General features: G+C 46.1%; 1 protein-coding gene across 1 annotated transcript; it reads right to left on the bottom strand.

The window, feature by feature from the left end:
* Positions 1–21,392: 21,392 nt before the first annotated feature.
* On the bottom strand, positions 21,393–23,468 carry LOC147855320 (UDP-rhamnose/UDP-galactose transporter 3-like). The gene is made up of 5 exons (XM_087330793.1): positions 23,318–23,468; positions 23,027–23,214; positions 22,632–22,832; positions 21,997–22,158; positions 21,393–21,878 (listed from the first exon to the last, which is right to left on the bottom strand). The coding sequence occupies exons 1-5, from the start codon at positions 23,394–23,396 to the stop codon at positions 21,516–21,518; spliced, it is 993 nt and encodes a 330-aa protein (XP_087186919.1). The 5' UTR covers positions 23,397–23,468; the 3' UTR covers positions 21,393–21,515.
* Positions 23,469–144,179: the final 120,711 nt, after the last annotated feature.

Raw genomic sequence — 144,179 nt, 5'->3', positions numbered from 1 at the left:
TCTGCTCACCAGCCAAGGATAGGAAATCATCTGATAGGTCATCCTTTATTGTTTCAATGCTTTCTCTATCCAGGATGTAAACTTCGTCGCCTTCTTTCCGCTGGTTTTTCGCATTTGCCCGCAACAACTGTAGCTCGGTTGCCTGCTTAGCCCACTTCGACCACCACTGTACTGAGCTTTCTTCCACCAATTGCTTCGTTCGATTCTTCCATGCCAGTACGATGTCCCGGATCCGCCCCAGTCCCATCTTCGACTTGTTTTCCACAACCTGTTTTTCGTCCTTCAATTGTTTGATCAGGCTTGCGGTTGCTGCTTCTTGGCTTCTGTAATGCATGAGTTAGGTCTGATATGTCGTCTAAACTCTGTTCAGAGCCATTGTAGTGCACTCCATTTCCACATGGTACTGCACTTGCAAGGCTAGTTGTTCTTTCGTTGTTGCCGCCAGTTGTTTCGCTTGTTCGGCTCCCTTCGACTACTCTTCCATCACTACCGTCGTCAACCGGTTAACTTCCTCCCGGAGTTCTCTGCACTTTTCTTGCTGCCGGTCATTTTCGGTAGTCAATTTCTTATGATCGGCATCTAAATGCTTATAGTCCCGGTGCAGTCGATCGAAGTTGTCGGTTTTCTGTTTTAGCTTTTGATTTATAAGTCGGCGAGCGCGGTCCTCACGATCTTTTTGTTGCCGAAGTTCTTCTTTGAGGCGCTCAATCTCCACTTCCACCATCCTCCAGAGTTTCTCTTTTTCTTGGAGGAGTTTGTCTTTCTCTTCTTTCAGCCGATCATACGCTTGATGCCCTCTTCTCAAGCTTTCCTCTGTTCAGCGGAGGTTGTTGGCCGTTCTCCTTTGTTCCTCCTCTGCCGCTTTTTTCAATTCTTGTTCCCTGGCACGTAAGGCTTCTTGTGCTGCTAGGTCTTCCCTTAGTGTGGCGAGCTCCTGTGTGGACGATTCATGAGTATCTGGGCCTGCCACCGTCATCGGGGTTTGATCGTTCTGTCGAGTTACCGGGGCCACCGGTGTTGATTGTTGTGGTCCTTCTATGACCAACTTGGCCATGTCCGTTCTGGCCTTCTCTATGTCTTCTTCCATGCTCTGGATATCTTGCGCCGGCCGGTAACGCTCGTCTTGCCACCAACATTCTTCTTCCTCCTCCCGGTTGCTCCGGGGTTCGATTTGCCTTACAGGTGCCGCTTGTTAGTTTAGCAAGTTATATTCGCATCGGTCCATTATGTGCGTTCTGGAGTGGCATAACATGCACTGTATCCGCATGGTACATTCTATTGCCGAGTGCCCGGCATTCAGACATATCGTACATTGTATAGCTTGCCGAAATCGCAGGTCATCTTCTGTTGGTAATGTACGCTACAGTGCCCCCATTGTTAGCCACGAGCTTGTTTTCTCCATCTCCCTTACCTTACCCTTTCTATGACTTGGTCAATCGTGCTGGTGCGGAAATTAATCACTACGCACACCGTAGGCAGGGGTTCCCTGAGTGCGGGTAGGAATATTGATTTCGCTCCTCCTCCAGTGGTGCCCGATTGAGCTGACTGTGCATTCGCTGGAACCGGATTACAAATTGTTGAATGGTTTCCGTAGGTTCCTGCTGTATGGTGTAGAATAGGCTGATCATCTCCCATTGATCCACCTCTTTGTTGAAGAACTATAAAAATATGGTTTTTAAGTCCTCAAACGTCGTGATGTGTTGATTGTTGTGGTTCTTCTATGACCAACTTGGCCATGTCCATTCTGGCTATTACGGGCATGACCATTTAATATCCCGTGGTGAGAATTTACCATAGTATTCTATACACGTGGATAAGTGTGAGGGTTGAACGAGAGTGTAAAGAAGGGGAGGATTACTTTTAATCCTCGGGATTCAGACAACCCATTAGATCAAGTGTGAACTTGCTTGGGGGCCTTGGGTATCGTTATAAATAAGAGGCCTAGCTACCCTCATTGGATCATCTTTTGACTACATCGAGACTTTGCTCTTGTGGTGGGTCAACTCTTGTAGCGAGCGCGCCAGCACTAGGTACGACTCGACGCCACGACGGTGGTATAGGACGCTGATCAAGGCTCGAGTCCGTCTCGATCCCTTCGCTCGGGGGTGGTCGGGTGGATCGACACCCTTCTTTCTCTTTCTCCTTTCTATCTATCATTAATTTATCCTTATCTTAAGCTTTAGTACCTAGATCTCTAATATTTGGTATCAAAGCTATGTACTAATGTTTCTTTGTTTGTCTTTTGTCTTTTGATTGATGGTGATCGATCGATGTGCGGCTGGCCTTGATCCAGACAACGATCAACAAAGAACTTCGGTAACTCTTTCCGTAATAATTTTTTTTTCTTTCTAACCGAACGAGGAGTTGAAATTGATCCTTCTCGCATAGAGAAAATCAAGCTTTGGCCCACTCTTCGGAATATTCGAGAAGTTCGATCATTCCTTAGTTTTGTCGGGTTTTTGCGAAAGTCTCTTTGTAATTACTCCCAATTGACGACGCCGTTTACTGATATTTTAAAAGGTCAAACGTGTAAGTCTACAAAACGTATTGTGTGGAATGCTACACTAGACCTCGCCTTTAAGGAACTCAAGGACTTGGTTTGCAAGGCTCCTTCACTTCTTTTACCTGATCCTTCAAAACCTTTTCAGGTTGAAACAGATGCAAGCGATTATGCTATAGGTGTTGTCTTATATCAAGATGGTAAACCAATAGCATTCGAGAGTAAGAAACTTGATTCTGCTCAATGTCGGTATACCGTTCAAGAAAAGGAATTATTTGCAGTTATACATGCGCTCAAAACATGGCACCATTATCTTTATGGAAATCGCTTTGTGGTAACTACGGACCACGAGTCCTTGAAATATTTTTGTGACCAACAAGACCTGAAAGGTCGTAAGACACAATGGACTGATCTCATCCAGGACTTTGATTTTTCCATACGATATCGTAAAGGTTCCATGAACACTGTCGCTGATGCACTAAGTCGCATCCGTGAAGTTAACATGCTTAGCTTCACTAAAATAACATCAGATCTTTATGATCACCTTCGAGGAAAGTATCTTGATGACAATTATTTTGCAAAATACTGGGCAAGAGTTGAGTCTGGAACAGACACCACCACATCCTCGAAGGAATACTTCCACATTGCTAACGGTTTGCTCTACCGTAATGGGAAGGTTTGTGTTCCAGATTTACCCGAGGTCAAAAAGAGGATTCTTTTTTAATGCCATGATGCACCCTCAGTAGGGCACCCTGGAATACATCGTACACTCGTTCTCATCTCCACTTAATTTTATTGGCCTAAGATGTGCCCTGACATACACACCTATGTGACTAAATGTCACCAATGTCAGGTTAACAAAGCCAAGCAACTTAAAGCCGCATGACTTTTACATCCCTTGGACATTCCCAACAATAAGTGGGAAAGTATATCCATGGATTTTATTGTTAGCCTTCCTCGCACCCAAAAAGGTCATGATGCCATCTGGGTTGTTGTTGATCGACTAACTAAAATGGCCAGATTTATTGCTACTAAAACCACGGTAACAACTCCTGAATTGGCTTACCAATTCGTTGACGAATTATTTCGTTTTTATGGGTTACTGATGGATATCGTGAGTGATCGAGATCCAAAGTTTACTAGTGACTTCTGGACACAAGTCTTTAAGAAGTTAGAAACTACGTTGAGAATGAGCTCCACGGATCATCCTCAATCCGATGGACAGACAAAACGAGTAAATCAAATTATTGAGGACATGCTTCGAGCATCTGTTGGTGCAAAACCATCAAAATGGGAACGTTATCTCCCAATTTTGGAGTTTCCTTATAACAACTCCAAGCATACGTCAACGGGATATAGTCCTTTTATGTTGATGTATGGTTTTCAGCCACGAGCCCCGATTGATGTTAATATACATCATGATGAGTTGCGAAGTACGCAAAACTTTCTTCGGGATATGCAAGATATGTTTTTATGCCGATCATCATAGGCAACCTCGTGTATTCAACCTTGGACAGAAGGTATTTTTACGTGTACCTCACAATTCTAAGACATTGTCTACGGGTAAGTGCGCTAAGTTAGCCCCACGGTTTTGTGGACCTTTTACAGTCCTCAAACGCATTGGGTCATCAGTCTATCATCTCGCTCTTCCCGATGGTGTTAGAATTCTTCCAGTCTTCCATGTGAGTCTTCTAAAAGAACTTCTAGGTTCTGGCGACAACACAGTTACAACTGAAGCTCTGGTTACTTCTAAAGATTTATCTTCGAAACCACATGTACCAAAAAGGATTCTCGATGTTAAAACAAAAACGTTACGTACTAAAGAAATCCGAGAATTTAAAATTAAATGGATGGACAAATCTATCAAAGATGCCACATGGGAACGCGAGAACACTCTAAGAACAAACTTCCCTAACTTTCCATTGCAAGAGTGCAATGTTTTAAAGAAGGGGAGTACGTTACGGGCATGACCATTTAATATCCCGTGGTGAGAATTTACCGTAGTATTCTATACACGTGGATAAGTGTGAGGGTTAAACGAGAGTTTAAAGAAGGGGAGGATTACTTTTAATCCTCGGGATTCAGACAACCCATTAGGTCAAGTGTGAACTTGCATGGGGGCCTTGGGTATCACTATAAATAGGAGGCCTAGCTACCCTCATTGGATCATCTTTTGACTACATCGAGACTCTGCTCTTGTGGTGGGTCAACTCTTGTAGCGAGCACGCCAGCTACCAGGTACGACTCGACGCCACGGTGGTGGTATGGGACGCCGATCAAGGCTCGAGTCCGTCTCGATCCCTTCGCTCGGGTGTGGTCGGGTGGATCGGCACCCTTCTTTCTCTTTCTCCTTTCTATCTATCATTAGTTTATCCTTATCTTAAGCTTACTTTAGTACCTAGATCTCTAATACTGGCCTTCTCTATGTCTTCTTCCATGCTCCGGATTCTTGACAGGGCCCTCTCTAATTCCTCAATTGTGGCTAGCAACCGGGCTTCATGCGTTTTTTCTTCCACTTCTAACTGGCCGACAACACCAGTCACATGTTCTGCTACCCATCGGAGCCATCGACTGTCGGTGCCTTGTGGTTGTGCCGGTTCTGGTCGTGGGATGGCGTTTCCACTGGTCACGAGCCCACTATTGACAATTATGTCACACAACCGCTCCCATTCTGGCTGTTGCTGCAGCGGAAATGATGCCGGCAATTCGATGACCGGTTCTTGATTCACTCGTACTGTTGCATCATGGACCGCTGGTTCCGCGATGTCCTGCCGTAGCCCTTGCTCCGTTCCCGATTCTTGTTGAGGCAGTTCTACCGCCTTCCTCAGTTGTGGCTCCTCAAGGGAGGGTTCCCGTCTATTGTTCTCCGGTAGCCTTGATGTTCCCCCTTTGTGGCCCTTTTCTCTTGTCTGGCGACACCGTAGCAGCGTCTCAGTTGGCTCGTCTTCCTGCTGGTCTTCTTCCAGGGTCTCGTTGCTGATTACCACTGCCAAGGGGTCCTGCCCCTACGTTTTCTCCGGTTGCTGCTCTGCTTGTTGCTCAGACAGGCGTAGCTTGATTTTCAACGGTCTCCCCGAGGTCTCCACCGATGCCTCCTTCTCAGTTAGCCGCTTCTGATTAGGCCGTTCCTTTTCTTGGGTAGCCAGGAGTTGCTGCCATTTTGAAGCCGTTTTGGGGATCGCTTCTGTCGGTCTTCCCCTCTTGCTTTGTTTCATGGGCTCCACTGGCGGTGCTAACAGAGTGAGCCATTGCGCCACTGCAATCCACATCTTTTTGCCATCTTTTATCGAGACGATGGCAACGCTCAGGCCGTCAGCAATCATTACCGGCCATTCCACCTGTACTCCCTTGTAGGTGGCTATGATCAGACATGCTCTATTCCTGGGCATCGCCGATGGTCGGGGGTACACATGGCCATACTCGTGGAGTACCTGAGCAATTTCCCGAAACAAGAGATCTTCACTGCTTTGCGTTCGGTACGCCTTGCTGCCCAAGGAGTATTCCCCAAAATACCCCGTCAGCTGCTCCGACGAAGGGTTGTCGATCAAGTAGATCCCCCCTTCCAATAGGCCGGTCATGGCTCAGGTCGCTTCCTCAGTGATGACCTCCGTGTCGATGTTTTTAATGGCATTTTCCGCATCTCCATGTGGCGGTGCCTCGACTATCCGCAAGAATCCCTCTAGACCGTGTTGCTTCAGCCATTTCTTAGCCGCTTCTGAGAGTACCATGCATTCCATATCGTCTTCAGAGTCGGTAGGTTGTGGTGAGATGGGTGCGCCTGCGTGCTTTGCGTGCTCTCGCATGATCACTTGTAATCGCCTGTGGGCGTTGAGATCTCTATGTTCGCGAAATGAAAGGGACTCTGCGCGGAGTGGGTTTTCTTTCTCCATGTGTGGCGCCTTTTCTTGATTCCCGCGCATGCACTTCCTGTACTAATATAGCAGTCGGTTACCACCCACCATACCTTTTCAAAGTGCCCATTCGCTCCTCACCTCTGCATGATGACTTTTCTTTTTCTTTTTTTCTTTTTTGTCTTTTTTTTTCCAATTGAGTTTGAGTTAACCGAAAGCACTCGGTCTGTATCCCGGTTTTTTCCCATATTTACTTTTGTCGAGAACCTGGTGGTTGTTATCCGGTAACGCCGGTTTTGCCTACCCGTCGGGTGATTTTTCCCTACTTAATACTGTTGTGTCAGCCTCCATCTGTTCGAACGGTGTCGAGGTATCCCTCGCGGATGCGTGGAATGAGGCGGGACCTCGGGGGTCCTGTACCGAAGAGCAAGGGAGAAAAGGGGAGGGGAAGAGACCCACAAGGTGCGAGCGTAGATTCACAGGGACACGGCCCTTCGACGCAGAGACGCGAGTGCGACAGCGACACAGAGAGACACGAATGTATGTAGAAATATATATAAACAAGACAAACAACAAGCACGAAGTCGGTTACAACCGAACATGCCAGCGAACAGATGCCGATGCTTGTTCGTAAACATACAGAAAGGAAGAAGTAGGTTGGAGGTGCTGCCGGAAGCACTCGGGCATTCCTCAGAGTAGCGCGAGCCTCCCGAAACCTGCACAGAAAGAAGCTATGGAGTTTGGAAGAGAGAGAAGCCTTCGGCCCACAATCCGACAACACTTCGTCCTCCCTTACTTCACGACCCCTTCGCCCCTCCTCGTCCCCCTCCTTTTGTAGGCAAGGAAGGAGCCGTTTCCCCTTTACTTCCTACCTACCGAATCTACCAGCCTAGGATCTCCTATGTACAACATAAGGCGCACGTGCATGAAGAGCCGGTTCCTACGCCCCGGTGCACCGATTCTGCTTGTGGACGGTTTTCTTCACGACATCCGCCCCCACCTAACCGCGCATCCACCGGCATGCGCCAAATTGAGTTGGGACAGAGAAAACCGGTCCAGCCTTTATTCCCCGCCCGTCGGTTCTTCGTTGGTTTCGGATCGTTTGTCGTCCCGGTCCAGGTTAATCGGGTCCGGCTCGTCGTCGTGACGCTTCTTGAACGCTTTGATCCGCTTCCCAGCTACCGGTAGCGCCATTCTCGTGCCATCGAGCTCCGCCAGATGGTACGTCCCGTTGTCGTTGGTGCTTTGGACCACGTAAGGCCCGAACCACCTTCTTGCGAACTTCTGTGTTGCTCGGTGCTGGTTGTCGAGGCTGCTGTCGTAGACTAGCACCCAGTCGCCTTCCTCGATCTTCTTTGGTCGGAGCCGGTGCATCTGGTCGAACCGGGCTTTGTTCCTCGTCCTTGCCACCCGAAGCTTTTCCGTAGCTCACTCTACGTCCTCCGGTCTTCGCTCGAGCTGCCGTATACGCGCCGTCAACAGTTCCTCCCGGCTCATCTCGTCTCTCCAGTCCACGGTTGCCCATGAGGAGATCGTACGTTCCATTGGCATGATCGGCTTCTGCCCAAACATGAGCTCTGCCGGCATGAATCCGGTTACCGAACTGTGCGTAGTTCGGTCCGCCCACAACGCGTAAGGCAACAGTCGCGGCCAGTTCCCGACTTGACCTCTGCATGCCCGAACTAACGCCTTAACGATCGGTCCGTGTCCGCGCTCCACCTTCCCATTCGCCTCCGGATTGTACGCAGTGGTAAGCGAGAGCTTGACTCCTAGCCGGTCGAACAGCTCCTCGGCCTCTTCGGCGTCCAACTCCCCGCGATCAGCCACGATCTTCCCGACGCACCCGTACCGGCATATCACGTCCTCGATCAGGAACCGACATACGGCCGCGGTCGTTTTGTTCTGAAGGGCTCGGCCTTCCACCTGGTTCGTCAGATCTTCCCGAGCCAGGATCAGATACTGCATCTGTCCTACGCCCATCGGCATCGTCACCAGATCTACCATCCATTTGAAGTGGATGGTCGGAGGGTACGTAGGGTGAAGCTCGTCCCGATGCCGGACTATGGAGTGCATCTGACAGCTCTCGCAAGTTGTCACGAACCGATGCACGTCCCGGTACAGTCCCGGCCACCAGTACTTCCCCTTTATCTTCTCGAACGTGGCCCACATTCCACGGTGTCCAGCCCAAGGGCTGTCGTGGTAGCCCGTCAGCAGCTCCTCCTGTTCTTCCTTCATCACCACCACCCGGAGCGGGACGCCGTTCCTCTTCTTCGGGTGCTTCCATAAGTATCCGTCCCGGAGAAAGAATCGGTAAGCTTTCTTCCGGATCCGGTTGGCATCGTCCTTCGTCCACGACGCATCCGGCGTCATCGTCCTCAAAAATCCACCGATCTGGAGCCACTCGCCGTCGTACTTGCTCTCGTCGAAGTCGTTAAGTGCCGGAGTGCTTGTCCCATCGGTCGTCACGTACGCTGCCTCGAAGAAGTCCACGCCGACTTCTTCGTCGTCCGAAACCATGCCGCCCTCGTCATCAAACCTCACCCTCGAAAGCATGTCGGCCATGGCGTTGTCCTTTCCGGAAATGTGCCGTATTTCCGGGTCTAGGGACTTGATGTACGCTATCCACCTGAGCATCGCCAGGTTCGGTGTCGCGCATCCGGAAACCATGCTAAGAATTGGCAGGCAATCCGTCTCGATAATCACTTCTGTCCCTATCAGGTAGTCTTTGTCGGCCTTTACTGCCGAAACGATACCTCAGAGTTCGCGTTTAACCTGGGCGTACCCTCGCTGTCGCTCACTGAGGACCTTCGCACCGAATCGGATCGGGAACCGAATGCCGTCCTCATCTTCTTGATTGACAACCCACCCGATCCCGGTCGGACTCGTATCCACCGTTATGTATACCGGGGTACCCTTCTCGTAGACAGCCTTCTAGAGCGTCGGTGCTGCCGCAAGAGCTTCCTTCAGCTTCCGGACCGACTCCGTGTGCTCGTCTCGCCACTCGAATTTTCGCCCTTTCTTCAGCAACCCGTATAGCGGCTCCACCACGTGGGCATAATGCGGGATCCATATGTGGTAGAACGCGCATGCCCCTAGGAACCTCCGAACTTCCGTAACCGAGCTACAATCGGTCTTCATCGCGGAGATGGCTTCTACCTTTGCCGGAGACGGCTTCCGGCCATATGGTCCACATAGGTGTCCGACTACCAGGATTTCTGATTGCCCGAAGGCCGATTTCTCCCCGGAGAAGGTGAGCCTCGCATCCTCTAGCCTTTGTAACACCTTCTCGCAGTCGTCGATGTGTGTCGCCACGAATCATCGGCATCCGTCCGGCCCGACTGTCTCGTCCTTCTCCTCCACCGGGCACCCCTTGATCGGGATGTCGTCTAGAAACGGCGTGGTGATGTTCGGGATGCAATCCCTCAGTACCTTGTTCATTGCATTCACCATGTGGGCTACCGAGTTGGTCCCTCCTTGTGGCAGGGTACACATTCGCACTAGGCCGAGGGGGGTTCGCATCGTCGTAATGTCTCTGCTCTCCACGACTAGTTGGAACTGGTCGTACCCCGAGTACAGATCACCGACCGAGTAAATCGACCTTCCGGCGAAGGCCTCTGCGAACTCGTCCATGGTCGGTCCGATTCCTGCGTTCCGAATGGTCACTCTGTTGATCGGCTGCAGGTCCTGAATGAAGCGCAATGTTCCGTTTTTCTTTGGTACGGTAAACCATCGGTTCGAGTATGGGGCACTCGACGGTTCGAGAATGCCCATATCGACTTTTTGCCTCAATAGCTCCATCAAATTCGGGATGTGGGCTCTCGGTACTGGAATCGGCTTGAGATTCCACGGCACATGTGGTACCGTGAATATCACCATCGGCTCCACAATCGTCGGGTCTACGCACCCGATCTCTTCCGGCGAAAACGCGAAGGCTTTCCCGTGCCTTCCGAGCATTCTCCGAAACCGGTCTTCCTCCGTAGGCAGTAGGAACCCGCCCCCACCGATCTTGAGCCCCCGGAGCGTCCCGTCGGTGAAGGTGTGTCCTATGCAGGCCCGATCTCGTAAACTGGGGTCCGACGCAACCCCTCTGATTCGGGACTCGCTGCCCTCCGGTAAGGGTGCCGCGACGGGCCTTACCTTCCGGTCCACAGTCTTGTACTTCGTGCTAACTCGGGCCGTCCGATCCGACCTGAAGTTCGCGATGACTTTGTACATCTCTTTGGAACATACCGGTATCGTCCGGTCTTCATTAAGGTCTTCTCCGGCTACCTCCCCCAGCATTCCCAAGGTGTCGTTGAAGGAGACCGCCTCCACGGCTCCGCTGATTTCCTCGTCCGGGCCGAGAACTCCGCACGCTCGAAGTCGCACTTCTGCCCTTGTCTTTTCTCGGCCGACGATGCTGACTATCATACACCCTCCGTTGTTGGAGAAGCAGAATTTCCTACTTATCGTACAGGGTTCCTTCGGTTTCGGTTCTATCGTAGAGTCGTGGGGTCTTTCCCGAGTGTCCGGGCTGTCTCGGCCCCACGCCTTGGCAGCCCTCTCTAAAAATCCTCCCGGTTCTCGCCACCGAGGGATTCGCGGTTTCTCTCGTGGTTCGGCCGCACCGTCAAAAATTGAACCGAATGGCGCCCGTCCTGGCTTTTGACCCTCGCGTAGGCCGAACCGTTGTCCAACACCTTGGTCTCCATTCGCGCCGCCGTGAAGTACGGTTCCCCTAATATGACCGGGTGCGAGGACGTCTCTTGTACGAAGAAGTGCTGGTCAATCTCGACGTCGCCGATCTTGACTCGCACGTTCGGGCAGGCCCCGTGCAGTTCCTCGGTGGCGCGCGTCGCCGCTCGTATCTTCCACCCATGTTTGGTGTTGATCGACCACTTTCCCTTCTTATAGAAGTCCATGGACATCAGGTTTATTTCTGAACCGTGGTCCACCATTGCCACCACCGGTTCCTGAACATCTCCGATCTTTACCGGGGTCTCCGTGGTCGCTCGGGCACAGTGCGGCCTTGAATAGTGGCTCTCCACCCACTCATCTTTCAGCGCCATGTCGTCGATGTGCGTCGTCTGCACCTCCACCGGTCTTTCCGGTTTCGTCTCCGTCGACAGCCTCTTCCATTTCACCAGGTCCACAATGGAGTCGTGGAACTCCTTTGCGATCCCTAGCACCTCTCGCAATGACAACTCCACTTTGCTATCGAGGATCCGTTCTTCTAGGACCTTTCGTAGGTCAGTAGTCCTTTCTATTTCCGTCCCCAGTCGGTATCCGCCCTTCCTGGGGTTATCTTGCGCGCTGGACCCACCGGCATCGTTCCGTCGTTGCCCGAATCGGGTCTCGTACCGTTGTGAGGGCCCGGCCGCTCCGGCTTTCCCCACTCGTTTGTCTTCTACGAGAGCCTCGTAGTTCCGGCAGGCGGCTTCTACGAAGCCCGTCTTCTCCTCGACCGGATCGCTCCATCCGGTTATTTCTCGGACCCGTCTCTCAGCGCGGTCCGTTTCATCTTTCCTTAGCTGTGCGCCGGCAAGACCTTCCAGCATTGCCGACCAGAATCTGTCTTTGCCCTCTATTCAGGCCTCGCTGCCCCCCACCCGAATTCCGGCCGACGCCGAGTAGAGGATGGCCTCTACGTGTCGGGCTGCTGCCTCTTCCATCAGTCTCTTCATACCTCCTCGCCCGTCGTTTCGGTTCAGGGCCCTCCTGGTGTCGCCGGCGTGCACCCGGCCTTCCCACAGGTACACCACCCGGTTCCTCAACGCCTCTGCGAAATCGCCGCAGTCCTTCCGAATGTGGCTGACCTCGTCGCACCACATGCACCTGTTCCCTGCTGCCGGCCATCGGTCACGAGCCGGTTCGCCGCCTTCCCTTCGAGTCTGGGCGATCTAGAGATCCTTTATCGCCCGCGTCAACTCCTCCAGCGCTGCTCCTCCGGACGAGCCATTGACCATGCCGGTCGAAGCCGGACCGGTTTCGAGCCATTCCCGGGTTTCTTCCCTTCGCACTTGCGGTGCCGGTTCAAGCCTCCTTGCTGTGACAGAGCCCGCACCGGCCGCCCTGTTGTCAGCCCATTCTCGCCGTTTGTCGAAACGGCCACAGACTCTCTTAACCACAGCCCAGTCGGTTGTCAGCCCGTCTTCGGTTTCCAGCAAGGAGCCGACTTGATCCCGGTCCCGCTCGTCCACCGACTTGACGAACAGTAGGACCTGGCTCGTATCCAGAACGGTTCGGTCAAGCGCCGAAAGGCGCGCAAAGCATTCTTCGAACTCCCGGAGGAGTGCCGACGCGTTTCTTCCCTTGCCGGGGACTCCACCCATTCCATGAAGTCTCGTTTCGAAAGCCGGAGCGCATCGTCCAGCCCATATTTTTCTAGGAGTCGGCCTTCGAACTCCTCCCAGGTACGGCTCTCCGCCCGCACCTCGAGCACCTCCGCATGGATGCTCGGCATCGCTACTCGAGGAAACCCGGCGAGACGCCTCTCTTCCGGAATGTCCTGCATCAGCATTTCTGCCCCGTAGGACGCCAAATACTTCGTGGCATCCTTTCCGCTGAACCGGCCGATCGTATCGACGATCGCCTCAATGGCTCTGTCGAGGGCGCCGGTGCCCTCGCGTGCACTCAATATCCGATCCATGGCCGAAGCCATGGCCTCTGCAAGATCCGACCCCTTCATCTTCTGCTCTTCTGCCGCCTCCATCACGTCGGGTTCACCAAGATGTCGAGGTATCCCTCGCGTATGCGTGGAATGAGGCAGGACCTCGGGGGTCCTGTACCGAAGAGCAAGGGAGAAAAGGGGAGGGGAAGAGACCCACAAGGTGCTAGCGTAGATTCACAGGGACACGGCCCTTCGACGCAGAGACGCAAGTGCGACAGCGACACAGAGAGACACGAATGTATGTAGAAATATATATAAACAAGACAAACAACAAACACGAAGTCGGTTACAACTGAACAGGCCGGTGAACAGATGCTGATGCCTGTTCGTAAACGTACAGAAAGGAAGAAGTAGGTTGGAGGTGCTGCCGGAAGCACTCGGGCATTCCTCAGAGCAGCGCGAGCCTCCCGAAACTTGCACAGAAAGAAGCTATGGAGTTTGGAAGAGAGAGAAGCCTTCGGCCCACAATCCGACAGCACTTCGTCCTCCCTTACTTCGCGACCCCTTCACCCCTCCTCGTCCCCCTCCTTTTGTAGGCAAGGAAGAAGCCGTTTCCCCTTTACTTCCTACCTACCGAATCTACCAGCCTAGGATCTCCTATGTACAACATAAGGCGCACGTGCATGAAGAGCCGGTTCCTACGCCCCGGTGCACAGATTCTGCTTGTGGACGGTTTTCTTCACGACAACGGGTTCTATGGCATCGGCCCACAATACAGTTTGAGTCGAAACCCATTGACCCATTTGCCTATTATCTCACCGGCTAGCATTTCGAGCTGGTATGAACCATTGAATTCCCGTGTTATCCAATACGGTCCGGTCCACCGGAACCGTAGCTTTCCCGACATCTGATCCATCCGGGTCGAGAACACGAATACCGGTTTGCCGATCCCGAACATCTTCTCATTGCCCTTCCAGTGCCGATCGACAAATGCATTCCTTCGTCACTGCTCCAGCTCCAACTGCATGAGACTCGCTATCTGATGCTCCTTGAGTTCACATAATGCGGCTAACCCGATTTTTTCTGATTCCTTTTCACTTAGTGGTTCTCTAACCTAGATCCGCAAACTCGGAACCTGAAATTCGATCAACATTACTGCTTCAAGCCCAAATGCTAACCGGAATGGTGTTAACCGGATACTTGTTTTGTATGTTATCCGGTATGCCCATAGTGCACTATACAGTTTGGTGTCCCAATCGGTCCGGTTTTCATTGACGATCTTTCGGAGGATGTTTTGGAGCGTTTTGTTTGTGGATTCGGCCAGTCCATTGTCCTGTGGATAATACGGGGTATTGCGATTGTGTATGACTGCATAAAATGTTGTTAAGCTCTCCACTACTTGACCGAGAAAATGTCCGCCTTGGTCGCTAATTAACTCGATCGGGCATCCATACCAGCACCAAATGTACTCATATAAGAACATTGCCGTTGAAACCACAGTGTTGTCCCACAACGCCTTGGCTTCTACCCACTTGGTGCAATAATCAGTGGCGACTATTGTTGGGAGATAGGTCCCTCCGGATGGGAAGGGAGAAGAACAGTGCTGATGAACAAACTCGGCCGAGGCCGATAGGCTGAGGAGTACCCGGCTACGGAGAGCCGGATGGTGCAGACCCGGTGAGGAATGCTCACCGGATAAAGAGACATATTCGTAAATATGTTTCTGAGAGTCCATTGAGGCTATATTTGTAAATAGCCGAAAAGTCATATTAGTATAAATATGACTTAGGGCAAACTTTTAGACTGATGTTGTTGTCATTCTTGTTGGTGCAAGAAAAGAGAGAGCGCGTAACTGTGTACAATGAGAGAGAGAGAGAGAAAGAGGTCGTTGCCTTTGTTGTAACCACCGCCTATGGCAAGGATCGTGAGCACGAGGTCGTTGCCTCTGTGAACTCACTGTTGTACATTCTAACATAGTGATAGTTTGCAGCCTGTGGGCTACCGTGGTTTTGTCCCTTAGTTTGGGTTTTCCACATAAACATCCTGTGTACTCTTCTCTTCTTCGCGTCGTGCTTTCTTTCCCGTTTTTCTGTGTATGCTTCTAAACTCGGTTGTGACCGAGCGTTGCGTATAGGGAGCGTGCAGTTCCTGTCAACTATGACATATCTATTGCCGGAGGTTTAAATGGCCCAACGAAATACAACCCCCATTTCTGAAATGGTTCTAAGGGTAGCACCGGCTGGTGAGGCATCCTTGCATGTTCTATTGGTTGGCCCATCCGTTGACATAAATCACAGATCTTCGCGTACCGAACCGAGACCTTCAGTGTCATCGGCCACCATAGCCTGCTGTGCCATATCTTCCTTGTCGTCCGACCACGCCACAGTGCGCTTCTCGTAATATCATGTCCTTTTCGTCGCTTCGTACTGCTCGCCAACATATGCCATCCGCACCTTTGTGGTACAGAGTGTCTTGTAGTAGACAAAAATGTCGACTTTGCACCGCTAACCGCTTCCGCTCATCCCGGTTCATCTCCTCCGGTGGAAGTCTCATGCTTAGGAATTGATGCATGTTGGTTATCCACTTGTCTTCGTCGACTACCATGCCAATAGTTGCCGTTTCGGCCGTTACTTTAAACAACTCAGCATCCGGAAACTCATTCGGGACTCCGTCACCAGTCTCACTGGAGTCTAACCGGCTCAGATAATCGGCAACCGCATGCTGTATCCCCAGCCGGTGATATATTTGGAACTCGAACTCTTGAAGCAACAATGTCCATCGGGCCAACTTGCTGGTGAGTGATGCCTTTGAGACCAAATATAATAGCGCTGAGTGGTCGACATGGAAAGAAAGATTCCTTCCCAATAAATAGTGCCTGAACTTGGTAACACTGTAAATCATCCCTAAGGCTTCTCTTTCCATTGTTGAATAATTCCGTTCTGCCTGGGATAGCTTCCGGCTAGCATAATAGACCGGTCGGTACCATTTCGGTTCCATCAGTTGCATTAGTGCGTTGTCGATTGCTATGTCGGACGCATCCTCAAACACGTGGAATTCTTTCGACCAGTTTGGTGGTTGCACCACCGGTGCTTGTGATAACAGTACTTTCAATGCCCGGTAAGCCTCATCCTCTGTATTCGTCCATTGGAACGGTGTCCGGTGAACCGCAACATGCAATGGTGTAGCAAGATCGGCCAAATACCGAAGCATCCGGCTATGCCACTGGATTTACTTTCGCCGTTGATGGTGTCGGTGCTTCTAAGATTGCTTTCACCTTATCGAGGTTTACCGCAATCCCGTCCTTGCTAACCAAATGGCCCAACAATGCACCGCTTGTTACTCCGAACACACATTTTGTTGGATTCAGGCTTAGCCGATAACTTCTACATTTCTCAAGACATAGCCAGAGGTGTTGGAGATGTTCTCCTTCTCGGCTATACATGGCGAAGTCATCTAGGAAAACCTGCATGAATATCGGAATGAACTCGCCAAATATTTCCATGATTATTCATTGAAAGGTTGTCGGCGCGGTCTTGAGCCCGAACATCATTACCATTGCGACAAAGACTCCCATTCAGTGACAAATGTTGTCTTGTCTTGGTCGTCGGGGTGCATCCTTATTTGATTGTAGCTGCTGAAACCGTTTAGGAAGCTATACACTTCATGATCGGTTACCGCGTCCAGCACTCCATCCGTAAATGGCAGTGAAAAGGCGTTGGTAATTGTTGCCGCGTTGAGTTTCCGGTAATCAACACACACCCGAATTTTCCTATTCTTTTTCGGCACGACGACTATGGGACTTATTTTTGTCTTCCCACGTTGGAAGGTAATCATATTTTTCCGCCAGTTTTGTTTGATATGCGCCGTTTTTAGCCATGGGCGGCCCAGCAACAGCATGTAAACAACAGGTAAGCCCCTTGCGCATTGAGTTGGAGAACCACTGCCGAAATGCGGAATGCGTGACCTCCGATAGTTACATCTAGATCCCATATCAAACCAGTAGGTCTTACCAAACTTGTATCTGCCATTTCGAGCCAAAATGGGCAAGGCTCCCATTCCTGGATTCCTAGGGTGTTACAAGTCCGTAAACTGATCACATTCACGCCTGATCCTCCGTCCACAATCGTCCCTGGTAGTTCTCGACCTTTGACGATGGCGGTGATTGCCGGACTGTTCGTGTCTACCACTGCTGGCCCTTCTTCCGGATTTGAGAAGAATGCAGGATCCGGCAACGAAATTGATGTGGTCATTCCTAATGTCAGCCCTTCCGTAAACCGGGACACTAGCTGTAATAATCGTCCCAATGGCAGCATAATCTGACATTCTTGTAACGCTTGCCATGTTGGGTTTTCCGGCTGAATTGTGTCGGTGGCCCCTTCCGGTTTCTCCTTTTGTTGTTCAAGCTCCACCACATTTTGCTCATTTGCCTTCTTCACCCACTCGGTGGCTTGCTTTTGGATTGCCTCCTGTGTTTCTCACTCCGTTGTTTTGCCTTTTGCTCTGGTGGTGACTTGTTGTATGTTGGCAACTTCTACTACCACCATATTTACGGCTGGTCTTTTCTCGTAGCTTTTAACCGGACATTGATTGCTATAATGTCCTTCTTGCCGGCAATAGTAGCAGTACACTTTCCGGGTGTTGCTGGATTCAGCGTTCGCTCCGGTTCCCGATTGAGGTCCCATTGGTGGTCGGTTAGGTGCTTGGTCTGGTTGGGTACTTGGCGTGCCCTTGTTTGGTTGCCACTAGCGGTCCTCCTTCCTAGCGTTCCATGTTTTGTTGAAGCGTTTTTTGTTCCGATAACCCTATCGGGGCCAGTTTTCATAGTGGCCTTGATCCTCCCTCTGCTGCTTGTAACCGGGGGAGTGATCCCGATTGTATCGCTCATATCTATCACCGTTGTAATCCCAATAGCTATCCTGTCGGTCTCGGTCGTGAGCGTCCTTTCTATCGTTGTTTCGGATATCTTGTGCCAACCGGTAACGCTCCTCTCGCCACCAGTGTTCTTCTTCCTCCTCCTGGTTGCTCCGGGGTTCAATTTGCCATACCGGTGCTGCTTGTCGGCTCAGCAAGTTATATTCGCATCGGTCCATTGTGTGCGTTCTGGAGTGGCATAACATGCACTGTGTCCACATGGTACATTTTATTGCCAAGTGCCCAACATTGAGACAAGTCGTACATTGTATAGCTTGTCGAAACCGTAGGTCATCTTCTGTTGGTAATGTACGTTGGAGTGCCCCTATTGTTAGCCAAGAGGTTGTTTTCTCCATCTCCCTTACCCTTTCTATGACTTGGTTGATCGTGCTGGTGCGGAAATCAATCACTATGCACACCATACGCAGGGGTTCCCTAAGTGCGGCTAGGAATATTGATTTCACCTCCTCCTCCGATGGTGCCCGATTGAGGTGACTGTGCATTCACTGGAACCGGATTATGAATTCTTGAATGGTTTCCGTAGGTTCCTGTCGTATGGTGTAGAATAGGTTGATCATCTCCCGTTGATCCACCTCTTTGTTGAAGAATTGTAAAAATCTGGTTTTTAAGTCCTCAAACGTCGTGATGGTGCCAGGTGTGTGCGTCAAGCGCCATCGTGCGGCTAGTCCTTCCAAGGTCATGTTGAACTCTGCAATCTTCGAGCGTTCCGCTTCAGCGGCTGTCAAGCGTTGCGACACATGGTTGGCTTCCCATGTTTGCAGAAATGCATAGACATGAGCTTCTGCATCCGGATCATCCCGATACTTGGGATATTGGAACAGCATGTCGTCGTCCGGTGTCGGAGGTCTCCCCTCCTCTTCTTTCGGTGACAGAGGCCTTTCCTCTTCTTCTTTCGGTGTCGGCGGTCTTGCCTCCTTCTTTTGGTGACGAAGGTCTTGCCTCTTCTTTCAGTGTCTCTCGTGGCAGTGTCGAGAGTTGATCCGCCACCTGCTGATTTGGGGCTTCCAGTTCCGTTAACTCCGGTTCTTGTGTCAGCAAGGTATCCGACTGCTCGTCCTCCGGTCCGTCTGGGGTGTCGTGGATACTATGATAATTCGAATGGGTGCTACATTTGTCATCTGAATCCGATTTGAAGGCCTAGAATGGTTCTTAATCGCCTCCCCTTGTTGCTAGTGCCTACAGGATGGATTCCGCGTCCCGGAGACTGCTCACGCTGCTTCCTTCGTCCGGTTGGGAATTCTACGATCGGCGGAGTGACTCGGCAGCCACTCGCTAAATTACTTTGGAAAATGAGCGATCCGCACGGATCTCTTCTACAGCATGTTGGAAAGCCTCTTGCTTCCGCAATCCTTCGGCAAGTCTTCTTGCTCGCTCTGTAACCAAGTTGTTTGTTGGTCTCGTCATCCATGCCCGACGTTGTTCGTTGCGTATGTGCAGGAATCGTGGTCGCCAAAAACTATGTTATCGAACGGCCGGACAATGGCCTAACACAGGGTGTCCCTCTGAGACAATTCACCAAAGGGGTGTTGCAGTGAGATAGAGTTAGACCGACGGTTAATGGAACCCTAATGGGTTACTAGCAGCAATATCATTAGTCACAATACATGCGTAGGATAAATTACACTTAGCACAGAACAGTAATTAACAATGATTAAGATGTAGAACAACATCACTCTATTAATTATCCACTAATGATTACAATCTAGTCGACCCTTTTTATAGGTCTCCGGCTTTAGGTACAAACCGGTGCCAACTAGCAACTGGCAACGAACTAGTTTGGATCCGGATCGGCATACTGATTCCGTGTCTGTCCATTCGCTTCCTAGTGTCGGTCGGTCAAATCGTCGACCAAGGCATGCAAGTTTGGTTCACTTACCAAGGGTGCTTCATCGAAGAAGGCAAAATAATCACACAAGGACGTCGAGAAAGGAGGATGTTTATCCTCAAGACAAACGACATAGGCATCGATATGTTTGCCAAATGACAAAAGGTTGACTCGTACATTGACCTGTGGCACAAGCGGCCCGGCCATGTCAACTTCCCAAAGCTTTTGGAGAGACAGTCGAAACAAATAGTTTTTAGTTTGCGTAAGTTCAATAACCAGAAGGCCAATTATTTGACGCTTGTCAATTAAGGAAGTATCACCAACTTCCATTCCCCAATGAGCAAAATCAGAGCTGAAATAAGGTCAATTTAATCCATTCGAATGTGAGGGAACCAGCACAGAACGTGAGCATCAAAGGAAATCGCTACTTTGTAACCTTCATCGATAACTACACTTGACACACTTAGGCGTGCTTGATCGAGAAAATGAATGAAGTCTTCTCCTATTTCTTGAAGGTGAAGAGCTTTGTTGAATGGGTCAAACACCTGTTTACAAGAGCATAACCTAGTAAGTGGTAGTGCATTTAATTCCTAAATGCCTCCTTAAAAACATCTTTTGAATTTTCTCAATCTCATTCCATGCATTAAGAGAGATGGTGTCACCCCATACTTCTACTCCATAAAGCAATACTTGAGTTATTGTCGCATTGAACAACATTAGTTTTACTTCCCATCTACAAGTATCACTTTGGTTGCATTGGTTCTCCAAAAAGCAATACGATTTCCAACTGGCTTTGAGCCTAGAATAAAAGCATGCACTATTTATTTGTGCCAAGTATATTAATACCAAGATATTTAAAGCTTCGAACAAATTATATATGTTCACCTCCATATGTGAGCATAGGGTAATGATGAGGTTAGATGGTTTGCACTACCATCATTTTTGTTTTCTCCACATTCACTGCTAGTCCACTATTATGGTAAAATTCTTCTAATACCCCACGTAAATGTTACATACTATCAACATCATATGAGAAAAGTACCACATCATCTGCATATAGAAACAATAAGATAACATGTTACATCAATTTGGGGGCATTCAATCCTTCTTCTCTTGCAACCCTATTCATCACTTCTAATTTATTAATACATAAGCCAAAAAGTGTGGGTCATAGTGGACATCCTTGTTTGACGCCCATGTTACTTAAAAAGTGCTTTGAGAATCCAAAATGACATGAAATTGTACATTACCTTGCTAGTATTCAATCTTTTCAAACAAATTTAATCATTCTAAAAAGATAGTAGTGACAAACATCAGCGACTCCAACTTCAAAGAATGTTGAATCAACTAGTATTTAGTCATATTGGAGAAGAAATTCCTTGGTACATGTTATGGTCTCTCCATGTACATATCTAGCATACAATTTGAAAATGATGTAAGAAAAGATAAAACGATAAAACAAGCATCTCTCTCGTCGAGGGGATGATCATGGTAGTAGAATTGAAACGCTTTCTTTTTTGCGTTTTCTTCAACTCCAGATGCCAATCTCTCATGGTCTCTCCATGTATATATCTAGCATACAATTTGAAAGAAAAAGGATAAAACAAGAATCTCTCACCGAGGGGATGATATGGTAGTAGCATTGAAACGCCTTTTTTTTGTGTTTTCTTCAACTCTAGAAGCCAAGTATCAGTAAAGACTCAGTATGCAGTTATTGTAACAGAAACTCCCCAATAGAAACTCACCAATCAGAATCATGCCAAAATGAATTTAATTTTTCATTTCAAGCTTCCATGATTCCAGAATGAAATCATTATTTCATCTCAAGCTTCCATGGCCAAGTTCGATCCCAGTCTTCTCGGCACCACTACTTGTCACGAGCAAGGCTACATCTTCTTCAGTGAGGCTACTCTCTTTGAAAAGAGCAGATGGAGACACGTCCACCCTCTTCGCCTTCTCAACCGCCCAACTGTAGATCACCATTCCAAGGATAGCCATCAACATACCCACCATGTTCTTTGCTGTCAACGATGAATCGAATAAGGCCCAACCAAGAACAAGCACACAAACCGTCTTCATGTGGCCCAACACTTGAAAAGTCACTGCCGAAAACCTGCCGATGCAAAGGTATTGGCTAATGTTGCAAAATACTGCCAGTGCACATGATAGTGCTATAAAAAACTGATCACAAAAAAGAACATGAGAAACTTTGGAATCATATCTATCCATCGAATGATGGCATCTTTCTTTCAAATTCCAGGGATATTGGGACATGAAATATTTGTCTTTTACTACTTACAATGGAGCCTGGGGAGAAAGGATATGCCAAGATATTCTTGCCATTCAAAATGTAGTCAACAAAAGGTCCTAGAAATAACAGTGACATAGCTTGAAATGGAGCTGTCTTCTTTAGCAATTCGAAAGAGCCAATGGAATACTTCTTCTGAAAAGATCCAATATACTGTGAAATGGAACAAGAAAAAACCAGCAAGATTCTGTTAAAGTGGTGCCATGTTGTGAGGTTACGCCGTGTTATATCTACTATATATAGAAGTTCCCCCTCTCCCTCTCTTGTTACATAGATACATAGATACATAGATACATATAGATACAAATACATAGATACATAGATACATAGATGCATAGATAAATATGGATACAAATGCATAGATACATAGATGCATAGATACATATGGATACAAATACATATACATAGATACATAGATACATATAGATACAAATACATATACATAGATGCATAGATACATATGGATACAAATACATATACATAGATACATAGATACAAATACATAAATAGATACATATAGATACAAATACATACATGGATACATACATATATCCTATGCTTTGATATGTGAACGTGGTGCATACATGTGAAACTCTAGTGATTGATTGACAGAAGCGAAGGCTTACAATCTGTTGCAAGGATGAGGAAAGCACAGCAATGAGAGCTGACACAAAGCCTCCAAGATTGATATGCACATCTGTGACTGTGCATACGGCAACACCAACCACCACCACTACCACCGCCGCCTTCACTTCTTTAGTGTATGTTTTGCTATGGAGGATCCATTCAAGCACACATACGACCGGCACCATGCTTAATTTCGAGATCTGATGAAGACATGATGAGAAAAGAGAATCATAAGATTCGATTCCAATCCAGAGAATTGAATGTGGGAAAATGCAAGTCAATCTCAATGCCGGAATCGCAGCAAACGGAAACATAGACAGGATATGTAATTGGTAAAGATGAGGAGCCATCAGATTCGATGCATCGGTGTGTAGTATATGAAGGGAGAAAATACCTGATAAAACCCTACTGAATTGAGCATTAGGCTTAGGTTCATGCAAACGATGGAGGTATTTGCGACTACAGAAAACCATAGGAGGTCATTGAAAGGAACAGTCTGCTTTGAGACTTCTCCCGTGATTGATGAAGAAACATAACCAACCAGAGCTGTGACCGTGAAATGGAAGGCTGTGAGGGTAGTAGCTGCAGATCTCGGACATAAAGCCGGCCACAAAACAGAGACTTGCTGAGTTTTTTGAATCAAATGGAAGCAAACAAGGGATGATATAGATATATATATACATACCGAATCGGAAATCGTAGCCTTTGGGGGACATGACTTGCTTGTTGGCCATGATGATGCCCACAGAGCTGGTGATGTTCATGGCCCATGCGCCCACATCTGCAACAACCTCCTCTCTCTTCTTGCTGCTACCAGAAGTGGAAGAGGAAGAATTAGAAGAAGAAGAAGAAGAGATCTTACTCTCCTCAGGCATCTCTCTGTCTGTGTGTCTGTCTGTGTGTGCCTTTGGATTAACTTGTAAAGAAAGAAGAAAGAATTGCGCAATGGTGGGGCTCCTCTCCTCTTCTCACGTATATATGTACGGAACGACTAAGCCAATGGAATATGAAAATCGGAGGAGGTGGATACAAGTACAATAACCGACATCTGTTGATGGCAATCAATCCAGAAGGGGCTGTGAACTTAGTCGAATCGTGGGACTCAAACCTATGGCATGGCCGACTAGGCCATATATCTCAAGCCAGACTAGACTAGTTGATGGCAATTGGCTACGTCCCGAAGCTCTAGACAAAGACGAACTTCTGCAAACATTGTCGTTACGAGAAACATACCTTAAGTCTGCACTCTCTCCACTACGAGATGGTACGATAGCCGCTAGAGCTTGTGCACACAAACATCTGTGGGCCGATGCCTGAGAGATCTCTGGGAGGCTCCTGATTCTTCATCACATTCGTAGATGATTGTACATGGAATGTTTGGGCCTACTCGATTAGGTCGAAAGACAAAGCGCTCGAGTTCTTCACTCGATGGTTAGCCAAAGTGGAGAACCGATCAGGATATAGGTGAACACAACAATGTATGCAAAGGGACTCAAGGCTGAGTCTGATATTGAGTTGTGGCACAAAAGGGTTGGCCATGTAAACCTCGGTAACCTCTGATCAATGCAAACAAAAGGGGTTGTGCATGGATTGCCACGTCTTACTTTGAAACATCCTGATAATGTATGTGAGGCGTGCCAACTAGGCAAGCAACATAGGCATCCATTCCTAAACAAAAGAAATGTGAGTAATGGCTTGTTGGATGCCATCGACTCAGATGTATGGGGCCCAGCTCAAACAACGACAATCAGTGGGTGTAGGTACTTCATTACCTTCATTGAAGACTATTTGCGGCATACTTGGATATGTTTGATAATGTCGAAAAGTGAGGTCTTCTCCCACTTTCTCAAGTTAAAGAATTGCATGGAAAATGAGACAAATTGCAACATTCAATGCTTACGGTCTGATGGTGGCCAAGAATACTTTTCAATTGAGTTCAAGGTCTTTCTAGAAGAGAAGGGAATTCACCGGGAATTCACTTGCCGGTACACACCACAGCAAAACGGCGTTGCTGAGTGGAAGAATCGCACAATTCTTGAGATGGCCCGTGCCATGTTGCACAAGAAGAAAATGCCCAAGTTCTATTGGGCAGAAGCATATGTTACGGTTGTGTATCTCATCAATAGGTGCACGACCGAGGGTGTCCATGACATCACCCCTCACGAGAAGTATTTTGGGACAAAGCTAGAACTTTCACACTTGAAGGTTTTTGGTAGCATTGCATTTGTGCATGTCCCCGATGAGAAGCGGAGAAAGCTTGACCCAAAATCGGAGAAGATGATCCTCATCGGTTACTCACTTGAGCAAAAGGGCTATAAGTGTTTTAACCCCATCACTCGATAGTCACGAGTAAGCCGAGATGTGGTATTTGATGAAGTGACATCATGGTATGGCCCAACATCAGTGACCCCCACCGTACTCGAAACAAGCAAATCTAGAGCAGATTCTTAGAGTGAAGAAGAAGAGATGTTAACGACCATTATGGGTAGAGAACCAGCAAAGAGCCTGCCCACACTCCAGCTGACTAGACCTGAGGTGTCATCCAGCCATCAGAGTCTTGCACAACATGAAGAAACCTCTGATGTGCTGTCACCTTGGTGCTACACCCGTAGAAAGAAAAAAAAGGGGCAAGATGCGTGAGCAAGAGGCCAAGGACATGACATCTAGTGAAGACTCAGATCATTCACCACGATCAGTCGACAACAAGTATGAAATGAAGAAGGCTTCGGAAGTGACTAAAGGAAAACTCCATCAATCGAACCGACAAAAGAGCCCGATAGTTAGGTTTGGGTACACTGAGTACATGGCCCACCACTATGCATTCATGATGAAGGTCGTAGTAGACCAAGAACCCGAGACTTACAAAGAAGCTGCCCAAGATCCCCGGTGGATTGAGGCAATGAGGAAGGAGATGCGTGTGTTGTTTGACAACGATACTTGAGATTTAGTCCCATCCTCTGAAATCTACAAAAAGCCAATTGGTTGCCGCTAGGTGTTCAATATAAAGCATAATATGGATGGCACGATCAATCGGTTCAAGGCTCGGCTAGTCGCCAAAGGGTATGCTCAAACCCATGGCATAGACTATGAGGAAACATTTGCCCCGGTGGCAAAAATGACCACCATGAGGACGGTAATTACACTCACTGCAGCGAAAGGGTGGAACTTGTATCAAATGGATGTGAAGAACGCATTCCTCCAAGCTGAGCTCGAGGAGGAAGTTTACATGATGCAACCACCTGGCTTCGAATCAAACAAACATCCACATGCAGTTTGCCGATTGAAGAAGCTACTCTATGGACTGAAGCAAGCCCCAAGGGCATGGCATTCAAAGATCACATCATATCTTCACGACATTGGCTTCTGGATGTCAAAATCTGATAACTCCTTCTATGTTTGGAACAATCCCAAAAGCCCCATCTTCTTAATCTTGTATGTCGATGACTTTGTCATCGGTGGAGAAAGCCTCACCGAGACACAAAAGATTAAAAAGTTGCTTTTAAATAAGTTTGAGATGAAGGATCTGACTAACTTGCATTAATTTGTTGGCATCGAGGTCATTCAAACTCCAGAAGGGTTTCCTACTCTCACAATGACACTATGTGTTGAACTTGCTCTACAAGTTCGGAATGACCGAGTGTAAGTCCATCTCGACACCCCTTGATCAAAATATGAAGCTAACTGCAGATTCTGGCAAATTCTGCGAGTCGACACAATATCGCCAAATAATCGGAAGTCTTATCTACCTAACTATTACCTGACCAGACCTCAGTTATCCAGTCGGGCTTCTTAGCTAGTTCATGCAAAACCCCCACAACACTCACATAGATTGTGCTAAGCAAGTGTTACGTTATGTTAGTGGAACACTTGATTATGGTATCTTCCATAAGCGTGGAGTACCACTTCAACTTGAAGGCTTCACGAATGCTGATTGGGCGGGCAATACATCTGATAGGAGATCCACTTCAGGATTTATGTTTTCACTCAGTAGTGGAGCAATCTCTTAGAGCAGCAAGAAACAACCAACAGTCGCTCTATCGAGCACTGAAGCGGAGTATAGGGCCACAGTTGTAGCTGCTTGCGAAGCTGTATGGCTTAAAAGACTGTTGAAACACTTCAACGAATTGGTGAACAAGCCAATACTGATCCACTGCGATAATCTCAACAGCATCCAGCTTGCAAAGAACCGGTGTTTCACTCCTAGACTAAGCACATTGAGGTGCACTATCATTACATCCGTGAGCGCATATTGGCCGACGACATTGACCTCCAATACATTGGCACCAACATGCAAGTGGCTGATATTTTCACTAAGATGCTAGGTCTTGACAAGCTACGACAATTCTCCGTGGATCTAGGCCTTAGACCATTCGATATGCTGAGCTTGGGGGAGAGTACAAGTACAAAGATGAAGGAAAACATGGAGATTCAGCACCATACAAGAGGAAAAGTGAGAATGGCATCGACAAAAGTAAGGCCGACACATCTAATCCGACTTGACCCAACAAGTTAGAGGAAGACTTTACAAAGCTTGAAATTTTGGATCGGCAAGATCAACATTGCTAGATCAAGATCAAGTACATAGGAACAATAGGAAAACCACGGTCTAGTAGTCCGACCAACTACAGTTGGGTCTTCAACTACACCAAGACAACCAAGCTTAAGAGGACACACAATTGACCTTGAGGGGACGTGTTGAGAATCAAGCTCAACTTGTGTGAACATGTGCTTATGAAGAAATGGACGATGTGTGAAAAAGAGTGTGAGCACACTTTATTGTACTCCGTGTAGTTGTCGAGTGTGTGTGTGAGCACACTTTATTGTAATCGGTGTAGTTGTCGAGTGTTAATGTGGTCAAAGAATATTTGATATTCTTAGGAAAAATCGTACTCAAGTGGATATCTTGGTTAGATTCCACCAACACATTTAATATGGAAGTCTCTTGAGGACTTGTATATAAAACCCCCTTTGGCCATTTTGTTTTGTTGATGATCTTTAGATAATTAATATAGCTCTCTTAAGTGCATAAGTTGTCATCCCCCTACTACGTGTTTTCTTATTTTTCTGGTCATTCTCTTGCTGATACACTCACTCACTCTCTCTCTCTCACACACACACACTACGCTTCTGAATACTAAACTCTACTAGAGTTAGATTCTTTACAATGTGCATGTAGTATATTACATGGTTTAGACTATAAAATACTCCTTCAAATAAACAACGCATATGATTTTTTGTAAATTATCAATATAAGCTAAATGGTAAGGTTTGAGTGTCTTAAGGTAGGGGTTATTGGCTCAAATGCTCTTTCGTCCATGTAATATAACATATATATATTTTTATTTGCCTCTAAATATAATGTATAATATTATCATAGTGTGTTGTTAATATTATCTTTATGTATAAAATATTATCAAGATTTATTTTATTTTAGTCACATATTTATCTTATTGTAGACTTTAATGTGAAGGTTTCGTACTTCACGACAATGGCTGCCATGTACTCCGCTTCCATTGTCGATAGTGCAACGGACTTCTATAGCCTTGACTGCCACGATACAACTCCTCCTACATATGTCATGACGTATCCGAATGTAGACTAGTCGGTATCTGCATTAGCCGACATGTCTGAATCAGTGAAACCTTCCAATTGGGGCTTGGCTGAGCTAAATCTGAGGCACATATTCGAAGTGCCTTTCAAGCACCGGAGTATCCACTTAATGGCTGCCCAATGGTCCTTTCCTAGATTGCTCATGAACCGGTTCACCACTCCGACTGCATATCCGATGTTTGGTTGTGTGCACACCATCGCGTACATGAGGCTACCGACTGCATAGACATACAATATCCTCATCACGACTTCTCTGTCTTTGTCTTCGGCCTCTATTTTCCGGACAACTTGCAATTTGCTGAAAGTGTCGATCCGACCGGCTTTGCGTCCAACATATTGAACCTTTCAAGCACCTTTGTGACATTGTCGTAAAGGATTCCGACCATAGAGAGAAACGGAGCCGAATGCACATGAACGAGTGTGTGCATGGATTCACACAAAAGTTAAGTCTTTATGTACAAACATATGTAAATAACTTAGAACTAGAAAGTAGTAGGGGGTAGGATTTAATGGGAACGTCAAGTCCCGCACAGATAGAGAGGAATACGAGAATTTGATGTGAGGAAATCAGGGAAAATCTTTCTAAGAAAGGTTGACACTGATCACGATGTAACGACCTCCCCTTGTGCTATAAAAGGGGAGGCTTGAGCCTGTTTGAGGGATCCACGTTTTGGAGGACAAAGTGTTGTCGGTTTCAGTGCCAAGCTCTCTCCCTCTCTCTGTCTCATGTGTTGTACTCATTAGAGGAAGAAGGTGAAGCCTCTACTCGCATAGGAATCCCGTGAGCTCTCAACCAGAGTTTCATCATTCTGTGTTCCTGCGCGCGCGCGTGTCTCGAGAGCACGTAGCTCTGACACTGGCCGAGTCCGGTTGTATTCCTCTCTTGTTTAATCTATTTCATTTTCATTGTATCCGATTGTTCTCTCTGTGTTGAGTATGCATCTCCATCTTGTCTCCGTATGCATCTCCATCCTGAGCCCCTGTGCTCGCTGCTTGTTAACCAACGGCCGAGCAAGAATTGTGCGCTAGCTGTCCGGCATCCGGGAACTGTTGTCCACCGGAATAGTAACCAACGGCCAAAAGCGTAGGAATAAGAAACTATATAAGCGTAACGTATGTAACGGTTCACGCGGGAAGCGTGAATGGTTAATTAGACCCTGCAGATATAAAGGGCAAAAAACCTCTTAACGAGGTGCGTGTAATTTTTGGGAAATGTAAAAGAACACCTGATAATAAAATACTATCTTCTCTGAGTTTTTGTGTATAGCTGCGACTAATTCAGTGTCTGTGTCTCGGATACGTAAGCGTAGTAGTACGTAAGTGCAACCTGTGATAAGGAGTCGGTTGTAGCCGTCTCCCCGTACACACGGAGGAATCATAGAGGTTCTCTCCTTATGCAGTACGCTTAAGCTTTGTTCGTTGTTCCACACCCATCTTGGGGTCTAGGTCGAAGGACTAACCATGAACCGTGTTCCTAAGAGGCAACACTTTTAGCACGCTTGGTGATCTGTGTTTCCTCATAGACGAGCAACAACGAATGGATGTTTAGCCGCAGACGACCCAGAGAACCAACAAGACAAGACCGGCCAATAACAAGGTCCGTCACACGCCAGGCAGGAGAACGTGCCCGGCAAAAGCCGCGCATCGGCGACCTTAGTAATACCTGCCAGGAGTGCAAAGGGGATTCCTTGCTCCCCAAATACCTCGACCAGGCGAGGGGACCACGCTTACCGCAGCCACCCGGTGACCTTTTCTGATCCGCCGTAGCTCCCACGATGGCCTTTGCTTACCCCCGCTTTAACGGCGAAATCGACGCCGCAACTCATATTCGCATGTTCTTGAACATTTGGAATGCGAACCACATGGCACAGAACCTTTCCGAGACGGTGGCACAACAGTCGAAAATGACGGAGTTCGGATTAACATTAGATGGGCGTGTGGCGTTCTGGCATTCACAGATGGATTTACCAACCATAACAACCTTCGATCAGCTGCAGTCCGCCTTCTTGCGATTCTTCCACCGGAGGGTTCCACAACGCGAGATTCTCGGGCAATTTTATACAATTAAGCAACTACCGACCGAGATGATAGCAGACTTCAGCTTACGTTTCCAAAATTTACGATGGAAACTAGATCGAAGCCCTGCAGAGGAGGAGGCTCAGGAGACATTTCTGGCAGTGTTACGCCGGCCCATCCGGGCAACGCTCAACAGAAATAGTGTGAAAGGGGAAACAGCCGATATGGTGATTGAACGAGCGTTATAGCTCGAGTTGGATGACGAGGAGGAGAGGTTTTCGATGTCATCCTTACGACAAGCGTTACCTCAGGATGAGGAACGCCAATTTCGTCAAGCAATCCAGTGCACGATTTGCTTGAACTCGGGGCATTCCGTGGTGGAGTGCAATATGTGAATCCACTGCCCAATCTGCCACTCGAAGGTTCACACAGTCGACCAATGCGAGTACAATATGTTAAACAGAGCCACTCCCGCGGTCCGCAGCATGGACACACAGTGGCAACTGCACCGGGCAGAACAAAGGAGGCAAGAAGACCGACCCCGGTATAAGGATCGCAACCCGCGGGAGGACAGGTACAACCGGAATCGCCGGAATCACAACGAGTCTGAGGAGGAGGACCCGGAGGACGAGGATTATTGTGGACATCCGAGTTACACCAAAGGGGGTCGGCGATACGAACATCAACGCCCGACAAACAAACGGGGCGGCTTCAATGGCTATCGGGGTAAGCCTCGACAATATAGGGATCACCGGCGTTACGACGAAAGCTCGGGGGATGAGCAGCACCAGGAACAACGACAGGACCAACAACAGCCACCACGTACGTCCCGACAAACGAGGCCGGACCGTGAAGAGCAAGTAGCGCCCGGAGAACGGCATACTCCACCTGGGGCTGAGAAGGGACAATCAAGCATCCATTGTTTTATTTGTCAGCAACCCGGACACTATGCCACGCAATGCCTAGCACGCAAGGGAAATGGGCCCGCCGTCAACACGATTACGGTGGAGGTGCAACAAGTCACAACACGCCAACAAACGAAAACGGCGGATTGGGTTGCGTAGGACGAGGTACGACGACAAGCCCAAGCCTGGGTGGAAAAAGCAAACACGACCAATACGGAACGTATGAGGTAGGAGTCCGCGAACACAATGAAGCGAACAGAGAACGAAAAACCGGGGCCGGACCCCATTTGGCAGGTGTTAGCGGGTTGTGAAATCACGCTAACTATGGAAAAACTGCTACAGCTAGCTCCACGTTTCCGCCAGACCATGGAAGCACAGGTGGCGGGCATGACCGGGGCGAGCGTTGCCACAAACCTAACAGACGTCAGCGAGGGACCACTAGTGGTGGATCAGCACAACCCGGCCATTACAGTAATATTGCACGGACAAGAAGTTCCTGGATGTGTAATCGACGGCGGCTCAGGCGTCAATGTGATTAGCGTGAAAACTTGCGAGCAGTTGGGCATTTCCGAATGGGAGGCGTGTCCATTTTGGCTTCGCATGGCAGATACCCGATCAGTGCGACCGTTGGGGCTAATTCTCAAAATAGGCATCATCGTGGGTGGACACCGCTTCGACATATCGACGGTCGTCCTCGCTTTGGACGCCCCAGGAGCGTACCTAGTGCTTCTGGGCAGACCATGGCTTCGGACAGCAAATATCAAGCAGAGCTGGCAACATGAGTGTATCAATTTCTGGCATGGACGCACCAAGGTTCGTGTACCTACGGAAGGCAACACGCCACAACCTAAGGGGATAACACCGTTGTATGCGGAAGACATCAATATGCTGGCTGGGGTGGAGGATGCCGAATTGTAAGCGTACCTTGACGAACATCCTCGGATTATTCCGCTGTTTGAGATAGATGTCATCGCAACTACGACAGAATATACTACGACCATTGTTCCGAACGGAGAGCCGTACGAACCAAACCCAGAGTCCATATTGGAACTCAGCAAAGCACAGGCGGCCTTCGAAAGGGAAATGGAGATTTCACGATGAGTCACTGCTTCCGCTCTCGACGAAGTGAATGTGGGTACGGGATCGGAACCCCGGTTCCTCTCCATAGCAAAGGAATTGAGGCCGGACCAGAGAACCACAATGATCGCACTACTCACGGACTATAAAGATGTGTTCGCGTGGGCTCACGAGGACATGAAGGGGTTAGATCCCAAGTTCTATCAGCATAAGATCAATTTAGCAACAGACATGAAACCTGTCCAGCAGCGCCGCTACCGCATGAACCCCAATTACGCGACCCACGTGAAAGAAGAAATTGACAACCTGCTGAGGGTGGGGTTCATACGGCCAGTGAAACAAGCAACATGGCTTAGCCCGATAGTGGTTGTCCCAAAGAAAAACAGCAAAATACGGGTATGCGTGGATTACCGGAAATTAAATGCCGTAACCATTACGGACGCATTTCCCTTACCCTTCACCGATACCGTGCTAGACGCCGTCGCAGGCCATTAGATGTACAATTTCTTAGATGGCTTCAGTGGCTATAACCAAGTACGCATGCACCCCGAGGATCAGGAGAAGACGGCATTTGTCACGGACTGGGGAGTATATGTGGCGGTCGTCATGATGTTCGAGCTAAAGACAGCGCCGGAAACATTCCAACGAACGATTACGGAGATCTTTGGGGAATACATTCCGGCGTTCATGCAAGTCTTTCTAGACGATTTTGCGGTATATGGGCGAACAAAAGACCATTTCTTGCACTTACGTCTGTGCCTGGAACGTTGCCGCACCGCACGCTTAAGCCTGAATCCCGCGAAATGTGCCTTCGGCGTGACCAACGGGACTCTCCTAGGCCACATTGTCAGTAAGGAAGGAATAGCGGTCGACCCAAACAAAATCTCCGCTATTACGCAAGCTAAAACTCCGACAAATGCCAAATCACTTAGCCGGTTTCTGGGCCAAATACGGTGGCATAGTCGGATGATACGGTATTTGGCGGACTTCGCCACGCCACGACACGCTGCCGTACATCAGACTCCTTTCCAATGGACTGCAAAGGAGGATAAGGCCTATGAGGCACTGAAGATAATGCTCACACAGGCCCCCATCGTACAACCTCCAGTTTGGGCGAAGCCATTCCACGTGTTCGTCGACGCCTCGGACATAGCAATAGGAAGCGCGCTAATGCAACTCACCGAACCAAACTGGTACAGGCTAGTATACTACGCAAGTCGGAAATTGTCAGCAGCAGAGTGTAACTATTCCACAACAGAGCGGGAGGCGCTAGGGATGATCTATAGCATCAATAAATTCCGACATTATTTACTAGGACGGAAATTCACGTTCCACATGGATCATTCGGCATTATTGTATTTGGTGGAGAAACAAGCCCTGACAGGGAAATTGGCGCGGTGGATGCTGCTGCTCCAGGAATTCGAGTTCGTAATTAAGCACCGGCCAGGGACGCAACACGCAGTGGCGGATTTTTTGAGTAGACTTGAGAATGGAGAAACAGTACAGAAAGACGACGACGATTTTTCGGACGCCGACATCTGGCGAGAAGTGACATTTGCAGAAAAAACGGAATCCACCTTTCCGGATCGATGGCTTATGGAAATGACGTACTTTTTAACTACAGGACTACCTCCACCACAATTACGCACAGATGAGAAGAAACGACTAGCCGTCCGAAGCCGTCACTTCTGCCTGGTCGAAGGGAATTTATATCACAAAGGGAGTGACGGCATTTGGCGACGTGGAGTCCGTCAGGATGAAAAAGAAGCAATTTTACGGGAGGCACACTGCGGCACGGCTAGCGGGCATTACGCGGGCAACGTGACAGCCCGCAAAGTATGGCAGGCGGGCTTATGGTGGCCAACAACGCAGATGGACGCGTCCGAGTATTGTAGAAAGTGTGATTTGTGCCAACGGATGGGTCAGCCCGTGGAGGACGCAAGGATGCCACACCAGCCCGTATTACCGTTGGACCCCTTCCAAAAGTGGGGATTGGATTTTGTAGGGCCCTTCACACAAACAGCAGCCCGTACGGGCAACAAATACATATTGGTAGCCATGGATTACTATACCAAATGGGTAGAAGCAAAGGCACTACGGGAAAATACGGCGGCCGTCACAGCCAAATTTCTATACGAGCACATCTGGTGCCTGTTCGGCTACCCGATTGAGCTCATCAGTGACCAGGGGAGCCACTTTCTCAATACGGTGGTTCGGGAACTAACACAGCATTACGCAGTAGTCCACAAGAAGAGCACGCCATACTACCCGCAGGCGAATGGATTAGCGGAATCCACGAACAAAACTTTACAGACCATTTTGAAGAAAACCGTCAATGAAAATAGAACGGACTGGGATACCAAACTCCAGAGTGCGTTATGGGCGTACAGAACTAATTACAAAACAAGCATACAGTCAACACTGTTCCAGCTAGCGTTTGGACTAGAAGCTGTGATGTTGGTCGAATTTCGGGTACCTAGTTTGCGCATTCAGGTACGGAACCGATTATCAAAAGCCAAGTCAGAGGAGGAACGGCTCTACCAACTCCTCGAACTAGGGGAAAAACGCGTCCACAACATGGTTGTGTTGGAAGAGGAATAGAGACGGCGTAAAGCGTTTGTCGATCGACATCGGAGCGCAAGGGAAAAGGAGTTCGCCGTGGGCTGAGCGGTCCTAGTTTTTCAAACGCGCATGGGCCAGATGTCGGGGAAGCTACGTTTCCGCTGGACCGGCCCATACTCGATAATCGAAGCGGAACAGGGCACGTTCCAACTAGGAACGCTGGCTGGAGAAATAGTACGGCAAAAAGTGAATGGGTTTCGGCTCAAACCTTACCTGGGCCCACGCCACCTAACCCATTCACCGCCGAATGGGACAAAGCCGGAGAACCAGCAACGTAAAAGGGACAATCCCATTTGTACTATAATGTTAAAATAGGGTGTAAATAACCGTTACGAAAAAGAAAAAGAGAGAAGATAGCAACTATTAAAACGACTAAAGGCATGCACAAACTCCTAGTTCAAGAACACGCGGCACCACGATGGCTCACCGCCCAATGAACCCTAAGCCACAAAAAGAAGGAAGCAGAAGATTTTCTGCACAAAGCAGAAACACATCGTCTAGCTATCAACGCTCCCATCACTCCTCCTCACCTTCTTCCCCATCATATCTCAGAGCTCCAACTCACCACTGCTACCCGTCTCCTCTCCACGAACCTACTCTGGCGATGTCGATCTTCATCTCTACTGCCCTACGCCGATGGCTCGTGGAGAAGCGCCTGGATGGTTACATTCGGGTCGCAGAATCACCTCCGCACCCAGACGCCATGGACATCGCCAAGCGGCTTAACATCGACACGGTCACCAACTCTTCCATTCGGAAGAAGTTAGACCTATCCTCACTAGGCGAAAGACATTTCGAAATACCTCCTATAGAGGCGCTACAGCGGTATTTTGGCCCATATTCATCCTCCGCCAAGGCCTATAGAACAAAACAGATTCTGGATCCCTTCTTCCGTGAAGTTGCCAAGTTCCTACTAGAAGTCGGCTGTGTCCATGTCAACGCTTACGGGATGCCTAAACAGAAGGCATGCATCATTATCGACACCTTTGAAGGGCGTACAGTCGATTGGGGGGTCATCACAAGGCCGACGTTAAGGGAAGGCTTGCATGCGTACCAAGCAGGCAAAAAGCTCAGGCCAATCATCCAACAATACCTTACGGTACTATTTCCACCCCGAGGCCTGCCAGCACCACAGCCCAGCTAACCCACGACCCCACCCCGCTCTGCGAAACGCAGGTTAGCAGAGTTAGCGGCCCCAGAGTGGGAGGAGGAACCCCAACCGGCCCAACCAGGCCCAAGGACAACACCTCCTATCGACCAACCGGACACACGGGCGACGCAGGAGGAACAGCCGAGACACCCCATGGAAGCAGCCCCAGAACCAGACACTGAAGCACGACGGGAAAGCCCTAGACCAAAACAGCGCTGATTGGACAAAAAATATGGGCGGGGGTTGGTGAAAAACGCCCCCACGGATCCGGAGGCACCGACCGCAGGCGAAGGCCCTGCAACAGCAGAGCCGAATACCACCTTCGAAATCATCCGGGAGCCGCAACCGATTATTACGACTCAGTCCCAACGAGGGAAAGCCGTATTGATGGCGGAAAGCGAGGTTTTGGCATATCCGGATATTCCGGATACGGCCCACGAATTCAGCGCCCTCTTGCAGTTCGGTACCTCTTTCGAGCTCATGGAGTTCCTAGCAACACAACAGGTCAAATCCGCCCAACGAATGGCCGAGGAGCATGCGGAACGTCAGATGATAGAGCGCACCCTAACGCAAACAACGGAGAGCGACGATGAGGACCGGCTAGCCAGGGTCGGCAGACAGAGGAACGCCGGGGTACGGCTAGTAGGGATGGAGATACCACCCTTAAACACGACCCTAGTCGAAGTCCATCGGGAACTGGCAAAGGTCAGCACGGGCGCCAAGGAGATGGCCATAAAAAATAAGAATGTCTGGAAGAAGGTGAAACTGACGGAAGCCGAAGTACAAAAGGCCAACGCACGCATCGCGGAGTTGGAAGCTCACACAACCACAGCGCAACACGAAACTCCGCCACCGAACCACGTTATCAACGCTCTCAAAGAAGAAATCGAGGCTCAGACCGCCATCGCCTCAAAAGCAAAAAGGGCCGTGCAGTTAGCGGAATCCGAAATTGACCGTCTTCGAGCAGAACTACGCCAATCTTCCGACAGAGAAAAGGAGATACGGGCTAGCGGACGAAAGGCCGTAAAAATGCTTGAAGAGAAACTAGCTACGGAGGTAGCCCAACACATCCGGCCAAAAGACGACAACGCCCACTTATGAGAGGACGCGAAGAAATCAGAGGCGGCAATAGCGGGACTTCGGGCCTTATTAGAAAAAAAGAAGGTATGGTTCGATGAGCAGTTGGTAGTCGAACAAGACAGAAGGCATCAACTCGAAATCCGCCTAAACAATGAAATGGGGAAATTAGAAGAACAACATGAAAAGGAATCCCAACTGTGGGTGGGCCTGAAAGCCACGTACGAGGAAGCGGCAACCGTTAAACAACAGGAAATCGCGAATCTCCAGAAGTCGATGGAAGACGCACGCAACCGTTGCCAGGCCATCATGGATAACGTGCGCATCCTTCTCCAGACCAACTGGGAAAGGTTCACAGTGCAATTGAAAATGGCGTTGGAGAAAGGATGGATGGCGTGGGCAACCCAAGCAGCGGAATTGCACGCGTATCGTGCGGACTGGGAGAACCGGCGGAAAGACGGCCGAGGGTTTTATAAGCTAAACGAGGAGAGCATTGCGACCGTACGGGAGGACCTAGCGCAAGACTATCGCGCGTTAGCAGACCAACACTTCGAAGAACTCGCACAACTCCTAGAAGATTTTGGTGAAAGTCAGGAGGAGCTATTTCACCAGATCCCACAAACCGGCAACACGCACATGAACGAGGAACCCAACGGGACACCAATTCCAGTCACAGTCGAAGAAGAGGAACCTCAGGCCCGATCACTAGGGAGGACAACGGGGGAGAATAGCGGAGACGAATGAGCGGAGTTCCCCACAGGACCAGACAGCGAAACCATTAACCAACAAGAGGTTCAACCCACACCATCTTCAGAAAACGCGGAAAATAGTGCAGACCAGGCGGAATCCTCGCCCCACGCCCTGTTGTCTGCCTGGCCGGACTAGCCTCAACACAGGTGTCTATCCGACACTTCTCCAAAGGGGTGGGAAGGATTAGATGCTAGGTTACACGCGTAAGATGATTACAATTAAGCACAGACGGTAAACAATACGAAGATACAGATAAACACGCAATAATTACTATTGTATTACTTCCGTCAAACCCTTTACAAATCATCGGATCCTTTTATAGGCATCCGGCAAGGTTACAATCGGTGCGCTTAGGCAACCGACATCCGAATCGGTCCGGATCCGGATCGGTACAACTGTACCGGATCCGGATCGGTACAACTGTACCGGATCCGTCCCTCCGAATAATAATTCTACTATTATTTACTTCCTATTATCCGATCCGACTCCGCCTTCCCACTTGTCCTTGCTCTTCTGACCGGCCAACACATGGCACGCCCGTGGGAAAGTGCCTTGCACTTCGAATCCACTCCCGGCCTTATTCTTCCTCCAAAATATCGAGCACACTCTGCTCGATGGTGTCAAGTGGTGCTTCTTCCTCCTGTTCCTTGCCTGCCTGGTCTCCGACCTCCGGTTGGGTTGGTTGTTCCGTAAAAATTTGCTGCTCCGGCTCTGCTTGATTCTGTGGTGCCGGTGCTTCCTCACCGCTTCGTCCGGGTTCTTCCTGTTCTCCCTCCATTCCTGGCTCTGTTCTGTTACCAGTGTCGCTTTCTCCGGTCTCGACTGGTTGGCTCGATATGCCTCCTTCCTCTGCTCTGGTGTCTTCCGGTCTAAGCTCTTCTTCTTCTCCGGCATCGGTCTGCTCCGGCTCTTCTTCTTCTCCTTCGAACGGAAGTTCTTCTTCGAGTATTCCTCGTCGGGGTTGTTCGGTGTCGGTTGGTTCAACTTCAGCCGGTCGCTCTCCCTCACTTATAGTGATTGGCGTCGTTCTTCCCTTAGCTTCCTGTCGTAACCGGTCCTGCTCGTATCTCTCCAACTCCAACTGAGTTGCGAGCTGCCCGTCATCCAACCTCTCTACCAACCCTCAGATTTCCTTGAGATGTTCTTCCGCTAAAGTGTAGAAATCCTCCGACAATTCTTCCCGAATGGCGACGATACTTTCTTCATCCATCTTGTAGAACTTGTCACCAGTCTTCCTCCGATTCTCGGCATCCGCTCGGAGTGTCTGCAGCTCGGTTGCCTGTTGTGACCACTCCTTCCATAGCTTTTCCGTACTTTCGTTGATGCTTGCCTGAGCTCGGGTACTCCATCCTGACATGATGAGCTTGATCCGGTCAACCCCCGCCTTAGCATGCGCATAAGCTTCTTGCTTTTCTTTCCTTGCCCGTTTTATAATGTCGGCCATTATCTGAGCCTGGGCCTCGTAATCCGCTTTCTGCTTTTCATAGGTAATTTGCAGTTTGCTGATCGTGAAGGTCGATTTTTCCTTTTCTTCATTCCTGATCTTGGTTAGGTCCAGCTTTTCCCGCCTTAGCGCCTCTAATTCCTTCCTTCTCTCCGTCGCTTGGGCTATTTCCGCCGACAATGCTTCCTTGTTGGCACTGACCTCATCTATTGCCTTAGCCAGGTCTAATCGGGTCTCTTTGAGCTGTTCTTTCAGCTTCTCTATTTGCCGGTCGTAGTCTGCTGCCCGTTTCTTGTTGTCCGACTCGGCCTGCTTGTGATCTCGGTAGAGACGGTCGAAGTCCTCTGTCTTCTGCTTTAGGCGTCGGTTTGCCTGAGCTCTTAACCGATCGTCCCGGTCCTTCTATTGTCGGAGTTCTTCCTGCAGTCGTTCTATCTCCTGCTCGGCATGTCGACGCAGTCGGTCCTTCTCCTTTTGCAGCTTCTCTTTTTCTTCTTGCAGTCGGTCATTAGCGGCTCGACCTTTCCGAAGGCCTTCTTCCATTTTTCGTCTGTCGTCCTCCACCGCTTTCCGCTGCTCCCTTTCTCTTTCCCTTAATGCCTCCTGAGCTTTTAACTCCTCTCGTAAGGTTTCTATTATTTTTTCGGTCTCAGGGCCGGTTTGCAAGGCTACCGGTTCCGGTTCTGGTTGCTTCCTTGTTGTCCCGACCGGCTCGGTGACAACTTGTGCTTGTTGAATTCCTTCCCTTGCCTGCAACAACTCCCCTTGCATTTCCTCGATCTGTGTTTGGAGCGCGACCAACTCCTGAGTAGTTGTATGCGTCAGCTGTTGCCTACACGTTTCTTCTTTCTCTAACTGGTCCGCTACTCCCGATAACTGCTCCGAAAGCCATCTCAGCCATTGTGGCTTTTTTCTTCCTGTGTCGGGGTGGCCTTGCTCACTTAACTCAGGCTGTTTTTCCGGCCTTTTCTCTGGCTCCGGCGCTTGTTCATTCTTCTTCTCTGGGATGACCGGTTCTCTGAAGTCCGGCACCACCGGTGTTGGTGCTGCTTCCCTTGGTACGAGTTCCGGTACTGCTTCCGCCTCGGCTACTGGAGGTGGTCCTTGCGCCCTCTGCTGAGTTATGTCAACTGGTGGAGCCGGTCCTTTCGCCCTTCTCTCCCGACCTTGTCTTGCTGGGAGTCTTACCAATGGTTCGGATGAGTCTTCTGTTTCAGCTTCCTCCTCCGGTGCGGTTACCAGACGGACCTTTTGTATAAAGACCTCTGGTTCCGGTTCCGGCCATCGCAGCGTTATATGGATTAGTTTGCGCGCTACCGGTTCCTTCTCGGCTGATTTCCCTTTGCCTTTACCTGCCGGTTTTGCCTTTGTTGCCGGTTCCTGTTGCTGTCGGGATGGTCCTTCCCCCCGCTGTTCTGCTTCTTGTTGGGTCCATCCAGGGGTGTGTTTCTCCAGGATCTGTCGGTGCTTTGTGACCTTTTTCGGCGTCGTCTCCTGCCGACCTCTTTTCTTTTGTGTGATGGGGAGCACTGGTGGGACTAACACTGTTACCCGGACCCGGACAGTCAGTTTTACCGAACAAGTGGGAAAGCGTCGAAAACGGAGTCGGTTCGGATCGACTGTTCGGATCAATGACTCAGCAGTAAACGAAGAGAACTAAGTTAGTTAGATAATTTTGTAATTCTTGATAGTAAGTAGGAATAGTTCTTGATGAGAAAAGACCTTCGGTATACCTATAAAAGGGAACCGAAGGCATTGTAAGAAAGGTCGTTTTATTTAGTAATATAAGTTTAAGTTAGGAATATCCTGTACGGATTCTGTGTTCTTTCTATTGTCTATGTTGTTAAGTGCAAGCTTCCTAATTTATAACTAAGTAACGATCACGGTAATTACCGATAAATATAGTATAATTCCGTTCGTAAAACACAATTCCTTGTTAGAACGTTGAGTAGCGACGTTCACTCTTCTGTATCGGTAGTAGTTAGTAATTAGCCGATTAACACAGAAGAATTTTGGCACGCCCGGTTACATCTGCAATTAAGCAGAGAACAAATCGAATGGATGTCGTATAAAGAGGAGACACCGGTCAGTTGTAAGCGCCCTCGTACAAGGTCAGTTACGAAGGCAGTGCAGGAAGCGTTCATTTCGCAAGAACAGCCGGAATCAAGCACAAAGTGGTCGAAACTTCCTGACTTATCCGATCAATTACCTTCAGACGAAAAACAGACGAAAGAGGTATCGTTTTACGACATTTGGGACGATATGCCTTATACTTATTCTAAGTTCCGGGAAGGAACAGATGCGGAAGCACATGTTAGGGATTTCTTAACGACATGGGAGATTAACAATGGAGCTCAACAATTGTCGGCAGATGCCGAAGATAAGTCAAAAATCGTTGAGTTCGTCTTATCATTAGACGGATATGCTGCCAATTGGTTTGCGCAGAACGGTCTTCAAGGATTTCCATCCTTTGAAGTGTTAACTAGTAAATTTTTACAATTATTTCATCAACAAATTCCGCAGAAGGATTTGATTGCGCAATTTTATGCGTTATATCAAGAAAAAAATGAAACAGTATCTCAGTTTGTGATACGATTTCAGAACTTACAGCTTCAGATTTCAAGGCCGATTCCGGATAATGAATTAAAAGAAGTCTTTCTGGAAGCTGTAAAAGAACCATTAAGGACGACATTGAAAGTGTTCGATTTTCGAAATCAGACTATCGAACAAGTAATTGATAAAGCAATAGAAATGGGTCGACCACCGGTCAATGTTCAGAGTATGGACATGTCGGCATTTCACCGTACATTACCAACAATAGAGGAGTTACAATTTCGACAAGCAGTTCAATGCACCACTTGTTTAAATACGGGGCATTCGGCAATTGAATGTACGTTAAGAACACATTGTACAATATGTCATTCAAAATTACATTCAGTAGAACAATGTGAATATAATCTGCTTAATAAGACTACGGCGTCAGTACGACAAATTTTTACTGACAATGGTTACCAAAATAACACTAATCTGTTCAATGGTTATCAAAATAATAATTTTTCACAAAATCAGCAAAATGTACAACAAAATCCGGTTCTACAGCCGAATCAGATCTTTTCACAACAAAATATGCAACCCACTCAAGTGACTCAAGCATTTCAACCAGGTTTTGCTCAATCCAACCCACCATTCGTACAGAATCCGAATCAATATTTTCAACAAAATAATCAAAGTTTCCAACAAGGTAACCCACCATTTCAAGGGTTTCAACAGAACTGTCCGAATGTGCAACTGAATTCTACATTTCAACCAAATCCGGCATTTCAACCGAGTAATATGACCTTTCAACATAATACTCAAACCGTTCCACAAAATAATCAAATGTTTCAACAGAATAATTTTCCGCCAAATCAGGAGTTCGGGATAACACAAAATGTAGCACAACCAAATGATAATACTGAACAATTTAGGCAGAATCGGTATAAAAACAAGAGATTTTACAAACCAAAAGCTACACGTCAATACCAACAAAACCCGAGTGGTAATGAAGAGCAGCAATTTAATAACGGCCAATTTGCACATGGAGAGACCAGTGCAACATTTGTACCCACTTGTTATATTTGTCGACAACTAGGCCATTATGCTAATCAATGTCCGGTTAAAGGAAAGGGTCCAGCAGTTAATATGGTAATACCGGAAGTTCAGCAAGTAACGACACGCAGCAAAAGCAAACAATCAGAGTGGGAAATTCAGGAAGAAGTTCGGAAGGCGGCAAAAGAATGGGTTGACGAAGCAAATCAAAGTAATGTGAATCGAATGTTACAAGACAATAACATTGACCAGAACATCGCTGTACAACAGTCATTGGGGAATAAGGAACAGGAAGAAACTTGGAAACTGTTGGCTGATTGCCAAGTGTCATTGCCACTTACGGGCTTACTTAAGTTAGTACCAAGGTTTACAGAAAAAGTGGCAGCATTAATTGCATATAAAGGTTCCGAACAAATAGCAGTACACTACAATCAGCCAAGTAATAACCCTTCGATCATGGATGAACAGAATTCGTCGATTAAGGTAATACTTTACGGGCAAGAAATCGGAAATGTGATTATAGATGGAGGCTCGGGAGTTAATGTGATTAACAAAGCTACATGTGAAAGACTGGGAATCACGGAATGGGAAGCATGTCCGTTTTGGTTACGAATGGCAGATACAAGTACGGTACGCCCGATTGGTTTGCTTCGACAACTGGATGTAATAATCGGGGGACACAGTTTTCAGATTTCGGCAGTAATTTTGCAGTTAGAAACACAGGGAGCATACCCCTTGTTATTGGGGAGACCATGGTTAAAGACAGCTAATATTAAACAAAATTGGAAACAAAAAAATGTGCTAACATTTAGGAAAGGAAAAACTAAGGTCAGGATTTCGACGCACAACAAAGTGACAACAAGCAAACAGAGTTTACCTATACATGCAGAAGCAGTTAATATGATGGAAGGGTTGGACGAGGAAGAAGAAAGTCAGTATTTCAATGATAATCAGAAAATCATCCCTCTGTTTGAGGTAGATATTTTGCAAGCATTAACACCATATGTAGACTCACACGAAGAAGTGCCAATAGATGAGCAAACAATGAAAGAAATACGAATGCAACAAGAAGCTACAGATAAGGAAATGAAGGTATCTCAGAGAGTGCAAGCCTCAGCATTGGAGGAGATCGATTTGGCAGGAGTAGAGGATGCTGAAAGAAAAACAGTCTTGATTGCTAGAGATTTGGCGGAAAATGACAAACGGACATTAACAACATTACTATTACAATATAAAGATGTTTTTGCATGGTCGTTTGACGATATGAAAGGTTTGGATCCCGCTTTTTGTCAACATCAAATCAATTTGCATAAAGATGCAAAGCCAGTACAACAACGCAGGTACAGGTTGAATCCGAATTATGCTATCAAAGTAAAAGAAGAAATCGATAAACTCTTAAAAGTAGGATTTATTCGACCCGTCAAAAAATCAACATGGCTGAGTCCGATAGTAGTAGTCCCGAAAAAGAATGGGAAAATTCGCGTATGTGTGGATTACAGAAAATTGAATGCAGCGACAATTACGGATGCGTTTCCGTTGCCATTCACAGATGGGATATTAGATGCAGTAGCGGGACATGAAATTTATAGTTTCTTGGATGGGTTCAGTGGGTACAACCAAGTACGGATGAATCCGGAAGATCAGGAAAAGACAGCTTTCGTCACAGAATGGGGTGTCTTTGTGGCAGTAGTAATGATGTTCGGTTTAAAAACAACTCCAGCTACATTTCAGCGGGTAATACAAGAAATATTCGGGGAATATATTCCAGCTTTCATGCAGGTGTTTTTAGATGATTTTGCGGTATATAGTCGGAAAGCTGATCATTTTGAGCATTTACGGCTATGTTTAGAAAAATGTCGAAAAGGGCGTCTTAGCTTAAATCCAGCCAAATGCGCATTCGGAGTAATGAGTGGTACGTTACTTGGGCATATTGTCAGTCAAGAAGGGATTGTAGTGGACCCAGACAAAGTTAAAGCAATTATTGAGGCAACACCACCAACAAATGCTAAAGCTCTAAGTAGATTTTTGGGTCAAATTCGGTGGCACAGTAGAATGATGAGATATCTAGCAGACATTGCTATTCCGTTACACACAGCAGTACACAAAGTTCCTTTTATATGGACAAGTATAGAACAAGATGCATACGAATGTCTCAAGAAGATGCTGACAAAGGTTCCGGTAGTTCAACCACCGGACTGGAACAAACCATTTCATGTTTTCGTCGATGCGTCGGACATTGCCATAGGCAGTGCTTTAATGCAATTATCCGAACCAAACTGGTATAGGCCGGTATACTATGCCAGTAGGAAACTTTCGTCGGCTGAAAGAAACTATTCAACAACCGAAAGAGAAGCTTTGGGAATGATATATAGTGTGAACAAATTTCGACATTACCTTTTGGGTAAGAAATTTACATTTCATGTGGATCATTCGGCTCTATTGTATCTAGTTTCCAAACAAGAATTGACAGGCAAGTTAGCCAGATGGACGTTATTGCTTCAAGAGTTTGAATTCGACATTATACATCGACCAGGAGCACAGCACGCGATTGCTGACTATCTCAGTCGGCTTGAGTCTGGAGAAGAAGCGGTTGGGGTTAAAGATGATTTTCCAGATACTCAATTATTTCGGGTTGAGGCAGTAAAAGCACAAGAAGTGAATGAGGAAAAAGAGGATGAATGGATTTCCGAAATGACGATATTTCTATCAACAGGAATTCCGGCCGAACACATGTCGACAGATGTAAGAAAAAGAATTGCAGTACGAAGTCGAAATTTTTGTTTATTTAATGACATGTTGTATCATAAAGGAGCGGATGGAATATGGCGAAGGGCAGTACGGAAATTTGAAAAATCAGCCATATTAACAGAGTCACATTGTGGAATTGCTGGCGGTCATTACGCAGGAGAAGCAACAGCCAGAAAAATATGGAATAGCGGGTTATGGTGGCCAACGGTGATGAAAGATGCTAACGAATACTGTAAGAAATGCGATTTGTGTCAAAGAATGGGGCAACTGACCGAAAAGGATCGAATGCCTTTTCAACCGGTTTTACCTCTTGAGCCATTTCAGAAATGGGGCTTAGATTTTGTTGGCCCATTCAAACCAGCAGCTGCAAGAACCGGTAATCGATATATCATAATCGCGACTGACTATTGCACAAAATGGGTTGAAGCAAAAGCTCTCAGGGACAATACAGCAGCATCCACAACAAAATTCCTGTATGAAAATATATGGTGTCGATTCGGTTGCCCAATAGAATTGGTAAGCGATCAAGGCACTCATTTTATTAACAAGTTAATTAACGAATTAACCAATTACTATGCCGTAGTTCATAAGAAAAGTACGCCTTACTATCCCCAAGCTAATGGATTGGCAGAATCGACAAATAAAACAATTCAAACAATTTTAAAGAAGATAGTGAATGAAAATCGTACTGATTGGGATCAAAAGTTAAATAGTGCATTATGGGCATATCGTACTTCGTACAAAACATCCATTAAATCAACACCTTTCCGAATGGCATTCGGACTTGAAGCCGTTATGCTGATCGAATTTCAAATTCCGACACTTTGTCTCCAAGTGACGAATAAGTTAAATGAAATAGAATCAGAGCAGATACGCAAAGAGGCTTTATTAGTATTAGAAGAAGAACGGATTCAATCAATGTCAGCACTAGAACACAAGCAGAGACAAATCAAGGCATTCGTAAATCGACATCGAAGGAAATCGGAAGAGCAATTCGAAATTGGGAAACCGGTATTGGTATTCCAGACGAGAATGGGACTTATGCTTGGGAAACTCCGGTATAGATGGACAGGTCCAGTATGGATAATTAATAGTAAAAGTGGTACGTATCAGCTGGGATCATTAACCGGAGAGGTTTTACCGAAATGGGTAAATGGATTCCGGCTTAAACCGTATTTGGGAGATATGCCGGTAAATCCGTTTATTCAAACGGAAGAGTAAAAAAAAAAAAAAAAAAAAAAAAACTAACTAACTCACTAGTTCTTGTCAAATGCAGAAATACAATCTTGCCATAACAGTCTGAATCAACTATAAATAGAAAGAGGAATTGCATGATTATTAGTAAGTAGTACAACCACTACACGTAGAGTTAATACTAATTAATTCCTACATTAATAGCAATTACTATTCTTTAGTCATAATGCATAAGTTAATATCTTTAAAGCATATTTCTGTATCGTCCGTGTCGCCAAAACAACAGAAACGAGTGCAGATATCGAAACAGTCTGAGCCTTCGTGCCCTAGTTCGCCCAAACTCTGTTTTTCTGATTTTCATCGCTACAGAAGCTGTGCAGATCTCCAACCGTCATCGACAAGTGATTCAGAACAAGCAGACACAGAAGTCATGCCGATTCCTGTGTCTGAAGAACTGCGACTATGGCTTCATGAGAGAAACTTACAAGGTTTCATCAAAGTAGCAGAAGCGGAACCTCATCCGCAGGCGGAAGAATTGGTACAACAGTTAGACATCATCAAGGTCACCACAAAGAAAATACGAAATGCATTACAGATGCCAAGAGGAGGCTTTGAGGCAGTTAAAAAACCTTCATCAGAAGCACTCCAATCGTATTTCGGGGAATACTCACCCTCGGCAAAAGCATATCAGACTTATGGAGGTCGGGATGAGTTTTTCCATGAAGTGGCTAGATTTTTACTAGAGGTGGGATTTGTCAGTCCCCGTTTTTATTGTATGCCGAAAAAAAGGGTTGGGTTTATCATAGCCGCATACGAAAAGGAGGATTTCAACTGGCCACTATTGTCGGGGGAAGCTCTGAGAGAGCAGCTACAAGGGGTGAAAACAGGAAAACCAATGAAGCAAATTTTTGGTCGTTGGCTATCGGTATTGTTTCCGATTCAAGAATCGGAAATTCCTGTTCAATCAAGAAGACCACCGATAGTACAAGCACCGCGAAGACACCGACAGGTAGTACATGAAGAATGGATAGAGGAACAATCGGCACATGCCGATAATATACAAACGGATACGCCTCAGTCGGTGATGGAAATAATCGACACTTTCCAAACTTCACCTCTCGGCCACAACCAAGGAAACACACGAATCGTTGTTGCAGAAAATGGGAAATGCAAAAGTAAATAAGTGGACACACGATTTAACGTGGAAAACCCTCTACGGGAAAAACCACGGGAGTACAAGACTCCGAACCAAAACTATGCACAGAGAAATATACAATGGCGAGCTGCAAGGCGACGACCTTGAGCTCGCTGTCCTCGCCACAGGCGGCGGAATTACACAGAGGCGTCGACCTCTTCCTCTCTCACGCTCTATCTCTCTCACGGCTGCTCTCTCTTCACTCCTCTTGAGTGGAAAAACAGAAAAATGAGTAGCAACATAAAAACTGTTTGCCCTAAGTCATATTTATACACATATGACTTTAGGGCTATTTACAACTATAGCCTCAAGGGCCCTTGGAAAACATATTCACAGATATGTCCCCGCATCCGGATCTCTCTCCGGGTACATTCATCATCCGGCTCCGAAGCCGGGGTCTTCATCATCCGGTTCCGAAACCGCAACCGGGCTTGTCGTCATTCATCTCCGGACATCCGACCATCCCATCCGGAGGGACCGTAATCCCAACAAACTCCCCCTTCACTTCGGCATGGGATGTCTCTCCAATCCGATCCTCTTCCGGCATGCTTCCAACTTGTCGGGTGTGAGCACCTTGGTCAGCATATCCGACCCGTTCTCGTCCGTGTGGATCTTCGTCAGCACGAACTCCTTGTCTTCTATCCTTTCCCGGATCCAGTGATATCTTCGCTGGATGTGCTTCGTCCGGGAGTGATAGGCCGCGTTCTTCGCAAGGTGGATTGCACTCTGACTGTCGCAGTAGAGTCGGTACTCCTCCTGCCGGATACCGAGCTCTCTAATGAAGTCCTTCATCCATATTATTTCCTTGCCGGCTTCAACAGCCGCCATGTACTCCGCCTCCGTGGTTGACAACGCAACCGTCTTCTGCAGCCTCGACTGCCATGAAACAGCTCCCCCTGCATACGTCATCACATACCCTGATGTGGACCGGCTGGTATCTGCATCAGCCGACATATCCGAATCGGTGAAGCCGTCGAGTTCGGGCTTACCGGAGCCGAATCGGAGGCACACGTTTGCCGTGCCCTTCAGGTATCGGAGTATCCACTTGGCCGCGTTCCAATGCTCTTTGCCGGGATTGCTCATGTACCGGCTCACCACTCCGACTGCATATCCTATGTCCGGTCGGGTACACACCATTGCGTACATCAAGCTCCCGACGGCAGAGGCATATGGTACTTTCATCATGTCCTCCTTCTCAGCCTTTGTCTTGGGGCTCTGCTTGCTGGACAGCTTGCAGTTTGCCGGGAGTGTTGACCCGACCGGTCTTGCTTCCGACATGTTGAACCGGTGAAGCACCTTTGTCACGTACTTCTCCTGTGACAGCCACAACTGCTTCTTCTTCCGGTCCCGGATGATGTGCATCCCTAGTATTTGCCTCGCCGGACCCAGGTCCTTCATTGAGAAGGTTCGGTGAAGAGCCTTCTTCAGCATCCGTATCTTGACCTGGTCTCGTCCGACGATCAACACGTCGTCCACGTACAGGAGGAGTATTAGAAAGTCTCCTCCTTCGAACTTCTTCACAAACACGCAGTGATCGGACTGCGTTTTGTGGTACCCTTCATCTGTCATGAAGGAGTCGAACTTCCGGTACCATTGCCGGGGAGCCTGCTTCAGACCGTAAAGGCTCTTCTTCAACCGGCATACCAGGTGCTCCTTCCCTTTCTTCTCGAATCCTTCCAGTTTCTGCATGTAGATCTCTTCTTCGAGGTCACCGTGAAGGAATGCCGTCTTCACGTCCATCTGTTCTATCTCGAGGTCCATGCTTGCCGCTATGCTCAGCACCGTCCGGATGGAGGTCATCTTCACTACCAGGGCAAATATCTCGTCGAAGTCGACGCCCTTCTTCTGCTGAAACCCCTTCACCACGATCCTGGCTTTGTATCTCGGGGGGTTTCCGGCATCTCCCGGTTTCAGCTTGAACACCCACTTGTTACGGAGTGCCCGTTTTCCTTTCGGCAACTCCACAAGTTCATATGTGTGGTTCTCATGCAGGGAATCCATCTCCTCCTGCATGGCACTTAACCACCTGCGGCTATGGGTGTCATGCTTCGCTTCTTCAAAGCTCTCCGGCTCCCCCTCGTCGGTTAGCAGCACGTGCTCTGGTTCCGGAAATCTCCGGGGAGCCCTTCTCTCTCTTAGAGGATATCTCCGTTCCGGAGCTTCGGTAACCGGTTCTTCCGATTCTTCTTCATCCGAATCCATTTCGGGATCGGGGCCGGTTCCGGTATCATTTTCATCTTCTTCGGCCGGTTCTGTTTCTTCACCGTCTTCGGCCGGATCTTCGAGTGTTAACCGGTCCCTTGCCGGTCGGGACTGCTCCTCATAGAGTTTATCCTCACCGGTCGACTTGGAGCTCTTCATCTTCTTCTCCGACTCCCAGTCGGCGAGTGTCTTGTTCTCCATGAAGATGATATCACGACTCCGGAATATCTTCTTGTCGACCGGGTCCCATACTCGGTAGCCGAACTCGTCATCGCCGTAACCGAGGAATATGCATGGCCGGGTCTTTGGATCTAGCTTTCCTCTCCGGTCCTTTGCCACATGCACGTATGCGAGACACCCGAACACCTTCAGATGCCGGTAGGATACTTCCCTACCGGTCCACACTCTCTGCGGCGTGTCTCCGTCCAAAGGTATTGAGGGTGATCTGTTTATCACGTATGTCGCCGTTGACATCGCCTCAGCCCAAAACCCCTTGGGTAATTCCGCATGCGCCAGCATACTCCGGACCCTCTCCATTATGGTCCGGTTCATCCTCTCGGCCAGCCCGTTCAGTTCCGGCGTCTTCGGCACAGTAAACTCGAGCCGGATTCCCTTCGAGCGACAGTACTCCGCGAACTGCCCCCGGTATTCCCCTCCGTTATCCGCTCGTATCGCTTTCAGCTTCTTGCCGGATTCCCTTTCCACTCTCGCGTGGAGTTCTTTGAAGACGCACAACACTTGGTCCTTTGTCTTCAACGGTGCCGTCCACAGCTTCCGGCTGTGATCATCAATGAATGTTACGAAGTACTGGGCTCCGCCATGTGACTTCGTTTCTACCTGACACACATCAGTGTGCACCAACTCCAATGGTGCGCTACGTCTCGTCGGTGGCCTTGAGTGGAAGGAGGTTCGGTTCTGCTTACCGGCCAGGCAATCGGTGCACTTCTCCAGGTGCACATGCTTCACTGGAATGAGGTTGTCTTCTGCAAGCCTCTTCATCCCCTTCTCACTCATGTGGCACAGTCTCTTGTGCCACAGCTCACCGGCAGTGTCGGCTGCCACGTTCAACTCTTCCGGACACAACCAGGCATTCATAAGGTACAGTGTGTTGACTTTCCGGGCCCGAGCCACTATCAGGCTCCCCTTGCTGAACTTCATTACGCCGTTCCGGATGCTACCTGTGTAGCCTTCATCGTCTAGCCTCCCGGCCGAAATCAGGTTCAATCGAACCTCCGGAACGTGTCGGACATCCTTCAGCAGCATTTTGCATCCGGTCGAGGTTGTCAACCACACGTCTCCTATGCCGGCAATCCGGCACGTACCTTCATTTCCCATCCGAACACAGCCATGCTCACCGACTGTGTAGGATGAGAAGTATCTTCTCTCCGGGGTCAGGTGGAACGATGCTCCAGAATCGACCACCCAGGTCGTCTCATCGCCGGCAATGTTTAGTTCACCTTCTTCGGTGATGAGCATGATTTCTTCCTCACTTGCCGCGAGTGCCGTCGTTCCTTTCCGGTCCTGCCCTCGCCGATCCGGACCTCTCCGGTCCGTGGCTCCCCGGTATGCACCGTTTCTCTCCGGTGACTTCTTCGAATCGGTGTCGTCGGCTCCGTTGTCCTTTCGGTAATGCCGACAATTCTTCCGGAAGTGCCCCGGCTTCCCACAGTGGAAGCATGTGGGTCTTCCTCTTGACTGCGACCGGGTCCCCGACTTCTCCCGTCTTTGCGGACTCCGGTTCCATTGTCTTCCCCGTTCCGATTCGGTAAGCAGCGCCTTCGAGTCGGAGGCCGGTTCTTTATCTCTCCGACGCGCTTCTTCTTCAAAATACTTGTCTTTACCGTTTGTAGGGACAAGTTATCTTCCGTGCAGGAGGTGCTGAGAGTCACCACCAAGTTCTCCCAGCTTTCCGGCAATGTACACATCAGAATGATGGCTTGCATTGCATCCTCCAGCGGGAACTTGATCGCCGCAAGCTGGTTCACGAATCCCATGAACGTGCTTACGTGTTCCACCATACTCTCGCCGTCCCGGTACTTGAGGTTCACTATCTTCCTCATCAGGGAGGTCCGGTTCAACGCATTCTTCCTCTCATAGAGGCCCGACAGCTTCCGCCACATCTCATATGCGTTGATGTCGTTCGCCACATGTTGTAGAACGCTCACGTTGACGTATTGCCGAATGGTTGCAACGGCTTTCCGGTTCAGAAGCCTCCATTCCGACTCAAGTACCCCCTTCGGTATTTCCGACCTGTCAATCGGTTCGTACAGGTCCCGAACAATCAGAAGATCCTCCATCTTGATCTTCCAGTCGGCGTAATTCTGCGCATTCAGCACCATCATCCCCGGCTGCCCGCTGCCGCCGCCTTCCATTTTCTGCAGCAGCCTGCTCTGATACCAAATTGATGGAAATAATCGACACTTTCCAAACTTCACCTCTCGGCCACAACCAAGGAAACACACGAATCGTTGTTGCAGAAAATGGGAAATGCAAAAGTAAATAAGTGGACACACGATTTAACGTGGAAAACCCTGTACGGGAAAAACCACGGGAGTATAAGACTCCGAACCAAAACTATGCACAGAGAAATATACAATGGCGAGCTGCAAGGCGACGACCTCGAGCTCGCTGTCCTCGCCACAGGCGGCGGAATTACACAGAGGCGTCGACCTCTTCCTCTCTCACGCTCTATCTCTCTCACGGCTGCTCTCTCTTCACTCCTCTTGAGTGGAAAAACAGAAAAATGAGTAGCAACATAAAAACTGTTTGCCCTAAGTCATATTTATACACATATGACTTTAGGGCTATTTACAACTATAGCCTCAAGGGCCCTTGGAAAACATATTCACAGATATGTCCCCACATCCGGATCTCTCTCCGGGTACATTCGTCATCCGGCTCCGAAGCCGGGGTCTTCATCATCCGGTTCCGAAACCGCAACCGAGCTTGTCGTCATTCATCTCCGGACATCCGACCATCCCATCCGGAGGGACCGTAATCCCAACAGTCGGAACCACCAAGACCAGAGAATTCCGAAAACAGGCAACCAGCAGCCGAACAAGAAACAGTGGACCATTTGATAAACAAGCAGCAGCCGACAGAAAATCGACAACAACCAGAGAAGATGCGACAAAGGACAAGGGTTAAACAAAAGGCTAATAGGCAATTCCAACCAGAAAACAGTGATGGGTCAGCACCGAAAAGGCAACGCACAAAGGAAAATTCGAATACGCCTGTAGTAGCAGAAGTAATAAAACCAGGGAATGAGAGCGTTTCGACACAACCTCAACAAGGCCAATCTTCAAAAGTAGCAATTCGGGAAGCACATGGGTACTCGGATATTCCACCAGCAACACATGAATTAGCTGCCATTTTACAGTTCGGAACTTCATACGAACTGGTTGAATGGTTGGCTAAAAGATTGACAGAAGTATCAGAACGGTTGGCTCAAGAACATAATGACCGAATAATGATACAGAAAGCCTTACGAGGAGTGTTGGAACCTCAAGAAAAAGCAGAGATAGAGAAAATCGGCCGGAAAAGAAGTGCACAGAATAGAGGGGAGGCTATTGAAATGCCACCATTACATGAAGCACTGGTCGAAATTCATAAAGAATATGAAACGGTACGCAAAGCAGCCAGTGATATGGCTGAAAGATACAAAAGTGTATCAGCATCGGCGGAGGTGCTGAAACATCAGTTTTGTAACATACAGGCAGAAAATAAAGAACTAAAAGAAAGTCTAAACAAATGGGAAACGCAGGCACGGCTTATGGCGTCGGAGTCAGAATGGCAGCAGAAATTGGAGGATGCTGAGAAAGCACGACAAGCAGAAACAACAAGGGCCAACAATGCTGTATTTCGAACTATAGAATTAGAAAAACAAATAGAAACCATTTAGAATGGCCAATACAAAGTTCTCGAAGAAAAAAATCAATTAATAAACGAATTACAGAAAAATCTGGAAGAAGCTAAGACGGCCAATCATACATATACCGAACAAATTGAAGAATTCGAAAGGTATATAGTGTCACAGGAAAGTCAATTGACAGAAAAAGAGCGGAGTCTTGAAGAAGTCAACAGATGAATTACGGAACACCAGGAGGAATGGAACAAAGAGAAATCGACATTCGAACAACAACTAAACGAAATTCGGAAGATATCGGAACAAAGGCGGCTGGACATATATGTAGTCGAATCCAAATTAATGCGGGCTGAAAGTGAAAACCGAGCCACTATTACGGATTTACGGAAAGAGTTGCAAGCCGCTCAATTCGTCGCAAGCATCACTAGGGACAAAGTGCAGCGCATCATAGGGAAACATCGAAACCTAGCAAAGGAAATGATCAATGAATCCCTTGCGCAAGGATGGAAGTTATGGACGGCACAAGCGGCGGAATTACAGTTATTGCGTGCCGACAAAAATAACCGTCAGGTCCAAGGTGCAGGTTTTTTTAAAATAGCACAAAAGGATATTGACAATATCCAAGAGGATATCATGAAAGATATGGACGAAATTGCGGCATTTTACAGAGAAGAAATTCAACGTATTATGCAAGAATTCGACAAACATGATATAGGCACTTCCGTTCAGTTGGATAAAATTGAAGCTGAAAGAACCAGCAAGACTTCTGGTCTTCAAACTCCTGGAAGAAGTGAACCAGAGCAGCCAACTGAATCACAACATTCAAAACCTGTTCCGAATGACGACTGTGACACAGAAGAAGAGGAAGATATAGAGGGAATACATCCAAGGCCAGAAGAGCCTTCGATTTTTGATATTCTGAACGATTCGGATGAAGAGCTACAGGAATAGGCGTGGGTTCGCTGGACAAGGTCCTGGCCCACGGACGTGCCAAGTGTTACCCGGACCCGGACAGTCAGTTTTACCGAACAAGTGGGAAAGCGTCGAAAACGGAGGATCGACTGTTCGGATCAATGACTCAGCAGTAAACGAAGAGAACTAAGTTAGTTAGATAATTTTGTAATTCTTGATAGTAAGTAGGAATAGTTCTTGATGAGAAAAGACCTTCGGTATACCTATAAAAGGGAACCGAAGGCATTGTAAGAAAGGTCGTTTTATTTAGTAATACAAGTTTAAGTTAGGAATATCCTGTACGGATTCTGTGTTCTTTCTATTGTCTATGTTGTTAAGTGCAAGCTTCCTAATTTATAACTAAGTAACGATCACGGTAATTACCGATAAATATAGTATAATTCCATTCGTAAAACACAATTCCTTGTTAGAACGTTGAGTAGCGACGTTCACTCTTCTGTATCGGTAGTAGTTAGTAATTAGCCGATTAACAAACACCGTTAGCCATTGTGCTATCCCGGCCCATGGCTTTTTTCCTTCCCCAAGATTCTTGATGGCCTCCTTCAATCCTTCGGTTATGAAATGGAGCCAATCTACTTGTAATCCTTCGTATGCTGCTATTAAGAATGTTGCCCGGTACTTGGCTATGGCCGGGGGACGAGGATTCACGAATCCTTATTCCATCATGGCGCGGGCCACTTCTCCGAACAACAGGTTCTCTCCGCTCTGTGTTCGGTACGCCTTACTGCTGATAGAGTACTCACCGAAATATTCGAACAGGATTTCGCTTGAAGGGGTTTCGATTGTTTGAAGCCCTCCTGCTTTTATCCCCGTGAGCGCCTGCACCGCTCCTTCCGTGACTTCTAATAAATCGATCGATGCTGCCGCCTGCTCTGGTTCTGCATGTGGTGGAGCGTCGGCGATCCGCAGCAATCCTTTTAACCCGTTCTCCCTCATCCATTGGCGTGCCTCCTCCGACAGTACCATTGTTTCGAATTCTTCTTCTGCTGCCTGTTGTTCGGGATCGGGCTGTGCGTCAGATCGCTCTTCTATGCTTCTGCGCCTGTATGTAGGAAAATTCGTAAAAAGTGAGTCCTTCGCAGGCCTGTGTCTTATATAGTGGCTTTTGCCTCGAGCCGCCCATGTTCGTTTCCCGCGCATGTTCCTCTCCCGCCATAATTAGTATGTCCTTTCTTGTTTGCCGCGTGTCAGTGCCCACGTTCCATGCTTTAAATAGCAAGTACGCGCACGTCCTTCTTTAATGCATGGCGCCTCTTCGCTGTCATGGTGGCGCTCCCACCTCTTGTGATCTCCCCATCATTACTATGATTCGCGTCGATTTTGCCCACGTCTTCTTCTTCTTTCTTCTTCTTTTTTTTTTTTTTTTTTCTTTGTTTGGACCACGTCATTTGCTGGTCCCCCCCGATTTGTTCGGGTCGGTTTGTGTGGATATCGGTGTCGGTTCTTCCTCGGTCCGAATATCTTCAGCATGGTCTATCAGTGTCGGTTCCTCATCTTGTCGGATTTCCGAGTTTTGCTTGAACGGGTTGGCTGGCATATTTCCCTTATACGGCTTTAGCCGAAACCCATTTGCCCACTTGCCGATGACATCTTCAGACAACGTGCCGAGCTGATACGACCCATTGTACTCCTTGGTGATCCAGAACGGTCCGGTCCACCGAAACCGCAACTTTCCCGGCATGTTCCCCATCCGTGTCTAGAATAGTAGCACCGGTTTCCCGACTTCGAACTCCTTTTCGTTGCCACGCCGGTGTCGGTCCACGAAAGCTTTTCTCCTCCTTTGCTCCAGTTCGAGTTGTAGTAAACTGGCTATTCGGTTTTCTTCTAATTCCAACAACGTCGCCAGCCGGATTCGTTCGGACTCGTTCTCACTTAAGCGCTCCTTCACCTGAATCCGTAAGCTGGGGATCTGGAACTCTACCGGCATGACCGCTTCTAAACCGAATGCTAGCCGAAACGGGGTTGTCTGGATGCTGGTTTTGTACGTAGTTCGGTACGCCCATAGCGCGCTTTGCAATTTCGTATCCCAGTCGGTCTGGTTCTCGTTGACGATTTTTCGTAGGATGTTCTGCAGAGTTTTGTTCGTTGATTCCGCTAGTCCATTGGCTTGGGGGTAGTAGGGAGTACTCTTTTTATGTACCACCGCGTAAAATGACGTCAGGCTTTCTACTACCTGCCCGAGAAAATGTCCTCCTTGGTCACTTATAAGCTCGATCGGGCATCCATACCGGCACCATATGCACTCGTACAGAAACTTTGCCGTGGACGCGGCTGTGTTATCCCGTAAGGCCTTTGCTTCTACCCATTTGGTGCAATAGTCGGTCGCCACTATGACATACCGATTTCCGGTTCGCATTGCTGGTGGTTTGAAGGGACCGACAAAGTCCAACCCCCACTTTTGAAATGGTTCCAAAGGCAAGACCGGGTGGTGTGGCATCCGGGCCTGCTCCGTGGGTTGGCCCAGTCGTTGACACAAATCGCATTCTCTGCTATACTTCACGGCATCTTTTAGGGTGGTGGGCCACCACAGTCCGCTCTGCCATATTTTCCGAGCGGTTGCATCGCCGGCATAATGCCCGCCGGCAATTCCACAGTGGGCTTCCCTGAGGATTAAATCCTTCTCATCGCTCCGCACTGCTCGTCTCCAGATGCCATCTGCCCCCTTGTGATAGAGGGTGTCTCCAACCAAGCAGAAATGTCTGCTTCTTACTGCTACCCTTTTCCTTTCATCGCGGTCCATGTTCTCCGGGGGAACTCCGGTGCTCAGGAACTGATGCATCTCAGTTAGCCACGTGTCTTCATCAGCTACCGTTGCATCCGTTGCCGGTTTCGTCGTGATCCGGAACAACTCGGCGTCGGGGAACTCATCCTGGACGCCGTCCCCTGCTTCTCCGGATTCGAGTCTGCTTAGGTAGTCTGCTACCGCATGCTGCGCCCCGGGTCGGTGGAAAATGTCGAATTCAAATTCCTGTAACAGCAGTGTCCATCGTGCAATTTTTCCCGTCAGGGATGCCTTCGAGACCAGGTAGAGTAGTGCCGAATGGTCGACATGGAAGGAAAACTTCCTTCCGAGAAGATAGTGCTCGTACTTTGTGACACTATACACCATTCCCAATGCCTCGTGTTCCGTCGTAGAGTAATTCCGTTCGGCTTTTGAGAGTTTCCGGCTTGCGTAGTACACCGGTCGGTACCATTTCGGCTCCGTGAGTTGCATCAGAACGCTGCCGATTGCTACGTCCGACGCGTCGACAAAGACGTGAAAGCTTTTACTCCAATCCGGTGGTTGCACCACCGGAGCTTGCGACAGCATAACCTTCAACGCTTGGTAGGCTTCCTCCTCCGTCTCCGCCCATAGGAAGGGTACTCTGTGTACGGCGGTATGTAATGGTGTAGCGAAGTCTGCAAGGTGCCGTATCATCCGGCTATGCCACCTTATTTGGCCCAGGAACCGGCTTAAAGCCTTTGCGTTATTTGGTGTTGGTGCCTCGAGAATCGCCTTGACTTTATCCGGATCTACCGCGATTCCTTCCTTACTCACCACGTGCCCTAGTAAGTTGCCGCTTGCCACTCCAAAGACGCAGTTGGCCGGGTTCAGGCTCAATCGGTACTCGCGGCACTTCTCCAAGCACAGCCGGAGGTGATCGAGATGCTCTCCGTGCCGGCTGTAGACCGCGAAATCGTCAAGGAAGACCTGCATAAAACCGGGGATATATTCCCCGAAAATTTCCATTATTATCCTTTGAAAGGTCGATGGAGCCGTCTTTAGTCCGAACATCATCACGACCGCGACGAACACTCCCCATTCCGTCACGAACGCTGTCTTCTCCTGGTTGGCCGGGTTCATTCGTATTTGGTTGTAGCCGCTAAATCCATCCAGGAAGCTGTAAACTTCGTGGCCGGCTACCGCATCTAACACCCCGTCCGTAAATGGTAGTGGAAACGCATCGGTCACTATTGCGGCATTTAGTTTTCGGTAGTCCACGCATACCCGGATTTTGCCGTTCTTTTTCGGGACCACCACTATTGGACTTAGCCAGGTTGCTTGCTTGACCGGTCGGATAAATCCGACCCGGAGGAGCTTATCAATTTCCTCCTTCACCTTCGCCGCATAATTTGGATTCATCCGGTACCTGCGTTGAGCGATCGGCTTCATGTCCGTACTTAGGTGAATTTGGTGCTGATAGAGCTGGGGGTCCAGCCCTGGCATGTCTTCGTACGACCACGCGAACACATCCTTGAAGTCTGTTAATAATGCTACCATTGCCTTCTTTTCTTCCTTCGGAAATTCCTTTGCAACATTTACCGGTCGGGGCTTGTCTGCTGTGCCGAGGTCCACCTCCTCTAGTTGGGATGCTTTTACTCTCTGGGATATCGTCATTTCCCTCTCTAGGGATTCCTGCGCTTGTCGCAGTTCCCGGATCGCCGCTTGGTCCGGTTCATCCGGCGTCGTAATGTACGGTTCTATTGCCGCCGTGATATCCACCTCAAACAGTGGGACGATTCGTGGGTGTTCCTCGAGGTACCGCTCGACTTCCTCGTCCGGTAATCCCTCCAACATGTTAATGCTTTCCGCATACAATGGAGTTGCTTCCTTACTGGTGATCACCCGTGGTTGCGTCGTTACTCGTACCTTTGCTTTCCCTCGCCGGAATGTGATCATGTTCTTTTGCCAGCTCTGCTTGATATGCGTCGTTCGCAGCCATGGTCGTCCTAGCAGTAGGGGGTACGCGCCTTGTACATTCAGCTGCAGCACCACGGCCGATATCCGGAATACGTGGCCTCCGATCGTTACTTCCAATTCCCGGATAAGCCCGGTCGGTCGGACTGAGCTGGTATCCGCCATGCGTAACCAGAAGGGGCATGGTTCCCATTCCCGGATGCCCAGGTTGTTGCATGTCTGTCGGCTGATGACATTTACCCCGGAGCCTCCGTCAATAATTGTTTCAGCAATTTCCTTTCCTTTCACGATTGCCGTGATCGCTGGGCTACTTGTATCGACCACCGCTGGTCCTTCCTCCGGGTTGGAGAAGAATACCGGTGCTGGCGTCGGCTTCGGTTTGCTCACGGATGCCTGTAAGTTTGCCGTAAACTGTGGCACCAACTGTAGTAGTCGTGCTAACGGCAGCACGATTTGACAGTCCTGTAGCGCTTGCCATGTCGGGTTTTCTCCTGGCTGTATGATTTCTTCGTCTTTTGGCATATTTTGGTCTCTTACTTCTGCCGCATTCTGTTCATTGGCCTCCTTGATCCATTGTGCCGCTTGTTTTCTGATTGCCTCCTTGGCTTCCCACTCGGCGGTCTTTCCCTTTGACCGGGTTGTGACCTACTGTACTTCTGTTATTTCGGCTGTAGCCATGTTGACGTCCGGCTGCTTGTCATTGGTTTTGCTTGGGCATTGGTTACTATAGTGGCCTTCCTTACGGCAGTAATAATAGTACACCTTGTGACTGTTGCTCGTTTCTCCTTTGTCCCCAGTTTGGAGGGTGGGTATGCTTCGGCGGTCGTCTTCGGTTTTTCGGTTATCCGGTATCGATACCGGGTTGTCATTCCTCGCTGCCTCCCGACGTTCCTCTCTTCGGAAAAATCCACGCTTCTGATTCCGTCGGAAATTTCGGTTCCCTTGTCGCCTCTCTTCTCTGCGTCGTTCGTATTCCGGGGATTCGTCTCGGTCGTACCGGTCCCGGGGGTAGCTATCTCTGCGTCTCTCCTCTCGGTCATAGTTATCGCGTCTTCTATCAGCGTATCTGTTACCACGTTCGCATTGGTAGCGGTCGTCTCTCCGGAATCGATCCTCGTCCGGGTTCTGATTGCGTGGTTCTTATGTCGAACCGGTGCTGCCTGCCGATTTAACAGGTTATATTCGCATCGGTCCTTTGTATGGGCTCGAGAGTTGCAGATCATACATTGTGTCCGCAGGGTGCAGTCTACTGTTGAGTGCCCCGAATTTAGGCATGTTGTACATTGTAAGGCCTGTCGGAACCTCAGGTCTTCCTCCTTCGGGAGTGCCCGGTGTAACATCCCCATCAACAAGAAGGGGCTAGTCTTGTCCATTTCTAAAACCCGATCAATAACTTGGTCCATTGTGCTGGTTTGGAAATCAAGGACTCCGCACATTGTTCGAAGTGGCTCTTTCAGCGTGGCCAAAAAGACTGCTTTGGCTTCGTCTTCGGGTGGTGCTCTTGTCAGTTGGCTTTGCAGGGTCTGAAACCGAATGATGAATTGTGGCACGGTCTCGTTCTCTTCCTGTCGGGTGGTGTAGAACTGCCCGACCAATTCCCTTTGCTCAAATTGTCTGTGAAAAAGCCTGAGGAATCTGGCCTTCAAGGCATCAAATGTGGCAAAGTTGCCCGGTAAGTGCTTTGCGTGCAATCGGGCCGCCGGTCCTTCTAAGGTTATGCCGAATTCGGCGACTTTGGATCGTTCGGCTTCGGGCTCCGTCAGTCTTTGGGAGACATGGTTGGCTTCCCATGTTTGGAGGAATGCGTACACGTGTGCCTCCGCGTCGGCCTCATCCCGGTACTTTGGGTATGGGTATGACATCGTGTCGTCCAACTGACTCTCCTGCTTCCTCTGCTCTCTGTCCGTTGTTGGCGTTAGTGTGAGAACCTTTAGTTCCTCCGCGGGTGTTGTCGGTATCCGCTCCTTCGGTTCCTTCGCGGGTGTTGTCGGTATCCGCTCCTTCGGTTCCTTTGCGGTTGTTGTCGGTATCCGGTCAGCCTCCCTCGGCGATTGCCGGTCACCGAATTCCAGGGTTATTTCTTCCTCTGGCTCTGGTGTTACTGAGTCTTCCGACCCCTCTTCCTCCCGGTCGTTTGGTGTGTCGTGGCTGCTTTTATACCGGGACGCAACGCTTCCGTCGCTTTCCGACTCCGCCTCAAGTGTTCCGAATGCTTCCGAGTCCCCGTCGCCCCCGGCGAGCGTCTGTAGTATCGTTTCCGCCTCTTGCAGGCTTGTTATGCTACTGCCTTCGTCGGGGATTTGCAGGACCCGGAACTGCAGTGCTTCTTCTGCGACTCTCCGAGGAGTTTTGGAGAATGACCGATCCCGCCGGATCTCGTCGACGGCTTGCTGCAGGGCTTCCCGTCGTTGCTCGCGTTCGGTGTATCGTCTCCCTCGTTCGGTGATGTGGTCGTCGTTTGGTCTAGACATCCATCCCCCGGTTGTCCTCTGCACTTTGCAGGAATCGTGGTCACCAAAATAGTGTTGTCTGCCTGGCCGGACTAGCCTCAACACAGGTGTCTATCCGACACTTCTCCGAAGGGGTGGTAAGGATTAGATGCTAGGTTACACGCGTAAGATGATTACAATTAAGCACAGACGGTAAACAATACGAAGATACAGATAAACACACAATAATTACTATTGTATTACTTCCGTCAAACCCTTTACAAATCATCGGATCCTTTTATAGGCATCCGGCAAGGTTACAATCGGTGCGCTTAGGCAACCGACATCTGAATCGGTCCGGATCCGGATCGGTACAACTGTACCGGATCCGTCCCTCCGAATAATAATTCTACTATTATTTACTTCCTATTATCCGATCCAACTCCGCCTTCCCACTTGTCCTTGCTCTTCTGACCGGCCAACACGCCCAGGGACACACAAAAACGGCCAACACCGCGGAGGACGTAACAATAGCAGCTGAGCTGCAGCCGACTGCAAGCACGCTACCGGCGGAGCCCAACCCACTAACTCAAGAAGAGCCCACCGTACCCGGACCACCCGCACACGGCGAAGGCGACTTCGGGAGAAACCAGGCCGACCAAGCAGAGGAGCCGCACCACAATGCACCTACAGGCCCTACATCAACTCCGGACAAGGACACCACAACAGAGCCGAACATCCGGGCCATTTTGGAAGAAGATTAATGGGATGGGTCCGACGTGCAAAGGCACTGTCCCACAGGCGTGCCAGGTCTTGTCCGCCGGAATAGTAACCGACGGCCAAAAGCGTAGGAATAAGAAACTATATAAGCGTAACATATGTAACGGTTCACGCGGGAAGCGTGAACGGCTAATTAGACCCTGCAGATATAAAGGGCAGAAAACCTCTTAAGGAGGTGCGTGTAATTTTTGGGAAATGTAAAAGAACGCCTGATAATAAAATACTATCTTCTCTGAGTTTTTGTGTATAGCTGCAACTAATTCAATGTTTGTGTCTCGGATACGTAAGCGTAGTAGTACGTAAGTGCAACCTGTGATAGGGAGTCGGTTGTAGCCGTCTCCCCGTACACACGGAGGAATCACAGAGGTTCTCTCCTTACGCAGTACGCTTAAGCTCTGTTCGTTGTTCCACACCCACCTTGGGGTCTAGGTTGAAGGACTGACCACGGGCCGTGTTCCTAAGAGGCAACAGGAACCAATCCGGACCAGATACATGGCTGGACACCGATCTAGCAAAGATATCGGGACGATCTTCCTACTCCCACTAGCTCCTTGGTCCAAGGTCCCCGTGGTCCCGTCCTCGATATCTGCGACAAATGTACTCTTGTGACAGCAAGAACTGTTTCTTCGACCAGTCCTAGATTATATGCATCCCCAAAATATGTTTCGTCAAACCTAGATCTTTCATTGAGAAGGCCCGGTTCAAAGCCTTCTTTAGATTCCCGGTTTTGATACGGTCCCGTCCGATGATCAACATATCGTCCACGTACAACACTAGTATCAGGAAGTCTACTTTGTCGAACTTCTTCACAAATACACAGTGGTTGGCTTACATCTTGTGGTATCCTTGGTCCGTCATGAAGGAGTCAAACTTCCGGTACCATTGGCAGGGAGCTTGCTTCAGTTTGTAGAAGCTCTTCTTCAATAGGAAAATCAGGTGCTCCTTCCCTTTCTTGACAAATCCCTTTGGTTCTGCATGTAAATCTCCTCCTCGAGGTCCCCGTGAAGGAAAGTTGTCTTAACATTGACTTGTTCAAGCTCGAGGTCCATGCTTGCTCCTATTCTTAGCTCCGTCCAGATGGAAGTCATCTTGACTACTGGGGCAAAGATCTTGTCGAAATCCACTCATTTTTGTGTTGGAAACCCTTCACCACAATGCAGGCTTTATACCTCGGTGGATTTCCGAAGTCTCCCAATTTCAGCTTATACACCCACTTGTTCCAGAGCGCTCTCTTTCTTTTTGGCAGTTTTGTCAGCTCATATGTGTAGTTCTCATGCAGGGAATCCATCTCATCATGCATGGCACTTAACCACTTGCGGTTGTGGGTGTCTTTCTTTGCTTCTTCAAAACTTTTCGGCTCCCCCTCATCGGTCAACAGCACATGCTCTACATTCGGAAATCTTTGGGGGGCTCTTCTCTCCTTAAGAGGATATCTTCTTCCTTGGTTCTTGACCACTAGCTCCTCTGTTTGTTCTTCATCCGAATCCAATTTGGGGTCTTGTCTAGTTCCGATTTCTGATTCTTCTTCGGTCGGTTTGGTTCTTTGTCTGAATCCGGCCGGTTCGTCATGGTCTTCAGCTGACATCAGGCTTCCGATTGAATGTGTCCTTGCATCTTCCAACCAATCTCTGTCGGTCGATCCAGAGTCCTCTATCTACTTCTCCGATTCTAAGTCGGCAATAGTCTTGTCTTCCATGAAGTCTATGTCTCGACTCCTGAAGACCTTCTTGTCGACCAAGTCCCACACTCGGTAGCCGAACTCATCATCGCCATACCCATGGAATATGCATGGCTGGGACTTCAGATCCAATTTCACTCTCTTGTCCTTTGCAACATGCACGTAGGCGAGATAGTCAAACACCTTTAGATGCCGGTAAGAAACGTCTTTACCAACCACATGTCGACATCTTTTAGTAGAATCTTGCACCCGGTCGATGTCATCAACAACACGTCTCCTATGCCAACAATCTAGCATGCACCTTCATTTCCCATCCTCACATAGCCTGATCTCTAGCTCTGTATGATGCGAAGTACTTTCAATCGAGGGTAAGATGGAACGATGCTCCGGAGTCGACTAACCATGTCGTCTCATCACTGACCAGATGTAGCTCGCTCTCCTCATTCATGAGCAGTAGTTCTTCCTCGCTTGTCGTGATTGGCGTCGTTCCTTTTCGATCCGAACATCTTCGGTCCAGAACCTTCTTTGAGTCGGCATTGTCGGTTCCTTTCTCCTTCCAGAAGGGTCGGCAATTCTTCTAGTAGTGGCCTGGATTTCCGCAATAAAAGTGGGTGGGCCTCCCCCTTGACTTCGACGTCATCCCCGATTTGTCCCGGTTCTAGAAACTCTGATTCCGGCGTCTTCCCTGGTTATGGTCTTCTTCCGTAACCAAGGCATTCTGATAGGTTCCAAACTCCCGTTCTTTCCGGCGAGCTTCTTCGTCCGGCGAGCTTGATTTTACCCTTGCTAGGGAAAGGTGTTTACCTTCCGGCCTTAAGTTTCCCAAAGTGACAACTAACGTCTCCTAACTATCCGGGAGGGAACCGAGCAGGAGCAACGCGAGTACCTCGTCGGCTAGACATACTTCCAACGAAGTTTTTTGGTTTATCAGCCCCTGGAAGGCATTCATGTTCTCTGCCATACTGGATCCGTCTTGGTATCAAAGCCTCACTAACTTCCAAAATATTGAGACCCGATTCACAACATTTTTGCTCTCCAGCATGGTCTTTATTTTCTCCTAGAGCACATGAGCCTTAGTTTCTTCATTAAAGCTGTTGTACAAGCTCATGTTGATGAAGCATCACGTGTATGCCGTTGTCTTCATGTTCATCACCTCCCAGTTTGTGGCATCTATTTTATCTGGTCTTTTGTCTCACGATGTACCAACAACCAGAGATCTTTGACCACCAACATGTCCCTCATCTTCGACTTCCACATTGGGTAGTTGGAGCTGGTGAGCTTGAACACGTTGCCGAATGGATCTTCCATGATTTGATAGCAAATTGAACGGAATAACATTTGGCCACAACCGAGTCTCAAATTCACAATGGAAGAAATAGACAGAAAGAAGTAATGCACTTCTACAGACAACAGAGATGACACCGAATATTTACGTGGAAAACCCTAATAAGGAAAAACCATGGGAGCCCACAGACTCTAACTATCAATATCAGAGGAAGGGTACAATGGGAGACTCAGAGGCAACGGCCTCAAGCTCTATCTTCGCGTACCGGTGGTTACAACAAAAAAACTTTCTGTATCTCTCTCTGTCTCTCTGTCTCTCTGTCTCTCTACCTCTTTGCCTCTCTGCACTCTGTACAACAATAATGATAACAACTCTTATAATGAACATTGTTTCCCTAGTTATATTTATACTTATATAAATTTAGGGATATTTACAAATAGGACCTCAAGGATCACATCTGAACATATTTACTAATATGATCCTATTTGCTGGTTCATACCGGATTCGGCCAGATTTCTTCCAGATACCATCCGGTTCCTTCCTTCGTCTCATTTGATCCGGCTCATCCGGTTCTCATCTGAATCTCATCTAGAGGGATCGAATTCCCAACAGTTTACGCATCCCTTTTTGGCTCATGTGGCACAACCTCTTGTGCCACAGCTCACTGGCAATGTCCGTTGCCACATTTACTTCCTCTCGGTAAATCTAGGCATGCATCAGGTACAATGTGTTGATCTTCCGGGCTTGGGCCACGATCAGGCTCCCTTTGCTGAACTTCATGACTCTGTTCTGGATGCTACCCATGTAGCCTTCATCATCCAGCTAACGGCTAAGATTAGGTTCAACCGAACCTTTAGAACGTGTCGAACGTCTCTCAACAGCAACTTGCACCCCGTTGACGTCATTAGCCACACATCTCCTATGTTGACAATTCGGCATGCACCTTCATTCCCCATCCTCACATAGCTGTGATCTCTAGCTTTGTAGGATGCAAAGCATGCCAGTGGAAACAATTAGCTATGTCCTTGACATACCTAATTAGCTATGCAGAAAGCTACTAGTGATAAATAGTCATTTTTGCACCATGAGTGAAAAATGTTCAGAATCAATCTCAACATAGTGCAACGTTGTTGTGAAAATCTGTCACTATGTGCGAATCGTGAGGTGGAACCGCGGGGGTTATGGACGGGAAGGAAATAGGGCTTACACGTTGTCGAGGAATGTACAAAATTGAGTGTGGTTCTTCACACACAACATAAAACAATAATAGTTAAGATACTATTTTATGGGTAAAAGCATGCGAGTGGAAACACTATTATAGCTAATTAGCTACTAAAATGGCCATAGCTAATTAGCTATTTGTTTAGCTAGTCTTTTTTGTGGGAAAATCAAATATTTGAAAAACTAATTTATGAAAAAACTCAAATATTTGAACTTCTGTTTCAGACGTAGTGGAACTTGGGGAATATCACCATCATCTAAGGTCGACTTCAATGTCATCAATTTCCTGTTTAGCCTAAGTCTGATTTTGAACGTAGATGGAGTACTCAGAGCACGAACGCAGACGTAGCTCCCGCAACAGCAAAAAATCGACATTGCAGATTGAGAGCTACAACACAGAACCCGCTGTCGTGCCTTTCGGCTCCGGATCGTTGCGTGAGTCGGGTGGGAACCACCGGGGTTTTGGACTAGGAAGAGGAGAGTTTTAAGGCTAATAAGAATATAAATATGTTGTAAGAAAGAGTTATAGCAAACTCGTGAATCCCACGAGTGTATTGTATTAGATTAATCAATATGAATATAAGAATATAAACTTCGGTTGAAAGAGAATGATATAGAATTCTCGTGAATCCCACGAGTATAGTTTATTAATTGGTGTTTTTTAGAAACATATCCAGTTTCCAAATATTTTTCACACACAATTACATTGTGCTCCCCATCCTTATGTAGTGATGAGGAAGTCTTAGTAATCCATGCTTTTTCTCTAACTATAGACCCCATGCTTTTCCTATAGATAGACTATATGCTTTATCTAAAGTGATCATGCTTTTTTCTAACTTGTGCGTTTTTTATCATGCACGCTAGATGTGTATGTGTAGCTTTTTCTTTTGTTATGCGTTTTTCTAATGTTTATCCTAGCGTGAATTTACCTTTCTATGTGGGACATCTATGCTTTAACAGTAATGAAATGCTAGTGTAATGGTAAGACATTACATTATTAACATGGAGGTGCAAGGTTCGAATCTTGCCCTATGCATGTTCCATTTATTTTGCTATTTTCTTCTATTTCTCATTTTTTATTGAATCTAATACTATATACGTTTTTCACGTAGTGTACAAAATACACTACGACACTCACCCCCTCCAAACCCGCACATCCTCCGGTATGTGCCGAAGTTGTTGGTGTTTGTTAGTCTCCTCCGTCCGGTCTCTACCCGATTGGTTTCGTTGCCGGCTCGTAGTACCCTCGACTTCTCTTGTTATGTTGACTTTGTCTCTCCATTTGGAGCACATCCATTCTTTCCACCCGAACCATTGTCGACATCCGATCCACCATAGTCTTCGTTCGCTTTTTGCATGGTCCGCTTGATCCTTGTCATCCGCGGTAGTATCTTTTCTTGCCCTCTTTCTTTTCTTCATCAATCTCGACTTCTTTTCGGATTTTCGGTTTAGTCGGATTAGCTTACTTCCGATTCGGTCTCGTCGGATCGTCTTTCGTTTAGTTCGGCTTCCTTTCCGATTTGTATTCGGTCGATCCGGACTCGGTTGATCGGTTTTTACCGATTCAGTGCTCTTTCGGGTCGGTTTCTTTTCTTTTCTTTTCGTCCGGATTTGCTTTCTTTTCTTCGTTTTCACCTGCCTTGTCCGGTTCGACTTTCGGCACTTCTTTCCGTTGTTCGCTACGTAGGTCCTCCGATATGTGCTCGTTGTTCGGTCCTCGTGTGGTTGTAATGCATGCTTCTTTTCTCGCCGTAGCGCGTGCTTCTTTATTCGCCATAACACGCGTTTCTTTATTCGCCGTAGAGCGTGCTCTGTATTACGCGCTTCTCCCGTCGTAGACCCGACCTCCGCATTGTCGCACTTTCTTTTAGATTGGAATTTCGGATGGATCATTTTCCATCCGAACCGACTTCCGACTTTACCTTCCTCGCCGCCATCTCCCGTCTCTCCGGTCTCACGTTGGTTCTCGGACACAACCGCCGAAGTCTCTAGATATTGTTGGCATGAATCCTCGGTATTACCTTCTTTCGTAGTTTCACCCTTAGCATTCTTCTCGGCTATCTCTTCATCGTATTCGTCGGCTTCGACATTCGTTTTCTCTCCGCCACCTTCCGTCTCTTCGGTCTCACGTTGCCTTTCGATCGCAACCGCCGGAGTCTCTGGAATCAGTGGTGGGGAAGTCTCGATATGGCAATCCGCCATTGATTCGTCCATAGCCACCTCCGATTCGATTTCGTCTTTTGTGGCTACCTCCTTAATCACATCCGCTTCACACTCTTTATCTGCATCAATTATGCAAACATCTATTATGCTTACCCCTTTTTGACCCGATGTCTCGGGCACTTGTATCCCGAAATTTCCTTCTACACTTGAATTATCGGCCTTATCCTTCGCCATCGTTCTTTCACAAGACGAGTGGGTGTCTTGTTCCACTCTTTCTCCCGTGGTACCATCATGTTGTATTTCGGCCTTCATATTGGCTTCATCGTTTTTCCTCAATCGACCATCCTTCATGGGCCATGTCGTTGTTGACGAGATTCTCAGCTTCCTTTCATCATGTCTTCGGCATACCCTTTCGACTTTGGCCCAATCCTCGGTAAGGCCGTTCGCATCGTCATCATCTTCGAGTTCGATCCCAATGTCCATCCTTTCTTTCCGATCGATCGATCTTACGAACATTAAGACTTTATCTTCTCCCACCAATCTTCGTTCCCGCTCCGAGAGTTGAGCAAGACGATGCTCGAACTCTAGGAATGCTTGTGTTGCACTTCGGTGGGTCTTCTCCGATGCCACCCATTCGTCGAATTCTCGCCGATCTTTTCCCTTCGATCTCTTGTAATCATATGCCTCTCGTAAAGCTTCTTCGAATGACCCCCATGTCGAGTTTTGTTGCCGTATCTTGTGGATTCTCTCTTGTAACTCATCCGTGGCTACCCGACTGAAGGATGTCACTTGCAATCCTTCCGGTATCCCACATCGTATCATCTCCGCCTTGTAGTCACGTAGATAGCGTGACACATCGTTTCCGTTGAATTGTCCGTTTCGTTGTACGAGCCGCTTTACTGCCCCCGTGATCTCCGACATCACTCGTTGTTCTTGTAGCATCCGCTCGAACATCATCATCATCGTTATGCTCATCGCCTCTTGTTGATTCTCCATCTCCTTGCCACCCGTCTTCACGTCGGGTTCACCAACTGTGTCGTGCCTTTCGGCTCCGGATCGTTGCGTGAGTCGGGTGGGAACCACCGGGGTTTTGGACTAGGAAGAGGAGAGTTTTAAGGCTAATAAGAATATAAATATGTTGTAAGAAAGAGTTATAGCAAACTCGTGAATCCCACGAGTGTATTGTATTAGATTAATCAATATGAATATAAGAATATAAACTTCGGTTGAAAGAGAATGATATAGAATTCTCGTGAATCCCACGAGTATAGTTTATTAATTGGTGTTTTTTAGAAACATATCCAGTTTCCAAATATTTTTCACACACAATTACATTGTGCTCCCCATCCTTATGTAGTGATGAGGAAGTCTTAGTAATCCATGCTTTTTCTCTAACTATAGACCCCATGCTTTTCCTATAGATAGACTATATGCTTTATCTAAAGTGATCATGCTTTTTTCTAACTTGTGCGTTTTTTATCATGCACGCTAGATGTGTATGTGTAGCTTTTTCTTTTGTTATGCGTTTTTCTAATGTTTATCCTAGCGTGAATTTACCTTTCTATGTGGGACATCTATGCTTTAATAGTAATGAAATGCTAGTGTAATGGTAAGACATTACATTATTAACATGGAGGTGCAAGGTTCGAATCTTGCCCTATGCATGTTCCATTTATTTTGCTATTTTCTTCTATTTCTTCATTTTTTATTGAATCTAATACTATATACGTTTTTCACGTAGTGTACAAAATACACTACGACACCGCTCGATCATCGTCCAGGTATGTTTTAGTTAAAGAAACCCCAAACATTTGTTTTTTCTTTTTGACTACTGTCTGAACTTTGGTGCCGATTCATATTTCCCCAAAATCGAATAGGGCGAAGTCCTTGGAGTCCCATACAAGGATGTCTCGCAAATCGGGGAGTAGCAACAGGTGTGTTTATATTACTTTTTTTGTGTTTAATCCTGTCTTTAGTGATGATTGGGGTTTCTGATTGAAATTTCTGATTAGGGTTTTTGTTTATAAATTTCTTATTAGAATTTCTGATTAGGGTTTGTGATTGAAATTTCTGATTAGGGTTTGTGATTGAAATTTCTGATTAGGGTTTGTGATTGAAATTTCTGATTAGGGTTTTTGATTATAAATTTCTGAATAGGGTTTCTGGTTACAAATTTTGATTACAAATTAGAATTTCTGAATAGGGTTTTTGTTTATAAATTTCTGCTTAGGATTTCTGATTAGGGTTTGTGATTGAAATTTTTTATTAGGGTTTCTGATTGAAATTTCTGATTAGGGTTTTTTATTATAAATTTCTGATTAGAATTTCTGAATAAGGTTTCTGGTTACAAACTTCTGATTACAGATTTTGATTAGGGTTTCTAATTTCAAACTTCTGATTACAGATTTTGATTAGGGTTTCTGATTTCAAATTTCTGAATACAAATTATGATTAGGGTTTCTGATTTGCTAAGTTAAAGATTTTGCACCATTTTTGTTGTTGTTGATTGGGGTTTTTGATTCTCACATATTCTGATTTTGCACTATTTCTGATTTCGGAAATGATATTTCAGATGGCTCGTTCCTCCGTATACGAGAGTGCTAAACTTCGCAAAATTTTGCGAGACAAAGGAGGACTTCCACAACACCTATGGTCTGTCACTCGAGGGTGTTGACCCTGCTGTCCTAAGTGATAAATTGATCAGTGATATAGACTGGATGACAGTATATACAGTGCCTAGAGTCAAAGGCAAGGTCAAGCTGAAGCATGTACGAGCCGACTTGTACGATGACTGCATGAGACTGCACCAGAAAGTTCATCAGGAGATCCCAGTCAACAATGAGTTGTCAGTTTCATTTGCTAGAGCATTTGCATATGAGTACTGCAAAACAGCGAAGGAATCTAGAGACCCTGAAATGTATAGGGTAGCTTGGGCAGTCTATGGTGAGGATCGGTAAAAAGATGCCGAAAGATGGGGACCTTGGCACAAAAAATAGACAGATTTTGGAGCATGGCAGCTGTTGATGCAACTGCCGACTCCCAGCAAGACCGGGGGCATACACCACACCGACACCCAAGGAAAGCCAATGTCGATGATACAGGTGAGACATTGGTTAGCTATATGCTAAAAAATGTCCATGAAGCCTGTGAGACATTGGCATTTTTTAAGACTGATTTAGAGAAAGCCACAATGGCTTCTGCAATGGAGAGCAAAGTTACTTCTGTTGTTACAACAATTAGAAATAAGATTCAGGTAACTATTGTTTTGCTGGTATGTGATTGTGTTATAAATAACGGGTAAAATGTGCTAATCAAGCATTATCTGGAATAGGTTGCGCAATAGGAGCTTGAATTAGAGGGGCCACTGGATTCCCAGCGTAAAATAGAACTGCAAATAGAGATCCAGGTTCTTTCAATGAACCTGGACCTTCTAGGTGTAAATACTGTTGCAGATTACAATTTGGATAAGCTTCAAGTAAGTTAACGATTCCTGAGCAAAGTTGGTGTATCTTTCAACAACAAGAATAATTAATCGGTAAATTTCTCTGTTGCGTTGAAGGAACAATACATTCATCAAGAACAGGTAGTTAGTTGCCTTAAGAAGAAGCTACATTTTGTGGAGGGAATGGTAAGGACCAGACAGGATTTGGACCTGAACATTCTTGCTCCCTTACCAAATGAAGTAGAACCAGAAAATGATTTATTGACAGTTCAAGCACGTTGCATCGCTTGCGGGTTAGGTGTGGAGGACAAAACTGCGTCTTTGTTGGTTCACCTACAACCATGCAACCACACATACCATCTGCTTTGTTTTCAACATGCCTGTCGAATTGCTGCATTCTGTTTGGGAGATTGTAGTACAACTCTACCAAATGAGTGGAGAAAACTAACAGGTATACCATACTGTAGCTAATAAGCTTAGTCTTTTCTAATTAGCTATCCTACTAGCTAATTAGCTACTGGCAGCTAATGAGCTACTAGCTAATTAGCTATCCTAGTAGCTAATTAGCTATGGTACTAGCTAATTAGCTAGTACTATAGTTGTGTAAAAAAGCTAAATAGCTATCCTACTAGCTAATTAGCCACTGGCAACTAATTAGCTATCCTAGTAACTAATTAGCTACTGCCATAGTTGTGTAAAGTAGCTAATAAGCTATCCTAGTAGCTAGTTAGCTATGGTACTAGCTAATTAGCTAGTACCATAGTTGTGTAAAAAAGCTAATTAGCTATCCTACTAGCTAATTAGCTACTGGCAACTAATTAGCTATCCTACTAGCTAATTAGCTACTGGCAACTAATTAGCTATCCTACTAGCGAATTAGCTATCCTAGTAGCTAATTAGCTACTGGCAACTAATTAGCTATCCTACTAGCTAATTAGCTATCCTACTAGCTAATTAGCTATCATAGTAGCTAATTAGCTACTGACATAGTTGTGTAAAGTAGCTAATAAGCTATCCTAGTAGCTAATTAGCTACTGGCAGCTAATTAGCTATCCTAGTAGCTAATTAGCTACTGGCAGCTAATTAGCTGTCCTAGTAGCTAATAAGCTATCCTAGCTACTACATAGTTGAGAAAGTAGCTAATTAGCTTTCATTGTAGCTAATTAGCTATCCTAGCTACCACCATAGTTAGTAAAGTAGCTAATTAGCTATCCTAGCTACTACCATAGTTAGTAAAGTAGCTAATTAGCTATCCTAGCTACTACCATAGTTGAGTAAAGTAGCTAATTAGCTATCCTAGCTACTACCATAGTTGAGTAAAGTAGCTAATTAGCTACCATAGTAGCTAATTAGCTATCCTAGCTACTACTATAGTTGTGTAAAGTAGCTAATAAGCTATCCTACTAGCTAATTAGCTATCCTAGTAGGTAATTAGCTATGGTACTAGCTAATTAGCTAGTACTATAGTTGTGTAAAAAAGCTAATTAGGTATCCTACTAGCTAATTAGCCACTGGCAACTAATTAGCTATCCTAGTAACTAATTAGCTACTGCCATAGTTGTGTAAAGTAGCTAATAAGCTATCCTAGTAGCTAATTAGCTACTAGCAGCTAATTAGCTATCCTAGTAGCTAATTAGCTATCCTACTAGCTAATTAGCTACTACCATAGTTGAGTAAAGTACCTAATTAGATATCCTACTAGCTAATTAGCTACTGGCAACTAATTAGCTATCCTAGTAGCTAATTAGCTATCCTACTAGCTAATTAGCTGCTGGCAACTAATTAGCTATCCTACTAGCGAATTAGCTATCCTAGCGAATTAGCTATCCTAGTAGCTACTGCCATAGTTGTGTAAAGTAGCTAATAAGCTATCCTAGTAGCTAATTAGCTACTGGCAGCTAATTAGCTATCCTAGTAGCTAATTAGCTACTGGCAGCTAATTAGCTGTCCTAGTAGCTAATAAGCTATCCTAGCTACTACATAGTTCAGAAAGTAGCTAATTAGCTTTCATTGTAGCTAATTAGCTATCCTAGCTACTACCATAGTTAGTAAAGTAGCTAATTAGCTATCCTAGCTACTACCATAGTTGAGTAAAGTACCTAATTAGCTATCATACTAGCTAATTAGCTATCGTACTAGCTAATTAGCTATCCTAGCTTCTACCATTGTGTAGTAAAGTAGCTAATTAGCTATCCTAAATAACTGTCATGTTATTGTAGAATCTTGTGGATTAAGGACGGCACATGATGTGTCTGGTGCTGATGATGCTGCAACAGATGAGGATACTACTGCCAATGTGGCTGAAAGTAAGAGTCCTGCTATCACATCTCCTTCAGATCAGCTGCACCCTATTCTTTTGGAACAGTGTACTGAATTAGGCAACGATGTGAAATGCCATGAAATAGTGGAAACAACATGTAAAACTGAGGTTCACAACAACAGTGTTTATGAACACTTGATGCAACATTTCTTCGAGTCTCAAGACCTTGATTCCACCCCACCGAGCCCAACTACTGAAAATGTCCAAACAGATCCCTCTGTACTTGAAAAGCTAGTTCAAGAAACGGCTGATGTGCAATTAGCTGCTGAGGCGATGGGAAGGTTGTCGGAGGAGGACACACTTGCGCATTGGGTCCTAGAAGCAAGGCTAAATGGGGAACCAACCAGAAAAAGGCTGAAGAAGGGGCCACGATCGGGAACAAGACCAGTTACTCGGTCAAGGGGCCCAGACGTAGTGGAGCGAAATACTGTTTAGTTGGATATGATTGTTAGCTTAGGGATTTTGCTCGGGTTTTATGAAGTTTTACTATCCTGTTGGACAAGTAAAACCTCAGATTGGTTGTTGCTTGATCCACATTATGTAATGGAACTCTATGATGTTTTTCCAAGATAATTTGAAGAGTGTTGTTCTATGACTGAAACTCTTTGATGTTCAGGATATTGTTTTGTGAGACTATTAGTTACTTTGTGAGTGTGAATATGTTGGTGTTTTCTGATGTTGCAGAGTCTAAAGGGTTTGATTCTATTGCTCGTAAGGCCAATGGCAGTGTGGATACTGTTGATGTTGCGGCATGTTTAAAGGGCCCCATCTTGAAAGTAGATGTAGCAACTGACACAAGTGATCTGGTCACACAAGTTGATCAAGCATGTAGCACGGATGACTTGGTGTTGCAGGTAGATGCAGCATGTAGCACGGATGACTTGGTGTTGCAGGTAGATGCAGCATGTGATACCAGTGGACTGATATCGAGCAGAACAGTAGCTACATGCACTGAGGTAATCCAAGGATTGATAACTAAGTCGACAAAACAAGAGCACCAGAATGTGAAGTTAGGCCCAACACAGTCGACTAGGGGTTTAAAGAGGAAAAGGACACCAGTTGTGTCAGCCGAACCTGAGCTGATTGAGATTGATCGTATCCTACCAGAAAATGGTGTAACAGCGGCTCAGTTTCAGGAATGGAAACCTAAACCACTAGAAGTCGAAAGAAGAGCCTTGATCTTGGAGCTTGATAAAGTCTTGATGAGTGTGAGATATATGCAGCCAAGGAGGGACGCAAATCAGTTTCTAGAGTGGGTTGTGGAATACTTTGATTTGTTTATTTGGAGTGAAAAACCAAAATCAGATGTGTGGAAGTGTTTGGCAAGATTCTTCCCAAAATGGCGAAGTCGTTTTAAAGGTCAATGGGCACGAGAAAATTGTGAGCAAATGGAAGCTGCAAGATTCAAGAGACTTTCTGATTTTTGGGCTACTTGGCCTGAATATAATGCCGACAATACATTGATTTTGGATACAGAACATTTCCGACACTACTTCAATATTCGGAGATGCTGTCTCATTCTACCCGAGGAAATGCCTGAACAGTACCTGGTGCAAATAGTGAGCTGCCAACTAGGTGCATGGTTGTGGACTCCATACCGAGCTCAATATGCGGATAATATATGTAGACTCGTTCCACTGACTAGCAAGAGCTTAGCTATTTATAGGAGATTTGTAGACATTTCCAATGGTAATTTATAAATATGTAAAGAGATGACATTATTCAATGAAGAATTTAATTACTTGTTCCCACTGTACTTATCTACTGTGTAATTTGAGGAATATGTTGCAGATTGTTGATTTCATTCTATTGATGACTATTTAGCTATTGACAGCTAATTAGCTGCATTTGTACAGCTAATTAGCTGCATTTGTACAACTAATTAGCTACTGATGACTATTTCGCTATAACTTATAACTTAAAACTTAACAAAAAAGACATGATTTTATTGAGAAAGAAGCACAGAAAGCAGACTGTATACAAGAAATTGATTCCAAACGAATTTATTTAACTGTTTTCGCGAAATACATGTTTGTTTACAAGAGAACATGGTAACTGCTACTTGTAGCTACAAATTCCATGGCATACTATTGTAAATACATTCATACACATTAGCACCAACAGTGTATTGTTGGGATTTCGGTCCCTCCGGATGGGATGTCCGGAGATAAATGACGGCAAGCCCGGTTGCGGTTACGGAGCCGGATGATGAAGACCCCGGCTACGGAGCCGGATGCTGAAGACCCCGGTTACGGAGCCGGATGACGAATGTACCCGGAGAGAGATCCGGATGCAGGGACATATTTGTGAATATGTTTGCCAAGAGCCCTTGAGGCTATATTTGTAAATAGCCCGAAAGTCATATGTGTATAAATATGACTTAGGGCAAACAGTTTATGTTGTTGCTCATTTTTATGTTTTCAGCTGAGAGAGAGAAAAGTGAGCAGCCGAGAGAGAGAGAGAGAGAGAGAGACGAAGAGGTCGTTGCCTCTATGTACTGCCGCCGCCTGTGGCGAAGACAGTGAGCTCAAGGTTGTTGCCTTGTAGCTTCACCATTGTACATCCCTGTTCATAGTGATAGTTGGAGGTTGAGGACTCCCGTGGTTTTTCCCATTTAGGGTTTTCCACGTAAAACATCCAGTGTACCTTTCTCTCTATTGTCTTCGTGCATTCTGTATTTCCTGTTTTCTGTGAGTAGATCCTATTCCTCGGTTGTGGCCGAGCGCGGGTTTGCAACAAAGTGGTATCAGAGCGACGGTAACACAGAAAATGGAAGGCGGCGGTAGTGGGCCTCCGGGCATGATGGTGTTGAACTCACAGAACTACGCCGACTGGAAGATAAAGATGGAAGACCTTCTCATCGTCCGAGACCTGTACGAACCGATCGACAATGCCGAGATACCCAAGGGGGTAATAGAGTCGGAGTGGAAGCTCCTGAACCGGAAAGCCGTAGCGACGATCCGGCAATATGTCGATGTAAGTGTTCTGCAACATGTGGCGAACGATACGAACGCCTATGAGATGTGGCGGAAGCTGTCGGGCCTCTACGAGAGGAAGAATGCGTTGAACCGGACCTCCCTGATGAGGAAGATAGTGAACCTGAAGTACCGGGACGGCGAGAGTATGGTGGAACACGTAAGCACGTTCATGGGATTCTTGAACCAGCTTGCGGCGATCAAGTTCCCGTTGGAGGATGCAATGCAAGCCATCATCCTGATGTGTACATTGCCGGAAAGCTGGGAGAACTTGGTGGTGACTCTCAGCACCTCCTGCACCGAAGATAACTTGTCCTTACAAACGGTAAAGACAAGTATTTTGAACGAAGAAGCGCGTCGGAGAGATAAAGAACCGGCCTCCGACTCGAAGGCGCTGCTTACCGAATCGGATCGGGGAAGACAATGGAACCGGAGTCCGCAAAGACGGGAGAAGTCGGGGACCCGGTCGCAGTCAAGAGGAAGGCCCACATGCTTCCACTGTGGGAAGCCGGGGCACTTCCGGAAGAATTGTTGGCATTACCGAAAGGACAACGGAGCCGTCGACACCGATTCGAAGAAGTCACCGGAGAGAAACGGTGCATACCGGGGAGCCACGGACCGGAGAGGTCCGGATCGGCGAGGGCAGGACCGGAAAGGAACGACGGCACTCGCGGCAAGTGAAGAAGAGATAATGCTCATTACCGAAGAGACGGAGCTGAACCTTGCCGGTGAAGAGATGACCTGGGTGGTCGATTCCGGAGCGTCATTCCACCTGACCCCGGAGAAGAAATACTTCTCATCCTACACAGCCGGTGAGCACGGCTGTGTCCGGATGGGAAATGAAGGTACATGCCGGATTGCCGGCATAGGAGACGTGTGGCTGATGACATCAACCGGATGCAAGATGCTGCTGAAGGATGTTCGACACGTTCCGGAGGTTCGATTGAACCTGATCTCGGCCGGGAGGCTAGATGATGAAGGCTACACTGGTAGCATCCGGAACGGTGTCATGAAGTTCAGCAAGGGGAGCCTGATAGTGGCTCAGGCCCGGAAGGTCAACACTCTGTACCTGATGAATTCCCGGCTATGTCCGAAGGAGCTGAACGTGGCAGCCGACACTGCCGGTGAGCTGTGGCACAAGAGACTGTGCCACATGAGTGAGAAGGGGATGAAGAGGCTTGCAGAAGACAACCTTATTCCAGTGAAGCATGTGCACCTGGAGAAGTGCACCGACTGCCTGGCCGGTAAGCAAAACCGGACCTCCTTCCACTCAAGGCCACCGACGAGACGTAGCGCACCATTGGAGCTGGTGCACACTGACGTGGGTCAAGTAGAAACGAAGTCACATGGCGGAGCCTAGTACTTCGTGACATTCATTGATGACCACAGCCGGAAGCTGTGGACGGCACCGTTGAAGACAAAGGACCAAGTGTTGTGCGTCTTCAAAGAACTTCACGCGAGAGTGGAAAGGGAATCCGGCAAGAAGCTGAAAGCGATACGAGCGGATAACGGAGGGGAATACCGGGGGCAGTTCCAGGAGTACTGTCGCTCGAAGGGAATCCGGCTCGAGTTTACTGTGCCGAAGACGCCGGAACTGAACGGGCTGGCCGAGAGGATGAACCGGACCATAATGGAGAGGGTCCGGAGTATGCTGGCGCATGCGAAATTACCCAAGGGATTTTGGGCTGAGGCAATGTCGACGGCGACATATGTGATAAACAAATCACCCTCAGTACCTTTGGACGGAGACACGCCGCAGAGAGTGTGGACCGGTAGGGAAGTATCTTACCGGCATCTGAAGGTGTTCGGGTGTCTCGCATACGTGCATGTGGCAAAGGACCGGAGAGGAAAGCTAGATCCAAAGACCCGGCCATGCATATTCCTCGGTTACGGCGACGACGAGTTCGGCTACCGAGTATGGGACCCGGTCGACAAGAAGATATTCAGGAGTCGAGACATCATCTTCATGGAGGACAAGACACTCGCCGACTGGGAGTCGGAGAAGAAGATGAAGAGCTCCAAGTCGACCGGTGAGGATCAACTCTACGAGGAGCAGTCCCGACCCGCAAGGGACCGGTTAGCACTCGAGGATCCGGCCGAAGACGGTGAAGAAACAGAACCGGCCGAAGAAGATGAAAATGATACCGGAACCGGCCCCGATCCCGAAATGGATTCGGATGAAGAGGAAACGGAGCAGCCGGTTACCGAAGCTCCGGAACGGAGATACCCTCTAAGAGAGAGAAGGGCCCCCCGGAGATTTCCGGAACCAGAGCACGTGCTGCTAACCGACGAGGGGGAGCCGGAGAGTTTTGAAGAAGCAAAGCTTGACACCCATAGCCGCAGGTGGTTAAGTGCCATGCAGGAGGAGATGGATTCCCTGCATGAGAACCACACATATGAACTTGTGGAGTTGCCGAAAGGAAAGCGGGCACTTCGAAACAAGTGGGTGTTCAAGCTGAAACCGGGAGATGCCGGAAACCCCCCCAGATACAAAGCCAGGATCGTGGTGAAGGGGTTCCAGCAGAAGAAGGGCGTCGACTTCGACGAGATATTTGCCCCGGTAGTGAAGATGACCTCCATTCGGACGGTGCTGAGCATTGCGGCAAGCATGGACCTCGAGGTAGAACAGATGGACGTGAAGACGGCATTCCTTCACGGTGACCTCGAAGAAGAGATCTACATGCAGCAACCTGAAGGATTCGAGAAGAAAGGGAAGGAGCACCTGGTATGCCGGTTGAAGAAGAGCCTTTACGGACTGAAGCAGGCTCCCCGGCAATGGTACCGGAAGTTCGACTCCTTCATGACCGACGAAGGGTACCACAAAACGCAGTCCGATCACTGCGTGTTTGTGAAGAAGTTCGAAGGAGGAGACTCTCTAATACTCCTCCTGTACGTGGACGACATGTTGATCGTCGGACGGGACCAGGGCAAGATACGGATGCTGAAGAAAGCACTTCACCGAACCTTCTCAATGAAGGACCTGGGTCCGGCGAGGCAAATACTAGGGATGCACATCATCCGAGACCGGAAGAAGAAGCAGTTGTGGCTGTCACAGGAGAAGTACGTAACAAAGGTGCTTCACCGGTTCAACATGTCGGAAGCAAGACCGGTCGGATCAACCCTCCCGGCAAACTGCAAGCTGTCCAGCAAGCAAAGCCCCAAGACAAAGGCTGAGAAAGAGGACATGATGAAAGTACCATATGCTTCTGCCGTCGGAAGCTTGATGTACGCAATGGTGTGTACAAGACCGGACATAGGATACGCAGTCGGAGTGGTGAGCCGGTACATGAGCAATCCCGGCAAGGAGCACTGGAATGCGGTCAAGTGGATACTCCGATACCTGAAGGGCACGGCAAACGTGTGCCTCCGATTCGGCTCCGGTAAGCCCGAACTCGACGGCTTTACCGATTCGGATATGTTGGCTGATGCAGATACCAGCCGGTCCACATCAGGGTATGTGATGACGTATGCAGGGGGAGCTGTTTCGTGGCAGTCGAGGCTGCAGAAGACGGTTGCGTTGTCAACCACGGAGGCGGAGTACATGGCGGCTGTTGAAGCCGGCAAGGAAATGATATGGATGAAGGACTTCATTAGAGAGCTCGGTATCCGGCAGGAGGAGTACCGACTCTACTGTGACAGTCAGAGTGCCATCCACCTTGCGAAGAACGCGGCCTATCACTCCCGGACGAAGCACATCCAGCGAAGATATCACTGGATCCGGGAAAGGATAGAAGACCAGGAGTTCGTGCTGACGAAGATCCACACGGACGAGAACGGCTCAGATATGCTGACCAAAGTGCTCACACCCGACAAGCTGGAAGCATGCCGGAAGAGGATTGGATTGGAGAGACATCCCATGCCGAAGTGAAGGGGGAGTTTGTTGGGATTTCGGTCCCTCCGGATGGGATGTCCGGAGATAAATGACGGCAAGCCCGGTTGCGGTTACGGAGCCGGATGATGAAGACCCCGGCTACGGAGCCGGATGCTGAAGACCCCGGTTACGGAGCCGGATGATGAAGACCCCAGCTACGGAGCCGGATGCTGAAGACCCCGGTTACGGAGCCGGATGACGAATGTACCCGGAGAGAGATCCGGATGCAGGGACATATTTGTGAATATGTTTGCCAAGAGCCCTTGAGGCTATATTTGTAAATAGCCCGAAAGTCATATGTGTATAAATATGACTTAGGGCAAACAGTTTATGTTGTTGCTCATTTTTATGTTTTCAGCTGAGAGAGAGAAAAGTGAGCAGCCGAGAGAGAGAGAGAGAGAGAGAGAGACGAAGAGGTCGTTGCCTCTGTGTACTGCCGCCGCCTGTGGCGAAGACAGTGAGCTCAAGGTTGTTGCCTTGTAGCTTCACCATTGTACATCCCTGTTCATAGTGATAGTTGGAGGTTGAGGACTCCCGTGGTTTTTCCCATTTAGGGTTTTCCACGTAAAACATCCAGTGTACCTTTCTCTCTATTGTCTTCGTGCATTCTGTATTTCCTGTTTTCTGTGAGTAGATCCTATTCCTCGGTTGTGGCCGAGCGCGGGTTTGCAACATGTATAAACCGGAGCAGCTATTGTATTCTGACATTGGGACGTTGATGCATCTGACCAAATGAGAGTACATATACGCCGCTGGTTTGTCTTCTAACAGCCTGTACACATATTCGTAGTCATCTAGTTTTGCATAAAAAATGCCTTCGATGTAGAATGTCCCGGCAGATACAAAATTTCCCCATGCATCTACAATATTCTGCCTTGCACACTGTTTACTAACCGTGCACTTTAATATATAGAAATCAGCACCCTCTGAATTGCCTTCTTCAGCATTTACAGCGAAGTTATCCCCAACGTTCAGGACATCACTCAAAGTATCTCCAAGTCCCTCATATGTGAAGTCAGCATTCTGCCCTGTTTCTCCATCAACTGCTTCCTTATCATTCAGAGTGTGATACTCCCAATTCTGAATGTATGCTTTGTTTAGACAATATCTCCAATTTCCCTGCACACAATGGAAGCAAAAACAAGTCAATTCTCTAACCGCAATACAATGACCATCCAACCTGGAATAACCGCGAACAACATGCAGAGATCGCAATTCGGGAATTCCTTGGCACTCCCAGGTCTTCTCCCTATTTACTTCATCTATCTTCACTTCCCAAAATTCACGTTTGATATCTCGAACTTGCGAGGAATAAACACCTGTGGCACTCGTTGACATATTTGTTCTTAAAAATTCAACTACATGTGATGCACAATTCATGTGCACACCATCTGTCTTTAGTTGTTCATGGGTAAGTGCCCGCTTTATAACAGCCCCTGCACCATCATGTTCACCTTTACCATGGCCAGACCCAAAAAAATTCCATCTCATCTCCAAACCTGTTATAGCAAGATACCTCCCCACAAAATAAAATGGACGTCGAGCCTTGAATTGTGACGCAGCTCCGTCAGACCAGACCCAATGTTGAGTAAGCTCCAAACGTTGAGCTAATAACCACTGCCAATGTAACTTAAAACAGTGTTGGACGAACAAGGTATCATGCTTCTTATCATCGGAAATAAAGAAATGAATTACTTTTTTAACATCACCTGAAACTCGAAAATATGTTATGTGCACAAAAATGGTTACCTGAACTGAACACCAATGCATAGATTGAATTTCATTCTGCTGCTTGAAAGTATAATTCTCTGCAAAATCTACTACTGAGACTACTACATCATTTGGGAAATCAGATATGCAAGTCTTAAATTGATGGGCCGGCCATGAATAAATGAAGTTGTGTTTAATGAACTTTCCTAGAGACACTACAAACAGAGACACCAAATCCCTTGGTTTAAGCATCTTCCGAACTAGATCCTTTCTTTTACACACCTTTCCTTCGAAATTGGTGTTCACTGACTCAAATAACTTCACAGAGATCAATATTTCACTACTCAATTCATTTGGACACCACCTAAATCTAGTAGGGCCACAATCTTGACATAAACCCATGACACATTTATGAATATGGAAGATAGCGTTAGTTTCTCTCGGACACAATATTGAATCTAATAAATAACTCATGGAAGAGATAACGTGCTCAGATGATTTACACTCCTCTTGCGGGCTTGATCGACAGATTGGGCACCCATATGTGCAAACTGTATTAGTTAGGGATGCGCTATGGTGACGTAGTAGATTAACAGAGTCCTTCAGAAAACCCATCTGTACATGGTAAATGCAACAACATGTGTATCGATCCTTTAAGCGTCTCACAAAGTGTGGCTTAAGAGACTCGAATGTTCGTAGTTGAACTTTGATAGTTGGATGCATTCATTTGAACCTAATAAATAAATCGACCTGCGTAATAAAGGGGAATTAGTTATTCTCGTAACTAGCTAACTATTCTAGTAGCTAGTTAGCTATTCTAGTAGCTAGTTAGCTATTCGAGTAGCTAGTTAGCTATTCGAGTAGCTAATTAGCTGTCCTAGTAGCTAATTAGTTGTCCTAGTAGCTAATTAGCTATCATGGTAGTTAATTAGCTGTCGTAGTAGCTAATTAGCTATCATGGTAGCTAATTAGCTATTCTAGTAGCTAATTAGCTATTCTAGTAGCTAATTAGCTATTCTAGTAGCTAATTAGCTATTCTAGTAGCTAATTAGCTATCATGGTAGCTAATTAGCTGTCGTAGTAGCTAATTAGCTATCATGGTAGCTAATTAGCTGTCCTAGTAGCTAATTAGTTGTCCTAGTAGCTAATTAGCTATCATGGTAGCTAATTAGCTGCTCTAGTAGCTAATTAGCTATCATGGTGGCTAATTAGCTTTTCTAGTAACTAATTAGCTATCATGGTAGCTAATTAGCTTGTCTGGTAGCTAATTAGCTATCATGGTGGCTAATTAGCTTTCCTAGTAACTAATTAGCTATCATGGTAGCTAATTAGCTGGTCTAGTAGCTAATTAGCTATCATGGTAGCTAATTAGCTGGTCTAGTAGCTAATTAGCTATAATGGTGGCTGATTAGCTTTCCTAGTAACTAATTAGCTATCATGGTAGCTAATTAGCTGGTCTAGTAGCTAATTAGCTATCATGGTAGCTAATTAGCTATCATGGTGGCTAATTAGCTATCCTAGTAACTAATTAGCTATCATGGTAGCTAATTAGCTGGTCTAGTAGCTAATTAGCTATAATGGTGGCTAATTAGCTATCCTAACTAATTAGCTATCATGGTAGCTAATTAGCTATCATGGTGGCTAATTAGCTGTCCTAGTAACTAATTAGCTATCATGGTAGCTAATTAGCTGGTCTAGTAGCTAATTAGCTATAATGGTGGCTAATTAGCTATCCTAACTAATTAGCTATCATGGTAGCAAATTAGCTGGTCTAGTAGCTAATTAGCTATCACGGTGGCTAATTAGCTATCCTAGTAAGCTAATTAGCTATCATGGTAGCTAATTAGCTGGTAATAACGAAATAACAAACTAGCTACCATGATAGCTAACTAGCTTCCAGTACAACTAATTATCTGGTAGTACCTAAATTAGCTATTGAGAATAGCTAATTAGCTATCATGGTAGTAACTATTGAGAGTAGCTAGTTACCTATGTAGTAGCGATCCTAGTAGCTAACTGAGGTAAATTTAACTGATAAGCTAATTAGCTTTTCTGCTAACTGAGCTAATTAACTTTCCGAGTAGAGTCAAAACAAATGTTGAGATAAATGTAAATACCTGAGGTACATCAAGAAGATGAATGGGATGCTCCTCGTATTGATTTCTTCCAACACGTTTCCTGCATAAATCCTTTTTATTGGGTGAAACCCTACTCTCATTAGTCCAAAACATTGTGATTACATCCTTGATTTCAAATGTTATGGGTGTCATTGGCTTACATCTTGTAGTTAGCTTTAGTAGACTAGTTCCTTCACCCGAGGAAATTATACGGTTCATTGTATTGTACACTGTTTTTCTACTAACACCAATTACCTTAGATAGCTCACTGATGTTTATATCGTCAACATCACTATTAAGTAACATCATTAGACTAGACATTTTTAAGACAAGATCATCTTCTGACCTGCTCATGGATACGAAACTATTACGAAGATTATTTACTAAAATAGATGATATATTTGCATTAAGACCATCACAATCAACTAAGTCCTTTATCGATGGATCATTACATATTCCATAAAGTACTACCTTCTTTTCTTCATTGCTGATGTGCTTGGTTTGAACATTGAAATAGTCTACAACCTTTCTCTCTATGATGGTAGTCGCATCACTTACATTCTCAGCTAAACTATCCTTACCTTTACTGAGTGTGGCTTTCGTATCCTTCAACAATTGACGATGTTTCCTTTTTTTTTCTGCCCAATAGTTTCGTATGGCTTGTTGTGTCCTGATAACATCATCCCTATCCTTATGATCATTGAGGGGTAATTCTAAACACCCTTCTTCCCCTTCCATTTGGCTAGACATGTTAAAACCCTAAATTTCCAGAAAAAAAAACAAGTATTAAAGATGGCTATGGGCAACAACAATACACAAAAATATTCCACACAATACACAAGATTAGACACAACAATACACAAGATAATCAATAGACAGAAAAGTTATTGCAATCCAAGACCGAACAGTAGAGGATTTCACTCCGTTGGATCCAACAGTTGAGGAGGCGATCCAAGACCGACCAATGGCAACAACTGAGTGTAGAATGTTGCCGTTGGATGAGTGAACTCCGTCAAATCGAAATGTGGAAGCAATCCGGGACTGGACAGTAGTGGCAACTGAGTATAGAATGATGGCAATGGAGGAGAGAACCCCGTCAGATTGAACAGTTACCGATGATGCTTGAAACGCACATAGAAGGCACTTGAGAATAGAGTGGCATAGAGAAGAGAACCCCGTCAGATTGAACAGTTACCAATGATGCTTGAAACGCACAGTAGCGGCCCCTGAGTGAGAGTGGAAAAGAGAAGAGAACCCCGTCAGATTGAATAGCTCTTTGATTATGCTTGGAACGCACAGTAGCAACCCCTGAGTGTAGAGTGGCAAAGAGAAGAGAACCCCGTCAGATTGAACAACTCTTTGATGATGCTTGGAACGCACAGCAGCGGCCCCTGAGTGTAGAGTGGCACAGAGAAGAGAACCCCCTCAGATTGAACAGCTCTTTGATGATGCTTGGAACGCACAGTAATGGCCCCTGAGTGTAGAGTGGCACAGAGAAGAGAACCCCCTCAGATTGAACAGCTCTTTGATGATGCTTGGAACGCACAGTAATGGCCCCTGAGTGTAGAGTGGCACAGAGAAGAGAACCCCGTTAGATTGAACAGCTCTTTGATGATGCTTGGAATGCACAATAGTGGCCCCTGAGTGTAGAGTGTCACAGAGAAGAGAACCCCGTCAGATTGAGCAGTTCTTTGATGATGCTTGGAACGCACAGTAGCGGCCCCTCAGTGTAGAGTGGCGGCAGGTGGACTTGATAGGGTTTAGCAACAGTGGTAGCAACTAACCCACAGTACTCAACTAGAGATGGCCTACGTGATGTGGCAAAGGATCATGCATAATGGACCTAGGAATTCGATATATAATTTATGGTACACATTTATGGTGCACACATCAATTTATGTTGCACATTTATGGCACTCATTTACATATGTAATTAAAACCCTCTAGTATTTTCAATGGTAGTTTTTTGCATACTTAATTTATTAATGATGGCTTTTTACTAAAATGACTATTTATCAATGGTAGCTTTTTGCATAGCTAATTAGCTATGTCAAGGACATAGCTAATTGTTTCCACTCGCATGCTTTCACCCTTATACTAGTTTAATATCTTGGTACAAAAAGATGGAGGTCTTCAAGAACTTTCGAATACACTTTACCACATAAGAAACGAACAACTAAGTGGCAAGTTATGTGGGTATTAAGTTTGCGAAAAAGAAGAGAAAAAAACAAAACTACGAGATATCCCACATAGACAGGACAAATAAGGATCCCATAGTAAATAAGCAGGGCCAAAATCTATTACTTTGTGTCTATGAGTGGATCATAGAATGTTCAAGGTGACTTGAGCTAAACTAACCGGATGAATGGGTGTGGTGTAACTACTTGTAAAGGTTTTGGCCAACCGAAACCGGACGGCGAGCCAAGTCATTTCCTTAGAAGCTATATTTTTATTATTATACTTTTACATGTAAATTCTCATACATGAGAGCTTAGATGATGACATGGCAAGCATGCATTACGTGCATGTCTTGCACCCTCACATGCACCATATGCATGGGGGCATCTAGATAAAAGAGTGGAGGAATCAAGCAAATGAAAACTAATGAAAAATTTGGGAAAAATAAGAAACTTGTAATCCCATTGTTGTTTTATCTTCTCTCTGAAATCTAAAAGTTAAAAGTTCAATCTTTATCTCAATATCTCTCTTTCGTCATATCAATCTCTCTCAATCTATCTTAAATACTTTCTCACTAAAGTTAGTGCAAACTTCGAATCCTTCCTGTCCAGGACCCCGGTGGTTCTGCCTCACGATCCACACGTAGTGACAGATCTTCACGACAACGCACAACACAAGGAAGCTTACACAAACAAGGCATGAGTATTCGAACGTGTTTGTGAAAACGAGAGGTGCATGGGCAAGCCTGAATCAAACCCTAGTCACAAGGCGAACGAAGGCACGTGAGGAAGGCTTACACACAGACACACAAGGAAAAGTCTTACTTACACACATGAGAGCCAGAGTTTCGAATGCCTTTGTGAAAAGAGAGGTGCATGGGCAAGCCCGAACGCTCCCTTGTTACAAAACACGTGAACACACAAGCAAGGTTTATACACAGGAGACACAATTTTGAATGCCTTTGTAAAAGGAGAGGTGCATGGGCAAGCCCGAACGCTCCCTTGCCACAAGTCGCACGAACACACAAGCAAGGTTTACACATGAGAGTAACAATCGGCAACGGTTCGGTTTGAACCGAATCGAACCACGAAACTATGGCTTAACGGTTTAGCGGTTTCAATGGTTCGGTCTGGTTTGGTTCATGTTTGGATTTTCACGAACGGTTTGGTTCGGTTCAAGGGGGCAACAATTCAGTTTGGTTTGGTTCGACCCCTCATTGGTTTAAAGGTTTCGGTTTAAACGGTTTGAAAACCGTGGTTTAAACGGCTTAACAGTTTGGGTGATAGTTTTATAAATATTTTCTTTTAACACATATTTTAAAGGTCAAATTTATCAATTTTAGAAATATTGAAAGTAGATTTTGACCTAACTTCTAAAAAACACATATCTACTTCTTGATCTGCTTCTTCTTCTTCTTCGAAAACAAACTCTTGAGTCTCCTCCTCCTTCTCCTTCTTCTTGTGCGGTCGAGGCTCTTCGAAAACAAGTTGTGAGTCTGAAGAGTTTGCGTAGAGGTATTTTCATTAAATTTCATTCAGATAGAGGCACTTTCATTTGGTACGCACATATATAAGATAAAGAACCAACCATGAGTTGTGTTTCATACCAAATATAATTCTTTTACTTTCATATTGTGGCCCGTGGGTATCCTACATTTAACATGTTAATTTAAACAATAGCTTTAGTAAATACTTGCATATGTGAACATTTTACTATGTTGTAACAACATAGTAAAATGTTCACATATGCAATCAATTGTTAATATTGTTTATCCAACCGATTTTGAATGTGTGTGGAAATGTATCGTATAAATTACACTTTCCACAATCAGTTAGTTCACCTACTATCTTTAAGACACAACGATTCCTTGGATTGCCCAAACTTTTCAATCTTGTTGTTGGAAACACATACAAATCAATGACGTGGATAAAACTACATGATAGAATGTTTTCTTTATGAATTTGAGTTGGTACACCCCTCTTTATATCAAAATACTCAATAGACATGTTTGATAAATTAGGTATGAACTTTTTAATAATAAGAGGCTATTTTCAATAATCTTGTTTTGTTATTTGCAATCATCAAGTAGATATGTTCTGCCCATCATCTAAATGATCTATATTTTGAATACTCTAATAGCATGCCTATTTGTCTTGGATATTTCTAAAATTGAATTCTAATGCAAGGATTAGAAGATCGAGCACATGATGAAATCAATATACATTTTGTATGGTCAATAGAAATTGCATTTCAACAATACTATGTGGGAAAAATGGATGTCTTAAACTAATTTAATAGGATGAAAAAATGTTTGTCTCCTAATAATAAAATACTCGTGGATAGGCATGTGGAGGCTCATATGTAAGTTGTATGTTTAATTCATTTGTTTCTTATTTCAATGGGAAATTGTGTAAACTAGGAAGATAATGTTTTAGACTAAAAACATAATAGATTTTTTAAATGCATTCCATGCACATGTTGATCCTTTGTCCATCCTATATTTGTTTATATCCTTGGAAAATGAATACAAAATATTCGATGCTAAAAAGCCTTTGGAATCATCCTAAGATAAGGGGACTGCATGGTTGCCTATGCCTCCTTCCCACTTTCTTGCATTCTGATGATTTAGTTGGTTCAACAACTTTGTTGTGACACCAAAATAAATAAATACAAATCCTTAGGAAACATAGCTTGAGAATTCTAAAATTGAATTCATGAAAGAAATTTATAGAATTGGAATATTGATTTTCTATATGTTTTGGCTATAGTACAAGCTTCAATACATGGAAATGTTTTGGTTATAGTAGAATCAAACATAATCTCCTGGTTTTGGATGACTCCTTACATTTAGATTTATATAGTTCTTTTGAATCTCCTTCAATATCGTGAGTAATCTGTGCCCTTGACTTTATGCATATCATCTTATTATATCACTAATTATGACTTCCTTTGGTCCGATATAGTTTTCTAATTCCTTATAGAACATGGAATCAAGTGTGAACGCCCCTTTATTGAACACTATATCATCCCCAAATTCAATGGCCTCAACTTCAACAAGTAACACATGTAAAGGCAAATTAAAGAGACTACAAACTTCATGGACAGACCGACACACTATAAATATCACAGATAACGGTGTGCCCCATCGTCGATGCTCTCATTGTTCTATTTCTTGGTCAAATAATACATCCACGGGTACTATCCTTAGGAAACATAGCTTGAGAATTCTAAAATTGAATTCATGAAAGAAATTTATAGAATTGGAATATTGATTTTCTATATGTTTTGGCTATAGTACAAGCTTCAATACATGGAAATGTTTTGGTTATAGTAGAATCAAACATAATCTCCTGGTTTTGGATGACTCCTTACATTTAGATTTATATAGTTCTTTTGAATCTCCTTCAATATCGTGAGTAATCTGTGCCCTTGACTTTATGCATATCATCTTATTATATCACTAATTATGACTTCCTTTGGTCCGATATAGTTTTCTAATTCCTTATAGAACATGGAATCAAGTGTGAACGCCCCTTTATTGAACACTATATCATCCCCAAATTCAATGGCCTCAACTTCAACAAGTAACACATGTAAAGGCAAATTAAAGAGACTACAAACTTCATGGACAGACCGACACACTATAAATATCACAGATAACGGTGTGCCCCATCGTCGATGCTCTCATTGTTCTATTTCTTGGTCAAATAATACATCCACGGGTACTCTTACAAAACATTTATTAGAAAAACATCACATTACTAGCACATCTCAGCCACATAGTTCCTCAAGTATGAATACAATGTCTGTGATCCAACATCCTATAGATGAGTCTAAGCTTCTAATATCTCGTACATTCGAGAAGAAATTTGATAGCTCTATAACAAAATATATAATCACAGAAATGTTGCCTCATGTGCATGTTGAGTCTTTAGGTTTTAAACAATTAATGCGTGATGTCTTACCAGGGTATGTGCTTAAGTTAGCACGTACTTTAAAACGATCAATATTACAAATGTATGTTGTCATTCGTCAAATAGTTATAAGTTTTTTGTCTACACTCGATTCACGTTTTGCAATTAGCTTTGATGGGTGGTCAAATAATAGTTTGTAAGGATTTTATCCAATGACATTACATTGGGTATGTAGAGAATCTGCTAAGCCAATGTCTATGCCTATTGATTTCTTCCATGTATTTCCTGGTGATGGCGTAGGTAAGCGTTATGGTCACTCATTATTTATGCATGTAAAATCCTTTGGTATTTCTTCTCATATTTTATCCATAACATCTGATGGTGCTAGTGAGTTATTATGGCCTCGACTGAGTTGGGTAGATTGTTACATGATATGCATGGAAATGATATTTTGCCTTCGTCAAATATGTTGAGATGTATGGTTCATGTATTTCAACTTGGTATTAAGTCTACATTAGAGGTCATCTCACCTTCCACTATGAAGTTGAGAAATATTTTGTTATCCATACGTTCTAGTAAAGTTCGTAGAGCTATATTTAGAAAATATTCTAGATCAATGTATGAGAATGGAGAGCGGGAGCCGCCTTGTCTTGATATCATTACTAGATGGAATTCAACCTTAGAAATGTACCAAGAAGCCTTGAAACTCAGAGATGTTTTGAGTTGCACTATAGCGGACTCTATTATTGCTGCGGATTTTGTTGATAATATGCTTACCATAGATGATTGGAACCACATACAAGCAATGGAGTAATGGCTTCTTCTACCTGCTAGAATTTGTACATATTTAAGTGGGTCAAAGTACCCCACCCTCTCAATAGCGTCTCTTGCCTTCAATGTCTTGTTAACACATTGTATCAAGTGTATTTGGGAGTGGACGTGGAGTCAATGGAATCTAGCTCAAGCAAGGCAACTCTTGAAGTGCAAGAAAAAGCTAGTGAGAAATGCTTACAATATTTGATAAGATACCAAGAATCATTGATGTCCATACCTTCTCGCATTGCGACCTTTCTCGATCCACGATATGTACTATGTTAATAGTTTTTCTCATACATAATAAATTTACTACTACTTTTTTTTCTCATACATAATGGCATTCATCTTCATATGTGTTTTCAGAGTTCCAATACCCAATAACACAATTGAGAGGAATTTGGATATTGATTTGGTTCACAAAGTATTGGAAGAAAAGTATGTCGTTGATGTTCCAAACACTACTGATGAAACATATGTTAGAAATCTTACAAAACAGGAGGACATTTGGGAAATCTTAGGTGTCAATAAGCCTTCTCTAAGAATCAATGTCTTCTTCACAATTAGAAATGGAACAATTTATGAGATTTCCTCTAGCAAAAACAGATACGGATCCACTTCCATGGTGGTTCAACAATAGGTTTGCTTCACATTTCCTAGTTATAACTTATAAATTTGACATTTTTCTTTAACTTTGTGCAAAACCAGTTTCAAAATGTTTGATTACATTTAAACTAGGTTTGCTTTACCTCGGATGTACAAGATGGCTTGTGACTATTTAGCAATACCAGCATCATCAGTGCCGTCAGAGGAGGCTAATTCTGAAGCAAAATATAATTTTTAAGATAGAATTCGTTTGCATTCATGCAATTTCAAGGCTGAAATGTGCATTAGGTCGTGGTTGGATGTTCTTAATGAGTCAAATATTTCACTACCTGAAGACTTCAATGAAGCATATAATAACTTGGGTATAGATATGGAAGATATTGCTATGGAGGATGATGTAGTGGACTATATGCTGAGTCAAACAAGATCATGTGTTTAATTACCCATATATTTCTTTTTAGTTTCGAACATTATAGTTTCATACTCTTGTTATTCATATTTATAAAATATCACATGACTTTTTGATATTTTCTAAGGTCTTCATTCTATCCTCGACTCACATCGATTCCGAAACATGGTAAATGCATGGAAGTCGTATTCTGGTTTTTGTTGTTGCTTGGTGGCATGGGCCTTTATTGGTTAATTTTTTGGTTTTTAGTCCATTGGAACTACTAAATAATGGCACAAACCATGATGCTAAGGTGCATATCCCCAAAGTGCCATTATCCCCATTCGACGATAAAGAGGATGCTGGAACAATCTCTACTTTTGAAATAGATGCAGTTTTCATTATTTGTTTAAAAACAATATTACATGGTGGAATCAATGTCATTTTGTATATATATACATGTTTTGAAGTTATTGACATGTAACTGATCATGTATAAACCCAAATTCCATTTTTATATTGATTAGAAATAAACCTAATTGGTGGAATCAAAGTATTACAATGTTTGGCCATTGAATCAATATCATATTATATACATGTTTGGAAGTTATTGACACGTTCTAGCAAGTTTTAACGTTTTTGAATATCTTTTATATATTGTTAGATGTCATCATAATGTTAGCGTGTGGGCTTATGTAAATTTTAGAAAAAAAATTGATAATATGTTTATTAAAGGAAACCAAAACCAAACCGTTAAACCGTAGTTTAATGGTTCATAAGTCTCTGAAACTGTTTGGTTTAGGTTTGATTTTTTTATAAATGGTTTGGTTTAGATGGTTTCGGTTTTGACGATTTCGGTTTGGATGGAATCGTGGTTCGATTTAGTTTGGTTTAAGTTTCAACTTTATCTTAAGAGTTCAGTTTGAACCGGTTTGGGTTTGGGACCTTCGAACCGAACCGAACCATTGCCGATTGTTACATGGGAGAACCAATTTCAAATGCCTTTGTCAAAGGAGAGGTGCATGGGCAAGCCCGAACGCTCCCTTCCCACAAGTCGCACGAACACACAAGCAAGGTTTACACACGGGAGAAACAATTTTGAACGCCTTTATGAAAGGAGAGGTGCATGGGCAAGCCTGAACGCTCCCTTGCCACAAGTCGCACGAACACACAAGCAAGATTTACACTAACACGCAAGACACATTGAAAGCCGCAATGCGATTACAACCGCGGCCGCATGGGCCGGACTCAAAACATAAGTAGAATGTAAACCCTAATCGGATAAGTAAAGAAAGAGATGAAGAAATCCCTAGAAGAAACCCTAAACCGAATAGAAACCCTCGACCTAAGTGGTATACCTCTTCTCACTCAAAATAGGCAACCCCCTCAATGATGCCCCTTCCTCTCCTTTTATAGCATAAGGAGAGAAAGCCGTTACAAAAAGGAGAGACTAAATATCCCCTTCATTCAATGGAGGATATTTGCTTAGATTCTAGGAGGAGGGATTGATGGGGCCTTAACTCCCACCCCTCACACACACTACTATGCCCATTACTCACCTTGTACTCCTATGTACCCCTCTCTTTCTCATGTGGATGTGCACATAAGTGCACATCACATTTACACTTTAGGAATCTTGTGGTGCATTTCTTACAATTTACATTTGTTCTTATTAATATTTTACAAATACATCATGTGCGTGTGCAACGTTGCACACCCCGGTTTTGCTCACTCCGCTCAGTTTTCCCCCTATGGACGAAAATCTTCACGACATCCGCCCCCACCAAACCGCACATTCACCGGTATGTGCCAAGAAGGGGAAAGAGGTGAGATTTTCGGTCATGGTGATCAACCAAGTCCTTAGCGTCCTTGTCAACTTTGCCCTACTTCGACTTCCACTTCAAGCAAGTCCATCCTTTCCACATGGACCACCGTAGCCTCCCGGTCCGCCATACCCGCCGTATGCTCTCGAACCGTCGGCTCCATCCAAACCATTGTCTCCGACCGATCCGGTCTTTGCACACCTCTCTTTGGCTTCCATCGTTTTCCGCGCGCAACCTTGGACCAAATACTCGTTCTTCCCGACTATTTGCCGGATATTACACCGTGTACTCTTTGTCCATGCTTGTCTTGCCTCGGCCGCTTCCTCGACTCGGCACTATCACGCGCCGAACTTCGTCGTCGATCATCCTCGTGCTCGTCGCTCGGCCCTTACGCGGCGACATCGCATGTCTCGCACTCCGCTCCGCTCCGTGTACCCTTTCGAAAAGGTACGTTGCTTCCTCGACATCCGTGTTAGTGCTCTCATCTTCGGTGTCCTCCGCAACCTCCGATGTTGCCGCTTCGCGCCGGGGTACACTCTCTTGGTGTCATGATATGGCAAGATTAGAACCCATGACCTTATGGTATATGGGTCGAGCTCTTAACCATCACACCATCTATTGTAATTTGTAGGATATTATGTTCATTTATGCTTTATTATAAGAAATTAATGTATATTCTAGATTTCTCTGGAACATTCTAGAAGCTTCAGGACTACTCCTAAGAGCACTATAAAAGGAGGCACAAGGCATTGTTTTGAACCAAATTGGTTCAACGCCAGTCTTAAGCCTCATAGCCATCTTGTATTTACTCTTGCTATAATATATCATCTATTATCATCATCTCTCTCTCTCTCTCTCTCTCTCCTCTTCTCTTTTCTCTCTCTCGGGAGTCTTACGCAGTCCCGTCCTCTTAGTACTAATAGGACTACCCTTCTCTAGTACTAATTCTCTCTTTGTTTTAGTACTAGTCCTGACAGTTTAAACCAATTTCCTCCTCAAGCCTACTTGTTGTTCTCCCTCATCCTCCTACCCTTTTCCCTATACTATGGCTACTGTTAGCGCCCAAGAATATTAATCCGTTTTCTCCAAGCTACAATGCGTAAAAGAAAAATTTGTTGCCTTGGAACAAGAAAACCAACGGCTGATAGGGGATCTGCAACAAATCGCTCTAGAAAAACAACAAATGCAACAAAACATGGGGAGTTAGCGTTACGGGTATAACAACTCAAAGCAGCATTGCTACAACAAGGATCAAGTCCCCACGTATTTCATAAAGAGCCGAAGATTAGACTTCCTGTGAAATTTGATGGAACGCGATCGCAATTCAGGGGATTCCTTAATCAGGTACGATTAGTCATCCAAATGCATCCTTCCCGATACCCCACTAATGCATCCCGAGTCGGCCTAATAGGCACGTTTCTTAGTGGCTCAGCCTTAGCATGGTTCGCTCCGCTTCTAGAAAAACAATCGCCCTTGCTTAATAACTTTAAAGATTTTATTAGTGAGTTTAAAGCCTGCTTTGGAGACACCGACAACATCAGGACGACGATCAACAAGATCGGACGATTGTGTCAAGGCGATCATCGAGCCTCTGCCTACGCGGTGGATTTCCATCTACTCGCCTCAGATATCCCCTGGGATGATCAGGCACTAATGGAGCAATTTCGCTATGGCCTTCGAAACAATGTAAAAGATTTACTTTTAACCTTCCCCGAAGAACCAAAATCTCTTACGGAGGCAATTAGTCGAGCAGTCCAATGTGACAACCGCCTTTTCGAACGGCATTCTGAACGTCAATTACAAATACCACACTCTAGGACGGAGCCCACATACACCTCACTCATGGCTAAAGCGTTCGCACGCGACATACCTCAAGCAAATACTCTGACACCGATGGAGATTGACACCATGCGTCGACGTGGCCTGTTATCAGAAGAAGAAAAGCAACGACGCCGTGCAAATCGATTATGTCTTTATTGCGGTGGACTAGGGCATATCGCAATCAATTGTCCCCATATGCCAAGAAGACAGGTAAATCAAATCGTAGCCTGTACTAAACCCAAGTCAATTCTTCCCTTAGGAGTGTCTAATAGTATTAATAGTACTAATAGAGTGTCTGATAGTATTAATAGTACTAATAGCCCAAGTATCTCAAACAAATTTGAAATCCTTAGTCAATTAGATGAAGAGTTAAACGATTGAGTCCAACCAAAATAGGAGCCGTTCGGTTGGACCGCCCTAGATCTATACAACCCATTAGTGGTTCCATTGCCTCCAAGCAAGTTAGCAATGTGTTCCTAGCCCAAGTCATGGTTAGTACTAAAACTACTCCCCTAGTACAAGTCCTAGCACTTTTAGATTCCGGAGCCAAATCCTGTTTCATGGATCGAAATTTTGCCCAAGCTTCTCAAATATCCTTAAGAAAACTTCCTTGCCTTGCATCTGTAGTAGTCATTGATGGTCGTCCCATTGCTTCCGGGAATATTGTAGAAGAGTTAGAACCCATTCAGGTTGTCCTAGGTAGTTTTGTGTGTGTAGTATTATTTAATATAATTAATAGTCCAGAGCATCCCATTGTCCTGGGATTACCTTGGTTTGAACTACATAATCCAGACATAGATTGGAGAACAAGAGAAGTCCGCTATCGACAACCCCAAGAATCTACTCATCGAGTTTCGACCATTTCACTACGTCAACTACGCAAAGAAGGACACAAGGAGGCAATGTTCCTATTTGCCATATTAGTACATCCTTCCAACAATATTAAGGAGGAATCCTTAGTGCAACTTCCAGCGAAATATCATCCTTATGCCGACGTATTTGACAAGGTAAAAGCCGGTACTCTTCCTCATTGTCGTCCCTACGATTGTCCCATCGATTTACAACCAGGAGGAGACCACCATGGGGACCAATTTACAACTTGTCACCCACCGAGATAGAAGTCCATCGAGCCTACATAGAGGAGAACTTGGCAAGCGGGTTTATTCGTCATTCAAAATCTCCGGTCGGTGCACCCATCTTCTTTGTCAAGAAGAAAGATGGCTCACTTCGTCTCGTTGTTGATTACCGTGGCTTGAATAAAGTCACCATCCGGAATAAGTATGCACTTCCTCTTATATCAAGTCTTTTAGAGAGAGTTAATGGTGCCAAGTTTTTTACAAAAATCGATCTATGAGGAGCGTATAACCTCGTGCGGATCCGACTGGGAGATGAATGGAAGACCGCCTTTTGCACGCGGTATGGGCATTTCGAATATACTGTTATGCCATTCGGTCTAACCAATGCACCCGTAGTCTTCCAACACATGGCAAATGATATATTCAGAGAGCTCTTGGATATATGTTTGATCATCTATCTGGATGATCTATTGATTTATTTGAAGACCCAGGAAGAGCACGATTCTCATGTACTATTAGTACTAAACCGACTCCGCAAGAATAGTCTTTATGCCAAGCTAGAAAAATGTAGCTTTGACTGCAAGCAAGTGGAATTTCTAGGCTACGTTATCTCCTCAAAGGGCATCTCCAGGGATCCAGCTAAAGTCCAAACTGTGCTAGAGTGGCAAATTCCACGGTCAGTACGAGATGTACAATGTTTTCTAGGTTTTGCTAACTTCTACCGCAAGTTTATACAGGATTACTCGAAGATTATTTTACCTCTCACACAACTTACGAGGAAGGGACAAACATTTCTTTGGTCCAATGCAGCGGACATGGATTTTCGGCATCTTAAGAAAGCCTTTACATCAACACCTATTCTAGCTCATGTGGATACAAGAAAACCATTCATCATGGAGGCCGATGCATCAGATTTCGCCCTCGATAGCATCCTTTCTCAACAAGGAGATAAAGAAGAGTTACACCCTGTGGCTTTCCATTCGCGCAAATTCGATGCTGCAGAAATCAACTACGAAATACATGACAAGGAGTTATTAGCCATCATGGATTCATTTGTGCAATGGCGGCATTTTTTGGAGGGCTCTCCACATCAGGTCATCGTCTTCAGTGATCACAAGAATCTTTCTTATTTCCAGAATGCTCATGTGCTAAATCGACGGCAAGCTAGGTGGGCTCAAATCCTCACACGTTTTGACTTCAAATCGCATATCGATTGGGGAAGCAACAAGGAAAGGTAGATTCACTATCACGACGTTCATAACTTGCACCTCGTCCTGGTGATCCAGTGTTCGATAATCAAAAGCAAGTAATCTTGGGACCAACACGATTGCACACAACGCGGATTTTTCACACCCCAATGGATCCCCAGATTACCAACACCATACGTGCGAACTTGAAGACGAACAATTTTTCTCAAGACATTCTGCCACACATTGATACCTCTCGGGCATCCTGTTCGCAGTCTCAACAACCAGGTATGGACTACCGACAATTCGAATATCATGATGGTTTGTTATATTTGAAAAAGCTTGTATATGTCCCCGATTGCTCCTGTCGCCTTCAAATCGTCCAAAGTTGTCACGACACCCATATGGCGGAACATTTCGGTAGCACTAAGACGTTGGATCTAGTTCAAGGATCCTTTTGGTGGTCCCATATGGGACGTTTTGTCGATGACTACGTTCGGACCTGTGATGCTTGCTGTTGAGAAAAGATGCTCCTAAACCCTAAACCCTAAACCGCAATTCCTCTCCAAAATTTGGCAACATCTCTTCAAGATGCTCAAGGTCTCTTGCAACCTCTCCTCCAGCTACCATCCTCAAACCGATGGGCAGGCGGAATGAACAAACCAAACGTTGGAGCAATATCTCCGGTGTTTCCTAAGTTATCAACAGGACGATTGGGCCGAGATTCTCCACTTTGCGGAGTTTGCGTATAATATTGTTGTTCACTCCTTCACTCGAGTCTCCCCATTCTACGCTTATACCGGTTCTCATCCTCGTTGGTCGGTGATCGACACCCCGGAGCTACCTACCAATCCTCGTGCTGAGGATCATTTGGAGAGACTACGCAAGATCTAAATGGATCTCTCTACTCATCTTCGTCATGTTCAACACACACAGAAGACTTACGTGGATCGTCATCGGCTTCCCTCCTCTTTTGCCATTGGAGATTGAGTATGGCTTTTACGTCGTCACATCAAGACTACTCGACCGTGCCACAAGTTGGATTATCGACGACTCGGTCCTTTCCGTATTACCGGTAAGGTTAATGATGTCACATTCCGCCTTGATCTTCCTCCGCATCTTCGGATACATCCGGTCTTCCATAGTTCTCTTCTTGAACCTTATAAAGCAAACACTATTCCTGATCGTGTTACACCACCGTTGCCCCCGCTTGAGTTAGACGCCGCCCCGGAGTATGAAGTTGCTGCCATCCTCGACTCCAAATTTGTTCACAACAAACTTTATTATTTGGTCGATTGGCTTGGCTATAGTCTGAGCGCACGTACTTGGGAGCCCGTGGAGCATCTCGCCAATGCTCAGGATCTTCTTGCTGATTTTCACTAACAATATCCCGACAAACCCGGTCCTCAATCAGCGTCGACTCGTTCCACTCGTCGTCTTAAGGGGGGGAATAGTGTCATGATTTGACAAGACTCGAACCCATGACCTTATGTTATATGGGTCTAGCTCTTAACCATCACACCATCTATTGTAATTTTTAGAATATTATGTTCATTTATGTTTTATTATAAGAAATTAATGTATATTCCAGATTTCTCTGGAACATTCTAGAAGCTTCAGGACTACTCCTAAGAGCACTATAAAAGGAGGCCCAAGGCATTGTTTTGAACCAAATTGGTTCAACGCTAGTCTTAAGCCTCATAGCCATCTTGTATTTACTCTTGCTATAATATATCATCTATTATCATCATCTCTCTCTCTCTCTCTCTCTCTCTCTCTCTCTCTCTCTCTCTTTCAAAGCTCTCTGTAAGTTCACTCCGGCCATCGTTTTCTACGTTCTATAGCTCGTTGGAAAGCTCTTTGAGAGAGCTTTCTAAAGAATGTTCATTTACTGAATTCCGTTACCGTAGCGAGAAGTTATGAGCATTTTCATCCGCAGCCATCTTCACCCCATGGTTCCTCAAACGGAAGGTAGATTTTGAAGCCCTAAATCGAGTGAAAGGTACATTCTCTCTCCTTCCCTCTCTGTCTCTCTTTTCCCATAGGGTTTGTCCCTTCAATGGCAAATACTCGTAAAACCGCCGCAAAGTTTGGGGGTATAATTGATAATGAGCCGAGATCACCAACAAATCTTGATTCTAATGCAATGGACAAAATGCTTATGAGTCACTTGATTTCTCTTCAAGAAACCATAAACAAGCAAGGTGAAGAGATTAGGACGTTAATGAAAGAGAATACTAAGCTCCAAAGTGTTGTCATTGAGAATGAAAGTCTTAAACAAGTGGTTGCAAAACTTCAAGAAGAGATTCAAGAATGTAAAAGAGCTTCTTTTGAAACAAATGAGCGCCTTAACAAGATTGAGTTAAAGGAAGCATTAAAAGAAGAAAAATTGGACACGATGAGGCGGGATGTAAGTGAGATGAAAAATGTATGTACAACGAAGTCATGGGCCGATGTATGTGGTGGGGATGTGCTATCAAACTCATCTAATATGCATGTGATGCATCAAGAGAAGAATATCGAAAACATAGATGTCCGAGAATTGAAAGAACGTGAACGACGATCAAAGAACATTGTCATCCGTGGGATTAAAGAAGAGAGTATTGAAACACCCGCATCCCTTGGAAAGGCCATTGGTGAATTTTTTAGCATGCATTATGGGATGTCAGATGTGAATGTATATGGGGCACACCGAGTTGGGAAACATGGTGTTAGTCGCTCCGGAGAAAGGCCTATTGTATGCACAATGACAGATGATACAAAGCGGCGGATCATACTCGAAAATAGTTGGGTATACCTCAAAGGTACACAATGCTTTGTGAGTGAAGATCGTACTATCTCACAACAAAATGCTCGTCGTAAAGCATATGAAGAAAGATTGAAAAACAAGGTTAAGGATGTGCCTAAAGATGGAAATGTAGGCAAATAGGGACACGTGATCTATGAGACTAACCCACGCCTTTTACGACTATGCTTTTGGAATTGCAATGGATACCCATGGAATGCGGGATTTGGCATAGAGGAGTTCACCGATGACTCGGATATCACACTTCTTGTTGAGACATGGGAGCATGATACTCAAAGGATTCAAGGTTTAGGAAACTATAATGTACACTCTTTGATATGGAAGAAAAATCCAAGACAAAGAAGAGGACAAGGAGGGGTGGCATGTTTGATTAAGAAGGAAATAGAGAAATATGTGTCAATCATAAAAAATGATGAAAATAAATGCTACATATGGCTCAAAATAGAAACACCTAATGATTTGCCCACTTTTGTAGTTGGATGTTACATCCCTCATCAAGATTCTAACTTTTATGCTTGTTTGGATAAAGATCAACCGTTTGCCAATCTAGAAGATGATATTGCTTATTTCAAATCCAAAGGGGAAGTTATTGTCTTTGGTGACATGAATGCTCGTACAAGAAGTTTCCAACTTGATTCACAAGAATCTTTCATGCCACATATCTCAAGGATGCAAGAGGATATGCAAATGTATAACCGCTCTTCTAGCGATGAAAAAGATCCGGACCAATTTGGGAAGTTACTCCTACAAATGTGCAATAGTACCGGATTGCTTATTGCAAATGGTATTTCCTTATGGCCCAACACTAATGGTTTTACATGTAGAAAACACAATGGAAATAGTGTGATTGACTATGTGCTACTTTCCGAATGTATTTTGGATCGTATACATAAATTCTCACTTGGTGAATGGACACCGGAATCCGATCATAGGCCTTTATGTATCGATCTCAAATGTATGCATAGGTTTGATTGTGAGAAGGCTATTGAAGATAATAAACAACCGCACTTGAGCATGAACCTTAAGCGAGCACCCATGTATTCCAAGATGGTTGAGGATATGTTACAAATGACAAAGATACAACATGGTGCCACACTAGAATGCAAATGGGAAGCTTTCAAGAAAGTCATTCTCTCATGTACAAACAAATGTTTTTCGACCAATCGCACATCTTGGAAATGCACCAAGAAACTTAGGAAAAAATGGTTTGATAAAGAATGTCATGAAGCTCGAAAGTGCCTTATGGTTTTGGATGTAGTTAAGGATAAAGAGAATTACCAAAAGCATTTGCATGAGTATAAAAGGCTTATTCAAAGAAAGAGAAGAATATGGGAAGTTACTCAACAACTTATCCAAACGCAAGAGAAAGCACATGCATGTGCTAAATTTTGGGGAAATCTAAAGGGAAAACGTATTGAGAGTTATGGTGACTTAACTCTTCACGACTTGTCTATGCATTGTAAGAATTTATATGAGTTATCTCTTGCCGGAAAGATGATGTGTTATGGTTCTCTTTCACATATGCCTCCCTTCTTTACAATTGAAGATATATGCATAGGACTTAAGAAATTGGCCTCTCGAAAGGCAAGCGATCTTCAATGTATAAAGGCTGAAATGCTCAAATGGACGGGAAAGGAAGCACATATATGGATAAGCGATATGTTTAATGATGCATTGCAACATGGTATGCCGTACGATTGGACTACAAATTGGATCAAACCTTTACATAAAGGTGGAGATATAAATAATGTAAACAACTATCGAACCATCATGGTTGGCTCATTAATGGCAAAACTATTTGGATGTATAATGGAATCAAAGATAAGTGTATGGGCTGAAAAAAGTGGTAAGAGAGCTTATGGACAAGCTGGCTTTCGGAAACACCATAGCACCATTGATCACCTTATCACCCTTCGAGTATTAATGGAGGAAAGTCGCCTTAGAGGTAAAGGTTTATATTGTTGCTTTGTAGACTTCAAGAAAGCTTTTGATATGGTACCTCGTGAGCATCTTTGGAGGCGAATGGAAGAACTTGAGGTGCCAAGTGAATATATGCTTGCAATTTCCCGAATTTATGAGAAGGTTATATGTTGTGTGCGCATGAGAGATAAACTTTCAGATTTTTTCAAAAGCACTATTGGTGTTAAGCAAGGATGCCCACTCTCACCAACACTATTTGGTCTATGCATTGATGAATTGGAAGAAATGGTTACCAAGTTTGCAAAGGAAGAATGTGTTGAAGAAGTTGCCATTGGGAATGTTGTGATTATGCATTTGCTATATGCAGATGATGTAGTGCTTTTTGCAAATACTTTAGGAGATGCACAAAAGCTTATGAAGGCATTGGAAAAATTTTGCATGCATACTAAATTAAGTGTCAATAGCTCTAAAACAAAGATTATGCTTGTGAAGAGCCAAAAAAGAGATAAACCATGCATTATGTACAACAATGAGCCACTTGAATGTGTGGAAAGCTTCAAATATCTTGGCCTTGAAGTTCCTTCAAATCATAGATGGAATGAATGTGCTACACGCCGCTTAGAGGCGGCCAAGCGAGCATACTATGCATTTGAGAACACATGCAATCTTGGAGATATTAAGTGTTGGGTCCTCAAGAAATATCTTTTCGACACTTTGGTGACACCGGTTCTTCTCTATGGGGTGGAAGTATGGGGCGGTAGCATCCCTAAATCTATGTGGAAAGAGTTTGAAAATGTCCAAAAGCATTTTCTTACCAAGTTTCTACAAGTTAAGAAACAAACGCCCTATACCCTCCTCCTCCTTGAGACGGGATCGCTTCCCATTGAGATCATGGCCATGGAAAGGGTTGTTGAATACATGCTTAAGGTTCAAAAAAGTCCCTCACATCGACTTCCTAGAATTGCGTGGGAAGCAAGCAAAAAGATCCAAAAGACGCATAAAAGCAAAATTTTGTGTTCCGGTTGGATGCAAGATATAGAAAAATGGTTTGGTAGATGGGATGCGAGACACTTGCTTCATGATGCATCATTAGATTCCTCTGTAAATGAGGCATTTTTGCAACGCCAATGTATCATGACATGGGACAAATGTGGAGGCTCACGCTTCACACATTATACTACACATGTTGCACCTAACTACAAAACCATATTCTTCGTGGAACGGGGAAATCGTACACATCCATACAGGTTAGAGCCCATACCGTTATCTTCCATTCGAACCATTGCTTCCATGCGACTTAGCTCACATGCATTGCGATGTGAAACAGGGCGTTGGGGTATAAGTGATGAGAGTGGTCGGTTATGCGCACTTTGCCCTAAACAAGTTCGCGAGTCTGAGTATCACACTTTGATACAATGCTCTGCCTTTGATCATATTCGACCATGCTTTACACATCTCTTCGATCGAGCCCAATCTTTGCATGAATTCCTCTCACAACCACAATGTGCACTCTCGATTGCAACATTCATTGGTAAAGTTCTTGAACATCGAGAGTCACTACTCACTTTCACACATATCACGTGAAATGTAATATTTTTGGTCTCATAGGTCATATTTGACCTCCGAAGACGATAATATAATCTATCTATCTATCTCTCTCTCTCTCTCTCCTCTTCTCTTTTCTCTCTCTCGGGAGTCTTACGCAATCCCGTCCTATTAGTACTAATAGTACTTCCTTTCTCTAGTACTAATTCTCTCTCTGTTTTAGTACTATTCCTGACACTTGGTCCGCTTGGTCCGCTCAGCCGCACACTTCCTTTGGGATGCCCCGTTTGCTCTTCATGGTGCGTGACCCTCCGTTCTCCACACACCTCCTCCGTTTCCCTAGACAATCCTTCGTTCATGCCGATCACGCTCGTCTCGTTCCGTCGATCTTGGTTTCTCGTCGCGCCGTCCTTCGTGCAACGCTTGCCTCTCGAAGGCTTTTCCTGTGCGTTGATGTCGTCCTCCGAATACGCGCTCGTTCGTTCGTCCTTAGGTGACCCCATTACATGTTCCTCGTTTCTCCCTTGCTCGTCGTGCTCTCTCGCAGTAGAGCGTATCGTCATCCCAACCTTCGTGTCGGGGTCCTTTGCGGCTCTCATTACCACTTCATCCTGACTCACATCATCTTGGCTCGCTTGGCCTTGCATGTCCTCCGGGACGCCGCTTTTTCTCGTCCCGTTGCGTAATCCTTTGTTCTCCGCGCACCATCCTTCTCTCCCACTGTTCATTCGCCGATCACGACACCTTACCGCTCCGTCTCTCGCCACGTGCTTGCCTCTCAAAGGCTCGATCGGTCCGCTGTTGCCGGTCACTTGTTGCCGCTCTTCCGGGTGCATGCTTGCTTCTTGGCCCTTCGCTGGCCGTAGTGCATGCTCCGTTTTATGCCCTTCACTCGCCGTAGACCCGACCTCCGTGTCGGCATCTTCTCCCTTTGTTGTTGTAGCCCGTTCCGACTGTTGGGAAACAGGTCCCTCCGGATGGTGCAGGCCCGGTATGAACCGGATGAGGAGTACCCGGCTACGGAGAGCCGGATGGTGCAGGCCCGGTATGAACCGGATGAGGAGTACCCGGCTACGGAGAGCCGGATGGTGCAGGTCTAGTATGAACCAGATGAGGAGTACCCGGCTACGGAGAGCCGGATGGTACAGACCCGGTGAGAACCGGATGAAGAGACATATTCGTAAATATGTTTCTGAGAGCCCATCGAGGCTACATTTGTAAATAACCGAAAAGTCATATTAGTATAAATATGACTTAGGGCAATCTTTTAGTAACTGTTGTTGTCTTTTTTTTCTTTGTTGGTGCAAGAAGAAGAGAGTGCACGTAATAGTGTATAGAGAGAGAGAGAGAGAAAGAGGTCGTTGGCTCTGTTGTAACCGCCGCGTGTGGCGAAGATCTGTGAGCACGAGGTCGTTGCCTCAGTGAACTCACTGTTGTACATTCATACATAGTGACAGTTTGCAGCCTGTGGGCTGCCGTGGTTTTTCCCCTAGTTTGTGGCTTTCCACGTTAACCTCTTGTGTATTCTTCCTCTCCTTTGTGTCGCGCTTCATTTCTCGTTTTCTGTGTATGAAAAGAAGCTCGGTTGTGGCCGAGTGTTGGACATAAGGAGCTAGGAGTTCCCGTCAAGTGGTATCAGAGCAAAATCGACACAGAAAATGGACGAATCATTTGGTGGCATGTTCAAGCTCACCAGCTCCAACTATTCAGTATGGAAGTCAAAGATGAGGGACATGCTCGTTGTTAAAGACCTCTGGCTGCCGGTTCAGTTCGGGGACAAGAGACCGGACAAAATCGACACCGCGATATGGGAGGTGATGCACATGAAGACAACGGCGTACATACGGTGCTTCATCGACATGAGCCTGTACAACAACTTCAATGAAGAGAGCAAGGCTCATGAGCTCTGGGAGAAGATCGACATAATGTTTCAAAACAGAAATGTTGTTAATCAGGTTTCGGTATTCCGGAAGCTAGTAAGACTCTGGTACCAAGATGGCTCCAGCATGGCGGAGCATATGAATGCCTTCCAGGGGCTGATACACCAGGCAACGTCATTGGAAGTACCTCTTCCCGATGAGGTACTAACGCTACTCCGGCTCGGTTCCCTCCCGGATAGCTGGGAGACGTTTGTTGTCACTTTGGGCAACGCCGGACCGGAAGGAAAACGGTTATCCCTAGCAAGAGTAAAGTCGAGCTTGCTAGATGAGGAGGCGCGTCGGAAAGACAAAGATACGAGCTCCGACTCCAAAGCGCTCCTTACCGAATCGGAACACGGAAGACATAGAAACCGTAGTCCTCAGAACCGGGAGAAGTCGGGGACACGGTCAAAGTCAAGGGGGAGGCCCACTTGCTTCTATTGCGGCAAGCCGGGACACTTCCAAAAGAACTGTCCACATTTCCGTAAAGACAAGGAAACCGACGGTACCGATTCGAAGCAAACCCCGGACCGGAACGGTAAAGACCGGAGGGGCCGGACCGGAAGGGAACGACGGCAATCGCGGCAAGTGAAGAAGAGTTGATGCTCATCACCGAGGAGAGTGAGATAAACCTTGCTGGCGACGAGATGACTTGGGTGGTAGACTCCGGAGCGTTGTTCCACCTTACCCCGGACCGGAAATGCTTCTCATCCTACTCAGTCGGTGATCACGGCTGTGTCCGGATGGGGAATGAAGGAACATGCCGAATTGTCGGCATAGGAGACGTGTGGCTGACAACACCAACCGGATGCAAGTTGTTGCTGAAGGATGTCCGACACATTCCGGAGGTTCGTCTGAACCTGATATCAGCCGGTCGGCTAGATGATGAAGGTTGCATGGGTAGCATCCGGAACGGTGTCATCAAGTTCAGCAAAGGGAGCCTGATTGTGGCTCGGGCCCGGAAGGTAAACACACTATACCTGATGAATGCCCGGTTATGTCCGGAAGAAGTAAACGTGGCATCCGACACTGCCGGTGAGATGTGGCACAAGAGGCTGTGTCACATGAGTGAGAAGGGGATGAAGAGGCTTGCAGACGACAACCTCATTCCAGTGAAGAACGTGCACTTAGAGAAGTGCACTGATTGTCTGACCGGTAAGCAGAACCGGACCTCCTTCCGACCAAGGCCACCGATGAGACGTAATGCACCACTGGAGTTGGTGCATACGGATGTGTGTCAAGTAGACACGAAGTCACATGCCGGAGCGCAGTACTTCGTGATGTTCATAGATGACCACAGCCGGAAGCTGTGGGCCACACCGCTGAAGACGAAGGATCAGGTGTTATCCGTCTTCAAAGAGCTCCACGCGAGAGTGGAAAGAGAAACCGGCCGGAAGCTGAAGGCGGTTCGAGCAGATAACGGAGGAGAGTACCGGGGGCAGTTCGAGGAGTACTGCCGCTCGAAGGGAATCCGGCTTGAATTTACCGTGCCGAAGACGCCGGAACTAAACGGACTGGCCGAGAGGATGAACCAGACCATAATGGAGAGGGTCCGGAGTATGCTAGCGCATGCAAAACTACCCAAGAAGTTTTGGGCTGAGGCACTGTCGACGGCGACATACGTGATAAATAGATCACCCTCAGTACCCTTGGACGGAGACACGCCACAGAGAGTGTGGACCGGTAAGGAAGTATCCTACCGGCATCTGAAGGTGTTCGGGTGTCTCGCTTACGTGCATGTAGCCAAGGATAGGAGAGGTAAGTTAGATCCAAAGACCCGGCCATGCATATTCCTCGGTTACGGTGACGATGAGTTCGGCTACCGAGTGTGGGACCCGGTTGACAAGAAGGTATTCCGGAGTCGAGATATTATCTTCATGGAGGACAAGACGCTCGCGGACTGGGAGTCAGAGAAGAAGATAATGAACTCTGAGTCGACCGGTAAGGATAGACTCTACGATGAGCAAACCCAACCGGCAAGAGACCGGTTAGCACTCGAGGAACCAGCCGGTTACGATGAGGATACCGAACTGGCAGAAGAAGAAGTAGAGGAAGCTGAGACCGGAATCGGCCAAGACCCCGAATCGGATTCGGATGAAGAGCAAATGGAGGAGCCGGTTACCGAAGCCCGAAGACGTAGATATCCTCTCAGAGAGAGAAGGGTGCCCCGGAGATTTCCGGATGTAGAGCATGTTCTGCTGACCGATGAGGGGGAGCCGGAAAGCTTCGAAGAAGCAAAGGAAGACACCCACAGCCGAAAATGGTTAAGTGCCATGCAGGATGAAAATGGATTCCCTGCATGAGAACCATACGTACGAATTGGTGGAGCTGCCGAAAGGAAAACGGGCACTCCGAAACAAGTGGGTGTACAAGTTGAAACCGGGAGATGCCGGCAACCCCCCAAGATACAAAGCCAGGATCGTGGTGAAGGGGTTCCAGCAGAAGAAGGGCGTGGACTTCGACGAGATATTTGCCCCGGTAGTAAAGATGACCTCCATCCGGACGGTGCTGAGTATAGCAGCAAGCATGGACCTCGAGGTAGAGCAGCTGGATGTGAAGACGGCATTCCTTCACGGCGATCTCGAAGAGGAGATCTACATGCAACAACCGGAAGGATTTGTGGAGAAAGGGAAGGAGCACCTGGTATGCGGGTTGAAGAAGAGCCTGTATGGACTGACGCAGGCTCCCCGGCAATGGTACCGGAAGTTCGACTCCTTCATGACCGATCAAGGGTACCACAAGACGCAGGCCGATCACTGCGTGTTTGTGAAGAAGTTTGAAGGAGGGGACTTCCTGATACTCCTCCTGTACGTGGATGACATGTTGATCGTCGGACGAGACCAAGTCAAAATACAGATGCTGAAGAAGGCTCTCAACCGGACCTTCTCAATGAAAGACTTGGGTCCGTCAAGACAGATGTTGGGGATGCACATCACTCGGGACCGGTCAGTGAGGCAATTATGGCTGTCACAGGAGAAGTATGTGACAAAGGTGCTTCACCGGTTCAACATGTCAGAAGCAAAACCGGTCGGATCGACACTTCCGGCAAACTGCAAGCTGTCCGGTAAGCAAAGCCCGAAGACGAAAGCAGAGAAGGCGGATATGATGAAGATTCCATATGCCTCTGCCGTCGGGAGCTTGATGTACACAATGGTTTGTACCCGACCGGACATAGGATACGCAGTCGGAGTGGTGAGCCGGTTTATGAGCAATCCCGGCAAGGAGCACTGGAACGCGGTCAAATGGATACTCCAGTATTTGAAGGGCACTTCAAATATGTGTCTCCGACTCGGCTCCGGAAAACCTCAACTGGACGGTTTCACCGATTCGGACATGTCGGCTGATGTGGATACCAGCTGGTCTACATTCGGGTATGTAATGACATATGCAAGGGGGGCTGTTTCGTGGCAGTCGAGGCTGCAGAAGACGGTTGCATTGTCAACCATGGAGGCGGAGTACATGGCGGCTGTGGAAGCCGGCAAGGAAATTTTATGGATGAAGAACTTCATCGGAGAGCTCGGTAAACGGCAAGAGTAATACCGACTCTATTGCGACAGTCAAAGTGCCATCCACATTGCTAAGAATGCGGCCTACCATTCCCGGACGAAGCATATCTAGCGGAGGTATCACTGGATCCGGGAAAGAGTAGATGACCAGGAGTTCGCACTGACGAAGATCCACACGACCGAGAACGGGTCAGATATGCTGACCAAAGTGTTGACACCCGACAAGCTGAACGCATGCCAAAAGAAGATCGGGCTGGTAAGACACCCCATGCCGGAGTGAAGGGGGAGTTTGTTGGGAAACAGGTCCCTCCGGATGGTGCAGGCCCGGTATGAACCGGATGAGGAGTACCCGGCTACGGAGAGCCGGATGGTGCAGGCCCGGTATGAACCGGATGAGGAGTACCCGGCTACGGAGAGCCAGATGGTACAGACCCGGTGAGAACCGGATGAAGAGACATATTCGTAAATATGTTTCTGAGAGCCCATCGAGGCTACATTTGTAAATAGCCGAAAAGTCATATTAGTATAAATATGACTTAGGGAAATCTTTTAGTAACTGTTGTTGTTGTCTTTTTTTTCTTTGTTGGTGCAAGAAGAAGAGAGTGCACGTAATAGTGTATAGAGAGAGAGAGAGAGAGAAAGAGGTCATTGGCTCTGTTGTAACCGCCGCGTGTGGCGAAGATCTGTGAGCACGAGGTCGTTGCCTCAGTGAACTCACTGTTGTACATTCATACATAGTGACAGTTTGCAGCCTGTGGGCTGCCGTGGTTTTTCCCCTAGTTTGGGGCTTTCCACGTTAACCTCCTGTGTATTCTTCCTCTCCTTTGTGTCGCGCTTCATTTCTCATTTTCTGTGTATGAAAAGAAGCTCGGTTGTGACCGAGTGTTGGACATAAGGAGCTAGGAGTTCTCGTCACCGACTCGGGCTTGCCGTCTTGGCCCCGCTCATTCATTATTTCATACCGGATACCCGCTTCGGTAACCTCATCCGCTCCGGTAACCGACTCCTTGCCGCCACCTGCCGTCTCTTCGGTCTTATGTTGATCCACAACCGCTGAAGTCTCTAGAATGGCTGTGGAGGTTCCCACTTGTTTTCGGTCTTTCACCGAACCGTGGTCGTTATGCCCGATTATCCTCTCGCTTGCGCTCACGGGCTCCCACCGGGTGTTGTGACCCGTATGCCTCGACCTCCAATCATGCCGGCATAGCCCTTGCCCGGTCAGCTCCCTTCCGTAATCGTATCTGGCCGGTAAGGGTTCGGCAAAACAATTTCGGCCTTGCCGGTTCTTCTTCCATTCGGGTCGGTTCCTGAATCTCTCCTCGTTGCCGCTACCGGCCTCCCTTTTGGTCCTTCCACATGTGTGCGCTCCAGGCCTCGCATCCTCACGGCCACCGCCTATCTCTCCGGTCTTATGTTGGTACGCAACCGCCGAAGTCTCCGGCCCCGGTGTCGAGGGATCTCTCCTCCATCTGCTATGATCTTCCTCTTCATCGTTTCGGTTGTCGCCACCGTCCGTCACTCTAGGTCTCATGCCCGCACTTGGGCCAGCCGCCAGAGTCTCTAGAACCGGTGTGGGTAAGGTTCCGGCACCGCCGTTCGGCATGTCTGTAGCCACCTCCGTCCGAATGTCGTTGTCCGCGGCTACCCCGTCCTTCATTATGCTTGCCTCCTCGTCTTCCTCGTTTCAGTTGTTGTCGTCTTTGTTGCCCGCTTTCCCGCCGCCACCTTCCGTTTCTCCGGTCTCACATTGCCTCTCGGGGCCGACCGCCGAAGTCTCTAGAATAGGTGTGGGAAAAGTTCCAGTACCATCACTCGCCGATGTCATGTTCGTAGCCACCTTCGTTCGGATGCCGTGGTTCGTGGCTATCTCTTCCTCGATTCCGCAAGCCTCGATTATGCTTGCTATCTCCTCGTAGAATGTTTCGGGCAATCGCATCCCGAAACTTACACCCACTCTCAAAGTGGTGTTTATTGCTCCATAGTTCCTGGCCTTATCCGTGGCCTTCCTTTTCCCACAAGATGAGAGGGTGGCTCGCTCCGCACCCTCTCCCATGTCACCATTGTACACTCTTTCGGCCTCCACATAGGTCCCGTCGTCCACGCATAGGGAGGCTTCTTCCTCCACATACTCCGATTGTCTCCGGCCCGTCTCCATAGTAGACCCTTCTTCGGCTTTGATTTGTGCCTTCACGATCTCGTATGCTTCCCGTACCAAGGCTTTGATGTCGAGCTCCACCGAACCATTCCGCGGTGAGCTTTCCTCCGTCGATGGTGACGCGTAGTCACTCACCATCCTCCTTTCGCCACCGCTTGTGGGCCGTGTTGCGGATGACCACATCTCATCGTGTCATCGGCATACCCTCTCTACCTCGTTCCAATTCTCGGTGAGGCCATACGCCCCTTCATCGTCTTCGAGTTCAGATAAAATGGCCATTCTCCCCTTTTCAGCGACCGACTTTAAAAATAGTAGGACCTTGTCCGCCCCCACCGATCTTCGATCCCGGTCCGAGAGTTGAGCAAAACAATGCTCGAACTCTCGGAATGCTTTCATTGCGCCCTGAGGAGCCTTCACCAATGCTACCCACAGACCGAACTCGCGTCGATCATACTCGTATGCCTTGTCCCATCTTTCTCTTTGCCTTGCAAAATTCCTCACCATCCTCACCATTACTTCTATGATGTCTTCCTCTTCCATCCTCTTTCTCCCTTGCCGCCTATTCACGTCGAGTTCACCAAAGATGTCGCGTATTTCTGCACGTGCATGTAGAATAAGGCGGGACCACAGGGGTCTTGGACTAGGGAGTAGATGGGAAGACGGGTATGAGCAAAGTGGAAGAGATTAACACGATAGAGAAAGTAGAAAGAGACAAGATTTATGAAGTTATGTATATTATGGGCATGAAAGCCGCAATGCGATTACAACCGCGGCCGCGTGGGCCGGATTCAAAACATAAGTAGAATGTAAACCCTAATCGGATAAGTAAAGAAAGAGATGAAGAAAACCCTAGAAGAAACCCTAAATCGAATAGAAACCCTTGACCTAAGTGGTATACCTCTTCTCACTCAAAATAGGCAACCCCCTCAATGGTGCCCCTTCCTCTCCTTATATAGCATAAGGAGAAAAAGCCATTACAAAAAGGAGAGACTAAATATCCCCTTCATTCAGTGGGGGATATTTGCTTAGATTCTAGGTGGAGGGATTGATGGGGCCTTAACTCCCACACCTCAAACACACTACTATGTCCTTTACTCACCTCGTACTCCTATGTACCCCTCTCTTTCTCATGTGGATGTGCACATAAGTGCACGTCACATTTACACTTTAGGAATCTTGTGGTGCATTTCTTACAATTTACATTTGTTCTTATTAATATTTTACAAATACATCATGTGCGTGTGCAACGTTGCACACCCCGATTTTGCTCACTCCGCTCGGTTTTCCCCCTATGGACAAAAATCTTCATGACAACGTAAGTTTGAATGCCTTTGTGAAAGGAGAGGTGCATGAGCAAGCCCGAAACGCTTCCTTGTCACAAGACACACAAGCAAATAACCACAAACGACGATAACATATAAGACATGTAGGTTTGAATTCCTTTGTGAAAGGAGAGGTGCATGGGCAAGCCCGAAACGCTCCCTTGTCACAAGACACACAAGAAAATAAGCGCAAATGACGATAACATATAAGACATGTAGGTTTGAATGCCTTTGGGAAAGGAGAGGCGCATGGGCAAGCCTGAAACGCTCCCTTGTCACAAGACACACAAACAAATAAGCACAAATGACGATAACAAATAAGCACAATCAAGATTTACACATAAAAGAAAGTATATGAAAGAAAACATTAGTTTATATCAATATAATAGATTCTTTTATAATATAAGAATCATGTTACAATGGGTTGGATGCGAATATGAAGGATTGTTTATAAATGAATGGGGGAAGAGAGGTGGAGGAAAGAAGAGAGTGGAGGATAGAAGGAGTTTCTTTGTTCATGATGCCTCTCGATGTTGTTGATCCTTCTTCTTCCACTTTCCAATTGAGTAGAGCTTCCACATTCATTCTCCCTCCCCCCCTTCTTCACTAGAATAGGCTCTTATTTATAGGTTTAGGATTGCTTGCCTTTCTCCCCAAAAAAAAAGCTTGTCTATATGAGTCTACTTTTCTTTTCCTCACTATTTCTGTTTTCTAGCCCCAAATTTCACATGCAAGATATTCTTGGAAAGCTCTTTGGGTTAGCTTTCGTATGCATCTTTGGACATCTGACGAGGAAATTATGAGCTTTTTTCTCTACTGTTCTCCTCATATCCACGTGTGGTTTTTTTTTTCTCTACTTTTGAAAACCGCCTCTAACTTAATATTCATCATTATTTATTGTAAGGTTCAATCCTTTGACCATTTATTTATAAGGAATTATCTTTGGAAAATGAAAAAGTATTTTTTCTACCAATAAAGTTGACTTCACAATACTAGTTTATTTGAACTACTATTTTGCATCTTTTCGAGGGTGGTTTCACACTATGTGTTAGAAACATCACGACAACATGTGAACACACTCTTTGAGAATCTACGATCACTCAAAGGTCCAGAGTCACACCACCACTCTCTACACATTAACTATGTGTCATAGAATCATATTAACTAATGACTTCCATATTCCCCATTATTATGAGTCTTTACATTCCCCAAGGGAGAGTAGTTGTTGTAGTGGGTTAATGAAGAGAGAGGGTGACCATATATAAAGCACTCTTTACCTACTTCATACTAAGTCGGTTGTGACTCCTTGTAATGCTACATTTTGTAATTGGTATTCTCATTGGGAATATACACCTTCTTCTTGAGTATTCTATTTTCCATTTTATCTAATCTATCCATCTTGTGTTTCCTCTTCTCTCATCTCTTTCCTCTCACACATACACATAACACACATCTCTTCCGCTGCACAAGAATCATATCTGATTCTTTACATGGTATCAGAGCGAGGTTGGTAGCTCGATCTAGCCCATCCGTGTGTGTTGTGCTCTACACCGACGTTCAAGAAGAACCGGCTCATCGCTATGGTAGTGCGACTACATAACTCATGTTCGAGAGAGAACGGAAAGAAGAAAGAAAGCTTCATCGACAATGAATACTCAAATGAGGATCGCTCTCCCTACCGAGAAGTTAGATCGAAACAATTTTGCATCTTGGAAGTACAAAATGCACCAATACCTTGTCGGTCAAAGATAGTGGAGCTACATCAAAGGAGCACAAGAAAATCAACCCAACCCAAAAGACGCCAACTACTCAACATGGGAGCAAGCGGCAAGCCAAGTGATGTATTTCTTGACGACATGTGATCACGACCACATGCTCGGCTATATTCGAGAAGCCGAGATGGTGAAGGAAGCGTGGGAGAATCTACAAAAGATTTTCGCCGTCAACACAACCGCGAGAAAGCTTCAACTACGCCAAGAGTTGAACAACATCCAACAAAGGGATATGTCTGTCACAAGCTACACCTTGAAGATCAAGGAGCTTTGTGACTCGCTCGTCTCAATAAGCATCAATGTGGACGATGATGAGATGGTGCAAATATACCTCGACGACCTTGCACCACGGTTCGGCGCGATGAGAACTGCCATACTAGCACGGGAGAATCCTTCCTCTTTCTTTCATCTTCAATCCATGTTGTTGGTTGAAGAAGACCATGTTCGAACAAGGAGCAATGCCTTGGAAGGCCACATTCTGTACACACATTCAAACTAAGGAAGAGGATGTGGCCGAGCAAGAGGCCAATTCATCAAAGGAAGAGGTGGACGAGGTCCAACTCACGAAAACAACTCCCAATTTCGGCAACAAGACGGAAGCCATCAAGGAACCTTTGGAAGAAGGGGAAGCTTCCATTCCGGCCTAAGTCGACAAATCTCGATCGAATGCGGATATTGCGGCAAAATCGGCCATCATGAAGAAGAGTGCCGAAAGAAGATGCGGGAGTCGGCTTCCACTAGCCGACGACTCATCAATTACGCCACCAAATCGGACTATGATGATCATGGTGGAATGTTCGTGATGAGACATAGAGCAAATTCTATGTCAGCTTCTACTTCGAATAGCGCATCTACTTTGGAATCTGTATGGTTTGCCGACTCCGGTTCCTCGAACCATATGACGTCTCATCAAGAATGGTTCTGAGAACTTTGAGAGCCGGACCGAACCGACTATGTCAAAACCGGAGACGACACTACACATCTGATTTGCCACATCGGCAATGTTCCATTCGGAAAAGAAGGTAAGAAAACTTATATTAAGAATGTCTTGCATGTACCAACCATTACAAAAAATTTGGTCTCCGTCGGCCAAATTGTTGAGCAAGGGATGCAAGTTTGATTTAATCAAGACGGTTGGTTCATCGAAAAAGAGGGTCGAGCCGTCGCTCGCGGATGAAGAGAGGGCCAAATGTTCATTCTCGACTTGCACAAGATGAAATCAGTCATGTTGCAAAAGGCACGAAAGCCGATTCCAACATAGAGCTATGGCACAAGCGGATTGGCCACGCCAATCTCAATAAACTCAAGGCGATGCAATTGAAAGGGGTCGTCATCTGGCTCACGACCTTCAAAGAGAAGGAGATTGAAGGCATGTGTGCAGCTTGCCAATTCCGACAACAACATCAACACCCGTTCCCGAAGGAGAGGAACGTGAACAAAGGCGTACTCAACGTAATTCATTTTGATGTATGGGGACCAGCTCAAATGGCTACATTCTGCGGATGCCGATACTATGTGGCCTTCATTGATGACTTCTCCATACACACCTGGATCTACCCCATGCGGCAAAAGAGCGAAGTGTTTGGACACTTCCGAAAATTTAAGAATGAAGTCGAGAAAGCCACGGCCGACATGTACGATGTCTTCGGTCGAATGGAGGAAAGGAGTACTTCTCTGACGAATTTTCAGCTTTTCTACGAAAAGAAGGAATTCGGTGAGAGTTTTCATGTCGACATACGCCACAATAGAATGGAGTAGCCGAACGAAAGAATCAGCCCATCCTCGAAGTAGCACAGGCCATGATGAACGAAAAGCACCTGCCGAAGTCATATTGGCCCAAAGCAGCAAATACTGTCGTCTACCTCATGAATTGGTGCACGACATCCGGAGTGCATGAGGTTACCCCGCACAAGAAGTTTTTTGAAAAGAAACTGGATCTATCAGATTTTCGGATATTCGGCTTCATTGCATACGTGCACATCCCCAACGAGAAGCGACAAAAGCTCGACTGAAGTCGGAGAAATATATCCTCATAGGATACTCACTGGAGTAAAAGGGGTACAAGTGCTATAACCCCTCTATCTGAAAAGTTCGAGAAAGTCGAGACGTCGTTTTCGACGAGTTAGCATCTTGGTATGCACCAGAGAAAACTTCAAGTTCGATTCCGCACGACCCAGAATCCGTTGAACAAGAGATACAAGAAGAAAATCGACTCAAACACATGTTCGAAGAAAGCCCGATTACGACAAGGCTTAGTGGGTCACAAGAGCCTCTGAGCGATCAAAGCATATCTCGGCCCTAAGTTAGAAAAAGGGAAGGCCAAAATGCCGGAATACGAAAATCAGATTGAAAACGAGTCAACTCACTCCGTCGATAGTGAGTTTGAAGGCCTCGACATCCTGACAAATGGAGCAAAGAAAGCCTTAGTATCTGCAAATGAGAAGCTCCGCCTATCCACCTGAGAAAAGAACCCGGTAAGCCGATTTGGCTACGATGAGTATATGGTGTACCATTACGCTTTTATGATGAAGGTGGCGATTGTACGAGAGCCGGAAACATTTTCCGAAGCCGTGAAGGACCCTAGATGTGTTGAAGCAATGAATGAAGAGATGCAAGCACTCTCCAAAAATGAGACATGGGATCTCGTTCCCCACTGACCGCACAAGAAGGAAATCGGCTACAGATGGATTTATAAGGTGAAGTATAATACCAACGGCTCCGTAAACCTCGACAAAGTTCGACTCATAGCGAAAGGATACGCACAGACACATGGAGTCGACTACAAAGAGACATTTGCCCCAGTGGCAAAGATGACAAATGTGCGGACCGTAATCACACTTGTAGCAGCGAAAGGGTGGCATCTCAAGGAAAATTATAAGACGAGGTGTACATAGTACAACCACTTGGCTTCGAATCCAACATTCATTCGAAAGTCGTCTGCCAACTCAAGATAACACAATATCTTCATCAAATCGGCTTTCGAATGTCGAAATCCGACAACTCCCTCTACGTACGAAATGACTAAGGAAGTCCGATTGTCATTATCCTATATATAGATGATCTGATTATTGGAGGTGAAAGTCTAGTTGACATAAACAAGGTCAAGTCCCTCCTCTCTAGAAAATTCGAGATGACTGACATGAAGGAGCTCCATTACTTCCTTGGAATCGAAGTACTTCGGATTCCGACCAACATTATGATCTCTCAATGGCACTACATCCTCAACTTGTTATACAAGTTCGGAATGGCTAAGTGCAAATATGTGGCAACCCCTCTCGATTGAAACCTCAAAATAGATGTTGATTTCAGCATAAACGAGTGCGAGCCGACTCAATATTGTCAACTAATTGGGAGCCTCATCTATCTCACGATCACTTGACCCGACCTTAGCTATCCAGTCAGACTCCTTAGCCAATTCATGCAAACTCCGTGAGATATCCATTTCGATTGCGCTAAGAGAGTATTACGACACGTGAGCGGCACAATGGATTATGAAATTCTCTACAAATCGGCGACACCAATTCGACTCGAAGGGTACATGGATGCCGACTGGGCCGGTTACAAAGCCGATCGATGATCAACCTCTGGTTTTGTCTTCTCCCTTGGCGGCGGAGCAATTTCGTGGAGTAGGAAAAAGCAGCCGACCGTCGCTCTTTCGAGTATGTTGGCCGAATATAGGGGCGTAGCCATAGCTGCATGTGAAGCCGTATGGGTCAAGAGGATTTTGAAGGATCTAGGCGTTCCCATCAAGGATCCAACTCCCCTCTATTGCAACAACAAGAGCAATATTTATCTGGCTCGGAACCTAGTGTTCCACGCACACGCAAAGCATATCAAAGTACACTATCACTTCATTCGAGAGCATGTTCAGGTTGGAGATATCGACCTTCAACACAAAGCTTCAAACGGACGACATCTTTACCAAAGCCCTAGGAGTTGACAAGCTTCAGCAATTCATGTTAGACCTTGGATTAACGATCCCTGACTTACCAAGCTTGAGGGGGAGTACAAGCGAGAACCGGATACCCTTTGAATCGGGTATGAGCCGAAGTGGACATTGGAGATCGTCTGAACCGGATACCAGCCGAAGTGGACATCAACCGAGTTGAGCTTGGGGGGCATGTTGAGAATCAAGCTCAAAATAGTGCAACGTGTGAATACACCCTTTGAGAATCTATGATCACTTAAAGGTCAAGAGTCACATCACTACTCTCTACACATTAGCTATGTGTTATAGAATCATATTCTATGACACATAACTAATTGTAAAAGTTAATATGTGGAAGCTTATGGCAAACCGGTTCAAACGGATAACAACAGAGAGATTATAGGTTTAATGGAAACCTTACAAGACACAAGTAGAGAGTGGTGGAGACAGAGAGAGCAGAATAGCAAAAAACTATATTAAAAAATAATACTTTGCAACACTCTGTACATAGAATGTGCTCAGAGAGCACTTTTGTACAAGTCCTTATACAGATTGACAGAAGTACTAACAAGTACTTCAATGCTCATACGAGCGATTGACATTAACTACGAAGACCATGACTACCTAGTAGTCTTGAACCGTAGACCTCTAAACGGCATTTCGGTACACACGTGGGTCCAGCTCTTTGATCGGGCTCCCTGATCCCGATCTGACTCCTGGTTCCGGATACTATCCGGACACCGATTCGGCTCTGGCTTATTTAGCCAATTCGGATTAGGTTGAGCTTGCCCACTTAACACTCCCTATCAAGATCAACTTGAGGTCGGATCACAGTGTCAGTGTCAATGGTAGCCAGTGCTCTCATCTAGCTCCACTTGGCGTCCTCCCATTTTGCTCTACTCCTCGTCTGGTCTGGTTCCTCCTTTTGCGACCCATCCGGTTCTACGCTCCTCGACCTCCTTGGTCGGCTTGTCTGCTCAACAAGCCCATCTTAGTTCCTTCGTTGTTGCGACTTTGGTGCTTCTCGACCTGTTGGTTCCTCTGTGTCGGTGTCGACTTCAGATGCCTTCTTGCCCGTTTGGCCTCTAGTTGATTCGGCTCCTCCGAATCAAACTCCTCTCGCGAATCGGCTGCCTCTGATTCGTTCAAGCTCTTGTTTGAATTGGCTATCTCCAATTGCCTCTGATTTATCTTGGTCCTTGCCTTTATGACTTTGCCTCCCCCTTTTTCGGTTGGCTTCGGTTTAGGCTCTCCATTCCGGTGGCTCCCCTTGCGTCCGGCCTCGACTTCCTCAGCCGTCCCGTGCACTCCAACTTCTTGAATCGGGCCGAAGTCAAAATCGGTTTCTGACTCAGCTTTTCGGTCGTGTTTCTCATCCCTCCTTTCGTTCCTCCCCCCTCAGGTTCGGCACATCAAGGTATTGCACACCTAGTGCCTCGGAAAAATGTCGTAACTTGTCTAAGCCTAGGGATTTGGTGAAGATATCGGCCACTTGTTGATGCATCGGAACATACACCATTTCCACTTCACCGAAGAGAACGTGCTCTCGGACAAAATGATAGTGCACCTCGATGTGCTTAGTCCGGGCGTGAAAGACGGGGTTCCTAGCCAACTGAATGTTTTTGAGGTTATCGCAATAGATCACTGTCGGATGGGATACCTTCACCTACTGATCCTTTACGATCTCGTTGAGCCATATGGCTTCGCATGTCGCGACAGCCGCTCCTCGGTACTCGGCCTCAATGCTTGACCGTGCAACTGTCGGCTGCTTCTTACTGCTCCAGGCGACCATGGCACTTCCAAGTGAAAACGTATATCTAGATGTAGGCCTATGGTCACTAGCATTTCCGGTCCAATTGGCATCTGTGTAGCCGACAAGCTGTTCGACTACACCTGTTTGCGCCCTCATCGGCTTAACGGTTTCGGTTTAAATGATTTAACGGTTTGGTAAGATACTTTTATAATTTTTTTCTCTCAACACATTTTTTGAAGGTCAGTTCTACCAATTTAAGAAAAGGTAATAATTCGTTCAATGAAATTTAACCTAGCTTTTCAAAAACCTAGTTTGTACACATGTTTTCCTTTTATTTCTTTATCAAACAGTAATGAGTCTCAATTCTCTTCTCCTTGATCTCCCTCTCCTTCTACTTCTGCAGACTATAGCGGTTCTTCTCCCTCTCATTCTTCTGCAGTGGTCAGGCTAGCTTGTGAGTGCAAAGACTAATCAGGTATTTTTCTTGAACATAGTTGCACAAGTATTTGTACTTCTTATCCCAATTCTTTGACTCAAAGAAGTATTTATGTTAGTGTAATCGTACATACTTATGTGACATAGATGAGCACATTGCTCAAATTTGTGGGTGTGTCCTTTAATTGTAGCATTGGATTTTGTATTCTTTTCAATCAAGATCTATGTTCACTTATAAATATTCCATGTTAATGTGTATTTTCTTTTTGGGTATTGTTACCTAGCTGGCAAAGGAGCTAAGGACGTTGAGACCAGGGTGTGAAAAGGGGAATTGTTAATTGGGAATCTGTTGTAATTATTAGTCTTAATATATTAATATATGAGAAGATGTGGACGGACCGACCAAATCGGTATGCCGATCTAGATCCGGACCGATCCCGAATAGGTGTCGGTTGACATCGTTTTGTACTTCGCACCGGTGACCTATATAAAGGCTCGGTTACAATGTAGTCATTAATGGAGAGTAATATAAACCTTTTGTTTAATCATTGAGTATTGTTCACCATTCTGTGCTTATTGTATATGTTACGCGTGTTAATGACGTATTACTAAGTAACCGATTAAGGTCCAATTAAGCGTTGTGTCGTAAGTTATCTCGCCGTAACACCCTTTGGTGAAGTGTCTTAAGTGGACACCCTGTGTTAGGCTGTTGTCCGGCCCTAAGGATTAACACAGGTTTTGGCGACCACAATTCCTGCACAATCGCAGTGAACAGCGGCGGGAATGGATGACTAGGCCAACGGACGACCCGGTTACGGAGAGAGAGAGCAAGCAGACTTGCTGCACGGCGAAGGCGGCGAGAGGCTTTCCCGCAAGAGGCAAAAGAAATATGATCGGATCGATCATTTTCCAAAGTTATCCGGAAAGTGGCGGAGGAGTCGCTCCGTCTACAACAAAACGCCTACCCGGATGAAGGAAGCAACTTAAGCACTCTCCGGGAAGCGGAATCCCTTCTCCAGGCCTTGGCCAGAAGAGACAACGAATCCGAAGCATTTTCGGCATTGGAATCGGATTCAGAAGGGGGTTACAGCGCACACACGACCTATCACAGTAGTAACGACACCATAGGAGGACCGGAGGACGAGGAGGCGGATACATTATCGACACCGAAACCAGAATTGTCAGACCGGGAACCTCCGGTAGTAGATGTGAAGCAACCCCGGAGCCGGAAGAGTACAAAGAAAGAACTCTGACAACGGAAGTCGAGGGGGAGAAGCTGGCAACACCGAAGGAGGAGGAACACAAACTTCCGACTCTGACAGAAGACCAGCAACGACCTCCGACACCAACGGAAGAGCGGGAAAGACCACCGACACCGACACCGCCAGCCAGCGCACCAACACCGGATGACGACATGTCGTTCCAGTACCCCAAGTATAGGGATGACCTAGATGTGGAGGCTCCTGTTCACGCTTTTCAACAAACATGGGAGGCGAACCATGTATCACAACGGTTAACCGCAGCTGAAGAGGAACAATCTCAGATAGCCGAATCCGGCATGACATTGGAAGGACCGGCCGCCAGATGGCACCGGACGCAGGACCCCAGCATCATCACCACCTTTGCAGACCTGAAAGCTAAATTCTTGCACTTCTTTCAGAAGGAGGTGGACCAGAGAGAAATGGTGGGCCTATTTTATACCATCCGGCAGGACCCTAGGGAGAGCATTCCGCAGTTTGTCATGTGGTTTCAACGGATGCACAGTCAGCTTACCCGAGCACCTCCGGAGGAAGAAACACAGGCGATATTCTTAGCCGCACTCTGGGAACCTCTATGGACGGTATGCACTGTCATCGACTTTCGCACAAGTACCGTCGACCAGGTCATCGACTGGGTTAGAGAAATGGAGAAAACAAGCTCTTGGCTAACAATGGGAGCACTCCAACGAGCGTTACCAACCGATGAGGATCTCCGGTTTCGACAGGCAATTCAATGCACAACATGCCTAAATGCCGGACACTCGGCACTAGAATGTACCATGCAGACGCAATGTCTACTGTGCCATTCTAGGAACCACACAATGGAGCAGTGCGAGTACAATTTGTTGAATCGCCAAGCACCACCGGTTCAGCAAATTGAACCACGGAGTACCAAGGAGGAGGAAGAAGAACGTTGGAGGCGAGAAGAGCGATACCGACCGGCATAGGATGTCCGGTACAGGGACAACCCTGACCGGTATGAGAGATATGATCGGTACCGGGATTATAATGGACGGTATGAAAGATACAATTGGGACCAATTCCCCGGTTACAACCAACGACGGGAAGCCTATGGCAGACATGATGACCAACCCCATCAAGAGTATCGGAACAAAAAGAAACGCCATTTCGAGAAAAGGGGTCACCTATGGGAACCGGAGAAGGGCGCCTCAAGCAGCCAACCGGATCAAAGCCCCGCCGTTACCGCAAGTCCTCGACCGGGAGTAGGAAACAACGCCGAATCCAGCACTACCTGGAAAGCATATTGCTACTATTGCCGACAAGAAGGACATTATAGTAATCAATGCCCAGCAAAGAGCTATGATAAACGACCGACGGTGAACATGGTAGTCGCCGAAGTCGCATACCTGCAGCAGGTAACCACAAGATCGAAGGGTAAGGCGACGGAATGGGAGGCGCAAGAGGCCATCCGCAAGCAGGCAACGGAATGGGTAAAAAAAGCGAATGCGCGAAACATGGCAGAGCTTGCGCAGCAAAAGGAAAATACCGAAGAACTCGTCGGCGGCAGTCAGCCCGAAAATGCGACATGGCAGGCATTGCAAGAATGCCAAATCACGCTGCCATTAGGACGGCTCCTGCAGCTAGTGCCCAGATTCACAGAAGCACTCAAGACATGCATGACGGCAAGAGAAACACCACCGGCTCCAACATTCTTCTCAAATCCGGAGGAGGGACCGGCGGTAGTAGACACAAACAGTCTGGCGATCATAGCCATCGTGAAGGGAAAGGAGTTACCTGGAACAGTAATAGATGGAGGATCCAACGTCAATGTGATTAGCCTCTAAATGTGCAAAACCTTGGGAATCCAAGAGTTGGAACCATGCCCGTTCTGGTTGCGGATGGCGGATACAAGCTTAGTGCGACCGACCGACTTGATACGAGATTTGGATGTAACGATCGGCGGCCACACATTTCGCATCTCGGCAGTAGTGCTACAACTATAGGCACAAGGAGCTTACCCACTATTGTTGGGGCGATCGTGGTTGAAAATGATGCACATTAAACAAAACTGGAGGAAGAATATAATCACCTTCCGGCGGGGAAAAGCAAAAGTACGGGTAGCGACACAACCACGGACGGGTACCGGGAAGTAATTGACACCCATATATGCCGAATGCGTCAATATGCTGGATGGATTAGCAGATGAAAAGGTAGATCAATGCTTGCAAGATAATCCGAAGATCGTACCTCTGTTCGAAATCGACGTAGCCGAAGCCGTATCACCATACATACTGCCACCGGACGGAGCCGATGAGGAACCAAATAAAGAAGTGATCCGGGAGCTATGGCAAGCACAGGGAAAGAGAAATGGTCGTATCGCAACGGGTCAAAGCATCTTGTGAAAGTGTTTTTAGAATTCAAGGTATTGAAGTCTACAAAAATATAAGGTATGGAGCATTCACACCCGAAGGCCAAGAACACGAGCTAAGGTTTCAAGTATAAGTCAAACAAAAAGCAAGTCACGTGGAGAAAAGTAAAAGAAGAAAAAAGCGGGCACCAAGATGTAGTCTACAACGAACGCTCATAACTCATTCGTTTGGAATCCAAATATAATGTGTAAATATGGGTTAGAAAGCTTATGACGAGAGCTATCCGTAGATTTTTAAAACTCTAAATTTGGAGCATGGATGAGGGAGATATGACGATTAGAAGATCGTTGTGTCATAGCTAAGAATAGGAGATGGAAAAGCTCTAAAAAAAGCGTGGAAAAGAAAGCAAGCGAAACTTATCTACTAGAGGAGAACTTCATATAAAGCAAGAAGAGTGAGGTGGTGAAAAGAGAGCTTTTTTCTTGTGATGTTTTCTTGCCTATTCACGTAGTGTTGGTTGAGTTGTTATCAATTCATCCTTGTAGGCTTGAGTTTATGTATCTTCTTTCTCTTGTTTCTATGATCATCACTCCTTATTAATATATCTTTGTAGATTTGGGTTTCTATATCTTCCTTCTCTCTCTTTTCTATCATCATCTCTCTTTTCATTTTGGCGCTCCTGGGAGGGTCGATCCTTTCTGTATAACGGGAGGAACGGTTGTCCACTAATTGATGGTTGTATCTACCGATTCATCATCAAACTAATGGCAAGATATGGAGTTCGCGATGCGACAGATCTACGAAGAGAACTTTTCCAATTGCGTATGGTTTCACCAATGTGCTACCTCGAGTATGAGAAGACATTTTTGGATATATGGTCCACTTGGATTGGACTTGTTGGAGGCGTTGAAGATGTATACTTCAAGATGGAAAGATTCAAAGCAGGGCTAGATCCATATTTTCAATATGAAGTGCATATGAAGTACCCAAGGTCTTTCCATGATTTGCTTCGAGTATGTCAAAGTTATGATCAACAATTGAAGAAGTTGTTATTCGGTGAAGCATATGGAGTATCGGCATCATATACCATAAATCCAAGCTATAATAATTGTGGATCGGTCATGAGCCAACAACCAACCTACTTGCAATGTCTGATTCAACAGGTTCCCTCATATCATTATTCTAATTTTTGGAGTTATAATGATGTCTATGAAGGTGATTCCATAGACAATGAAGAAGAGGTGATGAATGTGGAGTCCCCCCATCTAGTTCATGAGGACAACCATGATATAAAGAATGATGATGTGAAAGACGAATCTAAGGAGATTGTTATGAGAAGCGATGTTATGGATGGTGATGCCAATGTACATCATGCTGAGGACATTATTGATACAACAAGCGATATGGTGGTTGATGATGAATATGTGCAAGATGAAATGGAAGATATGACAAAAGAAGTTGTTGATGGTGAAGTACCCACAACGAAGTTGCAAGATGAAGAAGGTAACCTAGAAGTGATAGTTGGAGATTGGCTTTTGGAGATCAATGTGTGTAAGGAAGCATTGGTAAGTGCCAAGTTGCAGTGTATGAAGGTGTTCGTGCAAGATTTGTGTTTTGGATTTGCATTGAGTGGCAACAAAGTTATGTGGGCATCAAATCTTCAACAACAATTTGACCAAGAGCCAAGAGATTTACTTGTAATGCATGATTGGAGTATCATTAACTTATCACCATCAAAGGATCCACCACAACTAATCAAATGTATAAAGGAGAAGGAATCATCTATCGATAATGGCAATCAAGAAGAGGAAAGCATAACAATTGATGAATCTTCGTGGGATAGGGAAAACAAATCCTTCCACATGGTGTCTAAGGAGGAAGAAGAAGTCATTGAAGAGAAAAGCATTATCACCTTGGAGAAGATGATTTCAAGCTATATCCAAGGAGAAGAGCATCTAAGGTTTAGTTCTTTTCTTTTTGAGTTTCCAAAATTACTCATAAATGTCTATTCACATATAAAAGGAGAAGATTGCTTCAAAGACCTTATCAAATTGAAGGTACCAATTGCCCAAACTCTTCAAGAATCTAAGGTTGTGCAAAAGATAGATCATAAAGCATTGTTACAAGAGAGTTTCATTTATCATATGGAGAATTTGAAGTTTGTCTCACTTATTGTGGTTGTTCCAAAGGAGAAAGACGTCAACTTCCAACCCTTGAATGATTCAACCAAACGAGATTTATTTTTGCTTCCTTTTCGAGATGAGATTCTAGATGAAATGGTCATACATACAAAACAAGGTAATGTGGAGAATGTGGTGTGCCAAGAAGAAAGTCATGTTGATGAAGCAAAGATCGACATAATTCAAAATATGACAATTCTGACAAGTCTCGAGCTTTGAAGGTATTTGTACAAAAGGTTCGCTCACTCGAAAGATTTATTCATATGTTAACATGCTTACTTCTATCAAGAGTTATATATCACATAGACCTACTTCTGTTTGGAAAGTTGATGAAGATATACTAATTGTTGTAACCTCTTTCTTTGTGTTGACAAGGAGAAAGATGGTGATGACAATTGTCAATGTGTATGTGTGTGTGTTTAGAAGTGTGAGGTTTTTCCTATCGACTAGCGGGGGTTTTACTCACATAGTTTGTTTCTTTTCTATTTATTTTCTCCTTCTTTGTCTATAGCCATGAATAAGGCGAAGGAGAACCTTTAGTTTTATTAGTAGCTTAGGGTTCACCATAAATGGTTCACCAAAAAGCAAGGGGGAGGGCTAAATGTGAAAGTGTTTTTAGAATTCAAGGTATTGAAGTCTACAAAAATATAAGGTATGGAGCATTCACGGAAGAGGCGACAACGGTGCACATTGCCAAGGAAATGACTCCGGAGAGCAAAATGGTGATGATTACACTTATCAAAGAATTTCAAGACGTGTTTGCCTGGTCTTACGAGGATATGCGAGGGCTCGATCCTCAGCTATATCAGCATCAGATACATTTGAGCAAAGACGCCAAACCGGTAGCACAGCGGCGGTACCGGATGAATCCAAATTACGCCGCCAAAGTCAAGGAGGAAATTGACAAGTTGCTGAGGGTTGGCTTTATCCGCCCAGTAAAGAAATCTACATGGTTGAGCCTGATAGTAGTCGTACCAAAGAAAAACGGCAAAATTAGAGTTTGTGTCGACTACCGTAAGCTTAACGCGGCGACAATAACAGATGCATTCCCACTCCCATTTACGGATGGAGTTTTGGACGCAGTCGCCGGCCATGAGGTATACAGTTTCCTAGACGGATTCAGTGGATACAACCAGATCCGGATGCACCTCAATGACCAGGAGAAAACGGCTTTCGTCACCGAATGGGGAGTGTTTGTTGCCGTAGTAATGATGTTCGGACTAAAAACGGCGCCGACAACGTTCCAGAGGATCATCATGGAAACATTTGGAGAATTCATACCAGCATTCATGTAGGTATTTTTCGATGACTTCGCCGTCTATAGTCGGGAAGGGGATCACTTTCAGCACCTCCGACTGTGTCTAGAGAAATGTCGGGCTTACCGGCTAAGCTTGAATCCGGCAAAATGTGTATTCGGAGTGTCAAGCGGGGCACTATTAGGACACATTGTGAGCAAGGAAGGAATTGCCGTGGACCCGGACAAAGTAAAAGCAATCTTGGAGGCACTGCCACCGACAACGACCAAAGCATTAAGTCGTTTCTTAGGCCAAATCTGGTGGCATAGCTGAATGCTCCGGTATCTGGCGGACCTAGCTACACCGTTGCATGCTGCGGTGCACTGAACACCATTTCAGTGGACCGACATCGAAGACAAGGCGTACCGGCCACTCAAAGTACTATTGTTGCAAGCGCCGGTAGTGCAACCCCCAGATTAGGCTAAGGAGTTTCATGTGTTCGTGGATGCGTCCGACATTGCAATCGGAAGTGCGTTGATGCAACTTACGGAGCCAAGGTGGTACCGACCCGTATATTACGCAAGCCGAAAGTTATCCCAAGCCGAACGAACTTATTCCACCATGGAAAGGGAAGCTTTGGGCATGATCTACAGCATGACAAAATTCAGACATTATTTGCTGGGAAGGAAATTTTCCTGCCACGTAGATCATTCGACACTCCTCTATTTAGTTTCCAGAGCGTCACTAACCGGTAAGTTGGCACGGTGGACGTTACTGTTGCAGGAATTTGAGTTCAAAATATTCCACCGACCCGGCATACAGCACACAGTAGCAAACTATTTGAGCCGGTTAGATTCCGGCGATACTGGTGACGGAGTCCTAGACGAGTTTTCAAATGCTGAGCTATTTCGAGTCACCGCGGAAACGGCAAAAGATGAAACGGTGGCACAAGAAGATAAGTGGCTAACGAATATGCAACAATTTCTGAGCACCGGATTGCCTCCGGAGGAGATGAACCGGGACGAGAGGAAACGCCTGGCGGTACAAAGCCGACACTTCTGTTTATTACGGGACACGCTATACCACAATGGCACGGACGGTATATGACAATGGGCGGTGCGCAGCGACGAGAAGGATATAATACTACGAGAAGCACACTGCGGAGATGCTACGGCAAGGAAGATATGGCAGAGTGTCCTATGGTGGCCGACAACATTGAAAGACACGGTCCGGTACGCTAAAGAATGCGATCTATGTCAGCGAATGGGCCAGCCAACCGAGCAAGCTAGGATGCCGCACCAGCCGGTACTGTCGTTAGAACCATTTCAAAATTGGGGACTGGATTTTGTGGGTCCATTCAAACCACCGACAATGAGAACCGGCAACCGGTATGTGATCGTAGCTACAGATTACTGCACGAAATGGGTAGAAGCCAAAGCCTTGCACGACAACACCGCGGCATCGACGGCGAAATTCTTGTATGAATACATCTGGTGTAGGTATGGATGCCCAATCGAGCTAATAAGTAACCAAGGAGGGCACTTCCTCGGCCAAGTGGTGGAAAGCTTGACGTCGTTCTATGTAGTGGTGCATAAACGGAGCACACCATACTATCCGCAAGCAAACGGGTTAGCCGAGTCGACGAATAAAACGCTACAGAATATCCTTTGGAAAATCTTCAATGAAAACCAGACAGACTGGGATACGAAGTTGCACAGCGCCCTATGGGCTTACCAGACAACTTACAAAACAAGCATCCAAACCACACCGTTCCGGCTAGCATTCGGATTGGAGGCCGTCATGCCGGTAGAGTTCCAGGTCCCGAGCTTACGGATTTAGATTAGGGAACGGTTAAACGAGAAGGAATCAGAGGCAATTCGGTTAGCAGCTCTGTGTGAACTAGAAGAACACCGACTAGCGAGTATCATGCACCTGGAACTGGAGCATTGGCGAAGAAAGGCGTTTGTGGATCGCCACCGAAAAGGAAATGAAAAGATGTTTGGAATTGGCAAGCCGGTACTAGTGTTCCAGAGCCGGATGGGCAAGATGTCGGGGAAACTACGGTTTCGGTGGACTGGACCATACTGGATCACACGCGAGTTCAATGGATCCTACTAGTTAGGGACACTTGCCGGCGAGGTCTTGGGTGGTGGGTCAACGGATTTCGACTAAAGCCATACAAGGGACCCATGCCAAGGAACCCATTTGAACAAGGAAAGGCCGATGCCGAACCAGATACCGGCATACCGGAAACAACGGCAACCCGATTAGCAATCGACAACAATGAACCGGTAAGGGGGACAAAGAGCCGGCGCACGGGTTGGATAAGAGGACGACAAACCGTCACGAGGCCGGCAAGATTCCTCATTCGGGTAAGGGTCCGATAGGACCGGAGACGAATTAACCTAACAATTGATATAAAATAAATCAATCAATCAAATCAAATCAAAGAAATCATGCAAAGGAGTGGTTGGAATGGCCATGCAAACGAGGAGTAAAGAGGCACTTCAAAAAGGTACGAGGGGGCTATGAATAGGGCATTAAACCACCGCCACATGGCACGTAATGCTATTATAGTACACGACCTGCACACGCGGAGGCTCGAAAAAGGCGCCAAGATGCAAATAGAAAACCCCCCATGCATTGAGACCTTCTTCTTCCGCGAACCAAGGAGCACAAACGCACACTGGCGCTTAAAGATCATCAGAAGAGAGCCAACACACAGAGCTTCCTTACACAAAGCCTCCTCACACAGAGCTTCCTCATACACAACCCTCACCTAAGAAGGAGACGAATTAACCTAACAATTGATATAAAATAAATCAATCAATCAAATCAAATCAAAGAAATCATGCAAAGGAGTGGTTGGAACGGCCATGCAAACGAGGAGTAAAGAGGCACTTCAAAAAGGTACGAGGGGGCTATGAATAGGGCTTTAAACCACCGCCACATGGCACGTAATACTATTATAGTACACAACCTGCACACGCGGAGGCTCGAAAAAGGCGCCAAGATGCAGAGAGAAAACCCCCCATGCATCGAGACCTTCTTCTTCCGCGAACCAAGGAGCACAAATGCACACTGGCGCTTAAAGATCATCAGAAGAGAGCCAACACACAGAGCTTCCTTACACAAAGCCTCCTCACACAGAGCTTCCTCATACACAACCCTCACCAACGTTGTCCGACCTCGACGCAGACATGGACTGCCAGACTCTCTCTAAGGCCGCCAAGAAATGGCTACGACAACACGGATTGGAGGGGTTCCTCACAATCATGGATGCACCACCACACTGAGAAGTTGACAACATCATCAAAGAAATTGACACCGAGCTGATCACGGAGGAAGCAATCCATGCACTAACAGGCCTTCCGGAGGGGGGCATCTATACTATTGACAACCCTACCTCTGACCGGCTCATCAAATACTTCGGCGAGTATTCTCTGGCCAGCAAGTGTTACAAGACACAGGGCAGAGAAGATATGTTATTCTGAGAAATTTCCCGTGTACTCCATGAGTTCGGCCACGTATACCCTCGACCCCCCGTTATGCCTCAGAACCGAGCAGGCTTGATCATCGCAACATACCAAGGGGTCAAGGTGGATTGGCCGGTGCTGATCCGGCGGATTGTGTGCGGCTATTGACACCGTAAGAGGTAAGGAAGCCAAAGAAGGCCGGAAAATATGTCATGCGATGGCGCAATGGCTCACCCTATTGGCGCCACATGTCGAGCCCATCCAGACCAAGAAGTGGGGAAGAGTAACGGACGGCACCTTGAAAGCTGCTTCGAAACGACAACAGTTGTTGGCTACCAAGACCACTAAGGGGAAGACAGCCGACACAGAGCAGGCAGCGAAGGAGCGCGCCATCCGGAAGCAGCCGACGGACAAGCAGGAGGAGACACTAGCACGGCCCCTGAAGAGCACACTCTACCGACCGGTGCAGCAAGAAACAGACACCCTGGCGGCAAGAATGAATGTCGGGACTCAGGAGGAGGAAACGGAGGAAGAACCTACGGAGCACCTCCAGCGGCGGCCGAAGACGAGCACCGCAGAATCAGCAGGGAAGTGTTCGGACCCACAGAAGGATGGAACGCTGTCATGCCTTTCGGTGCCGGATCGTTGCGTGAGTCGGGTGGGAACCACTGAGGTTTTGGACTAGGAAAAAGAAGAATATGAGATGAGGCTAGTAATGAATAGATTATTAGAAAGAGAGATAGAAATTTCGTGAATCCCACGAGTGTATTGTATTCGATTAATCAATATTTAGATAAGAATATGTATTTAGATTGAAAGAAAGATATAAGAAACTTGTGAATCCCACAAGTATAGATTATATTATTTTCGTGAATCCCACGATTATATTAATCGGTTGGTGTTTTCGGAAATATATCCAATTTCCAAATATTTCACACACCTATTACATTGTGCTCCCCATCCTTATATAGTGATGGGAGAGACTAAGCATAGCTACATGCTTTTTTCTAATATGTTCATGCACACTAAATGTGCATGTGATGCTTTTCTAATCCTTGCTTTTATTTGCTAAATATAGTGCTCATGCACGCTAGATGTGCATGAGTCACTTTTTAGTTGCTTGCGTTTTTCTATAAAATATTCACGCACTCTAAAAATACATGATTTACCTTTTAATAAAGGTAGGCGCAAATAAAGCACTTATAGTTATTAAATCTACTTGTAGAACACTAAAGATAAGGTAGCATAATGGTAAAGTTGAGGTTTGGCTACATGGAGGTATAGGGTTCGAATCTTGCCCTATGCACGTGATAAATATCTTGATATTTTTATTTTATTTATTTATATGTAATTAAATCGGTTATATTATTTTTACTTTTTCACGTAGTGTACGAAATACACTACCACAACGCCTTTACCCCACACTGAGAATCCTACGCCAAGGGAGGAACCGGAACCGGTTCGGATGGAACCGGTCTCAGAAGCCCCCGCACAACAGGCAATACCGGCGGGTCAAGAAAGGGCAAGCCCCGAAATGCAAGTGCCGGTAAGGCATGTGCCACCTTCCTCAGCCAGCCAAGAACAAGCAGAACAAGAGCGGCCAACCGAAACACAACCGGAACCTGAACGACAAAGTGGTCCGCAGGCAGGGCCGGAATTGCAGCACGACACAGTTAGGCGGGACCGGCCACTGGCAAGTGAACCCACAAGCCAACCCTCCGTGCAGACGCAACAACAGGGCACCGACAGCCAATGGCTCCGTTGGATAGGAGAGCAGGTTCCCAAAGTGATACTGTATGTAGAGGCGGAAGAATGAGCGTAGATGGAACGGTTGCTAGTCACAACCGATGAACTAGAGACGGCCCGGTCAAGGATCTGGTGCCTTGAACAAGACTTGAATCGGGTCACAGAAGACATGGCCAAAATGGCCTTAACCGCAACACGGATCCAAGCACCGGTGACTCCGGTGGATGTACAGAATAAAGAAACAACCACGCTTGTACATACGAATAAGACCCCGACGACAGAAACCGTCCCGGAGAAAGATGCGGCGCAAGCCCAAGAGCTTGCCGAATTAAGGGACGAACTTGCTGCACAAGAAGCACTACGGAGTTGCGAACGAGATTTGAAGAAAGCGGCAGAAGAGGACTTAAAGAAGACTGCTGAAAACCTCCACCGGGCAGAAGAAAATCTGCGGAAAGGGCATCAAGCTTACGATCGGCTAAAGGAGGAAAAAGAAAAATTGCTACAGGAGAAGGACAAGCTGCGACGAATGGCGGAAACGGAAATCGAAAGGCTGAAAGAAGAACTCCGTCAACAAAAGGACCGGGAAGACCGCGCTCGCCAGCAAATCAACCCGCGGTTGAAGCAAAAGACAGAGGACTTCGACCACCTGCACCGGAACTTTAAGAGCTTGGACACGGAGCATAAGCAACAGCAAGAAAGGATGGCCGAGCTCCGACAGAAAGTTGATCGGGCCACCACGGCACTCGCCGACGAACGGGCTGAGAATACAAAGCTATTGGAGGAAGCGGCGAGGGACCGGATGGAGCTCCACAAGCAGCACAATGAAGAAAAGGAGAGGGCGACAATGGTGTTACAAAGGTTGCAAACAACCTATCAAAGTCAATTGTCGCATTATAGGGAGTACGAGGTAGACACTGTCAGAATCATCAAGCAATTGAAAGAGGAGCGACAAGCCGCGGAGAACAAATCACAGATGGGAACCGAGCGGATCTAGTGCATCCTTCGGGCATGACTAAACAAGACCAAACACTTGACTGACGAGAGCTCCGTGCGATGGTGGATGAAATGGGCGCAAAATACGGCTGAACTCCAGTTGCTTAGGGCGGACGCGGAAAACTGGCGGAAGGAAGGTGACGACTGTTACATGCTCACATCGGAGGACTTCACCGCCACAAAGGATGAGCTGGCAGAGGATTTCACAGCTCTAGCGGATGAGCAATTGGTGCAGGTCCGACAACTCATAGCTCAACTGGACGACGATCGGATGGAGGCTCAAATCCAATTTGACAGCTATGAGCGGTCCCAGCTTAGGGAAGAAAAAGCAAGTAGGCTGCAACGATCAACCTCAGTGATGAGGAACCGTCACCGGTACAAGGACCAGACGGAGACCATGCCAGGGTAAGTCAACCAGGGACAACTGCGACGGAGGAAACAACGAAGGAAACGCCGGTGCCAGAGCAACAATCGGAGTCGCAGCCGGAGTCGAAGCAGCCACCACAACAACCACAACCGCAACCACAACAGGAACAACAGATTCCCTTCGAGCCATTGGAAACTCTGGAGCAAAGCATTCTGGACATTTTGGACGAAGAGTAATAGGGCCGGATAGTGGATTCGACGTACAAGGAACTGTCCCACGGGCGTGCCATGTGTTACCCGGCCGGCAAAGGAGCTAAGGACGCCGAGACCAGGGTGTGAAAAGGGGAATTGTTAATTGGGAATATGTTGTAATTATTAGTCTTAATATATTAATATATGAGAAGATGTGGACAGACTGACCGAATTGGTATGCCGATCCGGATCCGGACCGATTCCGAATAGGTGCCGATTGGCACCCTTTTGTACTTCGCACTAGTGACCTATATAAAGGCCTGGTTACAATGTAGTCATTAATGGAGAGTAATATAAACCTTTTGTTTAATCCTTAAGGCCAAAGTTTTCCCAATGATAATTGCTCAAAATGGAGAGACAAAGTCGACATATTGGGACAAACAAAGGTATTACGGATAGAGAATTTCGGCACATATCGGGGGATGTGTGGGTTCGGAGGGGGCGAGTGTCATAGTGTATTTCGTACACTAAGTGAAAAACGTATAAAATAATGGATTGAATAAATATGAAGAAAAAGAAAGGAATATCAAAATATATATTACATGCATAGGTCAAGATTCGAACCTTCTACCTCCATGTTAACAATGTAAAGCCTTACCATTAGACTAACACATCATAAATGTTAGAAAAGTAGATATCCCACATAGAAAGGTTTTTTCCACACATATTTTCTAGGAAAAAGCTTTAGTTAGAAGAAAAACGCATGATAGAAAAAAGTGACACATGCACATCTAGCATGCATGAACACTATAGTCGATAAAAATGCACGAGGTTAGAAAAAGCATGATCACTTTTAGAAGAAGCATGTTAGAGAAAGCATATAGTCTATAGTTAGAGAAAGCATATAGTCTATAGTTAGAGAAAAAGCATGGATTGCTAAGACTCTCTCATCACTATATAAGGATGGGGAGCACAATGTAATAAAGGTGTGGAAACTTTGGAAATTGGAGATATTTCTAAAAACAACAATTAATAAATTATATTTGTGGGATTCACGAAATAAACTATACTCGTGGGATTCACAAGGTTTCTACATGCTTCTCTTCCAATCCAAATTTATATTCTTATTTTAATATTGATTAATCTAATACAATATACTTGTGGGATTCACAAGTTCCAGTTTCTCTTTCTTATAATCTATTTATATTCTTATTAGCCTTAAAACTCTCCTCCTCCTAGTCCAAAACCCTAGTTGTCAGGAATAGTACTAAAACAGAGATGGAATTAGTACTAAGAAGAGTAGTACTATTAGTACTAAGAGGACGGGACTGCGTAAGATTCCCGAGAGAGAGGAAGTGAGAAGAGGAGAGAGAGAGAAATAGGATGATGACAGCAGCTCTTATATTATATGAAAAATAAGTACAAATCGACTAAGAGGCTTAAGACTGGTGTTGAACCAATTTGGTTCAAAAAAATGCCTTGTGCCTCCTTTTATAGTGTTTTTAGGAATAATCTTGAAGCTTCTAGAATGTTCCAGAGAGATCTGGAATATACATCAATTTTCTATGATAAAGTATAAATGAAAATAATATCCTACAAAATACAATTCCTAATCTAATGGTAAGAGCTCGACCCATGTAGCATAAAGTCATGGGTTCGAGTCTTGCCATGACACTATCTCCCCCTTAAAGACGACGAGTGGAACGAGTCGGCGCTAACTGCGGACCGGGTTTGTCCGGATACTTTCGGTGGAAATCAGCAAGAAGATCTTGTGCATTGGCAACATTCTCGACGGGTTCCCAAGTACGTTCGCTCGGACTATAACCGAGCCAATCGACCAAGTAATAAAGTTTGTTGCGAACAAGTTTGGAATCGAGGATGGCAGCAACTTCATACTCCGGGCCGGCGTCCAACTCCAGCGGGGGCGGCGGTGGTGTCACACGATCGGGAATGGTGTTTGTTTTATAAGGTTCAAGAAGAGAACAATGGAAAACCGGATGTATCTGAAGCTGCGGAGGGAGATCCAGGCGGAAGGTGACATCATTAATCTTCCCCGTAATACGGAAAGGACCGAGTCGTCGATAATCCAACTTGTCGCACGGTCGAGTAGTCTTGATGTGACGACGTAAGAGCCATACTCGATCTCCGATGGCAAAAGAGGAGGGAATCCGATGACGATCCGCATAAGTCTTCTGTGTGTTTTGAGCATGACGAAGGTGAGTAGAGAGATCCATCTGGATCTTGCGTAGCCTCTCCAAATGGTCCTCGGCACGAGGGTTGGTAGGTAGCTCCGGAGTGTCGATCACCGACCAGCGAGGATGGAAACCGGTATAAGCGAGAAATGGGGAGACCCGAGTCGAGGAATGAATAACATTATTATACGCAAACTCCGCAAAGTGGAGAATCTCGGCCCAATCGTCCTGTTGATAACTCAGGAAACACCGGAGATATTGCTCCAACGTTTGGTTTGTTCGTTCCGCCTGTCCGTCAGTTTGAGGATGGTAGCCGAAGGAGAGGTTGCAGGAGACCTTGAGCATCCTGAAGAGATGCTGCCAAAATTTGGAGACAAATTGCGGGCCTCGGTCACTGATAATACTCTCTGGTAGGCCATGATGCCGAAATACCTCACGCATAACAAGAGCGGCGGTTTCCTCGCTAGTGATGGCTTTAGTACATGGCACAAAATGTGCCATCTTCGTATATCGATCGACGACGGTTAGGATAGCATCGAACCCCTTCGAGACCGGCAAATCTGTAATAAAATGAAGACAAATAGACTGCCATGGCTTACTTGGAATTGGTAAAGGTTCCAACAAGCCATATGGATGGTGTCGTGGCATCTTTGCTCGGCAGCAAGCATCACAGGTCCGAACGTAGTCGTCGACAAAACGGCGCATGTGGGGCCACCAAAAAGATCGCTGCACTAACTCCAACGTCTTGGTACTACCGAAATGTCCCGCCGTATGGGTGTCGTGACAATGTTGGACGATTTGAAGGCGACAGGAGCAATCGGGGACATATACGCGCTTTTTAAAGAATAACAACCCATCATGATATTCGAATTGTCGGTAGTCAATACCTGGTTGTTGAGACTGAGAACAGGATGCCCGAGAAGTATCAATGTGCGCCAGGATGTCTTGAGCAAAACTATCCGTCTTCAAGGTTGCACGTATGTCATCGGTAATCCGTGAATCCATCGGGGTGTGAAAAATCCGCGTCGTGTGCAATCGTGTTGGTGCCAAGATTACTTGCTTTTGATTATCAAATGTTGCGTCACCAGGACGAGGTGCAAGATATGAACGCCGTGATAGTGCATCTGCTTTTCCTTGCTGCTTCCCCGGTCGATATGTGATTTCGAAGTTGAAACGCGTGAGGAATTGCGCCCACCGAGCTTGCCGTCGATTTAGTACGCGAGCGTTCTGAAAATAAGCAAGATTTTTATGATCGCTAAAGACGATGACCTGATGTGGAGAGCCCTCTAAGAAATGCCGCCATTGTACAAATGAATCCACGATGGCTAATAACTCCTTGTCATGTATTTCGTAGTTGATTTCTGCGACATTGAATTTGCGCGAATGGAAAGCCACCGGATGCAACTCTTCTTTATCGCCTTGTTGAGAAAGGATGCTACCGAGGGCGAAATCTGATGCGTCGGCCTCCATGATGAATGGTTTGCTTGTATCCACATGAGCTAGAATCGGTGCTGATGTAAAGGCTTTCTTAAGATGCCGAAAAGCCATATCTGCTTCGATGGACCAAAGAAATGCTTGGCCCTTCTTCGTAAGTTGTGTGAGAGGTAAAATAATCTTCGAGTAATCCTGTATAAACTTACGGTAGAAGTTAGCAAAGCCTAGAAAACATTGTACATCTCGTACCGACCGTGGAATTTGCCACTCTAGTACAGTTTGGATTTTAGCTGGATCCATGGCGATGCCCTTTGAGGAGATGACGTAGCCTAGAAATTCCACTTGCTTGCAGTCAAAGCTACATTTCTCTAGCTTGGCATAAAGACCATTCTCGCGGAGTCGCTTTAGTACTAATAGTACATGAGAATCGTGCTCTTCCTGGGTCTTCGAATAAATCAACAGATCATCCAGATAAATGATCAAACAGATATCCAAGAGGTCTCTGAATATATCATTTGCCATGTGTTGGAAGACTGCGGGTGCATTGGTTAGGCCAAACGGCATAACAGTATACTCGAAATGCCCATACCGCGTGCGAAAAGCGGTCTTCCACTCATCTCCCGGTCGGATCCGCACGAGATTATACGCTCCTCGTAGGTCGATTTTAGTAAAAAACTTGGCACCATTAACTCGCTCTAAAAGACTTGATATAAGAGGAAGTGCATACCTATTCCGGATGATGACTTTATTCAATCCGCGGTAATCAACGACAAGACGAGTGAGCCATCTTTCTTCTTGACAACGAAGATGGGTGCACCGGCCGGAGATTTCGAATGACGGATGAACCCGCTTGCCAAGTTCTCCTCTATGTAGGCTCGAAGGACTTCTAACTCGGTGGGTGACAAGTTGTAAATTGGTCCCCATGGTGGCTCGGTTCCTGGTTGTAAATCGATGGGACAGTCATAGGGACGGTGATGAGGAAGGGTACCGGCTTTTACCTTGTCAAATACATCGGCATAAGGATGATATTTTGCCGGAAGTTGTATTGAGGAGTCCTTCTTAATAGTGCTAGAAGGATGTACTGATATGGCAAATAGGAACATTGCCTCCTTGGGTCCTTCTTCGCGTAGTTGATGGAGTGAAATGGTCGAAACTCGGTGAGTTGATTCTTGGGGTGGTCGATATCGGACTTCTCTTGTTCTCCAATCTATGGCTGGATTATGTAATTCAAGCCAAGGTAATCCTAGGACAATGGGATGCTCTGGACTACTAATTATATTAAATGATATTATACACACAAAACTACCTAGGACAACTTGAATGGGTTCTGATTCTTCTACAATATTCCCGGAAGCAATGGGACGACCATCAATGACCACTACAGATGCGGGACAAGGAAGTTTTCTTAAGGATATCTGAGAAGCTTGGGCAAAATTTCGATCCATGAAACAGGAATTAGCTCCGGAATCTAAAAGTGCTAGGACGGGTACTGGGGGAGTACTTTTAGTACTAACAATGACTTGGGCTAGGAACACATTGCTAACTTGCTTGGAAGGAATGGAACCACTAATGGGCTGTACAGATCTAGGGCTGCTGTCCAACCAAATGGCTCCTATTTTGGCTGGACTCAATCCTTTAACTCTTCATCTAATTGACTAAGGATTTCAAATTTATTTGAGATACTTGGGCTATTAGTACTATGAATACTATCTGACACTCTATTAGTACTATTAATACTATCAGACACTCCAAAGGGAAGAATTGACTCGGGTTTAGTACAGGCGACGATTTGATTTACCTGTCTTCTTGGCCTATGGGGACAATTGATGGCGATATGTCCTGGTCCACCGCAATAAAGACATAATCGATTGGCACGTCGTCGTTGCTTTTCTTCTTCCGATAACGGGCCGCGTCGACGCATGGTATCGATCTCCATCGGTGTCGAAGTATTTGCTTGAGGTGTGTCTCGTGCAAACGGTTTAGCCGCGACTGCGGCGTAAGTGGGCTCTGGCCTCGAGCGTGGTATCTGTAATTGACGTTCTGAACGCCGCTCAGAAAGGCGGTTGTCACATCGAACTGCTCGACTGATTGCCTCCGTAAGAGACTTTGGTTCTTCGGGGAAAGTTAGAAGTAGATCTTTGACATCGTTTCGCAAGCCATAGCGAAACTGCTCCATTAGTGCTTGATCATCCCAGGGTATATCTGAAGCAAGTAGGCGGAAATCCGCCGCGTAGGCAGAGGCTGGACGATCGCCTTGACGCAATCGCCGGATCTTGTTGATCGCCGTCCTGATGCTGTCGGTGTCTCCAAAGCAGGCTTTAAACTCACCAATAAAATCTTCAAAATTATTAAGTAAGGGTGATTGTTTTTCTAGAAGCGGAGCAAACCATGCCAAGGCTGAGCCGCTAAGTAGCGTGCCTATTAGGCCGACTCGAGATGCATCAGTGGGATATCGGGAAGGATGCATCTGGATGACTAAGCGTACCTGATTAAGGAATCCCCGGAATTGCGAACGCGTTCCATCAAATTTCACAGGAAGTCCAATCTTGGGCTCTTTATGAAATCCTTGGGGACTGGATCCTTGTTGTTGCAACGCTGCTTCGAGTTGTTGTACCCGTAACGCTAACTCCCCATGTTGTTGTTGCGTTTGTTGTTTTTCTAGAGAGATTTGTTGCAGATCCCCTATCAGCCGTTGGTTTTCTTGTTCCAGGGCAACAAACTTTTCTTTTAGGCACTGTAGCTCGGAGAAAACGGATTGGTATTCTTGGGCGCTAACAGTAGCCATAGTATAGGGAAAAGGGTAGGAGGATGAGGGAGAGTGACAAGTAGGCTAGAGGCAAATTGGTTCAAACTGTCAGGAATAGTACTAAAACAGAGATGGAATTAGTACTAAGAAGAGTAGTACTATTAGTACTAAGAGGACGGGACTGCGTAAGATTCCCGAGAGCGAGGAAGTGAGAAGAGGAGAGAGAGAGAAATAGGATGATGACAGCAACTCTTATATTATATGAAAAATAAGTACAAATCGACTAAGAGGCTTAAGACTGGTGTTGAACCAATTTGGTTCAAAACAATGCCTTGTGCCTCCTTTTATAGTGTTTTTAGGAATAATCTTGAAGCTTCTAGAATGTTCCAGAGAGATCTGGAATATACATCAATTTTCTATGATAAAGTATAAATGAAAATAATATTCTACAAAATACAATTCCTAATCTAATGGTAAGAGCTCGACCCATGTAGCATAAAGTCATGGGTTCGAGTCTTGCCATGACACTAGTGGTTCCCACCCGACTCATGCAACGATCCGGCGTCGAAAGGTATGACAACATTTACGTGAACGAAGGAAGAAAAACCAAAAAGGAAGACACTACATCAACATGAACACACAAATGGGTAGCTTGCTTTGTAGTGAAAAGCTAGACCGAGCAATTTTCATCTTGGGAGTACAAGATGAACCAATACCGAGTCGGCCAAGGGTATTGGAGCTACATCAACATCACACTCGAAAATGAACCCGACATCACAAATGCCAACTACCCAACGTGGGAGCAAGGAGTAAGTTGGGTAATGTATTGCTTGGCAACATGTGTCCACGATCACATGCTTAGCCACATTCAAGACGCCAAGACGCCTAAAGAAGTGTGGGAGAACTTGAAGAAAATGTGCGCAACGCGTACTGCGGTACGTAAGCAACACTAAGGACCGTGGACTGCTATATCGGACCGATACAACCCTGCAGTTGGTCGGCTACACCGATGCTGACTAGGCCGGCAATGTCGCCGATCGCTGATCCACGTCTAGATATGCATTCTCTCTTGGGAGTGCCGCGATAGCGTGGAGTAGCAAGAAGCAGCCGACAATTGCACTGTCGAGCACTGAAGCCGAGTATAGAGGAGCAACTGTCGCAACATGCGAAGCCATATGGTTGAAGCGGCTACTTAAGAATCTGTAGGTGGAGGTGTCCGATCCAACGACGATCTACTACGACAACCTCAGCAGCATCCAACTCGCGAAGAACCCCGGCTTCCACGCATGGACCAAGCACATTGAGGTGCACTACCATTTTGTCCGTGAGCGTGTCCTTTCTGGTGAAGTCGAACTTCAATATGTTCCGACAGATCGGCAGACTGCCGACATCTTCACCAAGCCTCTTGGTCTAGACAAGTTGCGGCAATTTTCGGGTGCGCTTGGGTT

Source organism: Azolla caroliniana, unplaced genomic scaffold (assembly GCF_043228905.1).
Source record: "Azolla caroliniana isolate FFs.n. ecotype wild unplaced genomic scaffold, voAzoCaro1.0.p SCAF_14, whole genome shotgun sequence".
Lineage (NCBI taxonomy): Eukaryota > Viridiplantae > Streptophyta > Polypodiopsida > Salviniales > Salviniaceae > Azolla > Azolla caroliniana.
The sequence above is the reverse complement of the archived record's forward strand: the minus strand, read 5'-3'. Positions and strand labels throughout refer to the sequence as shown.

Coding starts and splice junctions, on each gene's coding strand:
- LOC147855320 (XM_087330793.1), bottom strand. CDS start 23,396: ATGAACATCACCAGCTCTGTGGGCATCATCATGGCCAACAAGCAAGTC. Junction 22,833..23,026: donor ATTCAGTAGGGTTTTATCAG/GTATTTTCTCCC, acceptor TGTCTTCATCAG/ATCTCGAAATTAAGCATGGT. Junction 22,159..22,631: donor CCTCATCCTTGCAACAGATT/GTAAGCCTTCGC, acceptor TCCATTTCACAG/TATATTGGATCTTTTCAGAA.